This window comes from Cryptomeria japonica, chromosome 9 (assembly GCF_030272615.1).
Source record: "Cryptomeria japonica chromosome 9, Sugi_1.0, whole genome shotgun sequence".
Lineage (NCBI taxonomy): Eukaryota > Viridiplantae > Streptophyta > Pinopsida > Cupressales > Cupressaceae > Cryptomeria > Cryptomeria japonica.
This window is the reverse complement of record NC_081413.1, coordinates 706,380,822-706,525,000: the sequence shown is the minus strand read 5'-3', so window position 1 is coordinate 706,525,000 and position 144,179 is coordinate 706,380,822. Positions and strand designations below refer to the sequence as shown.

Below are 144,179 nucleotides of genomic sequence, written 5' to 3'. Positions count from 1 at the left end.
GATGGTCCTTCTTTTCTTTTGAAAATACCATGAGATCATCTAGGTAAACAACAATAATTCTATCTCGAAAATCCTTAAAAGAGGAATCCATAGCTCTTTGAAGGGTGGCTCTAGCATTTATTAAGCCAAATGGCATGCAGTTATATGTGAATGTTCCCCATGGAGTGATGAATGCTCTCTTGTGTTGTTCATGCTCTGCAACACTAATCTAATTGTAACCAAAAAAACCATCCAATATCGACATCATCTCTGACCCAGATACCGTCTGCAGAATGTGGTCCATATTGGGTAAAGTGTAGTTGTCCTTCAGACTCACTTGATTCAGATTATAGAAATCAACACAAATACGAATTTCCCCATTATTCTTCCTTACGGGCACAATGTTGGCTACCTAGGTAGAATGATGAATTGGATATATGATTCTGGCCTTAAGCATGTTATCAACCTCTTTAAAAATTGCATCCGCCATTATGGGGTTAAAATTCCTCAATTTTTGCCTGAAAGGAGAGGTGCCTGGCTTCAACAGAATCTGATGTTGAAAATGCCCATTTCTAAACTCCTTTAGGTCATCGTAGGACCAAGCGAAGACATCAATGTATTTTTTTAGCAGTGTGCCAAGTGCTCGCTTCTCCTCCATAGAACAACACTTGCCAATTGTTACCTCTTTTGGGTTGGATTCATCGCCCAAATTTATTTTCTCGCAATTTCCTTTTCCGTCATCCTTGGGAACTTTCTTTCCTATGAATGCATCATCTCTGGTGAAAAACCTCTCCAGAGTCACTAGCCCTTTCAGGATTTTGTTGCCTTTGAGCTGAATAAAACTATTTGTAGGATCAACCTCTGGATCTGGACTAAACTCCTTGCAGGCATTTTCAAAACCTTCAAAATATGATTGGGAGAATGACTGAGCACATTCTAGGAAATCTTTGATCTGTGCATCCGCATCAAACACTTGCCAATGATTTACATTATCAGGGACACTGGGCCTATAAATCATTTCAATCCTATATGAATTATCCTTAAAGTCTGGATGCGGTAATAAAAGTGAAGCTGAGATGGCCAACAAATCTGCCCTACTATTTTGTTTCCTCGGAATGGCTTCAATTGAGAAAGCATCAAAGAATTCTAACTCATCCCAAACCCTATTTCTATAATGCCTCAATCTGTAATTCTTAACCGTATAAACATTTATCACCTGTTCGACAATCAACTCTGCATCACCTTTAACTTTGAGCAATTTGATACCTTTACATCTGGCCTCATTCAATCCTAATAATAATGCCTCATATTCTGCAGTATTATTAGTATTCTTAAAATCCAACTTGAATGAAAATGGGAAAATATTACCAGTGGGTGACAACAAAACTAACGTTGCTCTAGAGCTAGAGTTGGCGCAACTTCCATCAAATTCCATCTGCCACAACCCACCAAGTTCGTCAACAACCTCTTCCGGTTCCCTTTCACCAGGTGCAAGAATGAGATAGTTTCAAAACTCGCATTCTTGAAACAAAATATGGGCTTTGGGGTTGTCTGAAGGAAAAATAGTGTACTTATTTTTAGGCTCGGGTTTAAGCTTGATCCTCTATTTTCCAAGGGGAATAATGGCCTCATACCAGTCCATTTTGATTTCACCTCCAAGGTCCTTGCAAAATGTTCTACTCAAAAGCATTCCGTAACTCGCAGGAATATCAGTAACCAGGATAGTTAATCTTACTCTTTTATCAGGGCATGCTGCTAGCACTGCCTGGACGTCTTTTACCTGTCTAATAAGAGGAACCTGTTTCCCATCCATTGAAAAGCATCTCCCAAATGTTTTAGTGAGGGTCAAACCTAGAGACTTAGCCACAGGTGAAGGCATTATGTTGTCTGATGCTCCTGAATCTATTATGCAATTGCTAAGCTTCTGACCATTCAAGAGAAGGGATATGTAGAAAGGTTCAGGTTTCAGAATCTCAACCTCAAGCCCATTTTTTGCATCATGAAAAGCATAGGGATCAGCCAAGTTAGCTAATGAGCATGGGACAGATGAAGACTTTTCAACAGTAGTTAAATCACTATTCTCCACACATCCGTGTACCAGGGACTCCGAAGAAGAATCTCCCTTAACATATTTGACCAATTTTTCTAGTTCTTTTGGGTTCAGCTTCAAATACTCAGTAGTAGGAAGTTGAACAGTAGAAGCTTTACAAAACTCAATGATGTCAAAGGAGGAGGAAGAGGAAGAGCTATTGTTATCTTCATGGTTCCTTTGCAAAATCCTAACTTCAGGGATCTTTGAAAAGCTATTACTTGGGAGATCTTTACCTTTGAAATTGCTTCCTGAAGGATTCACAAAAGAAGAAGCCTGGGTAGTTTGTTGATTCCTTGTTAGAATTGCACATGAAGAACCTTCAAGGGTCACCAAAATGTTACTACCTTTTTCCAAATCTGACTCATACTTGAGGTAGAATGTTCCAAAGTCACTAGGTACCTCTTGAATTCTTTCTGCTTCAGTGAACTCACCTAATTCATCTTTTGTGTTTTGCATCTAAACATGTCTTATCATATTGGGACAAGAACCCCCATCATGATCTGTGGTGAGATGGAATGAACACATGACACCTTTGTTAGGAGGTGCCTCTATTTGTAATCTTTGTGGAATAGCAAGCAATTGCAACGGTCATCCATAGTTATATTGATTTGGAGTTTTCCTGCTTATATCCTGATAAGGCTGTGGATAAGAGCTTCCAGGATTGGGTATCCGCCCCTTTAGAGCAATCATATCATTGACAAGCCACTGAACAACTGGGTCAGTGGAAGAGGTAGATGCCTAAGATTGGCCCTGAGGGGTTTGTATATCTTTCCTCCATTTTCCGGCTGTTATCAGATCATCTTCAAGCTATATAGCCTCATTTTGTGTAGTCTCTAGATCAGCCGGCCTACTTCTTCTAAGGTGGAAACCCACGTCAAGTGGCATGGAATTTATGAAGAAACATTGCTGATTATCTGCAGTTGGTCTTTTGGCTTGAGGAAGTTTGTGGATAATCTTATTATACCTAGCTACATAATCCCTCATTGGCTCATGAATTTCCTTTTTCATTTGTGTGAGCTGAGCCAGTAGCAAATGTTCATCGTAAGCACTTTTGAACCTTTTCTCAAAAGCGGTTTTCATTGTTTGCTAGTCAGTTATGGATCCTGCTCGCAGATGACTGAACCATTTTGCTGCCCCCTCGGTGAGAGTTTGGACAAAAAGCCTAATGGCCATGTCCTCATATTGGACTGCCAGAATTCTAGTGGCCACATTAAAAGAATTCAAGTGTTCTTCAACCAAGACTTTTCTGTCTCCATTATATTTAGGTAAAAAATCCCTCACCCCTTTTGGGAGTAGATTATGAGCTGCGAGAGCAAGAGGTCCAACATCAGCACCCCATGGTTGGCCCATGATGAACACAGGATAAATGGTTACAAGGGGAGGGGCTTGAACTCTAGTAAGCATTAGTGCTTGCCAAGGATTTGAAGAAGGTATAGGAGTAACTCTAACATGAGAGGAAGGTCTGCTCTTAGCTTTTCTTTTAGGAGTAAAATTTGTGGTGAATGATAGCCCTTGCAATTCTTTGAAATAATTATCAACTATTCCTTCTCTCCTTTGTGCTCTGGTATATGGACGAGAATCCAGTGTTATCACCCTTAGGAATGCTAAGCTCTTTCAAGCGAATCTCAATCTCAACGGTTTTCCTGAATTATTGAACTGTGTCTTTCACAAAGCGAACTCTGTGAAATTTTGCCAATTATAGGCTCAATTTTGTTATATCTATGGCATACCAGTCTACTGAATGTTTGGTTTTCTCTTTGTTTCATTTTTTCCCCAGCAGAGTCACCAAAAATCTGTTAGTGAACAGATTTGTCCTTTTTACAAATGATCAATCTCGAACTCTATTGCCTTATTTTAAGAACAAGTTTTTCACTAATTAGTTGCGTAAGTGTTGTTCAAATCACTTCCCTCTGAATTTTGCATAGGTATAGTTCCCTATCTCAGTTTTTCAAGGAATGCTCTAAACTATTTATTTTTGAATAGTAGCTTTTAACCCGAAAGCATGTAAGGCTGCCTACTTCATTCTTGGATGAGAGGCCGATATTTCACACATGTTTCAAAAAGAAGAAAACAATTTTTCTTATCTTTTCAATATATGAGATGACAACAACTGAAACAAAGTTCAGTATACCATTTCCACAGGTTTTAATAAAGAATGAACATATTTAAGAAACTAAATCTATCTCCAAACATGAATCTTCTCTAGAAGTAAACAAACACTCAAAGGAAAGAACATCAGAAGAATACTAATTTTCTGTAATGGAAAGATCATTACTGTTATTTGATCAGATAAACATATGCAAAGATATGTATCTACACAGATTCAAAACACACAGATTTTCCTTCTCCCAAGAACAATATGATCAATCTATATATATATATTCTAATGCAACAAAGGCATAAAATACATCTACAAATCTTCTTCCATTTTAGATTAGTAGTCTGATTCTTCTTTCGATAAAACAAAAAATACACAAAACGAAGCCAAAAAAAACCAAAAATTGGTCACCAAATCTAATCCCTATACTATCTTTTTTTTCTTAATTTATAGTTTTGAATAGGGGAGGTCTCCCTAAAAACTCGACCACCCCCGTAAACAATTATGAAACCAACAAGAAGTATTTTGGGACAGATGTCCCATAGTATTTGCATAACCATGAGAAATTAGAAAAATAAAGGAAACCAACCCTAAATTAATGCATTATGCCATATTTCCATCATCATCATCCTCTCTTCTTTCATGGGCATCATGAGCGGTTGTGAGTTCTTGAACAATGGATTGGCTTAGAACTTTCATCGTGTTGAGCTTTGCCTTCACCACCTCTTTATTCCACTGGTGTTGCACCATCTTCCCGGAATGTTTCGGCAGTTGATCATTTCCAATGAAAGTCATAGACTCAATCCTAGCCACCCTGGGTATATCTTCAGGTGTGAAATTACCCTTGGCCCTGATCTTCTCCATGTTCATCCGAAAAGATCTGATTGCATCCTGTGTGCTCAACCCGCAAATTCCCAATTGCCAATCATGGTCAGGGTTAACCACCTTGTTATCATTTACTATGCTGCATTGGAGATCCTGGAGTTCATAAATAGAGGTCTTTGCATCGGTGATCACAGACTTGAAGGTAAGCACTCGCCACATTATGGTTTTCTTCAGCACAAAAAGCTGACATTCATCTGCCACTAGCTTGATTGAGTGTTATATCAAAAACCTAGTAACTCTATATTCTTCTATTTTGGAAAACAGAGGCAAGATATTCTACCATTTGTGCTCCTCCTCCCATGACACAAGCTAATTTTGAACCTTGGCAATAAGACCCTGTATTTCATCACATAGTCTCTGGGAGTCGGTAATGTACTTCTCGCCATCCTTAATTATCCCCTCAATCTATTTCTCCACAACTTCAACAATAGTCTTGGCCCGTTGAACTTGGTTCATTAGCTTTTTATTTTCTGGCAAAGTTGGGTCGAAGTTCTCTGTAGCATGAGATATTGGAAGTGCCCCAAGGCAACCAATACTATCGATGAACTGGGCCAGAATGTTTATGTGTCGCTTTAGTTCTCTCTTTTCTTGCCCATCCTTTTTCGACCTAGTGAGCATTTTCTTTGCCGACATGTGGAAGAAGTGGTTGTCTATGTCTCTACTCATGCTTCCCAACTCCACCTTTGTGATCTCAAAATCATCAGGGCTAGAGTCCTTGTTTTCATCCTTGGGTTTATACGAGGCAATTTCAACAACCCATTTTCCAATTTCCTCATCATTATCCAGGCGAGCGGCAACCTTGAACCTCTTCGGCTTTGGATTCTTCTCTGTGTATTTAACAACCATTTCCTTAATTAGAATAGTCACAGGAAGAAAACTCCTTTTCTTGTTCACGGAGGTGGTCAACCACTTAGGAGTTGCACTGGAATGAGTAGTTCCTTCGATCATCTTTGAAGGTGGCGTCATAGCCATAGTCACCATATGAGAATCCAGGGCACTAGCAACATCACCGTCCAAGTCTTCAATTTCAAATATCTGGGCATCGAGCACGGTATCTTTCACCCCCGTATCCTTTGTCTGATCCATCTTTCTTTGAGCGGCACTTTGTGACCGGGTATGCTGAGGAGTACAAAAATCCAAAGTTGAATTAGACCCGTGTCTAAGCTGGGGCAACTTGTTATCCTTACCTGCACGAACAAGCATAGAAGCATTGTTAGAAAGACACTTTGGTGAAGGTAGGGGATCCTTATTACTTCTCGCAGAATGAGACTTAACGCCCGACTTCATAGCTTTCTTATTGGCCACCCATACCGCGGTCCTTTCCAGAAATCCTTTGGTCCTTAATTGTATATCAACATTCTCTTCCTCATCCCAGTTAATTGGAGGCATTTCAGCTTCTGCACAGGCTAAGTACCCTAGTTCGAATAGTTCTAAATAATCCTCTTCGAGCCCCTTAGTATCCAACTTTATCTGCAAAGAAACAACTTGTTCTAACACCAATCTCATGTTTCCCCTTTTGGATTGTACAATCTTCCCAGAAATCTTCTAACTGTGGCATGGGAAGATATGGAATTAGACCAAAACTTCGGGAAAATCCTTTGTTATCAAAAACTTTCCTTTCAGAATATAGAGAAAAATTGAAATTCCTGAGGTCTACTCCTATACTCGAAGCATCAGACATTGAATTGCAGGACAACATACCCAATTGTATGGGAAAGTGACCTTCCCATTTGTCCTTGGGCTGTGCCATTTTTATTACAGAGGTTAGTTGCCTGCATACCTCCGCTAGAACAAAGCAATCTGAATAGAAGTGAGGGAGCTTGAAGGGCTCCTCTTCAAAGCCGCCTACCCGTATGTAATAGAAGTGTGGAAACTGGATATAAAAACTACCAAACCTCTTTATCAAAGTCTATGCATCATCAGAGATTCTAGCTTTCATATTATTCAATTCATGACATAAATCACCCAGAAAAGCATTGTGCACCCTTCTGAAATCCTGTAAAGCTTTATCCTTTTGCAGCATAGGATAGAACTCATAATTGGGAACATCCTCCTCAGTGAGCTATTTCTGTATTCCAACCAACTCCTTAACACAAGCCAAACAACACAAGAGATATGAAGACATAAAGAAGTTCTATTTGAACTATTTAGCCAAACTCAGTTGTTCTCTCATTGAATCAACGATCAATTCAGCCCAATCCAAATACTGCTTTCCTTCTAAAACCAGCTATACATAACAATAAATCCAGTCATCGAAGCTATAAGCTTTAGCGGATCCTCTGGCTCGGTGCAACAAAAGCATTATGTCATGAATGTGCGGCAACATGTGATTCTTATTAGGATTCTTGGGTAACTTGGAACCACCTCTTTGAAGAACCTTCAACCAGAATTTTGCTACATTGTTTCGGTGTCCAGTTCTATCTGCGTTGAGCTCGGTGATTGACTAATCAGGAGAAAAGTTGGAGAACTGATAATCAGGTATCTTGAAGATTGAGGAAATTACTTCACGATTTATGGCGAGAAGGGTTTCACCATTGTCTCTCCTAATGGTTTTAGACACTGGGTCATATCTAGCAATACATTCTCGAATCAACTCTGGGCAAGGAATGGCTGGGGGAAAAGTTGCGGCTTCTACGAGACCACTACTCAAAATCTCCACACCAAAAGACTTGTCAATTCCCTTGAACACCCTTTCTTTCAACACCTCAAGGTTTTCCCCTTTTAGATCAGTATCGCTAACTATGGGTTCAGTGGATGCCAGGCTAAATACGTTCCCAAACAAATGCAGTGTGGACTTCATAATTTTAAAGAATAAGCCTAAATTGATTACAGAAAAACTTTCTGTAAGAGAGAAAATGCAAGCAAAAACCACTAGAGAGGACAAGGAAAAGACTAACCTTCACAGTTGAACAACTGGACGATGGCTAGCAGCAAACAAGACTCCTATCCAGGAAAAACAAAGACACAATAGCGAAGAACAAATGCGGAGTACTAATAATCCTTCATATCTTATTAGTGAAGGCAATGATACGGAAACATTGAATGCAATAATTCCAATTTTCAGTCTGAGTGTGTCGAGTTTGTGGATTAGACATCGCACGCATGCATTGAATGCATGGCAGCATTTTTGAAGTAACTGCTAGTTCCCGAAATGATTACTTACTTTGAAAAACCAAAGAATGATGTCACTTAAGACATGGTTCTGCCTCTTCATATTTGGCAATGAATGCACTCTTAAATCATTAAAACCCATAGGGCCCACCAACATTGAACACATATGAACATCCTGAACAGACTTCATGGGTTTTCAAGTGGTTCAAGAGGTACGCCACGCTCAAGGAGAATTTTGCCAAAACAAATAATACCAAGCTGTTGACCACTTGTGCTATATTGAACATGTTGAACATACTTGAACCTCTTGAACTTAGTTCAACAAGTTCAACACTTGACGAATAATAAAGTGACATATCACCAAACAAGAAACTTTTAAGAGAGCCACTGCAAGACACTTAGAGAAAACATTAGTATGAAAAACCTCCCTGAACACCTTGGAACCTAAATGAACCTATTGAACCCGGTTCAAAACGGTTCAACGTGTTCACAGAGTTCAACCAATTATCTAAACTTGACTTTTATGATTGGAAAAAGGATTTACATACGTACTAAGGACTTGAACCGAGGTGTCACTAGAAGGATTAGGACTCCAACTGAAAATCTTAAAGGATGACTCACTCTTATCATGAGGAATAAATGACACAGTAACACTTGTCTACATCAATCAACCTCTGCAAAATAGTGATCAGCAAAACAATACTACAAATTGGATCATAAAATCTTCCCAATTGATAGGCACTAGAGCAAGTCACAAGAATATGTTGACATCAATGACAACAACATATCCTAGCAGTGGCAATGCATGATAATATCCAACAATCTTCACATTTGGCATTGATGGCAACATATGAATGTGAAAAAAATTCAATGCAAAGAAAAGATATCTCCAAAAAACTCCCGCTAAGATCAAGACTTAGAAAGAAGTTTTTCACATGAACTCTCTCCCCCTTTGAGAACAATACCAAAGCTCATGAAATAAAAAACCAAATAGAAACATGAATCTCTCACCCCAAAACACATACTACTCCCCCAGAGGAGCAACACCAACACACAAATCTAGATAAAGAGATAAAGCTCTGAAATCTATCAAATTGATGCAACTCAATGCATCTAGTTCTCATCAGGAGGGGTGGATACTCCTAACGTGTTTCTCAACTAGACAAATGTATCTGCAGGCAAAGATTTAGTGAAAATATTAGCTATATGTTCCTTTGTAGATACATACTCCAACTTCACCTCCTCTTCACTGACTTTCTCTCTCAAGTAATGATATTTGATTGACACATGTTTAGTCTTTGAATGTTGCACCGGATTCTTTGACAAGTTAATAGAACTGGAATTATCACAATATATAACACTAGGCTCATTATAAATAACTCTGAAATTTGTTTCATCCAAACTACCCGAGTGCAATTACTAGTAGCAGCAAATATACTCAACTTCAACAGTAGATAAAGACACTGAATCTTGTTTCTTCCTAACCCATGAAACCAATTTCTTACCCAAAAAGAACTCTCCACCGGTAGTACTCTTGTGGTCATCAACATCACCTGACCAATCAACATCAGTATAGGCACAAAGCATGAAATCATCATTCCTAGGATACCATAATCTATAGTCTACAATTCCCTTTAGGTATCTAAATATCCTCTTCACAACAGTGACATGACTCTTTAGGATCAACTTGATATCTAGCAGCCATGCACACATCATGCATAATGTCCAGTATAGTCTATGTAAGATACAACAGTCCACCAACCATAGATATGTATAAACTCTGATTAGCTTTAGGAGATTCATCATTCTTGGACAATTTACAATCAGTCACCATAGGAGTTTGAACGGGTTTGGAGTCATCTAATCCAAAATTCTTCAACAATTCCTTCACATACTTAGTTTGAGATATGAATATACCTTTTCCATTCTATGCAATCTACAAACCTAAGAAAAATTTCACCTCACCAATCATAGACATCTCAAATTCTTTTTGCATATCACTGACAAACTTCATGCTCAAGTTATCATCACCACCAAAGATTATATCATCAACAAAGACTTCAACAATTAGGATGTTATCATTTTCTATCTTAAAGTACAGATTAATGTCAGCAGTACCTTTAATAAATCCCAATTTCAACAAGTATTTATCTAGTTTAGCATACTAGACTCTAGGGGCTTGTTTCAATCCATAAAGAGTTTTCTTTAATTTACATACCATGTCTCCATTATCTGATAGTGAAAATCCATTAGGTTGTTCAATGTATACTTCTTCCTCAAGATCACCATTCAAAAAGGCATATTTGACATCCATTTGATATACCTTGAAATCTTATTAAGCAGCATAAGAAAACAACAGTCTATCAGCTTCAAGTCTAGCAACTAGAGAAAAAGTCTCCACATAATCAATCCCTTCTTGTTGTGAATACCCTTTGCAAACCAGTCTAGCTTTATTTCTAATAACTTCATCAGCTTCATTCAATTTATTTTTAAATACCCATTTAGTACCAGTAACATTCTTATCCTTAGGTCTAGGCACAAGTTCCCAAGTGTTATTCTTTTCAATCTGATCTAGTTCTTCTTCCATAGCTCTTATCCAACTCTCATCTTTAGAGGCTTCAACAACATATTTAGGTTCAACTTTGGAAATCAAGCATACTTCTTCAACAGCTAACCTTCTTCTACTCATCACACCTTTATTCTTATCACCAATAATCTGATTTTCAGAATGATTCAATATTACATACCTCTGAGTCTTCTGATTGTTCTAGTTTTCAGGTTCCTGCACTCCTTCACCAACAACATCTGGATTCACACTCTCTACCAGATCATTCTACTTTGGCTCTCCAGACTGAGTAAGCGTTAAAACAATATGTTGACCGTTAGGTCCCAAAGACAACTGAGAGGGGGGGGTGTGAATCAGTTGTCTAATAAATTCAAACCCAAAACAACTTAACCAACTTAATGCTTAATACCAGTAAACCAGTTAAGTATGCCCGTAGACAATTTTAACAGTTAATTGCTATATTGGTAAAGATTAATGCATGAAACATAAACACAAAGTCATCCATAACACATGACACCAATATTTGTACATGGAAACCTTGTAAGGGGAAAAACCACGATGGGAAACCTTACCCACAATCAGATGATACTACTGCAGATAGTAAGTGTACATAAATGGGGTCTGCACATGCAGAAAGGCCAACAACCTAGAGCTCACTACTCAATCACAAAATGGGAGTCGAACTGACTATAGTTGGATGGTTAAATCCAATAAGAATGTACTGCACAAAATAGCATCTTCATATGCTAGATTCAGTACCGGTGTAATGCTGATATGCTTTCACAAATACCTAACTTCACCTTCAAATGATGTCTCTGTGTATTGCACTGCTTAATCTCGCATATACCTTCACATAATTCTTTTTCTGTATTCCACACTTGATCTTACAAATAAGATCTTACCTTTATACCATAATCTAAGACCAATTTTAGTAGGTTGGCTCTACAAGATATTACAATAAAAACATTTTACAAATAATATAATATTTGATGCAATAACCGATTGAACATGTAGGCTTAATGCATTTACAACAATAATTAATCATCTCCATAGCGTGCCATGCTGATCTGGAAAAGATAAACCTGCCGGTGTAACCCTAGGTAACCCTGGACCTATTTGCTGGTAAAAGCAAATAAGCAAATATGAATATACCAATGATTAATTCATTAAGATAAGATGTCCATACGATGTCTTCGATATTACCAAGTGTCTTCCATATCATTTCAAGTGTCGGTGATCATTATATCTTGCCGGTGAACCATATACTAGTAACTGTGCAATAGTTACTTGCTTGGCAGTGAATGTTGTTGGATCTCCAAAGTTCTAGTGTTTTAGTAGGTGTTGACATCAATGACAAAACTATACCAAAATACCAGCAATCATCATCATAACCACATGTTTTGATCTCTTTCCCAAGGTTCCCATCCACCTTCACATTTGCACTCTCTACTATCTTTCTTAGTCTCTTATTGTAGCACTAGTAGGACTTGCTCTTTGTTGAATATCCCAATAAAATATCTTCATCACTTCTAGCATCAAACTTTCCTATGTCCTCATCTCTTTAGATATAACATTTGCTACCAAATACTCTAAAATATCTCATAGTAGGAACATGACCAAACCATAACTCATAAGGGGTCTTATCAGCATCTCGTTTGATGTGAACTCTGTTAAATGTATAAACAACAGTGCTAATGGCTTCTCTCTAGTAAATCTTTGAAACATTTCCTTCAATTAGCATAGTCCTAGCAACATCCAAAATAGCTATGTTCATCCTCTCAATGACTCCATTCTATTGAGGGGTTCGAGGAGTAGATAATTGTCTTCTAATCCCATGCTTCTCATAGAATGAATTGAACTCAGTGGAATAGAATTCTCCACCTCTATCAGATCTCAGTCACTTCACCTTCAATCCAAACTCAATCTCAACCTTAGCTTGGCATATCTTGAATTTATCAAATACTTTTGATTTCTGCTTCAAAAAGATAACCCACATCATCCTTGAATAATCATCAATTAATAGCATAAAATATCTATCACCTTGCACACTTCTAACATTTGTAGGTCCACATAGATCAGTATGTACAAGATCTAGAAGTCCTTTTGATGTATATTATTTGCTTTTGAAATAAATTCTTGTTTACTTACCCAACTGACATTGCTTACATACCAGATTAGCAGACTTAACAATCTTAGGCAGATCTCTAAGAACAAGTGTAGAACAAATCTTAACCATTGAATAAAAATTCATATGACACATTCTCCTATGCAACAACCAAATTTCATCAATCTAAGCAATCAAACAAATTTTCTCACCAGTGTTCAAATGAAAAATGATACCTTCAGTCTTAGTTCCATATGCAATCTCTATACCAGAGGCATTCAAGATCTTGCATTTTCCATCCTTGAATTGCCAACCATCTATCAAACACTCAAAATATTATGCTTCAAACCTTCAACATACAATACATCATTAGTGCTATGCTTACCATCAAAAGAAATAGATCCTCTCCCATGGATTACACAGGATTTGTCATCTCTAAATCTAACTATTCTGCTATCATATATTTCCATACTCACAAATTTTCTTTTATCACCTGTCATATGATGTGAACAACCATTGTCAATAACCCATTTATCTTTCTCTTCAACTTTAGTAGCTAAAGCTTTCTCCTTAATAGTACATGTAGTGGAATCAATGGGTACAAGTCCATCTTCCTTAATGGCAAGGAATACAACTTCATCTCCTTCAGATTCTTCATCTGTAATACCTTCATCAACAATATAATAACAATTCTTCTAATTTCTAAACTTCCAGTTAGGCTTGTAAGATTTGTCATACCTCTCATGCTTTTCATATCTATCATTCCTATCATGCTTATCAAACTTATCATGCTTTTCATACTTATCCATTCTCTCCAGGCATCTAAAAGAAAAATGTCTTCTTATTGCAAGAGAAACATTTCAAAGGTAACTTTCCATCATACTTACCAACACTTTTAGGAAATCTCCAAGCAATCAGTGCTTCAAGTTCATCCATCTCCCTTTCTTTCTCTTCCATCTCTCTTCTCTCTCTTTCATATCTAGATATTCTACACTCATCAGGATCATATTTCTTCTTTATGGATACAGATGCAGATGCTCTGAATGTTGTCTCAGACTTTCCATGTGATTCTCCAAATTCACTCTGCTCAAATGCAGCAAGCTTTCCAACCAACATATCTTTTGTTAGAGTAGTCACACTCTGGATCTCATCAATAGAAGCAACCTTATGCTTATAGGTATAAGGCAAAGATCTCAACACCTTAGCAACAATTTCATCTTCCTCAATAGTTCCACCGGCACATCCAATACCTAGGACAAGCTCATTCACCTTATCCATAAAAGAGTGTATGTTCTCATCATCTCCCGTCTTCAATATCTCATACTTTCCTTTTAAAATCTACAACTTAGCAACCCTCACTTGTTTATCACCTTGATACAACACCTCAAGCTTCACCCAGATCTCATGTGCGGTCTGAAGTCCCATCACATTAGTAATCTCAGAATCAGTCAAGGCACTAAGAAATGCTTCCTTCACTCTAATATTATGTTTTGCTTCCTTAACCTCATCAGAAGTAGATGGTCTATTCTGAGGAAGAACATAGACATTCTTTGTAATCTTCCAATAATCTTCACCAAGATATTTCAAGTGCACTTCAATCTGGTCCTTCCATATAGCATAGTTACTTCCATCAAATCTCAAACTATCCTTCTTAAAGATTACACCTTGAGCTATCATCTTGGATCTCCTCAAGTGGTTAAGCTTCTACCAGAGGATCTAGCTCTGATACCAATTGTTAGCAGCAATCAAGAAGGAAGACTTAGAGGTTAGGGGGCGAATCAGTCTTCACTGGAAGTATAAAATTAAACACAAATCACAGATAAGATAAATTGCAGAACTAAGACAGATAAGAAAATTAACAACACAACACACAAACCAATATTTTGACATGGAAAACCTGGTTAAGGGAAAAACCTTGGTGGGAACCTACCCACAGTAAGATGATACTCTGTAGTAGTATGTAAAAATATTACAATGGGGAATGCACATGCATTCAAACACACTACCTAGAGCTCATTGCTCAAATAATATTTGCCCAGAAGGTTACAACCCTTAGGGAAGTCTCACTGGCTTACAATAAGATTCATACTACAATCTAGAAGAAATGAACTAAAAGAATAGCATCTCCAAATGCCTAATTACAGTTTCGCTTAAGCGCAAATATCTGCCTTGCAACACCAATCTCACCACAAAATCAACAATGAAGGATAAATCACTTGTATACACATAAACCTCTCTTTGATATTGCAGACACAACAACGACACCCAAACTATATGACTATATTACCTATATATACAATTCATCAACCTTGATAACAAGGTCAGCTAAACCCTCAACCCTCAATTAAAAAATTACATCACATGATACAAAGGTCAACCACCCACCAATTTAATGATTTGCATAGCATAGTATGGTCCTAAATTAAATTCCCAAATGTTCACATCCATTGGAAATCACACCAGGATCAACCGCAACACGCTACACCACTAGAAATACCACATAACACGCAAATCATCACCGGTTGATAGAAACCACCAAAAACTCACACAACGATCAATGCATATTGCCAAAACAAATAGGACATGACTAGGAAACACCAACAAGCACATTAGAACCATCAAAAATAGTTGCACCAACACCACTTATCAAATATTCATCGATCAACATCTGAAAGCTCAATAACACAACCAATCAACAATTGTCACGAAGAAAAATAACTTGTGGAGCACCAAATCATGATCCATCAAGAATGAAGATACACAAGACCATCCCAAACAATATCTCAAAATCTCAACACTAGATCTGATCACACTGGAATATACCAGAGGAAATATCAACCTCTACAAAATAATGATCAATAAAACAATATTACAAACCAAATCAGAAAATCTTCCCAATCTGTAGGCACCAAAGCAAATCACGGGGATATGTTGACACCAATGACAATAACATATCCTAGCAACAACAATGCATGACAATATCCAACAGAATGATGTAATATGTAATGGGTTACAGAGTACAAGGTTTGGCTCATTGTTGGTTTGCAAAATGGCTTATAGTTGGATAATGGAGTATACAAAATTTGAATTGTTGTAGTTGCATCTGACATATGCATAAGTTACAGTTCATTTGAAGTAAATAAGTTATCTCATATATTCATAGTATTTAATTTGCAAGCCAATATCCACATCCACGGTCTTTTCACAATTACATATAGTACGCAAAATAGTTGTTTTTCAACAACCATATGTCTAATACATAATATTGATGCCAATATATATCCGCATCTACCAAACTGACAAGTCAGCTCAACCAGAAGGGCGAGACCAAACCTATCCACATGCTACAACAATAGAAGTATTTTCATGCGGTGTCGACTTCCATCATGGATCGATAGAACATGCTTCCAGCATATCTAGATAGGACTAGATCTAAACCTTCTTGAGAAAATCTGCTTACAATATCGTATTCGGATGGGACCAGACCCAAACACAACTTTTAGTAAGAGCAAATACTGGACCTCGAAGTTGTACATACATACATTGTATAATAAAAAAATATTGCATATATGAAGCAAACTTATGAACTAAACCACATCCATACATGTTGGATAAAGTATGACATCCATGCCCTCAATGAAAACAATGACAATAGGCCAACAATCTCCCCCTTTGTCATTGATGGCAATATAAAGTTATACAGTATAAGTTTATTGAAATAATAAACTGAGATACTAATTGTCTAAAAATTTTGCATGAAGATAACATAAAGATAATCAAAGCCTCCTACTCCTCCCCCTTTGACAACAATGACAAAGGGTCAAAAAAGAGTTGAGAAGCAGTGCAAAAATAAATAAAACTGAAACTCCCCCTAAAGGGGACAATTACTGTCAACTAGAGGACTGGTTAAGATTCTGAGTGTGAGTAGTCCAAGCATCCTTTTGCTTATCCCAGGGAGAAATGGCTTCTCTCATAAAATCAATATGCACTAACAGGATACATGCAACTACTCTGCCTCTTGAATGGAACCAAGAACAGAGTATGTGAACTGAGTTGCTCGGGAGAGGGCTCTGTTCATAAAGGAAACACTTTCATTGCTCAAGTATATTAGCTTATCCAAGGGAATAATGATGCTATCCCTTTGTTGTTGTAATTCATAGTATATCTCATGGAGTTCCTCAATATTTGATCTTCCAGAGCTAGATAAATCCTTAGACAATTTGAAATCGACATGTTCCAGTTGGATCTTATCTTCAATGATGTTCATTTCATCTATAATACTATTGGTGGCATCTGGCCACTGAAGACTGAAAACAAATAGTATGTCACCATTTTATAAGTAAGACTAGCCTAGAGAAACAAGATGTGAAAGATGAAGATGTGCCAATTCACATTTAACCTTTAATTCCTACAGGAGCTTTTCTCAGTCATCAGCTTGATCCTTTTCACACTTTTCTCTTATTTTCTTGACATAACTACCCAAGGAACTGAAACATCTTGCATTTCTCTACATTGGGAGTGTCCAGCTTTAATTGACACTCAGGCATCGCAGCATGAAGTGCTGCCAATATATTCTCAACAATCTTGTCTTTCTCTCAAAAATCTTGCCTTGCAGATGAAATAAATGCTTCTCCATTTTAAGCTTTATGATTGGATTAGCATTAGAAAAGTTAACTGATTGCATGGATGATGTGATAGGTGGAAGAATTAAAGGGGAAGAAAATCATCTTTAGATGTACCAGAACTGGTACCGATTATAGATACCCACACACTAGATTCCTTTGATAGAATATCTGCTTTAAATTTTGATGGAACATTGGATTCAAGTTCATTCCTTTCAGGATTATCAGACACTTGATTATCAACAGAATATTCAATCTCTTTGCCTTTGTTGGATTTAGAGTTAATTAGAGGAACCTCAGAGGTTTTAGGAATATTCATACTATTGTTTGTAACATTGTCCATGACATACACATCATTTATTGGGTCATTAACAAGATTATCAAAGAGATTACCTTCAAGGACATTAAAAGAATCAATTGGCATATTCTCAGGCATACCACAATAGGTACCAAAATCAATAGAAGGGAATAGACAAAGGTTATTAGCAATTGACATGATAGTTTCCATGATCTCATTTTGAAGATTTTCTTTGACATTGGCTTCACCAAGCATAAGACTATCTAGAGTCTTCTTGGTTCTCAATTCAATCTTGCATACCTCAATAAGAGTAGCCTTATTATCACGAGAAAGAATTGAACTAATTAACTCAAATACATGATCCTTAATGGTTTGTTCCTCTTCTCTGGCATTTTGCTTGATCCTCATTAGCTCATCATACAATTCATTTGGAACAATGTTTCTAAACTGAAAAATTGCAACATCTTACTTCACACAATACATTATAAAGGCTTTAATTATACTATTTTGGTCCTCAAAATTAGCCTCGATGAATAGATTGCCTACATCTTTTGGACTTGTGCTTTGAGAAAGGAATTCACATAAGCTTTTTGCATTGAGTGACTTCTTGACTTTCTTCCCTTTGGATTTTAGGACATGTATTTGATACTACTCTGCATCCTCCACTTCCTCAGATTCAAGAACAATGGTCTTCCTTTTGATTTCAATTTTTCTTCTTCAAAGAACTCACAAGGGAATCTCTCTGAGCAACTTTAGCTGCTCTAGATGTACCAAACCTTTCAGAATGCCTAACTTTCATAATTTCCTCTTCAGTTAGATTCACTTTCTCCATGAATTCTTGAATTACCCTTTTCACTGCCTTCTCATGGTCCTTCTTAGAATGCTCCAACTGGACCTATGAGGATTTCTCATCTATAGTCCTAAATAATTCTTGAGACTCATCGAATGGACTATCCAAAAGAACTTTGGTTGCTCCTTCAAGTATATCAGGAGTCGCCTCATATCAGAATGGAGGGACCCAAACTTTTCAAGGCACCACCACTTCCATATAGCATTCAAGTCAGTCATGATCACAAAAGTAATACCATTTTTGTACTTAACAACATTTTCCTTCAAAATTTTGTCTCTGCTCTACATATTCATATGGAAGATGGTGAAAAATGTTGTAAATGTTTCATCTGTCACCTTTTCATTGCTAAACCCTCGAAGCTTGTTCACAATCTAATGGGCCATCAAAGTGTCTAAGGACCATAAAATCCTACCTCGACCAGGTAATTCTTGCAAGAAATAGAATAAGATGCATAGGGATAGGGTTCCGAACTTGAATGAGTGTTTTGTCTTCCAACATTGGATGAAATTCTCTAGAAACTGTTGATGTAGGATTTCACATAGGTCAAAATCCTTATTCAGCTTCGCCATCTCATATGTCATGTGAATTGTCATGGCTGAAATAGAATTTTACCTATTTGTAAAATAAATTTTGTTTCCAACCATCATCAACAGATATTTGATCACCAAATTCTTAACATTATCAATTGCCAAAGAGCATTTGTCAAATGTTGCACCTATTAAGTCCATAACAACCTTGTTCTTGACTGACTTTGGTCCAAGAATCTCACCAAAGTCACTCAAACTAGTAATGGACTTCGTCACATCCTTAGTTAACAGGTGATTTTGATCTAACCAGAGAAACCCATCATGAAACCTACTCATGGCTAACTTAACCCAGTTCTCATCATGGCAGAAATTATGAAAATTATTCCATGTGTTCAAATTCCTCTCAACTAGGTTAGAAAATTTGGGCTTTACTTGGTCGTTCTCATTAGCCAACTTCTCGGTCCATAAATCTAGCATCTTTCTATGATGGACAAACTCTTCCAACTTGACATGGATATAGGACCTAATATCTTCCGCTAGGATAACCCCAATCTGTATGATTGAAAAGGCTCCAATTAGATCAGTCTCTGTCACTTTGTATGATGTCTTTGTGAATATAGATTGGGGCTCAGAGGCAACATTATCAACAATGATGGGAGTTTCCATGATCACTAATTCTGCAAACTGCAAATCCTGATCGAACTTTTCCAGAGAAACCCTAAGCTCACCAATTGCCTTAACTGCCTTTACAACTCTTGATTGATTCTTTAATTCGAGGTGAAGTGAAATTTTTCAAAGCATTGTCCTTATATTCCTTCATCAAGGGCTTTGCATTAAATGCGCATGAGTTGTCTTCCACATTCTTGTCTTTCATAACAACCAGCCAGATTCTGTGATGAGTTATGATATTAACAACCAGACTCCCTCAAGCTCAGTTTTGTCGATATTGCGACTTCATATAACTTTGGCAGGGGATTAGAATATGTTCTTAGATTACTCCCCTTGGGCCAAAGCCACATATTTTTCTGATTTTTGGATGAGGTGCCTGCACCGGAGTTGGGTGCTAACATATTTACAATCTCCTTCTTTCTCCAAATCTTTTTCAATTTAGCTCTTACATCCTCCACATTGACCTTCTTTTGCCAGTTTGATTTGTTTTTGGGTTTCATTCCTTATGCACTATCTTTCCATATGTCCGGATTTGTTGCAGTTGTAACACTTGATGTTTGTTGGATTTTGTCTTGACTTGCACTGTTAGCTTTGTGTCTGACAATATTGCATGTATAACATGTTTCTCTAAAGTAATTATATCTATTCAGATTCATGACTGGATTCGTACATTGACTAGCTTTATGATCATATTTATTGCATGTGTGACATCTACCAGAGAATAGATTAGAAGTTTGATTTATACTCCTTCTACACTCTACTGCCTTATGCCCTACTCTATTACATTTATAACAAGAACAATTAAAGGAGGTGTTTTGCGCAATTACTTGCTACTCGATTGAAGACTTACCTTTTTCTTCCCTGGTGGCTACTGCTTTTATTGGAGGTGAATTTTCTTTGGGTTGTGAACATCCACTAGTTTCATCCTTGGCTTCCTTTTTGCTTTCTGGAACTTCTCTTGTATTCGTCATTATGTTAGGTTTACCGGATTCAACCTTGCTCTATTAGTTTTTTGTTTTCCCTAGATCTACCTTTAGAGATGTTACTTCTTTCTTTAGCCTCTCACATTCTTCTGATTTGCATTTCACCATTTTGTTCAAGTATTCCTTGGTCTTCTCATTGTCCTCATTTTTAATTCTTAGATCGGTAATAGTGTTGTTTGCTTGTTTGAGCTCCTCATCACTTCTTTGTGCCTTATCTTAAACTTCTAGATCTACTCTCTTAACTTCTTGATGCATTCATTAGATAGTTGGACACTCTCCTTCAAATCTTTGTTTTCAGATTCTACCACCTCAAGTTCTTCAAGAGAATTTCTCAAATCTTCATTCAAATCCATAAGTTCAACATTTTGGATCTCCTTCGAGTGGTTAAACTCTTCTAAAGGACTTGGATCTAATACCAACTGTTGAATATCCAGATTACTGAGAAGGGAGATGTGAATTGGTATTCCCTTGAACTTATTAAAACTTATAATTAACCAATCACATAACATAATTCAAATGCAGTGAATGAAATAGACACACAACACAACACCCAATTTTATACATGGAAAACCCAATATGGAAAAAACCAGGGAGAGATAGTTCTCTCAGGAATGATGCAATATGTAACGAGTTACATAGTATAAGGTTTGGCTCACTGCTAGTTTGCAAAATGGCTTACAGTTGGATAATGGAGTATACAAAATTTAAAGTGTTGTAGTTGCCTTTGACATATGCATAAGTTACAGTTCCTTTGAAGTAGATATTTTGTCTCATATATTCACACTATTTAATTTGCATGCCAATATCCACATCCATGATCTTTTTGCATTTACATATAGTATGCAAAATAGTTGTTTTTCAACAACCATGCATCTAACATATAATTGATGCCAATATATATCCGCATCTACCAGACTAACAAGTCGGCTCAATCAGAAGGGTGAGACCAAACCTATCCACATGCTACAACAATCAAAGTATCTTCATGCAGTGTCAACTTCCATCATGGATCGATAGAACACGCTTCTAGCATATCCTGATAGGACCGGATCTAAACCTTCTTGAGAAAATTTTCTTGCATTGTATCTGGATGGGACCGGACCCAAACATAACTTTCGATTAGAGAAAATATCGGATCTTGAAGTTGTACATACATACATTGCATAATACAAAAATATTGCATATGTGCAGCAAACTTCCAGACTAAACCACATACATACATGCCAGATAAAGTATGACATACATGACATCAATGACAACAGTGACAATAGGCCAACAACATGCATGCAACATATACCCCACATTGATTCTAGGGTATTGGACAGGTTTCACCAAGAGCATGTATGCCTGAAGGTTAGTTGCATGCTAGTGATGGATGTCCCTATTGCTTAGATGTGAAAAGGAATGTGGGGAAGAGATTTTCTAATAAAGAATAAGTAAAAAATAATTGGACCAATCTCATTGTATAATTTTGTGCATATCTTGTTGTGGAAATGGTATACTTGGTTTTGTTAGGACGAGGATAGACACTCAATGTAGTATGGGATACATCCAATCTTGTTCCCACTTGCTCATTGGTGTAGAAGATTGGGCAAAATAATATGTCCCGCAATGTAGTGCATAGTGCATAGTGCACTGACATTCCTTTTATCTGGGATGCACTACGGGCAAGTGGTAGCTAGCTGTTATGGATATATTGGTTCCTCACAATGTAAATGCTAGTCACTAGGTATATGATACCTACTGAAGCTAGTCCCTATAAATATATGATGTATGCTAGAGCTAGTAACTATTCATATGTGACACAAGCTAGAGATAGACATCATGTGTGTGGTATGTATGAGTTAGTCACTATGTGTATATGAGAAGTGTGCTCGACTCACTCTCTATGGAATTGGAAAGTTTTGGAAGAATATGACCCCTTATGTAATTGTGTATGTATGTACACTACTTGAAGGAAATCAAATATTACTTTAATAGAATTGGGCTAATTTTAATAAATAGTCTTGATTTTAAGAGAGATGAAAGACCTCAAACAAGAGGAGAGAATGAACTCCCTCTAAACTTCAAGGGAGAACTATGAAGCCTTTGACTTTCCTCAAAAGGGATATGTAGGAAGTGTGATCTAGAATGAACACTCGAGTCTTAGGTCTAGGTTTGATGGGTATCCTGATCTCAAGAGCTTACCACCTTTGAGTGCAAGCTTAAGTGGTGACATCGATTTGTCACCACTTTGGTAATTAGAGAAATAACAAAGATGACGCTTCTAAGATAGATCAAGAAGCTTGGTTGATTAAGTTGGTACTTGTGAATTTTTTATTTTTTTTAAAAGTAGCAACTGAAGGGTAGTTATTACAATAAATTTCAAGTGAAGTTGATTATTTGTTGATTTTTACCCAAAAGAGTGATTAAGGTGCTAATAGTTTTGGATAAAAAAGATTTGGTTGGACCTCTTTTGCTAAAAAATGTTTCAATAGAAATCTTGTATGTGAATTGAACTTATTTTTAATTTTAATATTAAATATATCAAGTTAATAGTTTCAAGTGAAAGGATTTTTCCTAAAACTATTTGTGCTATGTAGGTGCCCAATGGTTTTGAGCTAAACCATTTTTCTCAAAAGCACTTTGTTGGTTATAAGTGTGACATAGTTTCAAACTCTTATCTTATTATACCATTGTGGTCATGACTTAACTATTAATTTGTCTCCCTTTCATTATGATATAATTCCCATTTCATTAAGTTTCTCTATTTCTAAAATAATGGTTTGGTAGGTCACTTTGTCCTTTTATTTTATTTCATTTTGTTATTTGTTTTGTACCCATATCAATAGACTAGAATAATAAGATAAAATGGTGAAGGAAGACCCATAGAATAGTAGGGCATGTGATGACTATAGTTTCTTATGGTAATTTAAGCATGGGGAATAGACCTACAAAGTTGGTTTATCCCATGATGGGAGGGGGTGGAGCATCTATATACGGATTCTAAAGTGATTTCCTATAGGGGATTTCCTCTTGGTCGGTAAAGTGAATCTCATTTCTTGACCTAATGAGCCAAGCCTAAGCTTGGTATGGTTGGTAGGTATAGAGGAATTCTCCATCTCTAGTCAAGCAATGCTTAGTCCCCTTGATTCTAAAGTGATTTCCTATAGGGGATTTCCTCTTGGTTGCTAAAGTGAATCTCATTTTTTAACCTAATGAGTTGAGCCTAAGCTTGGTATGGTTTATGGGGATAGAGGAATTCTCCATCTCTAGGAAAAGTGAAACTTAGTCCCCTAGATTCTAAAGTGATTGCCTATAGGGAATTTCCTCTTGGTCGGCAAAGTGAGTCTCATTTCATGACCTAATGAGCAGAGCTTGAGGCTAGTATGGTTGATGAGGATAGAGGAATTCTCCATCTCTAGTCAAGCAATGCTTAGTCCCCTAGGACATTGATCAACCTTGACCAATCAACATAACCACCACATGTGTAGGGATGGGTGGGTTGTCACCCACCCAAACAACAATGAAATAGAGGGCTTCCCGCCCACCTCAATTGAATGACCCAACTGAATGGTAGGGATCCTCCCTTTTAATGGAACTTTAGTTTCTCCGACTAGTTTCCCACCATATGGTTCTCCCACCCACTCGAGATAAAATATTTCAAGGTTTGTCCCCTCTAGGATTGAATCTCCTTCCCTATCTTGAAGTACAGTCATCATTCTGATGAATAGTAGCTTCTATCTGATGTGAACCTAGATGAATAGATTGGTATTGATAATGATGAGCTAAATGTGTTTCTTCATTTCTTAAGGAAATGATGGTAACAAGTTAGATTCCTTAGTTGGTTATGATTCTTCTTTAGATATAATTCCATTCCCTTCTTTAATTATTATGTTTTTACCTAGAATAGATAGCAAAGATAATGGAAAAACATTGAAAAAGTTCTATAAATCTTTATCTAGACTAAAATTGAGCATTTGCATTTTGGGGTTGGGATCAAGGTTTGAGCATAATTGCAAACCCATTCATTCCTTAAGAGGCTTGTGTGGAGCTTGAATTGGACTAAAATCTATTGTGTGATATTTTTTGTTAATATTTATGTTTATTAATATTTTTTATGGTTAGTTTCTTTATGACAATTTTGAATTTTAATAATATCACAATTTATTGTTGGTTTTATATTTTATATTAGAATGAGTTAAAAATAATTTAAATAGTCTACAAATTAAATTCAAAAGCTAGGAAATTCATTCTTAAAATGTTTTTAAGTTGCACACAAATAAAGGCTACATGGGAATAGCATAGATAGTGATTGGGATTCTAACAGTGTAATTAGCATAGCTCTATGTTAACAAACTTGAAAGCAACGTGTCTGGTTCAACCATTACATCTGTTCCAAAGGGTGCAGATACACTAGTCTTGTATGTACTTTTTACAATTCCTACATTAGTAACTATTCTAGGAAATTCAACTTGAATAGGTTCTCTAAGGATGGCAACTACTAAGTTTTATTCCATTATTGAAGGGTAGTTAAGTTGTCTTCCTCCATTTTTACATGGATCTATGGAGTCACAACTACTAAATTCTCCTGTCACCAAATGTAATGTGGTATCTTTGTAACCTTCCCTACAAACAAAATTTATGTAATCATCTATGGTTGCATAATTTTGAATTATCCACTCAAATAAAAAAAATACTTTTTTTTACAAAAAAATATAAACTATTTAAACTCATTTATGGTTTGTTGTTAACTTTCAATTTCTCTTAAGAAACTAATTAAATACAAAAAAAACATATGTGTATCCCAATCTCATGTTTAAGAAGTTAAAACTATAATTCTATCTTGGTGTACTTGCAAAGAGATTTTGGAGTAGCTTGAAATAAATGTTAAATTAGAATAGCATATTGCCCATAAATCCCAATATTTTGCATGTCTAAATTCAAATTGATAAAATATATTAAAATATAATAATTTTTAATTGAATACGAGAGAATATTATAATATAGATCTGGTGGGTTTATCATAACCATGGCGACTCTTGAAGTGGAGTAATAACACACTTGACTTGTAAATAACTTTCAAGGCCTTTAAGGCCAAGCTCTCTCCCAATTCCGCTCATTTTATAACCTCCTAATGGACAATCTGGACTACTTGCATAAAAACTGTTAATCCATACTCTTCCAGCACGAAGAGATCTAGCAATTCTATTAGCCGTATTTATGTTGTTAGTGAGAACTCCAGCTACTAGACCATATATTGTTTTGTTCCCTCTTTCTATTACTTCTTCTATAGTCCTGTCAAGAAAATTAAAAAGTACAATGAATTTTAAAGAAAAAATAAAATAAAATATTATGGAGGATACAAAGTAAACAATCATAGTGGAACATTAAAAAATATTGTTAATACATTAATATTATGCACTCTTACTTGAATTTTAAAATGGACATAATTGGGCCAAATATCTCTTCTTGTGCAATTCTCATATTATCCTGCATTGAACATAATAATCTTTTAAAATAAATTATTTATTAACCAAAAAAATGAATTAAAATAACAATAAATTAAATGTATTTGTTAAATATAGATAAAACACCTCAACATCAGCAAATATGGTAGGTTCAATATAGAATCCTTTTTCACCCAAAGAATTGCCACCTATGAGCAATTTAGCTCCATCTTCTTTGCCATATTGAATGTATTTCAATATTTTTTCAAATTGTACCTTTTCAATCTACAGTTAAACAAAAATATATTTTTTAATATAAATAATATTAAAATATTTAATACATTAGTGAACAAACTTAGTATGGACTTGTTACTAAACATTTTTCATAAATAATAAAAACATTTTTAGAAAAGTTAACCTTTATTTTCATTTTGAGAAAATTAATTGTCTATATGAAATTAATGTGGCCTTAAAAATATTTATATTTGAATAAATGTTTTAAGAAATGAATATAAATATTCATTAGGTGTAAACAAAGCACATTAAAAATGTTTGTTAGAAGGCAAAATTGAAGTGCATACCATAAATAATAAAAACATTTTTAAAAAGTTAACCTTTATTTTCATAATGAAAAAATTAATTGTCTATATGAAATTAATGTGGCCTTAAAAATATTTATATTTGAATAACTTTTTAAGAAATGAATATAAATATTCATTAGGTGTAAACAAAGCACACTAAAAATGTTTGTTAGAAGGCAAAATTGAAGTGCATACCAGACTATGGGGTTATATTAAGAGCAGTGCTTGCAGGTTAGAGGATTTAATATTAGGTTTTAATTCTTTAACTTATATAAATGTGTGTGATTTATCTTTAGGATTATATATAGTTTATTATGAATCAATTGATTGTTCTAGCATAAGGCAAAGATTGATTATCATTTAGAACAATGCGAAGTGATTAAAACCAATGCGTGGAAGATGACTTCAAGGTATATTTCAAAAGAATTTTTACTCTAAACACAATGGATATGGGAGGGAAAAGCCTTGGTGCACATAATGTAGGAAAATGGTGGTTGTTCAATGAAAAAAAATAAAATATCCTACAAAAATCTTGAATGGTATAAATAATGGTGTTTCAAGTTTTGAATAAGGTGGATTTTCAACTAAAGGGAAAGTGAAAATTAGTGTGATGTGGAATTTCTAAAGCCATTTATGGGTTTAGGATCTAATATCTTATAAGGATGGTGAGATTTTATCCAAATATTTTTAAATTCCAACTAGAGGCAAAGGAAGTTCTTAGGAATGTAGAGGGTTCTTCTCATGGATAAATAGATATTAAAGGATGATATTTTGCACTAGGTAAGATTGGAGAGGAGAGGAAGGATACAATGATATTTTTCATCTCTTAAAATTTATCTTCATATTTCTTATTTTTGTATAAGGTCTTATATGAGTCTATCCCATGTGAAATTTCATGGCTTTTTGTGAATTTCATTTTGGCTAAGATATTTAGAATGTTAGGGGTAGTAATCAAGTTGATGAGTTAAAGATAGCTAAATATCATACTATATGTTCTATATTTATTATTTATCATGATTTGGAGTTTCTACTTCCTACCAATATCAATATAAAATGTCCTCCACATCAATAATCTTCATTCAATATTTTCCTTTATCCTCTAAGGTCTTTTGTCTCTTAGTTTGTTGACTATCAACTTCCTCTACATCTTGGGATATTGATGCTTCTTTTGATTCCTCATTCCTAGGCTTGACATAAGGCCTCATAGGTACACTAGGGTCCCTCTGATTTGTAGGCCTCTCCTTAGGAGCCATTATTTGATCAACATTCTCCTACTGTTTTAGAATCCTAATTTTTTTTTCTTCCTTTGTAAATAAGCCTTGAAATGATGGACCTTTCCTTATATTTTCCTTCTTTACATTCACAATCCTTAGCTACTAATTCTTTTTATCTTTTACTTCATCATATGATAAAGAACTTATGAAATATTCTTCCAATTGCATCTCATGAACAAAGATATACTTTTTTATCCAAAGCCTCACTGCATTAATGAATCCCTCAAGATATAAACTAACCTTGCAACAATATTAGACAATCTATATCTATTCAACAAAGAATGCATTTGATCAGAGCCTTCTTTATTGGTCACCTGGAAATTACACCACTTTAGATAAATGGGGAAAAGAGAACCCTTCTTCTATCACCTCAATTTAATATTATAAACTTCATTCAATTTCTAAATGATCTCCAAGTAGGTAATCCTTCTAGGCACACAAATTGGTAGTAGATGAGATCTCATAGGAAACCCATAGATTTTGAAATAGGTGGAGTATCGGTTCAAATGTCAATGTCCCCAATTGTGTATTACTCCGAACTCCAAATTCCTCTCATGTGGTCTCATGAAATCTGTTATTTCTATGGGAATCCTCTCCACATTCTCCTAAAGATTTGTCATTATTTTTCTTATAAATAACTCTTCAAAAATAATAAAATCAAAATTTTCACAATCCCTATCGTATAGATAGGTCAAGCACTATACTGGGAGGGGTTGATCTTTCTCATCAAATCTCCTTACCCTCAATGTTTGATCCAAGATATATCTACCATCATATGAAAACATGTGACACATCAAAGAGTGCCACTTAAACTAAAACTCCACAATATTGAACTTAATGGCTATTGTTTGCTTGTGCATTTGTTTCGCCAAAAATGTAGCAAAACCAAATTCCATGTTAGCTATATCTTCTCAAATATCCATAGCCATATACATTATGGACATTGATATTCTATGTTGTACATCTTCACCAAAAATCTAGCAAAACGAATACTATGTTTTTATGAAGTATTCCTTAAAGGTCTCAATGCCAAATGGCTCCTTTTCAAATACTCTAACTCCTTTTTCATCATGACCCTTAACTCCAAGTTTAGAAATTTTCAGTAATCAATGCACAATTCTATGAATCTCATATCTTTCTTTGAATTTATCTAGGTTTATGACCTTATTTGTTGTTTGACTAAGATTAAAAGCCTCAACAAACATATGACTTGGCGAAAGCTACAATTGGGGTTTGTATATGTTGAAGATGTAAGAGCTTCTGGAAAGATTAAGCCTAAGTACAAACATATTGAGTGTTGGGTCTCAAATCAACAGATTGGACAGGTTCTAAGGAAATGCCAACTCCTATGATCAAACCCTCTAATTGACTTGGCTAGCTTATAGAGTGAACCTATTTGGTTACTAACTCTCTCACTTTAGGCTCTGTAGGACCTAGGCGGGTATACTTACTCACTAGTTGTTCCTTTAGCTAATGCTTTTTATAGCAGATTTAGTGTCTTAATCTGATATCTTCTCGTCTCAAAATGGCATAAGTTTCTTAAACAGATTGATTTCAGATGTGTGTATTGATCTATGTATCTTGTAAAAGTATATATGTTGCACTTTGGCTAAATTACCTTCTATACTTACTCTACTAATCCTAATGCTTAAAAGTAAAGGGTAATTGGTATGGTTAAAGGGTTTGTTTACAAATGACCAATGCCTTTCCTCTTATTTGGGCTACAGAGTCTTATATTTCTTCAGGACTTATTGTGTAAACTTATGAGACAATTTTTAAACCCACCCCTTTTGGTAAGTCTGTTAGTTACTGTTTCTTATGAGCTCTATTTTGATGTTTATATTGTAAACCGCTTGAATGAGTTTAACCCTAACTTTAAGAGACCATCCAAGGAAGAATTACAACGAACAATTACAATTCACAAGTAAATCCTTTTGATCCAAATCTACAATATGAAACACAAAACTTTACTGGAACAACATAAATAACCTTATCTCCTTTAGATAATATCACAAGCAACTGCCTTCTAGAAATATGTTAACTCTCAACACATATGAGAAAGAAAATGCAACCGGTTATTTTTGATAAAAAGTTTAAAAGTACAAAATTTGCCTCCACTTTTTGTCTCTATTCTCCCCTCTTTACATTTTACTTCACACATATATCTGTGGTTGAATGGTTTTCATACCCCTTTGGGTGAAAAGACACCCCCCTTTTAAATAAAAATAATTCCAAATCCCGAAATTACCTTAGTTTATGTAATTAATTGTCACTTTACAAGTTGTTTAGGCATATTAGAGGTGTTTTGAGGCTATTTTATGGGTATATAATGGATAAATGGTCTTTAAATGATGTAAATACCCCATTTGGTGCTTCACAATCCATTTTTTATGCCCATTATTGTGTTTATGTTATGGTTTCATATTGTGCAACAAATATAAAACATATTACTTGTACCTATTCAATATATATATATATATATATATTTAGAATTTTTCTTGTTCCTTGTCTTGGAATCTGGAATTCTAAAAATTGCAAAATTTAGGGTTCCAATAGTGGCTCTGTCTGGGGATGTATGCCCCTTGCGGGCATAGCAAGAATTCAAATCTCTGGTAGAGCAGACCATGTGCCTTATTCATTGACCTATTTTGGTGGCCTCAAGCCCCAAAAACTGAACACTAATTCTTTCCTCTATCAAACATCTGATTCTCATCATGAAGTAGTATAAAAACTTTGAAATTAGTGATATCACCTGATTGGCAATTCCCGTCATAAGATGCATCATCCATCCTTATTTTATAAGGATTCTTTATTTCACCTGGATTACCATTATCCCCTATTCCATAGGAAATGGTATTTATACTTTTACAAAAGTTTGCTTCTTGTGGTATCCGCATATTCTTTATCTCTATTTTATTGGAATGCTGCATATTATCTAACTGGTACTTCTTTTCACCTTTTATTTTATCTATATGTGATGTACCTTCCTTTTGTAACTCTCTTATTTTTGTGGTCCTTTTATCACATGACTTAGTCATATTATTACCCATGTTGTCTTCACACATGTTTGTATTGTCCATACTGTTTGAAATTTTTTCTTTTCATCATATAAAGGATTTGAGAATACATGAAAATCCTTTTCACACATATCATGGCAATAGGGAATATGATTTTCCTCTATCACTTCATCACATAAGGGGTTTGAAAATATTTGAAAGCCATTTTCAAATTCGCATACCTCTTCTTTATCAATTGTATCATCAAGGTACTCAGGTATGGATTCACTTTCCTCATGACTAGTACAATATTTTTCATCAATGTTAGCAACAATTTCTTCAGGGTCTGACTTGTATTCACAAACATCATCAATTGCTTCTTCATCAGATGGGACTTCCAAAGGGATAACTGATTCTTCTATATATTCATCTTCATTTGCATCTCTTATGTTGATGTTACTCGTCTCATGCAAATCATGTAGTTTTTTATTCAATTCTTCAAGAATTGAACATGCTGACTCCAAGCTGTCAGACCCACATTCTCTCACGATCAATTCCTCCACTATAGCTGATTTAAGTTGTGTATTATCAGGCATTTGGAAATAAGTCACCATTATTCTGCCAATCATTTTTTCTATAGATTCACCTTTCTTTCTTCTTATGTTGTAGATTGCATTGCCACAATCATAATCCGATTGAATCTGATTTTGGTATGGAGAACCAATTGAAGGGCTAGCGGCTGAAGTGTTGTCCTCAATTACACCGTAGAATTCTTCCATGAACCACCACTCAAGTTCTTCCCAAGATGAGATACTTTGTGGGGGTAACAAGCTGAATGACTGCTCTGCAACATCCTCCAATGTTAGCACAAACCATTTCATGATTGTTTCTTCTAAGTAGATTCTGAAGGTCTCAATAAACCAATAAAATGATTTTAGATGCCCAATTGGTGATTCCCTTTCATCTCCATGGAACCTCGGCATACAGATCTTCAACTCACAAGGAAATGCATATGGATACTCAGAGATGTTATCGTAATCCAATGGCTTAAAACTTCTTGGAATATTCTTGCCTCTTTGTGGTTGTGGTTGCCACTATGCATATTTTTCTGAAGATGCTTCTCCATAAAAATATGGATATTGAAACATATTGAATGCTTCTGATCTTTTTCATTTAATTTTCCTTTTTATAGAGTCGCCACCTCTTTCATAGAGGACATAAGTTATTTCTTTCTTCTGAGTTCTCTCCCACAATAGAGTCTTAATAATTCTTCCCCAGCAAAGTCACCAATCTGTTGGGTCTCAAATCAACAGATTGGATAGGTTCTAAGGAAATGCCAACTCCTATGATCAAACCCTCCAATTGACTTGGCCAACTTATAGAGTGAACCTATTTGGTTACTATCTCTCTCACTTTAGGCTCTGCAGGACCTAGGCGGGTATACCTACTTACTAGTTGTTCCTTCAGCTAATGCTTTTTATAGCAGATTTAGTGTCTTAATCTGATATCTCCTAGTCTCAGAATGGCATAAGTTTCTTAAACAAATTGATTTCAGATGTGTGTATTGATCTATGTATCTTGTAAAAGTATATATGTTACACTTTGGCTAAATTACCTACTATACCTACTCTACTAATCCTAATGCTTAAAAGTAAAGGGTAATTGGTATGGTTAAAGGGTTTGTTTACAAATGACCAATGCCTTTCCTCTTATTTGGGCTACAGAGTCTTATATTTCTTCAGGACTTATTGTGTAAACTTATGAGACAATTTTTAAACCCACCCCTTTTGGTAAGTCTGTCAGTTACTGTTTCTTATGAGCTCTATTTTGAAGTTTATATTGTAAACTGCTTGAATGAGTTTAACCCTAACTTTAAGAGACCATCCAAGGAAGAATTACAATGAACAATTACAATTCACAAGTAAATCCTTTTGATCCAAATCTACAATATGAAACACAAAACTTTACTGGAACAACACAAATAACCTTATCTCCTTTAGATAATATCACAAGCAACTACCTTCTGGAAATATGTTAACTCTCAACACATATGAGAAAGAAAATGCAACCAGTTATTTTTGATAAAAAGTTTAAAAGTACAAAATTTGCCTCCACTTTTTGTCTCTATTCTCCCCTCTTTACATTTTACATCACACATATATATGTGGTTGAATGGCTTTCATACCCCTTTGGGTGAAAAGACACCCCGCTTTTAAATAAAAATAATTCCAAATCCCGAAATTACCTTAGTTTATGTAATTAATTGTCACTTTACAAGTTGTTTAGGCATATTAGAGGTGTTTTAAGGCTATTTTATGTGTATATAATGGATAAATGGTCTTTAAATGATGTAAATACCCCATTTGGTGCTTCACAATCCATTTTTTATGCCCATTATTGTGTTTATGTTATGGTTTCATATTGTGCAACAAATATAAAACATATTACTTGTACCTATTCAATATATATATATATATATTTAGAATTTTTCTTGTTCCTTGTCTTGGAATCTGGAATTCTAAAAATTGCAAAATTTAGGGTTCCAATATTAAGGATCTAAGGTTTACCGACATTCTGGATATTCCATAATTTGAAGATCAGATTGTTAGATATGTTTTGAGCAGAGTGCATAGATAATTTATCTAGTTGGACATAATGTATAAGATTTCGAAGGAGGCCATCAGGGCCATCACTAGTTTATCACAAGTTGGACAATGTCCTGAGAAGAAGGTTTCTAATGATCAAGTCAACAAGATCACTGGGGCAACATCGGACAAGCGATAAATTAGGGTTAGTACTATCACCGATAGAGATATCAGATTCAGAAGCATGGTCATTGGTTGCAAAGTAACTCAATCAAACCGTTTGACTTCTATTTCTAGCTCCTCCATTTATGCAGCTCATAAAATGATGAGGGAGAATGAGAGGTTAGATCTATGTAGTTGGATGTTGGATGAATTGTTGATTAACCTAGGAAAGATCAAAGGAGAGAAGAAGGGAACATTCTGGTATGGAAACCTAATTGTCTGTTTAATGTTATTTTTTGTCAATAAGACTCTCAGTTTTGGGAAGAGACAATGGGCATTCAATATCCCGGTAGGGAGACAACTAAAATAATAAATTGCTACATTGGGTAGTCAACGAGATGACAAAGTGTGGGGTTACTTTAAAGCATTTCAGAAGGCTATGAATTCTAGGGAGAGGGTTCCTAAGCACATTGTTAAGAAGTACTCAACTGAGATATGCTTCATGGTTAAGAAATATGAAACTTTGATAGAAGTTGTAAAGCTCCAGAAGATTTGGATTGAGGAAATGGGTTATGAAGTTGATGCACAGATTCTAGATGCTTATACAAAATTGCTAATTGATGCACCTATTGATGAAACTATAAAAACCTTTGGTATGCTAAGAAAAAGAAGCAAGAGGTTGAAACTAAGTTCAACCAAAAGAAGAGGGAGAAGCAGCAGGGCAAGACAAGCAAGTTTGTGGAACAGGTGTCACAAGACATCAAGGCATTAATTGATGTTGTTCCGAAGAAAGGAAGGAAGAGGAAAGAGCCAAAAATATTCATTGAGCCTATTGCAGTAGAATCTAGATCTTATGATGACACACCCTTAGCTTTCAAGAGGGTATTGAGGAAGAAAACTAAAGAGACTAAGGTCGAAGCAACTGGTTAGGAAACTTACTATCAGGGTACAGACACAGAAAAAAAGCTCCTAAAGAAATACCTTCTGCCCCATCCAGTACTGGAAGAAGAAAGAAGAAGGATGAGATTGATCTAGCACTTGTATCTGGTAATGTAACTATTATTCCACCCAAGACTTGTGCAGAATCAGTTGATGAAATTACTGAAGATGGTATGTTAAAGAATGTACAATTTTATTATGAACATTTGGATAATGATGAATAGAGAGAAGTAGAGGAATCAATATTTTTGTATTTGGATATATATATAAGAAAGCATTATTAAAAATTGAAAATCAAATACCAGCATAGTTATATGACATACTAGATGCTAGAAGATTATCAGTAATGGAAGTGGACAGACATATAAAGATTTAGGAATTGTTATCTGTTTGTGTTTCTATTACTCCAGTGGAGATGGACATGACACATGAGATTGCAGACAGGAAAATCTTTCATAGCAAGCACAAAATAATCAGTCTCATGTTGGGTAGGGTCAATGAGATAGTCAAGGAGACCCACAAAGCGTGGGTTAAATTCTTTTCAGAAAACAGTAGTTTTTATACTTCATCGGAACCTAAGATAGATACTGTAGACATCCCAGTCGAAGGGAAAGGTAAAGGTATTGTGGGTACTTCACCCTCAATTTTGAAAAATATTAAGATAGTGGATATTGAGCCCCCAGTAGAAACTAATGTACAGACAAATGTTGAGATACTGACAGAATTAGAGAGTGTAAAGGTTGCAAGTGTACAGGTTTCTATTATTGAGGACAATAGTCCTCTAGATCATAGCGTATAAGATGAGGTCACAGTTCCTATGGAGGAACCGACAGTTACTGATCAGATTGCACCAAGTGGCGAAGCCACTGGTGCAAGTGAGGAAGCTAAAAAAGCTAAACCATCAGAGGAGGAGAAAGGGGAATCCAACAGGGAACTGGTAATGAGTCCATCATTATTGTTAATTGACGCCTCGCAGGTTGAAAAGAAAAGCATTACCGAGATGAGTTCTACTGAACTCATGATGATGGCTACACAGAAAATGATGAAGGAAGGATCTATGGATAAAGGAGTTATTGACCAGTCTATCATTGTTTTGCATAGACTTGTCTCAGAGTGCAAATTTGACAATTAGGCGAGCCCATCTGGTAAGGTAATCACACAACACATTTCAAAGGAATTTCGGTCTTTACAACAGATATCAAACCGACAGGCATTGGAGAGGTTTATACAGGCTAAGAGAGCTACATTTGATCAAATGATTGAGTCAAAGAGGAAGGAGATTAACGGTAAGTTGAAGTTGATTGATAATGCATTGAGGCAGTGTACTAATATTTATAGAGTATGTTGTAACATACGTTTTCTTACAGCTGAGACATATAAAAGGATTAAGGATATTCAGGAGGAGATTGTAGGTATAGTCAATTCTTTTGATGGTTCAAATTCATTGACTACATTTATTGATGGTCAAATTTTAGTTTTGGAAGCCCAAGTTTTAGCTCTTGTGAAGGAAAAAGATAAAATCATAAGGAGAGCCAGAAGTCTTAGAGGGTTGGTGAGTCCTTGGTTCGATTCATTAAGTGTACATAAGAAAGAGTGTATAGATATGGTTGGTAAGCCCACATCGGCAGAGCTAAATGAGAAAGGGTCATATGCCCATATGCTAAATGGACTTGTATCTATTTCCGGCACTTTCAAATCAAGTTGGGATACTTATCTAGTGCTTTTGGAGAAGGCCTATCCAAAAAATTTCAAATATATTTAGCTCCGGTAAGGTATTTTGGGACATTCCTTGTATAGTCTTTCATTTTTCATCTTGTTTTTTTCTTTTTGGTTGACATTGATGTCAAAGGGGGAGGTATAGGTGAAAAATATTCAGGAGTTTTTGTGGTATGGATTATTTTGTTCAAATGGATATTCAACTCAGGGGGAACAGGCTCAGGATGAAACTGGCAGATGGAAACCATGATTATTTTTCACATGAGTGTTGCCATCAATGCCAAAGGGGGAGATTGTTGGCAATTGACACTCAATTGGTTGGTTTCAATATGTTGTCATTGATGGCAACATGGCAACATGGCAACATGTTTTGGCTTCATTTTTTATTTTTGTAGTGTACCATCAGACACTTCACCGACACCGGCACTGACACTGATAGGTTGGAAGGAATTCTTTGGTTACCAGTGTTACAGGCTGACATGGTTTATATTCAGGTTATCGATATTGGAGGCTGACATCATTTGGGAGATCCAGCATCGGCAATTGATTTTGATATTCATGTATTTATGTTCTTGATCCGACATGTATATTCATATTGTAATTATCTTTGTAAGCTGACATAAGGCATGATGAATTGTAAAGGGTATATAGATCAGTTGGTTAGATCATTTTGTAATGTGTAGGATATAAGGTTATGGAAGGTAATGGAGATGCAAAATATATGAGAGAAATCATGTATGTGAGGATATTTATGTAAGAGGGTATTTCGGTAAGGGTTTAGGGTTTCAGACCGAAACAGACAGAGCTTAGCTGGAACTGCATTCAGGGATAGAAGATGCTATCTTTGTAGTTCAATCATTTCTCCGGATTGTAGTCTAGATTTGTATGTAGTTAGTGAGGCTCCTTTTGTGATTGAGTAGTGTGCTCTAGGCTGTAAGCCTTCTTGCAAGTGCAGGCCCCTATATTTTATAATATCTCTTCATATGGCCAATGGATTGATATTGTGGGTCACAAATCCCACCATGGTTTTTTCTCTTTGAGGTTTCCCACATATAATTCTTTATTTTATGGTATTCATTTGTGTAATTGGCTTATTGGTTGCTTTACTTCTTTCAATATTATATGTACCGGTATACCGGTTGGTGAATGCATGTTTTAATAAGGTTAAAATTGATCATTCCGGTAGAACACTGATTCACCCTCCCATCAGTGTTCTTGGATTCCAACAATAATTTGGCAATGAATGCTGAGGAGAAGTTGCAAAGAAGACAACAGAGACAAGGAAGAGGTAGAGGAAACACCAGTAGAGGAAGAGGAACAAGACATACTCAAGAAGACCAAGGAGATACAAGAAAAGGTAAAGAGCAAGTTACTAATTTTAGAGGCACAAGAGGCAAGATTTGGAGGAGGAAGAGCTTAAAATACATTGATAGGAAGGTGCTATAATTGCAATGAAGTTGGTCATTTAGCATTCAAGTGTCCAGAAAGACAAGGTTCATCATCAAGAGGTGACTGAAGAGGTGAGAAAAGGGTTCAACTTGTGCAAGAAGAGGATGAAGGAAGTGTTAATTCCCCAAGAGGATGTGAACTAGAAATTGGAGACGAATTGATGCTAAGGAGGATGCTCTTGAACAAGCCCAAGGACAAGGATATTACACAAAGGAGATCACTCTTCAGGACCAATTGCAAAAGCAAAGGTAAAGTATGTAAGATGGTAATAGGTTCTGGTTCAATAGATAATATGGTGTCTAAAGAAATGGTGGATAAATTGAACTTGGAAGGAATTCCTCATCACACTCCTTACAAAGCATCTTGGGTAAGTGATACTCAATCACTTTTGGTAGATGAACAAGCTTATGTTGATTTTCCGATTGGAGATTATAAGGATTGGGTTTTGTGTGACATTTTGCCCATGGATTGTTGTCACCTACTCTTAGGAAGACCGTGGCAATTTGATAAGGAATCTTTGTATGATGGAAATGCTAACACCTACACCATCAAGAAGGATGGGAAAAATTTTGTGTTGACACCATTACAAGAGGATACTGAAGCAAAGAAGGAAGTCAAGGTTGTCTTGGTGGGTAAGAAAGAGTATGTGAAGAATAATGAAGAAGAGACAAGCAAGGTTGAAGATATCTCAAGGAGTGAGGTTGTTAAAGTTAAGAATTTGAAGGTGGTTTCAAATTTGGATGATGGAGGTTAGATGGAGATGCCTAAGATGGATCAGAAGAGGGTCCAAGAGCAAGTCTATAAGAAGCCACAAGGTGGTTGGAAGGATGGAGGTGCAATCATAGTGGGGACCATTGTTTGTCCTCTGGAGCCAACAAGAATTGAAGAGAAATCATTTTTTACCATTGCAACAGTTCGAGGAGCATCAAGTAAGGTTTTGAATGCAGGTGTTTAGACAAAGATGATAGTACATAAGGATAACAAGTCAAGAGCAGGCCTAGTTGCAAGCAACCAATCATGGCAAGGAGTGCATAGAGGTTATAGTGCTAGGCATGAGTCTTTGATTCCATGGAAGCAATTTGCAGCCCAGAGATCATGGGAAAGACATGGAGCAATAGAGAAGAAAGGTGGATCAGGATAAAGAAACCCCTAATGGGACATGAGTTCTCTTCTAGTGGGGGTGTATGGTGCAGGAGCACCCAAGGCACCATTAGGCCTCTATGAGGCAAATTATGAAGTTTTTGTGTTTTGAAGGCTCGAGGTTGTAAATACAGTCTTTTAAGACCATATGTGATGTAATAAGGTCACTGAGACCATTGTATGTTAGGTCAAGTCCTATTAGGGTCATATTGTTAATATTGCTAAAAAAAAGTCAAATTGTCAAAAGTTGTCATTTTGTGAGAAATATGTCTCAATGAGTCAAACTGATGTTTAATGGTATGTAAGGGTTTTTGAATCTATTTGGACTTATCTAAGTGATTTTGAGTCATGGTTTGGGCTAGGATCAAGTTTTAGGCAAAAGTTGCTCATATTGTCAAAAATTGTCAAATGCAAATTTTTGTGTTTGAGAAGGTAATTAGGTGTTTGTTAGTCATGTTGGTTCAAAAAGTGGTTATATTAGTTGGGAGGCCTTGGAGGAATTCAAATAGGCCCTTCCCATGACAAAAAAGAGGTTGTATGGTGATTTTGTAAGGAGAACTCATTTGAAGGCAATTTGATGATCATTTTCTCTGCAATTTTTTTAAAAATTGTTTCACTTTGCTTCATAACTTTCTTATTTGGATGAATTAACATGTAAGAGTGGAATTTTTGGAAGGATATATGTGTTACCTTTCATTTGGGACTATTTTTGTTCAATTTCATTGAGTTTTGATCCTTCTACAAGCGGATTTACCAAACCTGGTCTGAAAACCTAGGTTTTGGGGCTTTGTCAAAGAAAAATGTAGAAATCTCCATTCCATCAACAGATTGCCTTAATACTTGGTGGAATGGTGGATATGGTAGTGTTACAGATGGGTTTTAAACATTTTTTGTGGAGGAAGAACCTACATGGATTTTTGAGCATTTGAGGGCTTAACATCCTCATGTGTTAAGCCGATTGGACAAGGTTTGAGAAGACATTTGGATTTATGGTACCATAATAGTTAGGAGACCATAAAATATATGAAATCCTTTCATTTTTTATATTCCCTTACCTTCCAATTTGAGTGTGCAGTTTGGTAGAGTGTCTAAGGGGTGTCCCTAGTGTATATGGAGACCTAATAGGGCTCTTGAAGGGTTGTAACAGTCAATTTTTGAACACTTTTCTCCAAAACACCATAGCCAGATTTTGGTATATGTTGTGTAATACCCAAATGGGTATTCAAATATGGTTTTAGTTCTATTTGAAAACCTCTATGTGCCCAAAATACGGAGTTTGTTGTTATAAAAAGAATATGGGTTGTACATTATCAGTCCATTTTTTGTCAAGCTGCTCCAAAACACTCTATGGTCATTTTGAGATATGTTAAATAACTTTCAAAAGGATATCTAGGAATGTTCTTTTTTTGTGTGTATGGTCAGGGTGTCAAAAGGTATGGCCAAAAATCTCTCTGAGTAAGGCTACTAGCACCTAGTCACCCCTAGAGAGCCAATGGTGTGGAATGGCCTAAACGGGTTTGTTTCAAAGGTGGATTTGGTTGATTTGAGTCTATTTGGATTTAAGGACATGATGCAATTCCTACTCCTAGCCTTATGAGTGCCTTTTGTTGTGTTGTCTCAAAATGCCACTTTATGAGACATTGTCAAATAGTGGAAACCTTGGGTTGAGTAACCTATTGTGTAGCATAGAGTTTGGGGTTTGAAACCATATCCTTGGTGTGTTGTAGACCCTCTTAGACACTCTGCATCAGGTATGAGTTAACCACAAGAGGATCCCATCCATCATTATCATCATTAACATTTTCTTTAGTAAACATTTGATCATGAGATATGAAAAGAGATAGATGATGAAAGATTACTAGAGTTTGGCCACCCAAAATTTCATTGACTAGTAGGTGCCAAATAGGTAGAGCATCTACTACCAAGACACTACCAACCTCATTGAAAATGATCCCTTCTCATAGGAAGAAGATAATCAAAGGAATGATCCTCCAAATTGTCATAGATAGGATGGGTATGGCTATGGTGACACCCCAAGGAGGAGTGTGACCTTAAGAGGAGGTGGGAGTTAGGGATACCATTTCTAGAGTATGAGAGGAATTGCCTTTATGATCTAGTAAAACCACTAAGTGAGATACCTCGAGCTCAAATTTTTTTATTGTACTTGAATTTAAAATAACACGTATACAAAATAATAGCCTTCGCATAAATAAAAAATTCATTATTAAAAAACACATCTTAAAAAATAATGGAATTTATTTTCATTTGCTAAACATAATATCCACCCTAAAAGCATGCCAAATCTAAATGAATTTGTGAGAGATGTGAGGCCAATCTCCTAATAGCCATATTCCTAGAGAATGGCTTCAATATGAATGGTATTGAGAAGTCATGTATCTAGAACCAAAAAATATTGAGCTTTGGGATAAGATGAGAAGAGATGTTTAAGAGACTCTTGATGTTTGAAAAAGGGTAGTGAAGATAAAGAATTCCCAAACAGAATAATCTAGAACCAATGGAGAGGTCTTGAAAAATAATGCACCAAGAAAATGAGCCAATTTTGGCTCCAACAATGTCAACCGTAGAATTTGGAACTCGTGTTGCTAGACTAACACTAGAGACTACAAATGCCACCACTAATTCAAGGTGGGCACTTGATGAGACTTGTAATTCCAAAAGGTAGTATTATATACCATGTCCAATCTTTTCAGTGAGATTTTCGTGATATAATATCACTTATGTGAACCATATAAGCTAAAATGGCTTTTATAATTGTATCAAAGGTTTCACAATCGTAGTTATAAATAAGATATCTAGGGGTATTTTGATACTCTTTTTGAAACATCTTACAACATGAACTTAAAAAATCTTCACAAAAGGATGTTTTTGTTCACTAATAAATAGGAGACCACCAAATATTTTACTTGTTCACGGTAATACTAGTACAATAATTACAACCATCATGGAGAAGGGTGATCCTATTAATCCTATGAGAATCTGGTTAATACTGAGAGGGGGGTGAATCAGTATTAAGACCAATTGAAACTTTAAACTCAATATTAAACTAATCTCGGATCTGAAACAATTTATCAAATGTGTCAACTTATTTAATTAGATCTAATACCCTCTTTATCAGATTTGCTTAACACATTAAACAAATCATTTACCACAACTTTCACCACCAAAGAAATCATATAAACTTGATCATTTACCAACTCATTAACCTTATCAATCAGATCAAAAAAATTCTCAAACAACTTCTTATCAGTACCGGTAACCTCTGATAAATTTTTGATAAAACATCATAACCGGTGTCACATAAATAATGCATGAAATGAAATATAAACAAGAACATCACATGAAAAACATTTCACACATGAACACCATAAGTTTTTGATGCGGAAACCCAAATAGGGAAAAACCATGGTGGGAGTTGGCACCCACAAATATTTGTACTCTTTTGAAGTATGGCATGTTAGGAGCTTACAATACGCCCAGTTAGGAGCAGACCCTATTAGGAGTCACCTAGTTAGGGGATTTGCCTTGTAGCCCGATTAGGAGCTTGATGATCTATTAGGATCAACCACTTGAGAGGATTTAACATTGTTTTGAGAGTTGCCCTTTTAGGGGAATTAAATGTTTAAGGCCTATTAGGACCTACCCGGTTAAGGGATTTAACCTGTTGCAATTGTTAGGGAACAACAGTAAGAAAATGATCTATTACTTGTACTTCTCTGCTTGCTTGATCAGATCCAGTTATACACAACACTTTGCAACTCTCAGGAAGATCCCACACTTCACTTGGATGGCATAACACATTCTCTAAGATCATCAACACAATAAACATCAACCGTGTCATCCTAAATAGCCATCTTAACTAGGTCGATCACAAAACCTAATTACATCATGAATTTACAATTCAAATCATAAGAGATCATCATAGATTGTTATATAGATCATTACAACAAATTACAATGCAATATCAATTGTTGGTTGATCGTAACCCATCACGAAAATCCGATTTGTACCAAAATCAAACCCTCAAAACACTTTACTAAGAGTTTTACTGATTCCCAATAAAATCTTCCTTGGATCATGCCAAAACAATAATTAAATCTTTCACGCGGGTTGTGTCATGTTACCAACTTCATGTAGACTCGCCTTCGATCACCATCATAACAGAAATCATTACCGGTTTGATGATTTCTTCACCGGTCTTAAACCCTACTAAAACCTTAGCAAAACTTCATCAAAAATTTAAAACACACCTTCTGGTAATCTCCACAAGTTTCGGTTCCGGTCACATACACCTTTCCATGATACAAGCTCACCATCCAAACCACAAATCACCAATCATCATCGATCGATCGATCCAATCAAAATAGCGTTGCTTTACCGATTAAAGTCCTATTTTATAGAGTTTAGTTCACTACCGGTAAACCCTATCTTCCGGTAAACTAAATCACTTAGATGACAAAATAAAGACATCGGGAACATCAGGAACATCAATTGACATCAGTTGCCATAAATGACAACACAAATAACTGATCATGTCATCTATTCATAGAATCTCAATCTCTTCATCACAAATAGACTTCTATCCTTTACTGTGCAGTCATTAGACTTCAACTGCATTACCTGCATCATCTCATCTGCATCAGTTATGCCAAATACCAACAATCTCCCCCTTTGGCATTGATGGCAACACTAATTAGTTATACAATCAGAGTATCATCATCATCTGCAACTTGCTTGCCGATATCACAGCATCTATCGGTTCTCCTTCTTTAGTCATCTCCCCCTTAACCAATGCTTCACTCAATCAAATCTTCTTATCTTAAACTTCTCCCATATCAACCATATCTGATTTCTATTCTTCTCCCCCTTTGACAACAATGCCAAAGATGTAAATGCATCACTTGTCTTCAATTCTCCTATTGTCTCTTCCATCATCTTTGCTACTCCAATTAGAAAAATTATAACACAGCATTAAATCAAAACTTTACATCAGACTTGTTCCCCCAAAGGAGTAGCCTACACCTTCATCAATCCTTAGTGAAAAATAAACATGAAATCCACAGGATTGATGGATCTCCATCATTCTATTTTTTCTAGTGTAGGGGTCTAACCCCTATTTACCTCTAAGAAAATCAAAGGTAGCCTTCGGTAAGAGCTTAGTAAAGATATCAGCTAACTAATCTTTACTCTTCACATATTCCATCTTCACCTCTTTTTCTTGAACTTTTTCCCTTAGGAAGTGATACTTCAATTCAATGTGCTTGGTTCTGGAATGAAGTACAGGATTCTTAGAAATGTTTATTGCACTTGTATTATCACAATAGATAGTCACCGGTTCTGACATATCTATCTTGAATCCTTCTAGCACATGTCTCATCCATATTGCCTGCATGCAATTCATGGATGCAGCTACATACTCTATTTCAGCTGTAGATTGAGAAACACAACTTTGTTTCTTGCTCGTCCATGCCACTAATCTTCCACCAAGTAGAAAGGCTCCATCGGTTGTGCTTTTTCGGTCATCCACATTACTTGCCCAATCAACATCAGTAAAGACATTTAAAGTAAAATTTCCTTTATAGGGATACCATAAACCATAGTCTACTATGCCTTTGAGATACCAGAAAATTATCTTTATAGCCACCATGTGACTCTCTTTAGGCTATTTTTGAAATCTAGCCACTAGTCCTACAGCATGAGCAATGTCTAGTCTGCTATGGACAACATAGTGTAGCTTTCCAATCATAGATCTATACTCTTTTTCACTAAGAACATGGGAATCATCTTCCTTTGGCAAATTGCAACCAGTCACCATCGGTGTCCCTACCAGTTTGCAGTCTTCCATGCTAAAAGCCTTCAACACCTCTTTGATATACTTGGTTTGACAAATAAAGATACCACCATCCAGTTGTTGAACCTATAAGCCAATAAAGAACTTAATTGCACCGATTAGAGACATTTAAAATTCCTTTTTCATTGTATCAACAAAGTCTATACACATGTCATCATTTCCACCAAAAATTATATCATCAAAAAACACTTCTGCTATCAGCATCTTGTCTCCATCAGTCTTCAAATAAATATTGTTGTCCTTATCGGTACGTTGGAATCTAATTTTAATCAAATGTGCATTTAATCTCTCATACCATGCCCTCGATGCCTTCTTTAGACCATATAATGCTTTGTGCAATTTACACACCATGTCTTTATCATCGGTCAAGAAAAATCCATCTGGCTATTCAATGTATACTTCTTCTTCTAGAATCCCATTCAGAAAGGCTGACTTGACATCCATTTGGTAAACTTTGAATCCCTTATATGGAGCAAATGCCAGTAGCATCCTTACACCTTTTAATCTAGCAACATGTGCAAATGTTTCACCATAATCCACACCTTCCTCTTGAGCATACCCTTTACAAACTAACCTTGTCTTATTTCTTACAATCCTTCCTTCTTCATCCAATTTATTCCTAAAGACCCATTTTGTTCCAATTACATTCTTATCCTTTGGTCTAGGAACAAGTGACCATGTTTGATTCTTCTCAATTTGATCTAATTCTTCATTCATTGCATTCACCCAATCATCATCCTTTAGTGTTTCCTTAAATATCTTGGGTTCAATTGTAGATATCAAACATGAGTTCTCTTGGATCTTTCCCCTGGTTTGCACGCCTACATTCTTATCACCAATTATCTTCTCTTATGAATGATTCAATCTGACATATCTAGGTATTGCATGTTCTGGTTTTGCATCTTATTCATCAGGTTCTTCATCTTCTTCTCACTGTCATCACTTACTAGTTGAGAATCCAATTGTGCATTTGTTAGTTCTTCATTATTCTTTGCCTCCAGTTCAATGATCACAAACTTTTCCTCATTATCATCCTTTTCAAGTTCTGAACTGCTTGTACCTTCAGACTTATCAGATAGATCATTAACTTTTACATTAGTACTTTCAACAATTTTCTTAGTTCTCTTATTGTAACATTTATATGCCTTACTCTTAGAAGAGTAACCAAAAAAGATTCCCTCATCAGATTTTGCATCAAATTTCTCAATGTAGTTATCTCTCTTAATAAAACATTAACTTCCAAAAATTTTGAAATAACTTACACAAGGGGTTTTTCCATACCATAGCTCATAGGGTGTCTTATTGTTACCTCTTTTTACCAGTACCCAGTTTAAAGTGTATACAACAGTACTAACCACTTCTATCCAAAACATTTTGGATACATTACCCTGCAATAACATGGTTCTTGCAGCTTCAACTATTTTTTTGTTCATCCTTTCTGCTATGCCATTCTGTTGTGGTATCCTCGGAGCAGGGATTTGTCTCTTTATACCCTATTCATCAAAATACTTAACAAATTCATCAAATGTGAATTCACCTCCTTGATCTGATCTTAAACACTTCAAGTTCTTACCAATTTCCTTCTCAACCAGAGATTTAAATGATTTAAATTTATTAAATGCTTCTGATTTCTCTCTCAAAAATGTTACCCACATCATTTTAGAATAGTCATTGGTGAAGATCATGAAATACCTATCACCATAATAACTCTTTGTTCTCATAGGGCCACAGAGATCAGTATGTACCAAATCTAAAACATTCTCAGAAATACAATTCTTGCTCTTGATATGTACCAAATCTAAAACATTCTCAGAAATACAATTCTTGCTCTTGAAAGAAATAGAGGGCATCTTACCGATTTGACAATCTTTGCATATCACACTATCCGGTTTGACAAGTTGGGGTAATCCTCTTACAACACTTGACTTGCTTATCTTAACCAAATTATCAAAATTAACATGACAACATCTTTTATGCCACAACCAACTGTCTTCCATTCTTGCAACCAGACAATTATTAATATTACTATTCAAATGGAATAAGTTAACTCTAGTTTGCTTCTCGGTAGAATCAGTTCACCATTACCTCCAAGAATTTTGCAGACTCCACTTTTAAATTCAAGAAAAGAACCTTTATCATTCAGCTGACCAACACTTAAAACATTATGCTTAAGATTATCAACCCAAAATAGATCATCAGCATTACTCTTCACATTTAGAGATATTGAACCTTTACCTTTCACCATGCAAAGAGAGTTATTTCCAAATCTAAGAACACCTCCATCAAATTCATTAAGGGTTATGAACTTACTTTTATCTCCGGTCATGCGGTGTGAGCAGTCACTATTTATGATCCATTCATCACTATTCTCCATATGAGATACTAGTGCCTTTTCATCTGACAGTTCCTCCTTCATGGCTACAAACACAATTTCTTCATTGTCATCTTCTTCTTCTGACTCCTCATCGGTCAAACCTTCATCTACTACAACATAACAATGTTTCTTGCCCTTTCCTTTGAATCTTCTAAACTTCTCTTTCTTATTGGTGTTAGGACAGTTAGCAGCAATATGACCAAATTTACTACAAGAGAAACACTTCAAAGGTAGCTTTCCATTATACTTAACAGTGCCTCTTGGAAATTTGTTTTCTAACAGTGCCTCAAGTTCCATCACTTGATCTTCATTGTCTTCATTTCCCCAGTTTCTTCCATGACTTGTCCTGCACTCAAGATTTTGACATGTATCTTTTCCTTTTTTAGCAGATGAACCGGTAACAGAAGCTTTAAAGGCAGATTTAGTAGATTTTGTTACACTAATGTAAAAACTATTTAACTCGAAATTTGTAAGCTTATCAATCAATGAATCAATAGTTACCTTATCCTTTGAAATAGACCTAAGTTCTTGGATTGCTGATACTCTTATAGCATACTGAGGTTGAAGAGTTTTGAGCATTTTACTTACTATTGTACCATCTTCTATTTTACCTCCAGCACTCTTTATGCCACCAACAGCTTCTTTGATTCTCTGACCATACTATCCAATATTCTCTCCTTCAAGCATTCTCATGTCATCGAACTTTCCTCTCAAGCTTTCCTCTTTGGATCTTTGAACATGCTCATCTCCTCCATAGATTGTATTTAAATTTTCCCAAACCTCACCTACAGTTTCCAATCCTTGAACATCAATATATTCTAAATCAGATAAAGTACTTATGATAGCTTCTAGGGCTTGCATATTATCTTGTTGCTATCTGAGTTCATCTAGTGTCAAGGGAGTAGTGGTAGGAGCAACATATGTTGTTTCAACTTGCTTCCAATATTGTGCACCAAGACCTTTGATGTAGATCTTCATTTTGTCTTTCCAGATCTTGTAGTTATCCTTGTTGAACTTGGAACCATCTTTCTTCATCATCTTGACTTCCTCATAATCTTTTCCTCAAGCAGTTAGGCTTTTTGCACACATAGGACCAAAGCTCTAATACCGATTGTTAATCCTCTGAGGATCTAGTTAATACTGAGAGGGGGGGTGAATCAATATTAAGACCAACTGAAACTTTAAACTCAAAATAAAACTAATGTCATATCTGAAACCATTTATCAAATGTCTCAACTTCTTTAATCAAATCTAATACCCTCTTTATCAAATTTTCTTAACATATTAATCAAATCATTTACCACAACTTTCACCACCAAAGCAATCATATAAACTTGATCATTTACCAACTCCTTAACCTTATCAATCAAATCAAAAACTTTCTCAAACAACTTCTTATCAGTACCGGTAACCTCTGATAAACTTCTGATAAAACATCATAACCAGTGTCTCATAAATAATGCATGAAATGAAATATAAACAAGAACATCACATGAAAAGCATTCCACACATGAACACCATAAGTTTTTGACATGGAAACCCAAATAGGGAAAAACCACAGTGGGAGTTGACACCCACAAATATTTGTACTCTTTTGAAGTACGCCTTGTTAGGAGCTTACAATATGCTCGATTAGGAGAAGACCCTATTAGGAGTCACTTGGTTAGGGGATTTGCCTTGCAGTCCAATTAGGAGCTTGATGATCTATTAGGATCAACCTTGTGAGAGGATTTAACACTCTTTTGAGAAATACCTTGTTAGGGGACTTAAATGTTTAAGGCTTGTTAGGACCTACTCGGTTAAGGGATTTAACCTGCTGCAATTGTTAGGGAACAAAAGTAAGAAAATGATTTGTTACTTGCACTTCTTTGCTTGCTTGATCAGATCCAGTTATACACAACACTTTGCAACTCTCAACCAAATCTCACACTTCACTTGGATGGCTTAACATATTCTCTAAGACCATTGACACAATAAAAATCAATTGTGTCATCCTAAATAGCCATCTCAACTAGGTCGGCCACAAAACCTAATTACATCATGAATTTACAATTCAAATCATAAGAGCTCATCATAGATTGTTATACAGATCAATACAACAAATTACAATGCAATATCAATCGTTGGTTGATTGTAACCCATCACGGAAATCTGATCTGTACCAAAGTCAAACCCTCAAAATACTCTACTAAGCATTTTGTTGATTCCCAAGAAAATCTTCCTTGAATCGCGCCAAAACAATAATTAAATATTTCATGTGGGTTGTGTCGTGTTACTAACTTCATGTAGACATGTCATTGATCACCATCATAATAGAAATCATTACCGGTTTGATGATTTCTTCACGGGTCTTAAACCCTACTAAAACCTTAGCAAAACTTCATCAAAAATTTAAAACATGTCTTTCAGTAATCTCCACAAGTTCCGGTTCCGATCACATACACCTTTCCATGATACAAGTTCACCATCCAAACTACAAATCACCAATCATCGCCGATTGACCGATCCAATCAAAACAACTCTTCTTTACCGGTTAAAATCCCATTTCACATACTTTAGTTCACTGCCAATAATACCCATCTTTCAGTAAACTAAATCATTTAGATGACAAAACAAGACATTAGGAACATCAATTGACATCAGTTGCCATCAATGACAACACAAATAACTTATCATGTCATCTATTCATAGAATCTCAATCTCTTCATCACAAATAGACTTCTATCCTTTATCGGTGTAGTCATTAGACTTCAACTGCATTACCTGCATCATCTCATATGCATCAGTTATGCCAAATGCCAACAGATCCCACAATAGTGGGTTACACGTTTTGGCCAACTTTGACACTTAATTGAACATTTTGAAAAAAAACCTTCACTTTCCAACACCTGTAATTTTTAAACCGTTAGGAATTTAAAGATGATGTAATCTAGTGATTTGTGAAATCTTTTCATCAGATTCAAAATATATTTTTTTCAAAAAAAATTCAATCAGTTTGTATTCATTTTTTCATCTCCTTTGAAAACTAGTTTTTAACAACAAACACCATTTTTTAAGAGTGATGTGCATTCTGTAACGCAAAACTTTTTTTCTACAAATGATAAAAACTTGATTCTTTCAAATTTAGGTTTGTAACATCGATACCTAAGGCATGCAATTGGTTTCATAATGATATGTTGAATATTTTTTATTTTATTAAGTTTTGAAGTCGAACTAATTATAATTTAGACATATGTGTATGTTTGAACTCATAACTTGTTTTGTATGTATCGAAAAAAAAAATTTGTTGTTGGAAATAAGACATCAATACCTAGGGCATAAACATTTTTCAATTTTTTTATGAATTAGTTTACTATTTTTCCAAATGCATTGAACAAAGAAGTTGATGTTCGGTGGAAAACCTATGTTTAGTAAAATTTAAAAAACAAGTTCATAATAAATTCAATATGTAATAAAATTATAGTCATTGGAAAGCTTACGTCCAAGACTACCATCTCACATTTTGGGTTGTGAAGATTGTTTTGTTTGAGTCTTGAACTAAAGGTTTGAAGGCCAAAAATCTACAAAAATTTGCAAAGTTTGGGAGAGAGATGCATAGCAAGGGGGTTTGATCGAACACCCCTTTGAATGAAGGGGTTCGTTCGAACCCCATAACATTATTGTAATGGATGTGTTCATAAGAACATGGGACCAACATAATTTTAATTTATTTTTTAACATTTCCATATAAATATGGATTTTTTTTTCTTAAACACAAAATACCAAATTAATTCGCATTTTTTGTGAGAGAAGGCATTTTAAGGTGATTTTATTTTGTGAAATTTTTAAGGGGCATAATTTCAAAGGAAGGACATGGGGAATGAAAAGACAAGGGCAAATAAGACTTCAAGGAAATATTCACCCAAGACGGAAAAAAGATATTGAGAATGAAGAATGCAAAGGTATCGAGCACATATGCATCTTTACTTAAATTATATTTAATTTTATACGTATCATGTACCTAAAATTGTCCTTATTTGATTAAATAATTTTTTTATTTAATAATGTTTTTGATTAATGTAAAAGCAGGTTTTGAAGGGGCACCGAAACCCTTTACAAAAGGACCTTACAAGATAAAAGCATTAAGAAACCAGAAGGAACAAACAAAAGAAAAACTAGCAAAATAACTAGAGAAAACCAGCTAAAGCCCCAAAAAACCAGCAAAAATCAGCCAGACCCGACAAAAGGAACTAATTTATATTTTTCAGGGCATTAGCCAAGTTATTGCTAATCCCATACAGGTCTTTGATATTTTCCCTAAGATTAGGGATATCCTTAGCAGAAGCAGCCACAACTTTCTTAACACTCGCTTTGGTTCTCTTTGCGGCTCCACCCAGTGTAGCTTCACCACTTCCAATCTCGATAGCTTCTTCATCCATGTCAAGGTCCACCACCGGTTTAGGAGAGCTGGAGTTATTGAGGACCTTCAAAATATCCTCTAGGTTTTTTGTGACAGCAGACAAGATATTCAGGATAATACCCAGTAGGTTTTTCATCGCCAATTTCCCTTCTTCTAGCAAGTCAATCTAAACAACCATTTTATTAACTTTTTCCTCCATGTCCTACTTCCATTGCTTTTGATCCCTATCATCTTCCTTCCTTTTCTCCTCCATCTATTTCCCATTTTTTTCCAGGTTCTTCAATAGTTCATATGTCCATCTATCATAACCCAATCTAGCCTCAGTGAGTTTTTTAAGGTTATCCAAGAATAACCCTTCTCCAACGCTTTCCTTATCCTCACTCAAACTATCCTTAGCCATATCCTTCTCAGGTTCCTTGTTCTTCTCCCTCTCAGAATTCAAATCTTTTTCCTCATTATCCTTATCATCCAAATCCACCATAGGTTGGCTGTTGTCATTGCCTGGGCTAGCACTGTGAATTGGGCTATCATTGTCGGACTTGTTCTCACCTTCTTCATGCACTGCACCCACATCCTCATCTTTCCAACTATCCTCACCCTCTGACTCGTCTATTTCTATTTCACTACCCTCTTTTCCAGTTTCCTTTGTGTCATTCTTATCTTCATGGGCTTTCATCCCAGTGGCACTCTTTCTTTTTTTCCAGAAGTAGCCTCCTCCTTGCTGGGTTCCCCTTCCTCCAGCTTTCTCTTACCTTTCCCTGGAGAAGTGGATAACCTCTTGTTTTCTTGCATGGCAAGAGTTTTACAGTGCTCATAAATGAGCAGCAAAAGCCCACAATGGAACATCGAATTCGTGGGATTCTTGCTGCATTTATTGAGAGACCTAGAAAGGGACCTGAAGAGATAGTAGGGCAGGGAGACTTGTTTCTCATGTCTAAAGTGGTTTAATAACACAAAGTGATAAGTGTGGGCCCTGGAAAAGTGGCCCTCAATAGTTATATATTCCATTATGGCATTCAAAACCTAGCCCCAGATTTTCTTGATGTTGGAGGCTTCATAATAACCCCTTGTGACTTTTCCAATTTTAGCCCTCTCCTTTTCCTTATGCGGGAACATATTTACCGTATTATTGGAAACTTTAAGATCTCTAAAAAAATTGAGCCCTAAGTGGGGCATACCTATCATAGTCGCGATGAGGCCCGCGTCCAATTTGAACCTAACACCATAGATTTTAAAGGACCCATTACACCAATTTTTAGAGATTTTGGAGATAGTGAGATTAACCCTACCTTTGTCATAATCAACCAGCTTCTCCATGAAACTCATAAGGGATCCTTTTTCCAGCTTTGCCCAAACTTTTGGCATATCCTTCCATCTAGACCTGTTGTCTGGTTCCTCCCTCCTTAAATCTCCTCCCATATTCAATTTCAGACTTTCACCTTTGTTCTTTTGCGAACTCAAAACTTTCTTCCCATAAATTACACATATAAACTATCATGATTATGTGGTCCTTCTTTCCCCATAAATCTATCCTTTCTGAGGAGCTCTTTAATACTCATATTAATGTCTTCCCCGTACCAAATTGTTTGAGAATTGGAGTTAACGCCTAGGTTCACCAGACAGTCCGCCACCATATTTTTCTCTGTAAAGGCATGTTCTATAATTATTACTTTAAAATTGGCAATGATTTCCCTAGCTTTCAAATAATATTTTCAATGGACCACGATGGCTCGGTTTCCCCCTTGAAACACTTAATAATATTACATGAATCTCCCTCAAGCCATAATTTATCATGATTTAGGTTCTTAGCTATAATTAGAGTGTTCAGCACAGCTGAGGCTTCAGCAAAATGACTAGTTTGACTCCCAAAAAAACAAGCAACGACCACTAGGAAACTTCTAGCAAAATTCCTAACAATGCCCCCATAACCAGCTTTACCCAGATTCACCTTAGAAGCCCCATCAAAGTTGGCCTTTAACCATCCCTGAGGAGGAAAACACCAAACTAGACCTTTTCTGCCCTTCTCCTTACTAGGTTTGGTAGCGGAAAGGTTCCACCTGTCATTCAAGTCTTCTTTAGCAACTGGTCCATCATCAATATCATTGATGCATTCAAAGATACTTCTGTAAATTTTATCCACCACCACTTCAAGGATGGCACTTTTATCCCCAAAAATCATGTTGTTGCGCTTTTTCCAGATATTCCAGATAACATTTGGGAAGGTAAGTTTCCAAAGCTCCACAATCTTTGGGTTGGAATTAGGGCAGTACCATTGCTGCCAGGATTCCCCTAGAGAGTTCGGAAAAACCCAACTCAGCTTCCAGCTACTTAAAATAATTTTCCAAATTTCTTGGCTGAAAGTACACTGATGGAGGATATGGCAAGCAAACTCTTCTTCCCTGCAACAAAGAGAACATATTAGGAAAAATAAATCCTCACTTTTGAAGGTTGTCTAGAGTTAATACCTTGTTTTGGATAAAGATCCAAAAAAAGATATTAACTTTAGGAACTAACTTCTTATTCCAAACTTTAGCCCAAATAGGAATTTCTTCCACAACTTTATTTTGGATAGCCACAGCCGAGGACACAAAATACTTCCCATCTGGGGTTTCCCTCCCTATCAAACTATCCTCTTTGTTGTCTCTCAAAATTTTAGAAGAAAGTACAATCTCAAGAAACTTTAACCCCAGACACTGCTGGCTAAAATCAATCCATTTCCCATTTCTCCAGTAATCTCTGACCAAACCCCCACACCTGCTTTTGAACCAATCTTTCCACTCATAAAGGATTGGAATTTCCTCCAGAGGTTTACCCATTATCCATCTGTCTTCCCAAAATCTAATACTTCTACCATTCCCCAGATTCCACATTCTACCAGTTGCAGCCCAACTTTTAGCTGATTGAACTGCATTCCATATTGCAGAACCTTCAACAATAAAAGATTTATCTAGAAATTCTTCCTCAGAAGGTTGCATATGAAGATATTTATTTCTCCAGATTAAATTCGACTCTCTTTCCTCCCCTTTCATTCTCCAAATTTGTTTAGCTAATAAGGCATTGTTCATAGAGCTTATATTCCTTAAACCCAACCCCCTAGAGGCCTTAGGATAACGGATTTTATTCCAAGCAATAAGGGGAATTCTATTCTTGACTTCCACTCCCGACCAAAGAAATTTTTTTTGGATTCTTTCAATTGCTTCGACAAACTTTCTAGGGATTTTAAACAAACTAAGGGCATAAACAAGCAAGTTTTGGAGAGTGGCTTTGAGCAGAGTAACTTTGCCCGCTTGACTAAGGACTACCCCTTTCCAAGCAGCCAATTTGGAGTTGAATCTGTCAACCAACTTAATCCAAAAATTATCCGTAGGCTTAATACAAAGGGGAAGCCCCAAATAAGTAGAGGGAAGCTCAGCTATTTTACAACCAAGAATTCTTTCAATCCTTAATTGTCTTTGAACAAGGGTATTGATGAAGAAAAAAGAGCTCTTATCCCAGTTAATTTTTTGACTAGAGGCAGATTCATAAATATTCATAACATTCTTCATATTTTTAGCTTCCCTAATGGTACCTTCCCCCATAGTGATTGAGTCATCAACAAACTGTTCATGAGTACAAGTGAAATTGGAGGAAGAAGGTTTTAGTCCTCTAAGATTGCCTTCTTCCACATTTTTAAAAATAAATCTACCCAAGCTTTCAGCTAAAATAGTAAACAAGATTGGGAAATGGGATCCCCCTGTCTAAGACCTCTTATGCTTTTGAAGAAGCTTGATGGGGATCTATTGACAATAACAACAGAAGAGGAAGTTTCCATCAATTGAGAACAAAGCTGAATAACTTTATCTCTGAATCCAAACGCTTTCATAATCCTTAAAAGAAACTGCCAATTCACTCTATCATAAGCTTTAGCCATATCTAACTTCAGAAAGAAACCCTGATTATTAGCCACCATTAGAGAATGAATTTTTTCATGAACAGAAATAATGGAATCCAGAATCTGTCTACCAGAGACAAAACCATTCTGTTGGGCAGAGATAATTCTGGGAAGAATATCCAGTAGTTTAGAGGTAAGAACCTTAGACAAAATCTTGTAAACAGAGTTGCAGAGACTAATAGGTCTAAACTTATTAAGAGAATCATCTCTAGAGATCTTTGGAATTAGGACAATGAAGGTAGCATTAAGTTCTTTTAGAAGCCTTCTAGAACCAAAGAATTCTTTAACTCCTTTACAAATGTCAGTCTCCACAATATGCCAAAAAGATTGGATAAAGAACATAGGAAAACCATCCGGTCCAAGAGACTTATCTCCCTAAAAAGAGAACACCGCCTTTTTGATTTCCTGATTAGAAGGAATTTAGGACAGATGTTTATTGTCTTCCTCAGTCAAGGTAGAAGGAATAGATTGTAACAGGAGGTTTTGGTTACTGGCATCAAGGTTATCCACTTCTCCCAGAAGGGTACTAAAATAATCTAGAGCTACCTTTCTAATATCATTATCCTCCATTAAAATCCCTTTATTATAGGATAACCTAGATATCCTGTTAGCTGCCCTATGTTTAAGAGCAGTTAAGTGAAAAAATCGGGTATTTTTATCACCTTCCTTCAAGTACAAGGCTCTTGATCTTTGTCTCCAGAACATCTCTTCATTGGAAATAATAGTGTGGTATTTAGACAACAGACCATTTTCCACAGATCTCAACTCTTCAGAAAGCCCATCCTCTTGGATTTTATCTTGAACTTCTTTTATTTCAGTTTTTATTTGAATTTTACTCTTGAAGATATCCCCAAAAATCTCTTTGTTCCAGATTTTTATTTTAGCCTTTATAAAATTGAGCTTTTTAGCTATTCTAAAAAGAGTTGTTCCCTCAACCTCAGAACTCCACCAATCTGCAACACAAGCTTCCAGAGAAGGATGGGATAACCACACTTTTTCAAATCTAAAAGGGAAATTTCTCTTAGCAGAAAAAGAATTGGTAGTGAAAGAAATAGGGTAATGATCAGAACCAATCTTGATAACAGACGCTAGAGAACAACTATACTTTGATAACCACTCAGGAGAAATTAAGGTTCTGTCTAACTTAACTTGAATAAGATCAACTTCAATTCTTCTATTAGTCCAAGTATAGTTAATCCCTTGGAGATCCACATCCATAAGAGCTTGATCATTAATGAAATCCATAAGATCTTGTTTACCATCAAGCTGCAAGGGAAGGCCTCCCATTTTCTCTTCCTCTTTTAGTGGAGTATTGAAATCTCCCATTATTATCTAGCTTTGATTAGCAAAATTAAGTCTGTCTTCAGCAAGACTTCTCCAATATTTAGCTCTCCCAATTTTGGAATTAGGTGCATAGACATTGGTTAACACCCAGACAAAGTTATCCTTGATATGCTCAAGCTGCACAAAGTTCCTATTAAATTCAGAAATGATTTCCTTACCTTTAATAGTTTTTTGGTTCCAAAAAATTGTTGTTCCTCCAGAGGCTCCCTTCGAACTAGATCCTATAGCTCCATTATTTTTAAATATTCTAATCTTTTCCACTTTATCCTTACACATCTTGGTTTCCTAAACAAGGACCACTTCTGGTTTATGATCTCTTATAATGTTACGTAACACATCCTGCTTGTGAGGGGAATTCAACCCTCTTATATTCCAGGAAATTATCTTCATACTTTAACTGGGGATAGGGCTGACTCAATGGAACATTGTGTTCTATCAACACGGTTCTTCCAACTTTCCTATTCCCTCTGACGTTTTAGAGAAGGTCTCCCCTGCTTTTTGTTTTGGCTTCCCACAGCTGCCTTTTTCTTATTCTTGCTTCTAGTTGTGATACCTCCATTGGGTCCCTCCTTATTCGATTTTCCCTCTTTCATACCAATAATCCTAAGATTTCCTTCCAAGATTTCCATTTCCACACTATGTGATGGGGGTTTTGCATTGGGACGGCTTTGGGCTTCCATTGGTTAGAAGCAACAGAGGCTCAAGAGTAGAAAGGTTAAAGTCCTGCGCTTCATTAAAGTCTTCCTCAATTTCTTTTGAGTGAGATGATGCAAACACATCATCATTGGTACTTTCCTCTACTTTCTCCTGACTGACTAATCCAACCTCTTGGTCCTTTGGATCATTTTTATTATTTACCTCTTTTCTTTGCTAATCTTCTTTAGTACTTTCTATTTGATTATTAGAACAGACACAAGCAGATTTTTCATTATTACTATTCGCATCCTTCTTCACCTCCTTTTTTGGCTCCATCACTTCCTTATCTAGATCACACTCTATTGATGAGTCTCCTTTTTTCTCTTTTGTTTGCCATTTTTGCTTCACACTACTATCATTCTTGTTGTTCTTACCCTTCTTAAGCGGACAGGATTTTGCCCAATGGCTCAATTTTTTGCAATGAAAGCAAGCAAACGGGAGCGATTCATATTCAATCTCTTGGGTCCATTTCCCTAATTTAGATATGATCTCAATAGATAGGGGCATGCTCGTCATTTGATTAACATTTACACAAATGTGAGCAAAGACTAACCTTGATTTAGCTGCAGTCATTGGGTCAATCGAGAGAAGTTCTCCAAAAGAACTCGCTATCCCCTTAAAGACTTCCTCATTAAAGAATTCCAGCGGAAGGCCCGGGAGGCGCGTCCACACAAGTGTCGACACAAAAAATGACTTGTCAAGAGAAATGTTAGGAGCCTATTTCTGTAGAGCCAAAGTTGACTTGTCAAACATCCATGGACCTTCACATAGAGCCTTATTCATATCTTCATCAGAGTTATAAGCAAAGGAAAAAAAACCTCTAGGCAACACCGCATATCCACTTGACCCTTGAGAACCCATTTCCTCCTTATAAAATTCCTAACAACATCAATGTTAGGCCTAAAACTAGCAAATCGTCCGACTAATTTCATAGCTAAACCAGAGACGGTAAGATCTACCAGCTTATCCGAAACAGAAATAGCAACCACCCCTATAACTGGATCAGAGATGTTTGAAACTTCCGGTAGCCCTGATTTTACCAACGGCTTCACTCCAAAAAGCGAAGACCATTTTTTTTCCTTACCTCTATCGTGTGGGTCCCCGGTTTTGGAATCTTTGTCTTCCACTAATTTGACTGTCTCCTTGTCCTCTTCTGTACCTTGGGATGCCTAGAAGCTTGCCTAATTGCCAGTTCCACCCGTAGAAATATTGCCTTCCCCAGGGAATCCGCCATTCCCAAATTTGAAATTTGGGATTCCTGCTCACCACTCTCCTTTCTGCTCCGCACCCATTATTTAATAATGTTATCCTAATTAATATTTATTATTTAACTAGTTGAGTGTGTTTGTGCTATCTTAAATTATCAAACATTTGGAGTTGATGCAATAAAAATAATCTTGTTTGAAATTTCTCTCTCTCTCTCTCTCTCCACCTTTAAGTCTATTTAGGATCTCTCTAGATTATCAAATTATACTTGGAATTGGTGCATTAGAAATACTCTTGTTTTCATTTAGTCTCTCTCTCTCTCTAAGTCTATTTAGGACCTCTCATTTTTAGGATCTCTTTTTAGGACCTTTCATTTTTAGGATCTCTCTCTAGATTAGAAAATTATACTTCGAATTGGTGCATTACAAATAATCTTGTTTTAATTTACTCTTTCTCTCTCTAGATCAGCAAATTATACTTGGAATTGGTGCATTAGAAATAATATTGTTTAATTTACTCTCTCTCTCTTTCCTTAAATCTATTTAGAACCTCTCTTTTTCAGGATCTCTTTTTAGGACCTCAGTCTAGATTATTAAATTATACTTAGAATTGGTGCATTAGAAATAATCATGTTTTAATTCTCTCTCTCTCTCTCTCTCTCTCTCTCTCTCTCTCTCTCTCTCTCTCTCTCTCTCTATTAATATAGCTCCCTTGAATTGAACATCTTTCATAATAACAAGGGAGTGAAGACCAACCCCCTTCTAATTTGGCCACCTAACTAAATGACTAGAAGTAATGCAATGCCACACTAAAACTATTCAAGCTTCAATACCCTCAAGAGCACAACATAACCCACTTAGTGGAAAGAGAGAAACCTCAACATTGTGGAAAGAGAGAAATCTCATCATTAAGCCATGTGATGGAAACCTCTATGCTTATTTGGAGAAGATTGGGGAAAATAATGTAAAGGTTTCTCTAATATTAAATAAGAAACTTTAGAGAGAACTTAACAAGGAGAGTAGTAGACATGAATAGCTATAAGAATATTGAAACAAATGATCTATAATATTCTAGCTAGAGATAAAGGTTTGGTAACCCAATAAGCCAACTTTTTTTTATTATGACAAGAAAAACTTGCCACAAAGAGGCCAAATACACTTGAAAAGAAAAATGAATGTCCAAAAACAAAAATAAATTTATATGATCAATCCACTTCCATCCAAAATAATTAAGCTCAGAAGTCTTCAAAAGGAATAATTGTCTATAACATTGAGTCACTTGTCATTAAATGGAAAAACCCAAGGCCTAATGAACTTATAAGGCACTGAGAGGGGGGGGTGAATCAGTGCAAGCAAAAACAATATGAGTTTGATCACCAACTTCAACACGTTAAAGCTTATCAAGCATAAGAGGAATATCACCACATAAGCTAATGCCCAATAAAAAAATTCCACATGACACAAGAAATTATACGTGGAAACCCAAAAGGGAAAAACCACTATGGGAGTTAGTACCCACAAGATTCTCTATTTTTAGAATAGAAATCTTGATCGGTTAAGGTCTTACAACTATGCCCTGTTAGGAGAAGACCCAGTTAGGATTCACCCGGTTAAAGGATTTGAATTATAAGACCTGTTAAGAGCAATGACCTGTTAGGATCAACCTCGTAAGAAGATTTGAGACTCTGATTCAGAGTTACCCTGTTAGGGGATTTATAGATTAAGGCATGTTAGGACCTACCTAGTTAGGGGATTTTGGTGTTGCAAACTGTTAGGAAAACAAAAGTGAAAAGATCTTCAAGTAAAACCTTCTGTGTCTAATAAGATCCACTTCCGATCCTTAAAAATTCAACAAAAATTCATTACAGAACTTCCCTAATCACCGCACAATCTCATTCACATTGTTTACTCATGAAATCTCTCTTTTCACACATACCAACTTTATACCTCATCACACTTTTTATAAACATTTACATTTAGTCGGCTACAACCTTGGAACAATTTCTTAGGTTCAATGAACCTAGACAAACTTACATTGCACGCTTTACATATGTCGCCCATTGACATAATAAATGAAAACCTGTGTCATTTTACCGATTTAAGTGATTTTATCACTACCGATTAAGTGTTCTACCAGTTTGTCTGCTCTGTACATTAAATCTCGCTCATCCATTTGAATATGCCAATGCGGTTGAGAACATAGCTCCAAATACCTGTCACCAACATTGTTGTAAAGCCACATCATCCAACTCTTCATGAATTGCCTGTACCAGTTGTCGGGATGTAACTCTGTCTCAATTTACCAGTTGAGATCCTAATTACCGATTCTCTATAAAATTGTTATCTATACCGGTTATACCTTACCGGTTGGCTACCAAGACTTAGATGACCACAAAAACATTGTTGCCATCAATGACAACATAAAACTTAGTCAACAAATATGAATCTCAATCTCTTCATCATATTCACCAATCAATCATATATTGGTTGCATATCAACAACAATCTTTACCAGTTCAGTCAAATGCCAACAATCTCCCCCTTTGGCATTGATGGCAACACTTAGGAAAAAAAATATTAACTAAGTGTGCAAAACAAAATTTGACTACATGACATATACTCCCCCTTAGCAATTGTATGCTATAACAAACAAATACAATACTCATACTATTACATACAAAATTTTGACTCAACTCTTACTCCCCCTTTGACAACAATGCCAAATGAAAAATAAAAATACATGTGATATCAAAATCTGCATCAGAGTATATATATAGATATAAGAGTCATAAATTTTTTACATAAAAATTCTGGAAAAAACATCACTAAAATGCGACTTCAAATTTTTTAAGTCATTGTGCCATGTCTCTAAAATTATGCCTGCAATCTCCACATGAGTCTAGATTTGTCCAGCTAGCTCCTCCATTGCATCAACAATGCTCATTTCAAGTGTAGCAAGAATAGCTTCAGATTCCTTGTATTCTCTCTATAAGACTTCGACCTTCGGTATAAGCTGTGTTTGAAGTTCCTGCAGGGATCTGACTCTCTTCACCTGTTCCTGTTCATATACTTTCAACTTGTGCTGAAGTTCTACAACTGATCTTCCAAAATGAATAGAAGAGTCATTAAGGGGTTTAAATGACTCACTTAGAACCTCAAGTTCATGCTCAGCTTCTTCCCTTTTCTTCTTCCAATCAGCACAAAATAAGGAAAATGTTGAAATAGTAGAGAGGATTTTACCTCCGGTTTCCAATGCTTCCTTCAAATAATCCTTATTAACAGCAAGAGCCACTTTACCTCTATCAATTTCAAACATTAAGTGCTCTATTCTTTTCTTCTTGTAGTTTTTCTCCACATCAACATAAGTTGCATCCTCTAATGACTTCATCTGCTCTTTGGCATCAGAAACAAGTTGTCCAAGCTTGTCAATAGGTGTTGTAAAATTTCCTGAATCAGTCTTTGGTAAGAGACTAGACAAAATATCTACCGCATTCCTTATGGTCTCTACCTCCTTCCGTTGTTCTTCCATCCTCTTCTTTTTAGCTCGGGATCGCATGGCAGTTGCAATCTCCATCAACTCAATAGAACTTAGTTTATCCATGTCCAGGGGTCCTTGGATGCTTAAAGCATCATCATCTTCTTCATCAACAACTTTCTTCTTAGAATCAAGTGGCAAAGGTGGCACTGTAGGTTTATTCTTTTTTGTCTTATTCTCCTTTGTTCCCTCTTTGTTTTCAGTTTTCTCTTCTTCCTTTTCCTTTTCAATTTCTTCAGTCTTCTCTTCTTGCTTATCTTCATTAATGTCTATTATCGGTGGCAGTTGAGTATCTATAGTTTGATTATCTACTGATGCCTCTTCATCCTTCTTTTCTTCTTCATCTTTCTTTCCTTCATGTTCCTGATTATGCTCATGTTGTTCAGACATCTAAACATCTAAATCATACACATCTATATTACCAGCAGTACTATCAACTTTATCACCATTATCATCATCAAGAATAAACATCGGATATGTTTGTGTGTTCACCAGTTGATCATCTAACACAATGTCATCTGGCACAAAATCCATAAGTTTAACACCTTCTAGAAAATATTCACCCTTAAGCTTTTCAAGTTCATCATCCTCATCATATTCCTCTTCAATAGGAATTAGACCCAAAGATTTCTTTAACAAAATTTCATTCTCTTGTTGGATTGATTAGGTCTCATCGATTAACATCCTTGTCAGTCTTTTCTTAGATCTAAAGGAAGATTTTTCTTTCAACAAAATATCATCTAATTCTTCCTTTGTGGCTCCTGGTTGAAGATTTTTGAGTGTGTATTCAACAAATTCTATGTCCTGCTTCATTGCAGCCTGCCACCTTGCATCAATTTTGTTGTATAAAGAATTTGAAATTTGCCCTTGTAGTTCAGTAAGGGCCTTACTATATGTATTCATCATGAAAACAACTGCATCTTCTATTAGCCTTTGTTCATTCTCACAAATATTATCAAACAATTTATTCAATCCCTTAAGAACACCATATTCCTTAATACTTCTTAACAATTTATCAAGAGAAGTAGGTTTATTTACCAATTTCTCCACATATTTGACAATGGAGGTTCCAACAACCTTAGATTTCTTACGACTGACCCTTAGGACTTTCTTCTCTTTCTCAGATTCAGTGTCTTCATCATCTGCATCTGCCGGTGCTGGTTTCTATGCTTGTTGCTTCTTTCTTTTACCAATTTTAACCGGTGCAGTTGGAAGATCAACAACCTTTCCTCTTTTCTGGAATTGAATCTTTGATGATTTTTCTACTGGTTTCACTTTCTTAACAACTGTTGGTTTCTCTTTTTCTGCAGCTTTCCCTTTTCTAGCTCTTGTTTGCATATTGGTGGAGGTGTCGGTTGGAGTACTAGATGTTCCAGCCTGTTGAGCAACATGCTTTTCTCTAGCTTCAACAATGGGTTCCTTTTTAAATCATGCTTTCTCGGCAAATGCTTCAACTTCCTTTCTAACCTTCTTTGCAATTACTAGTTGGTTAAGTTCTGAGTGCACTTGAAGGGATTTCTCCTTGTAAGTGTCAAAACATTTTGTAGTTGTATCTATCGGTTGGGCAAGAAAATGATTAGCATATGCAACCAAAATATCTTCATCTACTTCATATCCCATGGGCATCACCCATGTAGTCTGGCGCTCAACTGCCTCCATCATGCAAGTATTTGTGTCCACCATAAAGCAAATTGTGTTTACATAGCAGTTAACTACCTCTACCGGTATCCTTTCTCTTGCATGCATTTTCTTCTAAAAATCCTCTCAAAGTATCTCCATGCAATCTTATCAAAATAATTACCAAGCATCCTAATACTATTCTTCATTTGCATCAAAGCAGGTGTACCTCCAATCCATTGAATATCACCAATACTAGGAAAAGAATTTTGAAAATAAAAAGAATAGACCAAGAATGAATTGACCAAATTTGAACCTGAACCTTTGGTCCTTCTTAATGGCCTCCAGGTTCAGCATCAATTGACTTCTCAATGCTTCAGATAGATCATAATCAACATCTTCTTTGATCATCTAGTAAGCAGTATGAATAGTAGCTACTGGTACATTGTTCATCCTGCTTGAGTAGTAAATCTTGTAACCAATCACCATTGAAGCATATTTCATTGCCGGATCATTGATATTGTTCACTGTCATTGCTCTGCCATCCCATTTCGATCCTGTTAACTTTTCTACATCATTCTTTGAAATGGATCTGAGTAATGGGACCTCACCGGTGGCACAAAGTCTGGTGACAGCATGAATGGATTTCTTAGAAATTTTATGTGGTTGATCGAGCCACATAAATTGATTATGTATCCTGCTAAGCACATATCTAACATGTTCATCTACAAAATCATCAATGAAGTTAAGTGCATGATGTAATCCTTTATCGGTAACTCTCTTGTATTGTTCCTTCAAAATACCATTCTCATCACAAAGTGCTCTATATTGATCAAAAATAGCAACCATACCTAAATCTTCCAATTTGCAATGGTGAAATGATCTAACATCTTCAACATGTAATACACCGTAAGGAACTCTGGATAGGACTCTAAAGAGATCAGTTTCTTCAGATTTAAATGGATGTCTTTTGAATTCAGGTCGTGGCCTATCGGTAACATCAACTAGATGTGGTGTATCCATTTTCAACAAATCAATCTTCAGAAACAGATAACAAAATTCCTAATAAATACCCTTTCCTTCTTTTGCACTTAGGGTTTCAGACACCGATGAAGCTCTCTAAACCGATTGTCGATCACAAATCACACTCGATCACTTTGAATCTCTGTCAAACAGGCTAGATGCTACAAACACAAGTTTTGTTGTTCTCTACTCGTTCTCCAAGTGCTCATACAAATGCAATGTGACAAATAAAATTCAAAAAGTTCCTTTTATTTGCCCATTATCTACCACATTAAATGCCATTACTGGTAAAACCCTAAAATATCTTATAACACAATACTGGTTCACATAACACATCAAACCTACCGATTTGATCACAGAATCACTTCTTAACATCATTTTACATCAAAGTATGTAGATTTAACATATGTCATGGTCCTTCAGGGGGTTCTGAAATGAATCTAACATTAAGTTCCCCCTAAGTGTTTAAACAACTTAGCTTGTCAGTGAAGGGTTCTCCACACTAGGTGAAGAAATAGGATCTTCAAATGATTTGACTTCAGTTATCTCATCATCCTTATTTTTCCAAATTCTATTCATTTCAACTTTGGTCTCCTCCACATCAACTTCATCTTCCCTTTCTGATCAATGGATTGATTCACCGGTTTGTTCACTTTAGCTCTACAAAACTTTGTCATATGTCTCAGTTTATAACAATGATAACAAGCCATACCAAACGCTCTCTAAGGTCCAACATTTCCTTTGCCAGTCCTTCTTTTGTAGTTCATAGCCACATGACCAAATTTATTACAGATTGTACAAACCACATTCGTCCTCTTTTCCATCTCATAGGGACTAGACCGGTTAGCATAGGGTCTCTGCCAACTTGTACTTTTCCAATCATTGAAATTCCTTCTCCAATCACCAACATATCTCTGATTCATGTGAGTAGGATTATTTGCTCCATACCTGCACTCAACAACTCTATGTCCATGCATGTTGCAAGTGAAAGAATAACCATTAAAGGTTCTAGGCTTATATCCTTGATTAGTATTGAGTCTATAACCGTTAGCAACATCAGATCTATTTCTACAAACATTAGCAGTATGTCCTAGCTTATGACAATTGAAACAAATAGGCTTATAGGATTTCCTACCAGTGGGTTTTTGAATCTTAGGCATAGATTTACCTTCATGCATGTTGTTCTTTGTACCTGAAGCCTCACCTTTCTTAAATGTATTGTAACCCAATCTAGTTGTATCACTGTTCATCCTTTGAGATTGGATTTGTTCATCAAGCATGGTAGAACTTTTATTAAACTTTGCAAGCTTCTCATTAGCATCAGCAAGTTCTTTTGTAAGATCTTCATTCTTTTTCATAAGAGTCTCTCTAAGAGACATTGCCATATCCAATTCTGCCTTTATATCTTCTTTTTCTTCATGCCAGTGTGCATATAGAGTGCCATTTTCCTAATTTATCTTGAAAATCTCATGTTCTTTCTCTTTGATTTTGTCTTATGCTGCCCTGCTTGCTTCAAGTTCTTGACTCATCCAGATACTTAGGGCTTCAAGCTCTCTCCTCAAGTTAGTTTTTCTCACCATTCAGTTTCTCCACTTCATCAACCAATGCATCTATGGTTGCTTCATCAGGAGAGCTTCTTTCAGAGACTTCCAACATTTGTTCAATAAGCTATTTCCTTTTAGCAAGTGAAGTTTTATACTTGCCTCTCAATGTTTCTAGGGCTTCCTCAGTTTCAGCAAGTGTATGACACATCTCTTTATAACTCATATCCCCCATGTTTGCCTTAAGGATCCTTCCCAAGCGGTTAAGCCTCAAGGAAGTGTGGCTTTGATACCAATTGATGAACTTATAAGGCACTGAGAGGGGGGGTGAATCGGTGCAAGCAAAAAAAATATGAGTCCGATCACCAACTTAAACACTTTAAAACTTATCAAGCATAAGAGGAATATCACCACATAAGCTAATGCCTAATAAAACAAATTCCACATAACACAAGAAATTATACGTGGAAACCCAAAAGGGAAAAACCACAGTGAGAGTTGGTACCCACAAGATTCACTATCTGCAAAATAGAAATCTTAACCGGCTAAGATCTTACAACTATGCCCTATTAGGAGTCAGTCGGTTAAGGGATTCGAATGATAAGCCCTATTCGAAGCAATGAACTATTAGGATCAACCTCACAAGAGGGTTTGAGACTCTGATTCAAAGCTACCCTGTTAGGGGATTTACAGATTAAGGCATGTTAGGACCTACCCGGTTAGGGGATTTTGCTACTGCAAACTGTTAGGAAAATGACAGTGAAAAGATCTTCAAGTAATGCCTTCTGTATCTGATAAGATCCACTTCCAATCCTTAAAAATTCAACAAAACTTCATTAAAGAACTTCCCTAATCACCGCACAATCTCATTCACAATATTCGCTCATGATATCTCTCTTTTCACACATACTGACTTTATACCTCATCACACTTTTTAAAAAAAATTACATTTAGTCGGCTACAACCTTGGAACAATTTCCTAGGTTCAATGAATCTAGACAAACTTACATCGCACGCTTTACATCTTTCGGCCATCAACATAACAAATTAAAACTTGTGTCGTTTTACCGATTTTTGTAAGTTTATCACTACCGGTTAAGTGTTCTACCAGTTTGTCTACTCTATACATTAAATCTCACTCATCCAGTTGAATCTGCCAATGTGGTTGAGAACATAGCTCCAAATACCTATCACCAACATCATTGTAAAACTGCATCATCCAAGTCTTCATGAATCGCCTATACTGGTTGTTGGAATGCAACTTTGTCTCAATTTATCGGTTGAGATCCTAATTACCGGTTCTCTGTAAATTTGTCATTTGTACCAATTATACCTTACCGGTTGGCTACCAAGACTTAGATGACCACAAAAATATTATTGCCATCAATGACAACACAAAACTTAGTCATCAAACATGAATCTCAATCTCTTCATCACATTCACCAATAAATCATATATCGGTTGCATATCAAAAACAATCTTTACCGGTTCGGTCAAATGCCAACACTGCCTTGTATAAAATATCTAAACGTTGAAGAGGCTACTTTATGTTGATTTCCTCTTCCAAAATAGCAAGAAAATAATCATTAGAAAAGTGGTCATTCAAAACTTGAGTTGAAAAATAAAGAAGTAATTTTAACTAGTCCTTTAGATATAGAATGAACTATTAATAGTAAGACAACTAGTAGCAATGTTAAATGAAATGATAACCAAATTTTAGGGCTTGTAGCATTGCCAAGATAAATGAACAATCAATATGATCATAAGCCTTAGAAAAGTTAATTTGTACATTATTAGGACTTGATCTCATCAACAAGCTCTTATCATAAAAAAATGATGATCATTGGGTCTATTCCATGACTTGATTTGATGATGAAAAATTTGATGCTCATTTTACTTTGAGTTGTAATTCACTCATAAGGAGGTCTAGTAGGACTTACATTATCTCATTGTAACTTAAAGTTGAATTAGAGCTTACCCTACAGAGGTGGATCTAAATTTGAGCTTAGGTTGAGTTAATCAATAAATGAAGTGTAAATCCCCTGTACAAAAGGAAGAGTGTTTTTTATTTTGTAGGGGGGATATAGGAAAGTAATTTTGAGATTACAAGGAGAAGGAAAAATGATGAATTTCAGTGTGCATGTTTGTTGGAAGTCTATCACATGCCCATAACTTATTAGTTCTTCACCTTGGATGATGATCCATGTGTATTATTCATTTTGAAATGGATTATTTGGTGGAATTCAATGAAGTGTTGAATGTTTATATTTTCCTTTTATGATGGATTTGTCAAGTTTTTACAATACTTGTGCATGTAATATGGTATTTTTTATGTCATTTTAATTTATTTTTTTGACAAAATTCCTTATGATCTTGCACTTATGATGTTTATACCGAATCATTGAAGATAAGGGATAGTAAGATGCAAAGTTGATCTTTTTATTTTGTATTTTTTTCCTCTCCAAATCCTTATCTTTTGTTAGTTTTTTTACATAATTGGCTAGTTTAGGTGTAATTTAGGGTTAAAAAGTATCTTATTTTTATCAACTTGCTATTATAAATTATATTTGTCATGTTTGCAAGTTGTCATGTTGCTATCAAATCATTGAAAGTCTTCATTTCTATGCAATTGGTAATTGGAGAAGTTGTTTATGGATTTTTTGTATTATTTGTTGACCTCCTAGTGCATTCAACAACTTATTTACTTGATTACCAACAACCCATGTTATATAGGTACAATTACATAAGCCATTCAACTATCCAATACTGCCATGTCCTAACAAAAAGTGACCTTTGGGTTATCAATCTCTTGAGGTTGATTTCCTTTCAAGAGAAGTGGTACATTTCGTATTCTACATGCAAGTTTATGAGTGTGTCAAAACACCCTTGAACATGTATGAGTCTTTTTCTTAGAAAAGTTATTGTGTGTTTTCTATAATAGTAACTTTTTTCACATATAATCAAGTAGATGTTATCTTTACTATAATTTAGATTGGATGTTTAATATGTAGTAAGGCCCACAAATAAAAACTAAGAAAACTTGTGATTTGCACATGCTTGTTTTAGCCTCTACACAAGGCTTCTCTTTTGGTCTATATTATCTTCCACGAAATGGGATGAACTATATAGTCTTTTTATTTTATTTTATTTTATTGATATAAAAGAAGGGAATGTACCCTAATCCCTCACTTGATTGACCAGAAAAAGGTGTACACTTATTTTATTTATAATTGTGAAATGATAATTTTAATTATATGTTATTTTTAAATGACTAAATTATGAACACATACAATATTTTATTTGCACTTTTTTATACTGATATTTTAATCATTTTGCTAAAACAACTTAAGGCCTCCTAATTCTAATTAAAATAAAAATAAAAAAATTTGGAGGATAATAATATGAGGTTCCGTATTTTTAAGATAATACTTTTTCTTATAACATATTATTTTTCAATTTGGCGATAATAGTCTTATGATAAAAATAGAAAGAAAATCTAAGTGTGATTATTTCTTCTTTCATAATTCTTTTTTAAAGATAGAAAAACTATTAAATAGTTCCAAGTGACTCCTCTAAATAGAATCATAGTGAAGTAGTATAGTACCTGGGGACCATGTTGAACTCCTTCCTTAAATGGATCGCCCACCACTTGTTTTTGAACTCGTTTTATGATTTTCTTCACAAATTCATCATACACAGTCTCTTGAACAAAGACCCTTGAACCTGCCATACATATTTGTCCCTACAACATGAAAATAATATTTTTAATTTTAAATTAGAAGAAAATATATTATTACTTTTCTTAAAATTTAGGAATTACTAATGTAACAAGTTTTGAGCTATTTGAGCATACCATATTTACATATGCAGCACGATGGGCAATATTTATGGCTTCATCAATATCAAAATCATCCATGATAATAAGAGGTGATTTTCCACCAAGTTCTAATGTGACATCCTTCAAGTTGCTCCTTCCAGCTGCCTCCATCACCAATCTCCCCACTTCAGTGGACCCTGTAAATGCAATCTAAATAATACATACAATATTAATCAACTTCGAAATAAAATGATTACATAATCTTAATTTTCAACCAATTTTTAAGGTTTAATATAAAAAGTACATTGTGGTAAATATATGTGTACCTTATCAATATCCATATGTTTGCTAATGGTTGCACCTGTAGTTTCTCCAAAGCCAGAGAGCACATTTAGAACACCGGGTGGTATTCCAACCTGTAAATTATTAATGAACTAGTTATTTAATTATGTAATTGTAGATTATTTTCTATTTAGGATGTGAAATAACTTGGTTGTTTTAAGCATAGTTTACTCTCAAGAATAAAATAAACATAAATAAATAATTATTTTACAAATTTCTATTATTATAAATATTATATTTTTAATACTAAAATTAGTATTTATAATTCATAAATACTTGATTTGCAATAGACCAAAATATATCATTTTTTGTTATAACTAAATTAATATCATTTAAAAAAAATTAAAAAATTACATATTTGTTGTAAGGAAAAGAACCTTAAATTGCATCTTACATATTTCCTTTGACATTGTTAGTGCCTATTTTGTGGTTATTATCATAGTGATACTTTTTAAATTTTAGTTTTATTTATTTATTTATATTGTATTTAAATTAAGTATAATAATTAAAAGTATTCTAATGATTAGTTAAATAGTGATAATGATAAAAAAAAAAATTGTTAAATAGGAAAATTAAAAAACTTAGATGTAAATAGAAAATGTGCTAACATTTATAGTTCAAATTTGGATTCCTTTCAAAAATACTTCAAGATTACCTTGAGTTTAGGCATGTGGGAATCACAAAAGTTTTCAAATCTTACACTTAACTTCAAAAGTTTTTCTACCAAATTTAATAAAACAAAAAGAGTTTGCAGAAGAAAATCTTCAATTCCATAAACATAACTTGGGGACACCCACTATCACAGGGGGTGGAACCCCCATACTCAACTCAAAGTCAAGAGTTGCCTCCGACAAAAATGAGTTCCAATATATTAGTTCAATGGTGATACGCAAGTACGAAACTTCCATAGTTGTAATGTACACATGTGGTGAACTAAGTCAATCAAGTTCACCTACTATCGTATACTACAAACTATCAAATGGAGACTTTCATATATAGCCAACTAGAAAATGGAGGAAATCTGAATGGAGCGTATTCAAATGGAGTAGATCCAAACTCACTCATTATAATTTTGTTGGGAAAAATGGTGTCTCAACCTTGCAATTACATGAGGTTACTATTTATAGTAAGTTTTCATTTGAGCATGAAATCATGTGAAATTCTCCTCGACGCTTCTGGTTGGCTAGATAAGCATTCCGGTAAAATTACGTTGCAAGATCACAACTAGTTTTGAAGATATTAAAGTTTTCGTTTTGGAGGGGTGTAATGAAAGGTTTAAATTTAATATTGAGGGCTTTAGACCCTCTGAAATTCCCTATAAAGTGGATGTAAATGGTGTAGTGGTTTATGAGGTGATAGAGTACTTCGAGAGATTTCTGACGCTTCAAACAGTTCGTCAATAGGACACATGGTTCTCAAGTTATGGCCTTCGGAAGTTTGTACTCCTAAAATAGGAAATATAAAATACATCGGACTCATAAATGAGCTGTAAAAGGGAGGAACACATGCCAATGTGTGTTTTGACATGTCATAGGGCATCTAGATAGAAGATACAGTCAGCTCAACTTTATTGGGTGGTTTCAGCCCATAGTTTTGTAATATCGTTTGACAGTTTCTTGTATTGTATCTCCTATATATAAGGTGCGGGAGATAGAGGTTGTGTGTAAGAGTCTTATGGCTATTGAGTTACCTCTGAATCTTTGATTGGTGATACTCCTATGAAGATCTTGCTCTAAAATTATATTTTAATCTATTGTTGATTGTTGAATAATATATTGGGCGGCTTTTGGAGTGTGGGGTTTTCCTTCTGAAAGGGTTTTCCCCACGTAAATCACTGTGTTGTGGTATGCATGCTATACTATCTATTTTTGTTAAGTTTTTTGTAATTATTGTAACGATCCGTAAAAGTTTTTGCATTACCCTCCTCTCAAGGTTAATGTAGGAAATTGTTCTGCTACTAAACTTCCTTACAAGTGGTATCAAAGTTTGATCACCTTTGGTTTCAGTTGTGGGTTGTTGGATTTTTTCAACTAATCCAGATTTGAGTGGGAGCTTGTGCAGAAGACACTTTTTGATCTTGTTGCAAGAATTTTCAAATGGCAAGTTCATCGGGGAGAATAGAGGTGGAGAAATTTAATGGAAGTAATATTGAGATGTGGAAGCAGAAGATGGAAGATCTGCTAATAGATCGAGATCTGTGGGATGTTATTGATGCGTATGTCTCAAGGCCCTCAGATTCTACTACGGCTGCTCATTGTGATGTTATGGACCAAAAAGCCAAGGGTCTAATCAGATTGTGCCTGACAGACTTTGTTCTAATAAATATCCATGACGACAACACTGCAAAGAAGTTATGGACTAAGATTGGTGAAATGTATCAAGCAAAATCCTTATTGAATCAGATTTTCTTGAGGAAGAAATTATATTCCTTGAAGATAGAAGAGGGTGCACGAATTATAGACTAGAAGTATTTAATATGTTGGTGGCTCAATTAGTATCTGTTGGTGCTAAGATGGATGAAGAGGACAAATGCCAGATCTTACTTTGTTCTTTTCTTGATTCATGGGATTCTCTTGTTATGGCTATTGGTAGGACTTCTATTGTTTTGAAGTTTGAAGATGTGGTGGGTGCCCTACTTGGTGAAGAGATGTGAAGGAAGGTATCTATCAATTCGAAGGAAGCCCTAACTATTCGAGGAAGACCTAGGAAAAAAGGCAAGAAGAAAGAGAAGCTCAATAAGTCCAAATCCAAAGGGAGATCCAAATCTCCTAGAAAGTCCAAAGTCATATGCTAGAATTGCGATAAACCAGGTCACATCTGTAAGGACTGCAAAGATGGTGATGCATTCATTGCAACTTTGGCTATTCGTGCAGTTAAAGATGCATGGTTAATTGACTCAAGTGTATCTTCTCATATGACTTCCAATAAAGATTGGTTTTCTAAATATGAAGAATTTAATGGAGGTAAGGTGTACTTGGGTGATGATTCACATTTAGACATTTCTAGTTGAGGTAAAGTTAGGATCAAGTTTCATGATGCTAGGATAAAAAGGATTAGCAATGTGTTGCATATCCCTGGATTAAAACGAAATTTATTATCTGTGAGCAAACTGATAGATGAGGGTGTTCAAGTAGTCTTTTTTTATACAGGATGTAAGATGATTAAGGGTGCTATGGTGGTTGCTAGAGGTGCCAGGTTTGGCACTTTGTATAAGCTAGAGGCATACACTGTTGAGTGTAATAGCACTTATGTAAAAAGAAAGTTTGTGGATACTTCGTCGGAAGACTTGAGGGTTTCACCTTCAGTGGATGGACATGGATTTTGGGTACCAAAGGGTGCTCTTTCTTCAGAAGCAAAATTACATGCAGAGAAGACTATGTTATGGCACTAGAGACTTGGTCACATTGGAGAAAAGTGTCTAAGGACCTTGAAAAATAAAAACCTTGTTGAATGTTTGAATGATTGTAATCTTGACTTTGATTTCTGTGAGCATTTCATTTATGGAAAACAAAACTACATTCAGTTTTACTCGACTTCTCATAAATCTCGTGGTGTTTTGGATCTTATTCATTCTGATGTGTTTGGTCATGTAGATGTTTCTTCCTTTGGAAAATCCACATATTATGTTTCATTTATTGATGATTTTAGTAGAAGGACATGGGTATACTTTCTAAAGAGTAAATCTAAAGTTTTCAGTTGTTTTAAAGATTTAAAGCAATGGTTGAATTGCAAACTAGAAAGAAAATAAAATGTTTGAGGACTAATAATGGCGATGATTTTTTCTCTAATGATTTGGATAGATTCTATAAAGACTGTGGTATTAACAGACAGAAAACAACTTCATATTCTCCACAACAGAATGGAGTTTTAGAAAGAATGAATAGGACATTGATGGAGAAGGCTAGGAGTACGCTAAGTGGTGTTGGTCTAGAACAAAAGTTTTGGGTTGAAGCTATTGCCACTACTTACTACCTAATTAATAGGTCTCCTAGATCAGCTCTTGTTGATAAAATGCCTATGGAAACATGGTCGAGTCACAAGCCTTCATTGAATCATCTTAGAGTTTTTGATTGCGATGCATATGTAGATGTGCCAAAGGAGAAGCAAACAAAGTTGGCTAACAAGGTTGTGAAATGTATCTTCATCGGTTATAGTTATGGTGTGAAAGGATACAAGCTTTGGGACCTTGTTGCACAAAAGGTAATTCATAGTAGAAGTGTTATTTTTAGAGAAATTAAGTCTCCTTCTATTACATTTCAGCCAGAATAAACTAAGCAAGAAAATGTGATTCAATTCCCTTCTACGCCTGAAAGAGTTGAATTGAGACCCCTTGATAGGAAAGAAGTTGAGGAGAGCTCATCTAGTTTTGAATCTTCAGAAGAGGAGGAAGAACCTCCAACTCAGCTTGCTCGAAGGTCTACAAGAAATAGACAACCATTTGAAAGGTATTCACTTGATGATTGGAGATGTATTTTTGCTTTGAATGCTAATGTGGATGAACCTAGATTTGTCGAAGAGGCATTAGGTATGAATGATGTCGAATCCTAGAAGATTGCTATGGAAGAAGAAATGGAAGCTTTGAAAAAGAATGATACATGGGATCTTGTACCATTGCCTGAAGGATAGAAGCCTATTGGTTGCAAATGGGTGTTCAAGAAAAATATTGGTTTAGATGGAAGCATTGAGAAGTATAAAGCAAGGTTGGTTGCAAAAGGCTACTCTTAGGTTGAGGGTGTTGATTATGGTGAGATATTTTCTCTAGCTGCAAAAATGACATCCATTAGATTTTTCCTTTCTATTGCTACTGCTTATGATTTAAAGGTTGAACAAATGGATGTGAAAACTACTTTCCTTCATGGTGACTTGGAGGAGGATATTTATATGGCATAGCTAGAGCCCTATGTGGCGAAAGGTATAAGTAATTTGGTTTGTAAATTATAGAAATCTCTCTATTGCCTCAAACAGAGTCCTAGGATGTGGTACTAAAAATTTGATACATATGTGTTGAGTTTGGGATTTCAATGTTCTAAATCAGATCACTGTGTTTATTTAAATTTGATGGTGATCATTTCTTGTTCATTGCATTGTATGTTGATGATATGTTATTCATTGGTAAAGGGAAAGGTATGATTTTAGAACAAAAGTCTTAACTTGCTGCTAAATTTGAAATGAAAGATCTTGGTCTAGCGAAACACATTCTTGGGATGGAAATTAAAAGAGATAAAGTGAACAAAAAGTTATGGCTGGGCCAGCGTAAGTATGTGAATTCAATTTTACAGAGGTTTAACATGCAGGATTGTAGACCATTGTGTGTTTTGTTTACACTTGGAATGAAATTATCTATTTTAGATTGTCCTACATCCCCATTGGAGATGGAAGATACGAGAAGAGTGCCTTACCAAAGTGTAGTTGGAAGTTTGAAGTATGCTATGGCCTATACTAGACTAGACATTGCCCAAGTAGTGGGAGTTCTTTCCAAATATATGTCTAATCCTGATAGAGTTTATTGGGATGCAGTCAAAAGAGTCTTTAGATATTTGAAGGGTACCTCAGAGTATTCTTTGTGTTATCATGGTAATTTGGTTGAAGACGTGATTTCCCTTGATATTCATGGTTATGTGGATTCAAACTAGGCAATTGATATTGATAGCAACAGATCCACCAGTGCTTATGTGTTCACTTTATTTGGTGGTGCAATTAGTTGGATGAGTAAGAGATGGTCTGTGGTTTCTTTGCCGACTATAGAAGCAGAGTATACGATAGCTACTCATGCTTGTAAAGAAGCCATTTGTCTTAAGAGACTATGTTTAGATATTGGAATAAAACAAGGTGCAGTAATAGATTATTGTGACAGTTAGAGTGCAATTTTTCTAGCTAAGAACCTGACATTTCATGCCCGGACCAAACATATTGATGTTCAATATCATATTAATGTGCTTCTCAAATACTCATCTTGCAACCTTGACAACTACTTGTCAACTTCCCACTTTTCACCCCCATACTGTTATAAGATCTTGCAGAGGTGTGGAAGTGGTATTTACCATGGAATGAGTTCAACTAGGTCCATTTCGGGTTGTGCAATCTTCAATTCCCTTACCGATTTCATAAAATTGCATAGAAATAGGGCTACAAGGATGAGCCCCAATTAGGCGTTTTTAGGGGTTTTTTTGTTTTTACAGTCCAAAAGACCATGCAAAGAGTTTTATTTTTCTTCAATCAATCACCCATCCCCAAGAGATTTTATTGGTTTTAGTCTCCCAACTTGTCGTACAGTGGCCTAACCCAAAAATGAGGGTTTGCTAGGGTTTCAATGGTTTCTAGGACAATGACTGTCCAACTTTGTGAAAAGGGCATCAAAAGGACTTGCCAAGGCTTCTCCTTACAACTACAACTCTGTATGAACCTCATGAACCATCCCAAATGATTAGGTTAATATTTTGGATCCACCCCTGCAATATACATTCAATTTACACCCTGCTTTCTCTAGTCGGGTTGCTCTTGGACTCGCCTAGAACAAGGTGGCAACTATGATGAACTCCACTGCCACTGCCAAAACTCCTCCCTGCATATTTACACTATACAGAGGGTTTCCTTCAATGTCCCAATAGGCTATGATGGTAGCACGGAGGGATTTTATGGGGCAACCATTTTTACACAAATTTGCTATTTACAAGCCAAAACTGGTTGTTTGAAAACAAGACAGTAAAAGTACTAACAAACACTATCAACAAAGCATGAAATGGACCAAATGGTACTGGAGCACACCAAAGAACAACTTTCCAAAGTTGGATCAATGGATTCAATCCATTTGTGTTCACTTTTTATGCAAAATAAGACAAAAACAGTGATAACAGTCCGAAAATGAGTGGTTTTAGTTTGTCATTCACCAAAAATCAAACTTCCAACCTTGGTAACTATGCAAGAGGATGTTTAAATAGTCTTCCCCATGTGTGAAGGCATCTTAGTTCAATGTGTTAACCCTAACTCCACTGCTAAGCTCTTTTAGGACCAAAGTTGTCATGACAACTTTTACAATCTTCTGAATTTTGCTTTGCCAACTTAGGCAACCTATTACAAGTCATTATTCATGTCTTTTTCAACATTCCTAAGACTATTCTAAACCTCTCTAATTCTCTCACCAAGTTATGCCCCTTTTGACCAACAAGAAGGTCATTTTAACTACTCACCCTAACACCTACTCACAAAGTGCAAACCTAGAAAGGAAACTAACACAACTAGGCCTACACTTGACTCAAATCAAACATTACAAACACACCTTGGACCCTCTAGGAGTCCTTATTAGAAACTTGACTTGGCTAAGGTCAGTACAAGCCAAAATTGTAGGAGTATGAGCCTAAGTCCTAGGTACTCCTGCACCAATTCCCCAAAGCATTGTGGATAAATATGATAAATAGATATGCTTTGTAGTGAAAAGAGATGAAATCTAGATGGAGGCGGTTAAACCCAAAACTGTTTGGATTATTGAAATGGGATATGAGGTGGATTCTCACATCTTAGATTCATAAGCTAAAATACTCCTAGATGCTCCACCGGAACCAACAGAGGAAATATTCGGTAATGCTGAAACCATTGAAAGTGGTGTTGCTATGATGAAGCAGAGGAAGAAAAGAGATAAATTTATGAAAGATGCTTCTAAAATGGTAAAGGATGTTACAGAAGGATTGATGAACCTTAGTGGTATTGCTGCTAGTGTGAATGTAAGTCAATCAGAGCAGAAAATGGTAGCTCACATTTCCCCTGTGGCTACTTCATCTGATTCTGACAGTGACAGGGCAGTTGAATTCAAGAGAGTGGACAAGAAGAAAAGAAAACCCTTATCGACACCTGCTCCATCTCCCAAGAATTCAATGATATAGAGAAAGAAACAACGGGTTGTAAGAGAGCCCAGTGATCCGAAGAAGAAAGTGACTCCAAAGAAGAAACCAGAACCTAAGGCACTGGATGCTCTTACACCGGAAGAGTTGATGAATGAAATCACCCAAGATGGTAACCTTGGTAATGTAAATAAATTCTATCATTCTTTCAAGGATTTAGATAAGGAAACTATAGAAGAAAGTATTATTTTATATCTTGATATCTATAAGAAAGTTCTTATTGAAGTTGTAGATGATCTACCAAATGATTTATACTTAAGATTAGAAGCTAAGAGAATGTTTGTAATGGAGTTAGACAAGAAATTAAAGGTAGAAGCTCTACTTGTTGTGCATCCTGTTAATTCCAAGCAAGAAATTGATGATTTAATATCAAAGGAAAATAGAACAGTTTTTGTGAGTGGTCACCGGTAGGTTAGCCTTATGGCAGGCAGACTTAAGGAAATTCCAGATGAGACAGCGGATAAGTGGGATATATTTTTTGTTGAAAGGGAGAAGAAAGAAGAGAAGGATAGACATAAAATGGACAAGTCATTTACCAAAGTATATGAGAAAGATAAAGGCAAAGGGAAAATTGGAAGTGTACCTGATATAACGGTCAAGGATAACCTTCCTCCACCAGCACAAGACACCCCACCAATAACTGCAGAGGCAGCGGCACAAACTGATACTCAACCAGAAGAAAAGACAGAGGAAATGACAAAAGATGACACTAATCTGGAGTCTAACATTTTGTTTACTATAAATGTGGACACTCAAGACTTTAATATTGTATTGGATAAGGAAACTACAAAGGTAAAGAAAGTTGAAACTACAAATATTGAGATCTCTGAGTCATCAGCCAACAATGTTGACTCTCAGTAGAACATTGAGAAACCGGCAGAAGCACAAGCACAAGCAGTAGTAGAAAAGGGACAAGAATAGAGTGAAGCTAAACCGATAGTCAGAAAGGTAGATAGTAAGGATGAAAATAAATTTGAAAAGCATAGTGAGCATAAGGAAGAAACGGTGAATAAAGAAAAGGTTAACGATGGAAGCAAGATAGCAGAAGTAGTTAAGGAATCCGGAGATGAGAAGAAACCAACTGCAGAACCTCACACTCCGCCTAGTACCTCCACCATGGACTACAGACCTACTAATGTGATAGATGTACTTTTAGATTCCATAAAGAAGATCACTGAATGCAACGCCTTAGCATTTAAGGCCATTGATGATACTTTACCTATTTTGAAATTGATTGCACCGAATTGTAAGATAGATCATAATTCTGGATCTTTAGGTAAATTGGACACACTGTCCAAATTCATTGCTTCAAATATTCTAACTGTAGATAAAATTAATGAAGAGACTGTTAAGGAAAGGGTGAGTAAGGAGAAAAGTGAATTCTTTGGTAAGACTATTAAGGACTGTATAGAGAATATTGATTCTTTATTACCAGTACTTAATTCCACTATTTTGGAATATAAAGAATTGTATAAGGAAGCATGCAAGCCTCACCACCTAACAGGGGATATTGATGAGGAGATAAGGAAAACACAAAAGGAGATTGATGATATAGCAAATAAAATGATAGGTTCTTCGGAACTTACTTTCGTTTTGGATCAAGAAATGATAGTTTTTGAAGAAAAGATTGACAAATTAGAAAAGGAAAAAGCAAGGATAAGAATGAAGGCCTGGGAACTAGAAAATAAACTTGGTCCAAGATTGGACAACCTTCTAACACAGCGGATTGAGTTGTCTAAAGCAACCATTCAAGGAGAAAGATCACCGGAGCAATAGATGCATTATCTAACTCGAATGATCAAACAGACTGAAACCATTATTTCTGACATCACTAAATTTATGCAAAGTCTTAATCTGATTGTAGCGGATATCTTTCAAATTGTACATAACTAATTATAGGCTTTAAGGTAGAATTTTGAACTCTTTGATTATTTTTGACAACCTTTGTCATTGATGTCAAAGGGGGGGTAGTAGTGTAGCATAAAAATGTACATAAGGGATCATTTGCTTAGGGGGAGCACATTCAGTTTTGGACTTCATTTTTGGATATCAGCTTTTGGATTTTTCTCACGAGTGTTGTCATCAATGCCAAAAGGGGGGATTGTTGGCATTATACACTTAGATGAGAATGGTTGATGTTGTCATTGATGGCAACTAACTGCTAACATGGTTCACGGGTTACACTATCAATAGACATCATCTACTGGCACCGACAGGCACTACAAGTCTATTCTCACCGGCATCCAATCTACACTGACATAAGATCTTACAGACACTCCTAGCCAACATGGAAATTATATTGTTTTGTATTGTATTATTATTTGTATAGCCAACATGATGCATTGTAAAGACTCATATATGTATGAGATCTTGTAGGTCATTTTGTAAGTAAGAATATGTAATTAGGTAATGAATGCAAGCGATATATGAAAGTGAATAATTGTATATGCATTATGATGTAATTATTTTACGAGTGATTAAGAGCAGAGCGAAGTAAGGTTTATGGAAGAGGTGTCTAACAGAGCTTAAACCGGTACTGAATCTAGCATTGCAAATGCTATTTTGAGTAGTACATTATCATTGGATTTAACCATCCAATTGTAGTCAGGGGGACTCCATTTTTGAGCAGTGAGCTCTAGGTTGTTGGCCTTCCTGCATGTGCAGGCCCCTATTGTATAAGTAATATTTATTCATATTGGCCAGTGAGTAAATATTGTGGGTCACAAATCCCACCGAGTTTTTTCCCCTACCGGGTTTCATCGCCAAAAATATCTGTGTTATGGTGTGCATTGATGGTTATACTTTTGTTTCTCTTTACTGCATTATTACTTGTTTACCGGTATATTAATTTAGGTAATAAAGTTGCAAACAAGTTTAAATCTTTTGTTGACCGGTTAGACATTGATTCACCCCCTCCCCCTCTCTCAATGTCTTTGGGACTGATCAAGTATCTAACAACAAGAAAAAGAGGTAAAAAAGGAAATATCTATCCTTTGTAATCTCTAACATATAATTGGAATTAAAGGCCATGTTGTGGATGTGACCAAAAAATAAATTTTGAATTCCACTTGGGATATAGTTAGTACAATCATCATTATTACTATGCAAAGTCATTGTTTTGATGTGAAATCCAAATGTCACCACCAATTTGGGTGCCAGGTCACTGTGCAAGACCTTCGTGACAACAAAAAAAAAAACCGCCGCCAAGTCATAGGAACCATGCCATTAGTCCAAGTCATCAAACCAACCCCTCCCTTGACCATAAAAAGCTACCAAGGTTACCACCTTTTAATCCCAATCATCGTGATGATTAGGTTCAAAAAAATTGGCCAATAACCACCCCACCTCCGAGCATGTACCCCCAAAATCCATCACCACAACCATTATTAAGTGAAGAAAAATCATAATTATTATTATGCAAAACCCACATTCTAATATGACTACCAAAAATGCCACCATGTTGGCAAGCCAAAAATTTGAGCACTAGGTCATCTTATGGGCCCACCAAGACTATAGTAAAAAAAATGAAGATTTTGCCAAGAGGAGCCATGCCACAACTCAGAGCATATATGACAACAATCCATCCCACACAACCCTGACTGAATGAAGATGGGAATCAGTTCCTCTTTTCAGCATTGTTACTAACCATTAAGACTATGGTTAATGGTCCTCTCCTTGGATAGGAGTCTTTGCACATTGTCAAGTAAGCACCTAAAACCTTGCCAACATCGCAAGGACATATTCTCCAATCCTAGGGTAGCTAGAACATTAGCGACCCTATTCCTTTCTATGGAGCATAAAAATGGAACCAAGTAGCTAAGACCTAATTTCACTCTCATGTACACATTGGAATACAAAAGAGCCTAGGGAGATAGTTCACTTTGACTACTTCTTGTGAGAGAAAGAGAGAGTCAAGGAATATCTCTTAGTTTCTATTCCTTTGTTGTAATGGAGAGGAAATGTGCAAAATGCAGTGCAATGATCAACTATGTTAGGAGAGAATAGATGAAGTGCACATAAACTAAAAATGTAGATTCTACCTAAGCTGAAACTAAAATACTAAAAGAAGGACTAGAAAAGGGACTTAGAGGTGCACCTATTGCTGAAATTGATGCAAAACTAGCAGATCATAGGGCACTGGGTGCCCTTGTCCCTCTGCTGACAGGAAGCTAATCTTTTGAATCTGAGGTAATGAGGGTCTGATATGTAGATCTTGCACTTGAAACTGCAAAACCCTGGGGACCATGGCGGCACGCCCTGGTCCTATCCCAGGGCATCACGCCCCTGTCTCTGAGATCTGAGATCATATTCTGAGATCTGAGATCATATTCTGAGATCTGAGATCATATTTTGGCCCTGAGATTGACTGTGTCTTCTGTCGGTCCTGAAATGCGTGCATCTGTCGGATTCCTGTACTTGCACCTGCAACTTGAAAAATGATGTCTAGGTGGTTGTATAGGGTTTTGCCTTAGTCAAACCCCTTGTTTTGGTGATTTCCACCTCCATAAATAGTCGATAATGTATTGAAAATGTGTGTGCAAGAATATTGTGTGTATGCAAGATCCTAAATGAACAAGAAAGTAAATCTAGAGTTCCACCCGATGCTTTGGAGAGAAAATGATTGTAAATGTAAATGTAAATGCTTCAAATCACAAGTGCATTAATGGATCTAAAGAATGAATGCAAATCTGAAAATGAATGTTATGAAGCTCATACAAAGACATAAAAATAACATGAAACCATACCAAACCCTAAGGGAGAGGTACAAGCCAATCAACAGTTTGTGATCTCCTATTATTCTTCAATGTCTTCAAAGCTCCTAATTGATGTTGAAGATGATTGATGAAGGCTTGATAAATTCTTGATGAATGCTTGATCTATTGTTGTAGAGTTCACATAACCTGCACTTTCCCTTGACAAGAGGCTCCTTCAATTGCCAGATCTTAGATCCTTCAAATGAGGAAAGGAATGCTTTATGTAGGAGACCCTAACTTTGTTTTGAGTCATAGGCCGACCTAGAAATAATATTTTTCGCCAATCTCTTGGATTTGAATATTAAAATACCACCAAAACATGCTCCTGAAATTCAGGGAGAAAAAGTCGGGACCATGTTGGTACCAACATGGTCCGAACACACAGTCTGACTAACTTTTTGCCAAATTTTCAGGGAAGCAAGATATTGTGATTTTAAAGCAAATTCCAGGAGTTTGTGGAAATTTGCAATGTTTTGATATGCGAAATCGGGCCTTAAAGGTCGAAATAAGGGATAATCAAGGTATTTGATGAATAATTAATTGGGAGAATAAAATAAAAAGGGGCGTACTTAGGGTAAAGGGCCCGATTTTGTAATGTATGTAGAGTGATAAAAAAGGACTTTAGATTTAATTAAATTAATTAATTAAATTCCTACAGGGAATTTTAAATGCAAGATGTGAACACACTAAGGTAGGTGCTAACCCAAGTGTAGAATTGTACCACCCAATCAAGGGTGTACAATTTACGACGCTACACTTTCTTTGAAGGTGTGCTTCAACTCAAAAGACTCTAGCCCCAAGAGGATTTTTCTATTATCAATAATGATACTATCCAACATCCAGCTAGTAAAATTGGATCCTTTAACAACATCAATGATAAGTTTAGAATTGCCTTCAATTATAAGACGCTTAATGCTAATTGAGAGGGCAAACTTAACTTCCTAGAGAAGAGTCGTACCCTCAACCTAGTTATTAGTACCAAAGCCTATGCCTCCTATAGAATCAACCACCATAGCCCTCATAGGAGAATGAATTATTCCTCCTCCCCCAACATGACATGGGTTACCCTATGTCGCACCATCAAAAATTAGTTTACACCATCCACTTGGAGGAGGTGTCCATTTGGTCCTAATCCAAGCCATTTTCTTAGAGTTTCAAACTTGGAAACGCAATTAGGAAGACCCCAATTTAAAGAAAGGGTAGTGCATCAAAAGGGGTAGGATGGAAAGATGAGCATGCCCGGTGGGAAAATATTTATTTTCCAGTAAGAGTTTATAGAAAATAAAAAACACCACCTCTAAGGCCTTTTCTTCCTCTAGTTATTCCTTTCTTTCTAGAGGCACCAACCAAGTTGGGATGGATTTTCTTCCATCATTTCTTTGTAAGGGGATGGTGGGAAGGGCCACATTAGTCTTCAAAAAGGGCCACAAGTGCAAAATCCATGCTCCATCCACATAACCCCAAACCTTGTGAGCAAAGGTGCAATGTATAAGGATGTGGGGAATATTGCTTCCTCCTTATTTCAAAGAACACATCTATTAGGGAACTGGAAACCTTGCTTGATGAGATAATATCATGAGTTAAGATTATATTGTGCATACCAATCCACCAAAAGAAATCAATCTTTAGGAGGAGTTGAGGATTCCAAAATTTCCTCCAAAAACCATTATTGTTGAAGTTGAGGATTCCAAAATTTCCTCCAAAAATTACTATTGTTTTCATCCTTCAACACCATATTGTAAGTTGAATTAACAAAGAAATTTCCTTTAGGATTTGTAGTCTAGACATTTTTTCTTCCTCGGGGAAGAGGGTGAGCCTTGTTTGTTAAAGATCTTCCTATAACATAGAAGCTATTTAAATAGGATGAGCTTGGTTTTGACAATAGATTTTCGCATCCTTCCAATAATTGTTATTTGAGAGGTAATTTGAGATGAAATGACCAAAAAAACCTTAAGCCTATCCCTGGAGATCCTTGTAGATGGGATGAGTATCAAGAGACTAATCAATCAACCATTTATACTCTTAGAAATGAATAAGACAGTTCCATTCCCCACCTCCCACTTGAGACCCCTAGAGATTATTTTGTCGGGATTGAGGATATTATTCCAAATTTTTTAACCACTTGGGAAGATACACTCTATGATAACTCTATAAAAAATTTCATGGTTAAGTTACTTAGCACCCATAATAAAGGCCCAATATTTATTATCTAAGGTGAGGCTTCTGTTGAATACTAAGAGGGGGAGTGAATTAGTATACACGATAAGTTAAACAAACTCTTAAGCAGTTTAACTGCAGACCGGTGTAGCAGATTAAACAATAAACCGATTGAAACATAAACAAGCCAAATAGAAAATAAAGCATTCACCCACAAAAGCACAATCACCATAACACAAGATGTTTTGACGTGAAAACCCAAGTGGAAAAAACCACGGTGAGTAAAACTCACAAGTCAACTATATGCAGAATAGTAACCAGACCGATTAAGGCCTTACAATGTTCTTCACCAAAACAAATCCTATTAGGAATCCAAATCTCTATTACGAGATAAGTCCTGCTAAAGACTACCCTGTTAGAGGATTTTAGATCCACAACTGTGAACCACCTTGTTAGAGGATTTACAATAGGCTTGGTTGGGCCTACCCGGTTAAGGGTTTCAGAATTGTCAAAGATATTAGTAATCAACAAGTGAATGATCTAGAAAATAGCACAGAATGATTGATTAGATCCTTGACAGCTCCCTGTTAATGCATTCCAACATTACTTCAGTCTCCTATATTTTGCACTCACTATCTCTGTTGTGAGAGACCTTTTCTCGCACAGACCTAAACTTCTTTTCAAAAATCACACACACCAACTCTCTTAAAACCCTAGACATGATGTCCTCATATAGGAACCTAATTTCATGTCGGTCCAATAAGATTAACCTACAATTTCCTAGGTACAGTGCATCTAGACACATTTGGTTACATGACCTAGAAACACTGCCAAAGTGTCAATGGATGATAGCTCATCACACATTACAATTATATTGGTTAACAGAGTATACCGATTATTGATTGACAAGTGAAGACTGGAAAACTGGAACATAGTGTTTCAGTCAAAAGATTAACTGTCGCTCGAGGTCTTCGTTTCGCTTGAGATCTTCATACCGCTTGGGGTCTTCGGTCATGCTTTGATCGGTAAGCATCTTGTGTAAAACACCGATAGTCTTTAGCAAACAAAGACTATGCATATTAATGACATACAATACCAGTTGGAACAACTACTGGTTGGAACAACTACCAGTTGAGAATAACTCATACATCAAATAAGTGTGTGTCCATCAATGACAATCACAACTAATCATCATCAAAATACCAACAATCTCCCCCTTTGGCATTGATGGCAACACTTAGGAAAATTTTGACATCTAAGTGCTTACAAAACAAAAATAGATGCCATAATCAAAGTTACTCCCCCTAAGCATATATACTACTCCCTTTGCAAAATTTACAAGTATGTGCATGAAATGTTAATACTCGCCAAAATTTTAATACACTACTCCCCCTTTGCCAACAATGACAAGGTAATGCAAAATATTCCCCTTTTTTGTTTGCATAATATGAAAATAGAGTATATGTTCATGACAATAAGGAGTAAAATTTCTCAAACAAAGATTTAAAGTTTTGCATAAAAATTTTCATGTTTGAAGACCATGACTCAAGAAGTGAGGCAGCAATTTCACTTTTGGTCTTCATCTAGAAGGCTAATTCTTCCATTGCATTGATGGTGCTCATCTCCTGTGTTAGAGTAATAGCCTCCAAGTTCAGGAAACACTTTTGAAGAACATGCAATTTTGGTAATAGGAGCAATTGGAGCTCCTACAGATCTCGAGTCCAATTGCAGATCTCTGAGTCAAGCTTCGCAATCTGATGTTGGTGAGTATGAACAGTTTGTCCATATACTATGAACAGATCATAGGGTAGTTTGAATTTGCCGATATATTTATGTAACTTCAATTGGAGTTGAGTCTTCTGTTTCAGAGCATCTTCACAAAATAGGTGAGGTTGATAGATTTTACTCAAAAGTAGGTTACCTTCACTCATAGCTGAACTTATATCATCTTTTTGCTTAAGCAGTTGTGTCTTGTCTTCATCCATTTTCTTTACTAAGGCAACTTTGAGTGCCTTTTCATGGTTTTTCTTTGTAATGGCCTGGGCAACATCTTCCAAACATTGTACCTGATCATCCACTAATGTGCAAAGAAGTTTTATCTTGGCCAGCGAGGAATCGGTACTGGGGAGGTTAGTACTGGGGATTAGATTAGAAAGGGTGTCAACAACAAACTAAATGACATCCTGTTCTTTCTTTTTCCTTAGTTCTTCCAATCTATTTTGCGCTAGTTGAATGCTCCGCAGTAGCTCAGTCTCATCAACCAATTGAGTTAGACAGGCAAGAGTCAAATCAGTGGGACCAGTGGAATCAACTTGCTTGGCTTGATCTCTGGTTACCTTTGGAGTCTGTCCTCCTTCCTTTGCCTTGATCTCCACTTTCCTTTTCTTCTCCTCTTCTTCTTTTTCTTGGGCTACCTTGGCGGCCTTCACTTTCTCCTCTTCCACTCTCCTCTTCTCTTCTTTCTTCTGCTCTTCTTCTTTCTTTTTCTCCTCTTCCTTTTTCTTCTCTGCTTCCTTCTTCATTTCTTCTTCCTTCATCTTCTCTTCTTGTCTCGCTTTCTCTGCTTGCTCTTTCTCTTGCTTTTCTTTCTCCACTTTCTCTTTTTCATGTTTCTCTTTTTCCGATTTCTTATCCTTTCTTTCTCCATTCTCTCTTTTTCAGCTTTTTCCTTGTCTGGAGTGATATCCTCAATATCTAGTGCATCAACATCAATGGGTTCATTTTGTTCTACCATTATTTCACCCAGACCATCAAGGACTTCATCCGGTTTGGCTGTGGATAGGTCAGGCTCTTGCTCAACCTGCCGATTAGCTTTGGATACTTGTTGCATTTTGACATAAGCTTTAACCTGCAAATGGGTGTCTCTTTCCACTTCAGAAGTTTTGCCTCTGAGTAGCTAAAGTCTTCTTCTTCGCATGAAGAAAATGCCTTTGTACTTATCAATAATTTCAAACAATTCTGAGTTAGAGGCATCTAGAAAATATTGAGCAAAAACTTTCTCCCTGATGTCTTCTTCCTTTTCAATGGCAATGTGCCATTTGTTGTCCAAAGAATCATACAAAGATTTAGAAGTAACTGATTTAATTTTGGAAGGTGACCGATCATTAATACAGAAATATTTAATAAGTTCTTGTTCAACATCCTCCTTTTCACTATCATTGAAATCATCAAAATATTCTTTTAAATCATTAAGAACTTTTCTTCTAATATTCTTTATGGTCCTTTGACAATGTGTCATAGGTTTGTAAGAGGAAGTTACCAGTGTAGAGGTTGCTGGTACATTACTAGTTGACTTCGTCTTCTTGCTTGATTGTCTTGTCTTCTTCATTTCTACCTTCGGTTCAGTGCCTTCTGAATTCGGTGAGTTATTCCAGGTTTTCCTCTTCCTTTCGAATACCTTTACCGAAATAGCCTTCGGTTTCTTTTTTGTTGGTGACCTTTTGGTCACTTTAGGACTCGCAGCAAATGTAACTGGTGTCGATACCGATGGTACTGCTTTATTCTTTTTTTGCTTCTATACCTCAATAGGTTTGATCTTCTCTAAGTAAGTATCGGTCCTCTTTTTCTTGGGATCTAGTGGCGAAGCAAGTAGGGTAGAGGCATACACTGTCAGTATATCATTTACCACTTCATACCCCATAGGCTCAACTACATCTTCTCTTGGTTCGACCGCTTCCATTATGCAGTGATCTGTTTTGATTGTAAAACATATGTCATCTTCATATTTCTTAACTAGATCACCAGATATTCTCATTCTCTGGTTCATCTTTAGTTTGAACTCATCAAAATATTTGTTCAAAGTCTTCGGATATGCAGTTCCCACTACTTGCAGACTCTCCTTTATTTGTCTGGAAACCGGTAGGTCAGTTGACCATTGAACATCACCGACTCCAGGGAAATATCCTTGAAAGTAGAAAAATAAACCAACAAGTAGTTGACCAAACTTAAACCTTAGAGTTTTGTCCAATTTGATTGACTTCAGGTTATCTATGAGTTGTTTTCGCATACAGGTACATAAGTCACATTCTGCATTCTCCTTGATCATCCTGTAAGCGGCATGCACCACAGTTGTAGGAACATAATTCATTCTGCTAGCATATAATATTCTATACCCGATTACCATGCATGCATATTTCACCAAATCATCTTTAATGGTGTTGATAGTCATTGCGCGTTGGTCACTCACATAACCGGTGAGCTCTGTCACTTTGGTTTTGGTGATCTTTCGAAGAACAAGGACTTCCCCAACATTGTAGAAACTGGTCAAGGCATGAATGGCCTCCGTTGTAATATCATGGATTCGCTCAAGGTACATCTTATCACCATGAACCCTACTAAGGATAATCCTGTTGTGCTCTTTTGTAAATTCTTTGAGAAAATACACTGCATTATGTAATTTCTTCTTCTCTATTATGCTATATTCAAGTTTAATCTTCTTATCATCTCCATAGAATAGACCCAGCTGGGAGTGAATCACTAGGGACCCTAGGTCTTCTAGTTTGCAATCAATATATCCTAAAACATCATCTTTGACAATGACTCCAATGAGAATTTGAGATAGGGCATTATATTTCATCTTCTTTTTAAGAAACTCAAGTGCATCCTCAGGTTCAGTAGAACTAGAAGGGATTTTAGATGCAGAAGCCATATCTAGAAGATTCCAAATGACAAGAATGTTTCAACGAGAAATACCTTCACTCTCCGAACTAGGGTTTGTTGATGTCGAGCACAACACACTTCTTCAAAAGCTTGTTTACCACTTTGACTTCCACACTGATAGCTTGAAGTGGCTGTTAAAGCTTGCGCACAATTCCTTTCTGAATTCCTTCGAATGAAAGATAAAACGCTTTGGTTGCGCTGCTCAAGCTTAGAAAAATTCTTCTCTGAAAATAGGTAATTAAAAATGATGACAAAAGTCACTTTTAAACATGCTTCCACCTACCATAATAAATGCATCATCATTAGGGCTCAAACACTAATTTTACCTTTTACCGCTTCATTTCTTTTGTCAGTTGACAAGTAACAAATACAGATAAAGGTACTTTACTGATATACTCTGGGGGTTTGAAACATTTTACCGATATGTTCCCCCTAAGCTTTTCGAAGCTCAGTTTGTCGGTTCAGAGATTTCCACACTGTGTGCGGAAACTGGTACATCTTGTGGCTTCTCTTCAGATTTCTTTTTCCAAGTTTTATCCATGTCCATCTGAACGGTTTCAACATCAATCTTCCCTTCTGGGTTGATCAGTATGTCTCCCAATGGATTCTTTCTAAGTCTGCATGCTCTGGCAGTGTGTCCTGGTTTGCTGCAATGATAGCATATCATTCCAGGTGTTTTCCATGGTCCGGTGTTCATATTTTCATTCTTCCTTCTGCATGTTGCAGCAGTGTGACTGCTACCACGATAGATCAAACAGGTTGCTCTCCAACTGGTTGTCGCTCCATAAACATTTGACCGATGGTCATAGGTTTTGTACTGGTTTGGGTTTGGGTTCATAGGAAGTTTCGGAACAACTCTTTTAGATCTTGGTGGATAACTTCCAGAGTTGTTCATAACCGACCTGCACTCAAAAGCTATATGCCCAAACTTGTTGCATGCATAACAGTGACCATTAAATCTACCAGATCTAGCCACATTGTTTTGAAAGTAAGGAAAGTTGTTTTAAGCCTTGCTCCTACATACAATGGCAGTACGTCCTTCTTTAAGACAGTTAAAGCAAACAGGTTTAAACTTTTGCTTACCTTTACTCCTTTTGTTGTTCTTAGGTGTTGATTGCTTCTTTAGTGCATCACTCTTGGTTCCAGAGGTCTCACCTTCCTCGTATCAAGAGAAACCAAGTCCAGTGGTACCTTTGATGGCTTCACCGATTCCAACTTTTGTTCCAACTTAGTAGCACTCTGGTTGAACTTAGCAAGTATCTCCTTTGTCTCAGCAAGTTCCTTAGAAAGGGCATCATTGGTCTCCATCAAGGTTTCATTATGAGAAATAGCTATATTCAGTTCAGCTTCTATTTCTTCTTTCTCTTCTTTACCCTCCTGCAGGTAGGAGGTAATGGTACTGATTTCTTGTTTCAACTTAGAGATCTCATGCACCTTGTCCTTTACCAAATCTTTAGCTTTTCTTCTATTTTCTAGATCCTGACTCATCCTGATAGTCAATCCTTCCAACTCCCTCCTTAGGTTAGTTTTGGATTCATTCAGTTTTTCCACTTCTCCGACTAGGGCCTCCATATCTGATTCATCAGAAGATTTGTTTTCAGTGAATTCCATCAATTGCTCGGCAAGTTCTTTTCTCTTAGCTAAAGAGGCTTTATACTTGACTTTGAGTTCATCATAGGCTCTCTCAGACTCGGTAAGATGGTGAGTGAGTTCCCTCATGTTGTATTCCCCATATCTCCTTCCAAGTGGTTAGACTTATAGAAAGGGAGGCTCTGATACCAATTATTGAATACTAAGAAGGGGGGTGCGAATTAGTATACACAATAAGTTAAACAAACTCCTAAGTAGTTTAACTGCAGACCGGTGTAGCAGATTAAACAATAAACCGGTTGAAACATAAAAAAGCCAAATAGCAAATAAAGCATTCACCCACAGAAGCGCAATCACCATAACACAAGATGTTTTGACATGGAAACCCAAGTGGGAAAAACCACGGTGAGTAAAACTCACAAGTCAGCTATATGCAGACTAGTAACTAGACCGGTTAAGGCCTTACAACGTTCTTCACCAAAACAAATCCTATTAGGAATCCAAATCTTTGTTAGGAGATAAGTCCTGCTAAAGACTACCCTATTAGAGGATTTCAGATCCACAACTGTGAACCACCTTGTTAGAGGATTTACAATATGCTTGGCTGGGCCTACCCGGTTAAGGGTTTCAGACTTGTCGAAGATATTAGTAATCAACAAGTGAATGATCTAGATGGTAGCATAGAATGCTTGATTAGATCCTTGAAAGCTCCCTGTTAATGCATTCCAACATTACTTCAGTCTCCTATATTTTGCACTCACTATCTCTGTTGTGAGAGACCTTTTCTCGCACAGACCTAAACTTCTTTTCAAAAATCACACACACCAACTCTCTTAAAACCCTAGACATGATGTCCTCATATAGGAACCTGATTTCATGTTAGTCCAATAAGATTAAACTACAATTTCCTAGGTACAGTGCATCTAGACACATTTGGTAACACGACACAGAAACACCAACAAAGTGTCGATGGATGATAACTCATCACACATTACAATTATACCGGTTAACAAAGTATACCGATTACCAGTTGATAAGTGAAGATTGGAAAACTGGAACATAGTGTTTTGATCAAAAGATTAATTGTTGCTCGGGGTCTTCCTTCTGCTTGAGATCTTCATACCGCTTGGGGTCTTCATTCATGCTTTCATCGGTAAGCATCTTTTGTAAAACATCGATAGTCTTCAGCAAACAAAGACTATGCATATTAATGAAAAACAATACCGGTTGGAACAACTACCAGTTGAGAATAACTCATACATCAAATAAGTGTGTGTCCATCAATGACAATCACAACTAATCATCATCAAAATACCAATAGCTTCAACCAATCTTCACCATCAGGGCTTTGTTGAGGTGGTTGATTCTCCTTATTCCTAGACTTCCCAACACCTTTAGGAGGAAAATTTTATCCCAACTCACAAATGCTGGTCTTTTCTTTTCCTTAGTCCAAGTCCATAGGAAGTTCCTTTGTATTTTTTCAAAAAAATTATCCAAATTCAAGGGGATTTTGAATAAGGAGAGGAAGTGAATAGGCATGCCTTGAAGGGAGGCAACAAGAAGTTGTAACTTGCTAGCATTACTAAGCATCTTACTTTTCCACCTAGCTAACTTGTTTTGCAACCTTTCCAAAATAGAGTTATAGAAAGTAGGGATGACATCCTTAACAGTGAAGAGAAGCCCCAAATACACCCTAGGAAGGGTGGCACCTTGACAACCCAAAATATTTTGGATTTTCCTTTTTAAGAAGTCAACAGTGTTGAGGAAGTAGATACTAATTTTTCATAGTTAATGTACTGTCTGGAGACCATCGCATAGTGTTGTAATATTTTTTTCCAACTTTTGGTCTCCACCATCAAGGCAACCCAAACAAGATGCTATCATCCACAAACTGCTGAAGAACTGAAGGAGGTATATTGGACACAACTTTGACACCTTTAATATTACCATCAACAACAAGCTTTAGAAACTTTTTTCACATAACCTCAACCAACATGATAAAAAGGTAAGGGGAGATGGGGTCACCTTGTCTGATGCCTCTTTCAACCCCCCAAAAAACCTCTAGGGACTCCATTAACCAAACCAAAGTAATGAACATTGGTAACACATTCAATTATTAACCTAATCAAGTTATCATTAAAACCCAATTTCCTAAGGACTTTGAATAGAAAGTCTCATCTAACTCTATCATAGGTCTTTAAAATGTGAAGTTTCAATGTGATGCCTAGGAGGTGGCTCCTATCCATAGAGTTTATAATTTCATGTGTTGTGATAGTTGCATCTAGGATTTGTCACCTAGGGACAAATCCTTTTTTATTCACATTAATGAGATTACTAAGCATAGGTTTAATTTTATCAACAAGGACTTTGGAAAAGATCTCATAGACTATTTTGCATAGACTAATAGGTTTGAAATCAAACAATCTGGTAGGGTTTAGAAATCCCACAATATCCTAGTACTCCTAAAAGAAATTTAGTGGAAATCCATTCAATATTGAGGCTTTGTAGGCTCCCATAGAAAATACAACAAGTTTAACTTCATCATTAGTAATTGATATCATGTGTTAGGCGTTATCCTCCATTGCCAAAGTTGTAGGTAAGAAGTTTAACAGTTGTTCCTCCAAACCAAGGTCACCAACTATGTCACGCTCCAAGTAGGCCTTGTGAAAGTAATTAGAGGCCATTGTCCCAAACAGGGTGTCGTTTGTGATCATGTGACCATTTTCATCTATAAGTGATCAAATAGTGTTTCTCTTCTTATGACAAAGTGTGGATCTATGGAAGAAAGAAGAGTTCATGTCTCCTTCCTTAAGTCATTGGACACATGACTTTTATTTCCATAAAATTTCTTCTATTTTTAGATTCTTTTTCCATTTCCTCCTCAAGGCCTCTTCTTCCACAAGTGTCTCTTTTGAGAGATCTTGATTAGAAATTTGGACTTGGATGTTGGTCAACATATTCAACTCTTTTTTCTTGAGCAGGAGGTCCCCAAAAGTGAATTTATTCCAACTTTTAATATTTTCCTTTATAAGCTTCAACTTGTAGGACACCCTATACATAGTAGTTCCCTAGACAAGAGTGTTCCACCAATTTAAGATGCAATTCTTGAAGTCTGGGTGGGTTGACCACATGATTTCATAACTGAAAGGAATATGTCCCCTCTTAGTTCTGTCAGCCCAAATAAGCATTAGGGGGTTATGGTTAGAGAGAGTCCTTGGTAAAGCATGATGAGTGGAGTCGCAACCAATGTCCCAATTGGAGGAGACTAAAAACATTCCAACTTGACTTGAATCATATTAGCACCTTTTTGATGGTTAGACTAGGTGAAGGGTTGGCTGAGTAGATAAATGTCCATTAGGACAACTTTTCTTATGAAGTTTGCTAGATCAATCATGTTGTTAATGTAATCAATCATATCTCCTTGTAATTTAGAAGGAAAGAGAGGAGTATTAAATTCACCAACAACCATCTACTGGGAATCTTTATCAGCTAGAATCTAAATAGTAATATCCTCCCAAAAAAAAAACCAAACACTTTGGTAGTTAGGAACATATAAATTAACTAGGATCCAAAAGAATTGTGGGTTGGAAACTTAAAAACCAAACTGCTAGCAAAGAGAGAGATGAGGGTTCCTAAAAAATATCTAGGGTCTCACATAGTAGCAATGCCATTTGATGCACCATTAGCATCATTGATAAGGAAGCAAGCACCCGACCATAAGTAGTGAGCAATAGATTTAAAAGATTCTTTAGTCATTTTAACTTCTTGGAGTAGTAGTATTTCAATCTTCTTCTTAAGGAGAGTATTCTTGGGAGTATGTTGTTTTTGAGGGCTATTGAGGCCTCTCATATTTCAAGAGAGGATCTTAATTTATAGATCTTTGAGGAGGATTCCAAGGTCTTCTACCTTCCATTTGCAATCTCTTTAGCCACTTCCTTTTGTCTTGTAAGACACTAAGATGGACGTCCAAAATTAGCTTCGACTCCCACATCAATTTTCTTACCTGTAGTCTTTTTCTTCTGAGTTGTCTAGCCATCCCCATCCATAGGAATGCTTGAGCTTGCACCAAGGAAAAAATGAATCCCATGAGGAACTGTAGCAGAGGTGATGAGAAATTATTAAATAGTGAAGCACCATCACAATATGCTTTAGGAGAAAGAAACCCATCCTTCTGGGTGCTCATAGGTCTAGGGCTTTGGACCAGAGTGGTAAAGGGAGGGATCTCCCAATCTTCTAGGGAAGTGGGTTCAACAACTTGTTTAGTAACCACTACCAAAATAGGTTCAACTTGGGGATTATCACCAATCATTTTGGGCGGGGTCCATAATTTTAAGGATTTTCTCAATGAAGGAACAGTCACTCCCAACCTCCATTTGTGGATGAATTGGGTCTTTCAACTTAGGGCTCCCCTCATCTTTTTGGACTGAATCTTTTAGCTTTAGGGGTTGTTTTTTGGGGGCTTTGCATTTAGAAATGAGATGACCCAATTTGGAGCAATTTTGACAAAAAATAATAACATTCCTACAAAATGAATTAGGTCCACTTTTCTAATTTAGATTTGAGAGAAATAAAATTAGGAAAGGTTTTGTTAATATCAACTTTCACATAGAATCGAACAAACACTAACCTGTATTTATCCTTGGTCACTCTATCAGTAGAAACAAAATGGTTGAGCAAGTTGTCAATCCACTTAAAAATTTCCTCATCCCAAAACTCAAGCGACAAACCAAACAAACGAATCCAAATTGAGGTAGTTTTGTTTAGGTCTGCAACCAGGTCAAACCTTAGTTTCCAACGATAGAGATAAGTTATGCTTGTCATATGAACATGACCCCCTGGAAAGGACTGCGATGAGGTCTTCCTTAGTAGTAAACTTAAAAAGGAAAAGGCCATTCGACATGGCACTAGTAACGACACTTCCTTTGATTTTCCTTTTACAAACCATGTCAATGGTCAGATGGAAGGAAACAAACTTACCAACCAAAGCAATGTTCATGGATGAAAGTATTCTATCTATAGTCGAATCAGATTACTTAATGGAAGTACCTTCCTTAGTCTTAAAGTAGGACCCTCATGTGGAGAAGAAGACAAAGGAGGCTCGATGGGAGTCTCAACTGGAACATGGGGTAAGGGGACTGGGGTCTCGTCCAAAATAGACACCATGCACAAACCTGGAGGGAGTAGAGAAGTTGTAGAGCAGAGAAAAATATTTACAATTAAATTCCAAAAAAAATCTCATGTTATTAGAATGCATGTTATGCTTATTTTTTAAATATTTTGATCAAGCTTTTTTTAATAAGTATTTTATTAAGATATTATGATTATATAAATTAATAATAATAAATGAGAACTAAAATTCAATTACTTTTAAGAAATGATGATATATCAAACAATGTATATTACATAAAAAATAAAAGATTCTACGATTTCTTGTAAAATTTAAAATTAATGTATTTTTTGATGGCCTTTATGGAAGGGATCGATTCTCTTAAAACAAACCATAATATTACTAAAACAAGTGATCATTTTTCTTGTAGTTAATACTTATCATATCAATGTTGGGTACCTTTAGATATAACCATCAATGTAGCAAATTATAAATCTTTTGAAATCAATTTTTTTTATAAAATCAACAAAAATATATTGACTGAAATGGAGTGGAGCGGAGCGAACAAGGGGAATGGTTAGGCCCAAAATTCAAATTTTTTGGGCGGGAGACCTGGAGCAGCATCAAAACAGCAGGTAGTAGGCGGATTCTCTGGCCCTTTGGAGGGGGATGGATCAGATGGTATGGAACCCAATGCCCCTTTGGATTCGGGGGGCCCAGGTGGGGGTCCCAGATCACATGGACCCAGGCTTGAGAAGATCGGTAAATGGTCTTCTCTGTTTGGCATCAAACCCAAAGGTAAGTCGACTTTGCTTCCTATCAAAAATATCTCAAATATTTCTCAGGGAAAGTACGCCATATCCATTCCTGATCAAATTATAGATCATAATATTGCTCGGATGGAAAGTACACTGATAGGCAAATTCATTGGGGCGAGACCTAACATTGAGGTTGTTTGCAAATTCGTTAAGAGAAAATGGAATCTGAAAGGCCAGGTGGATGTGGTAGCTATGAATAAAGGTTGTCTCTCCTTTTCCTTCTCATGTGAGGAAGACCACAGACAAATCCTCTATAATGGAACCTGGACGATAGGTAAATATATAATGTATATCCAGAAATGGTACCCTAACTCAGGTCTTGATAATGAGTTTGCGGTCCAAGTTTCTATCTGGATAAAGCTTCTAGGTCTTCCAATGGAATACTGGGAGGAAGATGTGTTTGCTGGGATAGCTAATGCTTTCGGGGAGCTTCTCTCCATTGACCCGGTGACGGTGTCTAGAAGAAGACTCATTTATGCCAGAATGTCTAGGGGTTGGGCCTGATACGGATATGCCAGAGGAGATAGAGATAGATTCAAAACTTGGCAAATGGATGCAAAAAATCGTTTACAAATCTATTCCCTTTGCCTATTTTCACTGTACGAGAGTTGGACACTGGGCTAAAAAATGCCCAAACAAAGAATCCAAACCTCAAACCCAAACCAGGGTTTGGAAAAAAGTGGAAATGAACCCAGATAATAATATAGAAAAATCTTTGAAAGCTTTTCCTTCTAATGGTTTGGATCAGGAGAAACAGTCCGAGATTGGAAGAAATGAGTTGGAATTAGCCAAGGAATCAGGAAATGAAATAGTGGATGGAGTGCAAGATAAGATTTCCCAGCAGGAAAATGAGCAGGAGAAAACTGGAAGGGATTCTAATGATGGAGAGAAGAACTCACAATGCAACTACCTAAATAACCAAAAGGACACAATAGATCAGAATATAGTTGAGAGTGAGAAGCGAGAAACTAGTCAGATGGATAAGGGAGACAATCAAACCAAGGACAATAAGGAGGAGGGAAATGTTCCTAACTTAGAATAAATTTCTTCTGGGTCAGAAAATGGAGTAAGATGGTTTCAAGATTCTTAACATGATAATATCCTAGAGCAAGGGCTCTCGCAAATATCTCTGGCTTCTTCGGCCCAAGTCAAGCTAACTTTCCTGGAGGAAAATGCTCCAATATGGGGAAATGAAGAAGACATAAAAAAATCTCTGAGAAAGAGGGACAAAATAGAAGGAAGAAATATCGGAGGACAAAAGAAAGGGCAAGAACAAAAAATAATAATAATAATTATAACAACCATCTGACTACCAGAAACACCAGAAGTAGACTAGGGGATGTGGGGGCTCAGCACACATCACCTGGAAGATATTAAAATGCAAAGAAGAGGACCATGGAAACCAGTAAGAATTTAGCGGATGGTACTCAAAGAACCATCTTTGAAGTAGGTATTTCCAAAAAATCATGAATATTATTTCCTGGAATATACGAGGATTGAATAATCCTCATAAACAAGATCTAATAAAAAAGTATGAGTAAAGACAGAAACCCGGATATTATTTTGATTTAGGAAACCAAAATGTCTAGGGAGAAGGTTGAATGTCTAAAAATGTTTAGTAATGGGGGAGTTACTGGTGGTAGTTCTGAAGGGGTGTCTGGGGGTATAGCTACTTTTTGGAATAATAATAATGTTAAGGGAGAGGTGTTGATTTAAGATAACAACTTGGCTTGTATTAGATTTAAGCATTTGAAAGATGGTACTTCATGGGTCTTGACTAATGTGTATGCCCCTAACACCAAAGTTGGTAGAAGTGTTTTCTGGAGAAACCTATCCTCGCTCAAAAGTAAGTTTGTAGAAGATAGCTGGATTATCATGGGGGATTTCAATACCCCTCTGAGAGAATGTGAGAAGAAGGGAGGGAGCCAAACCAATCTAGACAACAGATTGGACTTGAAGGAGTTCATTATTAACCATGCTCTCCGTGATCTAGACTTGCAAGGGGTTAAATACACTTGGACCAACAGAAGGAGTGGTGAAGACTTAATTTAGGTTAGGTTTGATAGAGCTTTAATCTCTCATGACTGGTTTAATTCCTACTTTTGTTCTTTATCTACTCATATCAGGGCCAGGTCAGATCATTATTCCATATCTTTTAATGTTGATCCCAAGCAGGGAAGGAGGCATTTCCCTTATAGATTTGAAAGAATGTGGACCAAACACCCGGACCTTGAAAGCAAAATCAAGGATTGGTGGCAGGTTAGAGTTGAAGGAAATGCTATGTATAAGGTGGTTAAAAAGTTGAAGTTTGTGAAAGACAATGTTAAAAGATGGAATAAGGACTCCTTTGGGAACATTTTTGTCTCCAAAGCCGCCATTCTCTTAGATCTGAAAGATATCCAAGATGAGATTCAGAATAATGGCTACAACAATGTCTATAGAGAGGCTAAAGACGAGATTCTTATGAAATATCATGACATCATAGCCAAAGAAGAAACTTTCTGGAAACAGAGGTCGAGAAATATTTGGTTGAAGGAGGGGGATAGAAACACCAAATACTTTCACATGTCCACTTTGAAACACAAGGCTATCAACAGGATTTCTCAGCTTAAAGTCAATGGAAGAACTATTGATGATGAAGATTCTATGAGGAAGACTACCCTGGAGTTCTTCTCCAATCTTTTGACTAAGGATTAGAACTTGGACCTTCAAGCTCAAAGGGACCTTATGGACTGCATCCCTTCTATCTTGGATGTTGATCAGAACTCCTATCTTACTCATATCTTACTACTGTCCTAACTAATGATGAGATTTAGAAAGTTGTCAACTCTTTTGAAGGTAATGTTGGAAGGGATGGTTTCCCTATGTTCTTTTTTCAAATGTATTGGCATATTGTTGGAAGGGATGTTTCCAGTGTTGTGAAAGAATTCTTTGGTGCTAGGAGAATTTTGAAAGAATTGAATGGTACTTTCATTGTTCTTATTCCCAAGAAGATGGGAGTTGACTCCATGGATCTTTTTAGACCTATCAACCTCTACAATTCTTTGTACAAGATTATCTCTAAAGTCTTGACCTCTAGAATTCTGACTTTGCTCCCCTCTATCATATCTCCCCAGCAAAGTGGTTTTGTCCCTGGGAGGCAAATTTTGGACTCAATAATCATGGTCCATGAGAACATTCATTCTCTTTCTAGGGATAAAAAAGAAGGTTTCTTTCTGAAACTTGACTTAACTAAAGCCTATGATAGAGTTGACTGGGACTTTATGCAGACTGTTCTTTCTACCTTTGGATTTTGTTTTAGAAGTATTAGTCTTATTATGCAACTAGTTTCCTCTGCTTCTTTTTATGTGCTGGTCAATGGGTCCCCTTCTCCCTTTTTCAAGTCCTCCAGGGGTCTCAGACAGGGGGACCCTCTCTCCCCTGTTCTTTTCATAATCATGGCAGAATGCTTGGGCAGATTTATTGGAAAACTAGTTGAGAAGGGAGAGTTTAGAGGGCTTAAACCTTCATCTGCTAACAAAGTTTGTTCTCATCAGCAATTTGTTGACAACTCAATTATTATGGGGAATTCTTCTATGAAAGATTCTAGAAGCTTAAAGAAAGCTTTGGACATATATGAGATTGTTACTGGTCAACTAATTAACTAGTTTAAAAGTTTTGTTTATTTCATAAACACTTCAGAGAGAAGACAGACAAAGATTAGTAACATTTTGGGTAGTCAAATTGGGAATCTCCCTGCTTTTTATCTTGGGCTCCCTTTATGTCAGGTGCCTCCTGATACCTTCTGGGGCACTCTTGTGGATAAATTTCATAAGAAGTTAGCTAGATGAAAAGGCTCTTTGCTCAACCAAGCGGGAAAGGTCCAACTTCTGAAATCTACTCTTCAGAGTATCCCTCTCTATGCCATCAGTCTTTTTAGAATCCATGTTAAGTTTGCGGAGGCTATTGAAAAAATTCAAAGAACCTTTCTTTGGATTGGGGTTGAAGAAAAGAAGAGAATGTATTTGATTGCATGGGATAAGGTGTGCAAACCTATAAGAAAAGGAGGTCTTGGTCCTAGAAGAATCAAAGATATAAATGAGTTTCTCATGGTTAAGCAGATATGGAGAGGTTATAATACTGAGGGAGAATGGAAATTGATATGGGACAATAAGTATAAAAGACATCTCCCTACCCTTCATAGTTTCCTCAAGGCTGAAGATATTCCAGTTGGTTCCAACATTTGGAAAAATGTCACTAGAACTAGAGATATAATAGTCAAAGGACTGAAATGGAAGGTGGGGAAGGTTAATTTCATTAAATTCAGGGAAGACACTTGGTTGTTAGACTCTCCCATTAGTGACAATCTTGATTGGGGCAAGTTTTAGGATCAGTGTAAGGAAAAATTTGGTACTACTATGGCTGACTACTAGAATTTAGGCCAGTAGAAGGACTTATCCTCTGTTGATCCTTCCCTTGAGCATCTAAATAAAATTATGAATTCTATGGTGGTGATTGATGACGAGGACCAGCTTATCTAGAAACTTATTGCTGATGGTAAATTTTTTGTCTCCTCTCTTTATATTCAGCAATATTCTAGTCAGGAGAGTCCTTGTTGGGCTAAGGCTTGGGTGAAAGGACTTATTCCCAAAATTAATATTTTTTTCTGGACTATCCTTCAAAATAAGATCTCGACGACTGACAATCTCAAAACTAGAGGTTTTTGTTTGCTTAGTATTTTTCATCTTTATATGCAGAATGAGGAAACCATTAATCACATGTTTATCCATTGTCCCTTCTCTGTTGATATTTGGGCTAGATGTCTGGACAACTTCAATGTCAGATGGATCTTCCCTGAAGTTGTACAAGATGTTTTTAATTCCTGGTTCCACCCTTCGAAGAATAATTCAGTTACTTTGTTATGGAGATTTGTTTTACCTCATATTTGTTGGGGAATCTGGAAAGAAAGAAATGATAGAGTGTTCAGAGATAAGGCTTCAAAAGCTCAAATTATTTTTGAGAAAATCAAAAGACATATGGTAGAGAACCTCTACATCACTGGTGGAATAACCGATCACAAAGATCAAGGTGATAATATCATTTTCAAGAATTGGAGAATAAAGGGGAGTGACATCATACATGCTAATCCTAGAGAAGAGGCGAGATGGGAATGCCCCCCTCATGGATGGATGAAAATTAACTTGGATGGTGCTTCCAAGGGTAACCTTGGCAATGTAGGGTGTGGTGTGGTTTTAAGGGATGAAGAGGGAATATGCAAAGCTATCAAATGTATTCCTATAGGTAATCAAACCAACCGTGTTACCGAGGCCATTGCTGCTTATCATGGGTTGGTTCTTGCTAAGGATTCCAATTGCACTAAAGTTTGGGTTGAAGGCGATTCTTTGAACATTATTAATTGCTTGAATAATGTTTTTCCTCCCTCTTGGTCTATACACAATGCCATCAAAACTGCGAAGGAAATTAGTGAAACTTTTGAAATGTGTATTTTCACACATGTATATAGAGAAGCCAACAAGTGTGTTGATTGGGCTGCCAACCTGGCTTGCCATTCTGACAAAATCATTGCCCTTTATGGTGAGAGTAATCTCAAGTGTGAGGCGAAATCAATGATTGAACTGGACTGTATCCAGATGAAGCAACATGTCTTTGCTAATCACAATTTCTAATGCATTTTCCTCATTTTTCTATGATTGTTCACTACGGCGGCATGGCTTGTTTTATTATTAGTCATATCATATTTATTTTGCATGGATTCTGGGTGGTTCTTCATAAAAACAACAAAATTGTTAGGATTCTTCACAAAGATCACAGAGAAAATAACAAAGCTGAGATACGGAAGAATTGTGAAACTAAGGGTAATATGGGAGGTAATAAAAAGAGGTTTGAATTAGCTTCTTGCTTGGACGGGAAGAAAAACAATGAAGTCTGGGAGATTCTTCAAGAGGGAGGCTTGAGTGCTTTTATGGAAAGGCTCTGCGGCAAAGACCCTATTGTCACTAAGCATTTCATTAAAAACTGGAAAAATGGTAAGGTTCTTGTTGGTACCCAGATGAAAAAGGTGGACGAAGCTGTCATTGTTGAAGCTACGGGTATGGTCAAAGAAGGTATTAAATTTTACAGAGATCGAAGTGTGTCTGACAAGGCTGTGGATAGGTTTCCTGTCACTGATGGAGAGAAAAGGAAATTGGTGAAGGTGGATAATCCCTACCATTCCCCTAAGCGTATTTGTAGGTCGTGGAGGTTTGTGTTGTTTGCCACCATCAACTACATTACTGTGGATGGGAGATTCACAAGGGCTTATGGGCATTATTTTGTGCTGCTTAATTACTTCCATAATGGTGACAAAGTCAGTCTATCTTACTATCTTGCTTGCTCTATGGATCATACTATTACAAAAGTGCAGAAAGACTCTCAAAGAGACCATGCCCTCCACTAGGGTTTAATGGTTTTAGTTTATAAGCTATTGAAGGGGAAAACTATTGACAAACCCATTAGTAAAAGTAAAAAAAATTAGGGATGATGATACTGAAAGTGAGAATATTGGGTTCAATCTCTACTCTGAAACTGAAGGTGAGTCTAAGGATTTCAACAACAAGGGGAAGACCAAGGGAAAGAGCAAGGGGACTATTGTGGATTTTGACCTTTCGGACTTTGAGGACGAGTCTTTTGATGATAAATTCATAAAAAGAAAGAAGAGAAAGGGTATGGGTAAGCAAACCCAAAGGACCAAGAAGACCCATAAGGGGATAAACAAGGTGAAAAGGCAGATTTTTATTTCTTCTAATGAGGATACTGAGGTTGAAAAAACCAATAATAAGAAGGGTAAGGAGGACTATGAAATGTTGGATGGTGATCATGGGGAGAACCTGAGCACACAAAGAATGTAGAATGAAGGTCAGGAGAACAACATGGGAAATCAAAATGATTGTCATGGTGACATTGGTAATGATAACATCAAGGGTTTTTGTGAGGTCATTAGCAAAATGGCGAAAGAGATTAGTGACTTGAAGATTGACCTCAATGTGATAAAAAATGCTACTATGGGCGAGAAGCCTCTCTCTGAAAACATATAAGAATTAACGGTTGTTATTAACAAGGCTGAAGCAATTGAGGCTATGGTTAGTAAAATTCTGGAAATGGAAAAGAAGGTGAAGGAGCTAGAAGGGAACAGAGATGCTAAGGGTCTGGATACTAACCAGAACAATCTGGTCAACAGAGTGGATAGGATGGAGCTTACTGTGAAGAGGATTGTCAAGCAAAACTTCCAGATCCTTAAGGCCACTGTTGACCATATTAACATCCTGATTAACAAATTTGAACAGATTAAAGGCAAGGAGGGTGATAAAGATCAGATGGAGAAGAAGGGTCACGAAAAAATAACAAGGGTCAACACTTGGAAATAGGTCGATATCAAGGAAAAAGAGCTGGAAGAAATGAAAAATTATGCGATCAATATGAAGCAGATGGTGGTTCATGCTGAAGAACTTATGAGAAACATTTAGTTGTCATTGTGTTGTCTTTATGCTTTCCTTTGGCTGTCTAGTGTTGCTTCCTTTGTCTTGTGTTCCCTTTTTGTTTTCGCTGGGAACTGTTCTATGTGTGGGTGATTAGGCACTATTGTTTTCTGCCTCTTTTATGCTTTATCTTTCTCCTTCTTTGTAACAAGGTTTCAAGTTCCTTTCAAAAACCTGTTTTTAATTAATCAAAACAAAAATATATTAAATTTTAATACTTATGAAATTTCAAAAATTTAGTGACAACACCTTAAGTTACTATTGAATGGTCAATAGACATAAAATTTTATAATGATATCGGTAAAATATTGTACAAAATGACTTTTCTCATAAAACATAAATGTGTAAATTTAATAGGGCCAAGTATTATATGAAACCAATTTTCTAAAAAACATAAATATTTAGTACTTTATTAGAACATAACTATTTATTCCTCTTAGACATTCAATATCAACTATAAGTAATATTACTAGTATATAATTTAATGAAATTTATGTAATTTTTATATATTTACATGTATTTTTAAAAACAAAAGAATTGTGGTAATCCACTCTTCCTATTAGATGATTCTAAAAAGGTTTATGATAAAATCACCAAAGTTTCAATTGAATAATATAATAGGAAATATGCTAAAGATACCTTATAATAAATGCCACTTTGAGGGGACAAACATCTAATCTAATTCAAGAGGGATAGCTTGTTCGATGTGGAGCTTGATCAATCTCCAAGTGGGAGATTGTTGAAATGTGGCGACTGATCAGCATAGTACTGTACACTCAGCTTGATTTTTTTTTTGCCGTTTTTTGTTGATGAAAACCGACATTGTAATAAAACCCTAAAAAAGACCGACTTTGTTTGTTGCCCTAAAAACGCATGTTATAAGCGGCTGGGATGCTTAAGGCATAGGTAGGTTGATGTACTATTTTTGCTGGATAATAAGAAAGATTGGACGGCTGTGTATGGTGGACGTAACCCATTCTGGGTGAACCACGTTAAATCTCTGTGTTATCTGTGTCCTGTTTTATTTCTTTATCTTTTGTATTTAAAATCTGCATATAATTGTTAGTTCATATTTGCTTCGGATCTGCTTCAAACCCTAACAATTGGTATCAGAGTGAGGTTTTCTGTAAATTGGCAGGACTTTCAGATTTGAGTGGGAGCAATGGAGGATTCCAAATTCAAGGTCGAAAAGTTTAATGGCCAGAATTATCAGTTATGGAAAATGCAGATGGAGGATTACCTGTATCAAAAGGATTTGTGGCGGCCATTGGAAGGAAAGGCAAAGAAACCGACCACAATATCAAATGAAGAGTGGGACATTTTAGATAGAAAGGCACTGGGATCCATTCGATTGTGCCTTGCGGCGTCTGTAGCATTCAATATAACAGAAGCAAAAACGACTGTAGATTTGATGGCAACATTGGCTAAGCTGTATGAGAAACCCTCGGCTTCAAATAAGGTATTTCTTATGAAGCGTTTGTTTAATTTGAAAATGAGTGAGGGAGGATCTGTAGCGGAGCACTTAAATGAATTTAATACAATTACCATCAATTGTCTTCGGTAAAAATTACCTTTGCAGAAGAGGTTAGGGCTCTCTTGATTTTATGTTCTTTGCCAGAAAGCTGGAATAGCTTGGTTATGGCTGTAAGTAACTCTGTCTTTGGTAAAAATACTTTGGTATTTGATGATATTGTTGGTGTTATCCTAAGCGAGGAAAGCGAAGGAAAAGCACAGGTGAGACTCCAACATCATCGGGTAGTGTTTTGAATGTGGAGAATAGAGGAAGATCAAAGGAAAGAGAAAAAGGCCCTGGGAATGAGAAGTCACGAGGGAAGTCAAAGAAAGGACGCTCTCAATCTAGAGGAAAGAAAGATTGCTGGTACTGCGGAAAGCCTGGTCATCTAAAGAAAGACTGTTGGTCTCGGAAAAACAAAGGAGACAAAAATGAAAATGATAATAAGGAAGCTAATATTGCAAGTAATACTTTACAAGATGCTTTAATCCTATGTTTGGATAATGTTAATGATTACTGGGTAATAGATTCTGGGGCTTCATTTCATGCTACACCCCATAGAAAATATTTTCTAGATTATGTTCAAGGTGATTTTGGACAAGTATATTTGGGTGATGATGAGCCCTGTCAAATTGTTGGAAAAGGAAAGATAAAGATCAAGTTGCAGAATGGTAATGACTGGTTTCTGCAGGAGGTAAGACATGTTCCTAATTTAAGAAGAAATTTAATTTCTGCAGGGCAACTTGGTAGTGAAGGTTGCATAGTTACCTTCTCAGATAGTATGTGGAAGGTCACTAAAGGATCATTAGTAGTAGCTAAAAGTGAAAAGGTAGGCACATTATATCTGTGTACTGGTAACACTTACTCTACCTTAGCTGCTACAGATAAAGTTACTGCAGGGACAACAACAATAAATGTTGCAAGAACAGATTCGATAATGTGGCACCATAGGCTTGGGCACATGAGTGAGAAAGGGATGAAAATCCTTCACTCCAAAAATCTATTGCCAGGACTAAAGAAGATTGATTTAGAGTTCTGTGAAAACTGTGTTTATGGTAAACAGAAAAGAGTCAGATTTCTCAAGGTTGGGAAAGAGAAGAAGAGTGAGAAGTTAGAGCTTGTACATTCAGATGTATGGGGACCAGCTCAGGTATCATCTCTTGGTGGCTCTTGTTATTATGTTATTTTTATTGATGACTCAACCAGAAAAACATGGGTATATTTCCTAAAACAAAAATTAGATGTTTTTGAAACTTTTAAGAAATGGAAAGCTTTGGTTGAGAATGAGACAGGAAAAAGGTTGAAGTGTCTCAGATCGGATAATGGAGGTGAGTATTGTAGCAAAGCATTTGAAGATTACTGTTCCTTAAATGGGATTCGAAAGCAGAAGACAGTTCCAGGAACTCCACAGGAAAATGGTGTGTCAGAGAGAATGAATAGGACCATCATGGAACGTGCGAGGAGCATGAGATTGCATGCTGGATTGCCCTTACATTTTTGGGCAGATGTTGTACATACTGCTGTCTATTTGATAAATAGAGGACCTTCAACCCTTTTGGATGGTGGTATTCCAGAGGAGGTATGGACTGGTAAAAAGGTAAATTATTCTTTTCTAAAAACTTTTGGTTGCGAAGCTTTTGTCCATGTTGATAAAGAAAACAGAACCAAGCTTGATGCTAAATCTCAGAAATGTACCTTCATTGGATATTGGATAGATGAATATGGCTATCGGTTATGGGATTTTGAAAATAAGAAAATAATTAGAAGTAGAGATGTTATATTCAATGAGAAGGTTATGTATAAAGAACAGATGCAGGAAAAGAAGCATGAACAGGACAAACAAGAATATGTGGTGTTGGATGAGATTCCTGAAAATGAAATGCCACAGGTACCTGATGCTCAGCAACAACAGATTGTCCCACAAACTCCTGCAAGTGTTAAACGTTCTACGAGGACAAGTAGACCCCCTGAAAGATTTTCTCCTTCTTTGTATTCTATTTTATTAACAGATTCTAGTGAACCAAAAGAATATGAAGAAGCAATGCAGGTGGATGCCAAACAATAGTGGCAACTAGGCATGAAAGAGGAGATGGACTCCTTGATGAAAAATAAGACTTGGGACTTAGTCCCTTTACCTGCAGAAAAAAGAGCCCTGCCTAACAAATGGGTTTATCGGCTGAAGGAGGAGGAAGGAGGTCAGAAAAGATATAAGGCTAGACTTGTGGTAAAAGGTTTTGCACAGAAAAAGGGTATAGATTATGATGAAATATTTTCTCCAGTTGTAAAAATGACTTCAATTAGAACTGTACTTAGTCTTGTGGCTATAGATGATTTACATCTTGAACAATTAGATGTCAAAACAACTTTTCTCCATGGAGATTTGGAGGATGAAATTTACATGTTGCAACCACAAGGATATGAGGTCAAAGGTAAGGAGAACTTGGTGTGCAGGTTGAAGAAAAGTTTGTATGGCCTAAAGCAAGCACCCCGACAATGGTATTTAAAATTTGATAGTTTCATGGCTGAACACAGTTATCATAGATGTCATTCTGATCATTGTGTATATTTTAAGAGATTTGATAATGGCAATTATATTATCCTGTTGCTTTATGTTGATGACATGCTTGTTGCTGGGTCTAACATGCAACATATAAATGATCTTAAACAGAAATTAGCCAGGTCATTTGCTATGAAGGATTTGGGTGGAGCTAAGCAAATTCTCGATATGAGGATTACACGGGATAGGAAAAATAGAACCTTGAATTTGTCCCAAAGTGAGTATATAAAGAAGGTGTTGAAAAGATTTAACATGCAGGATGCAAAAGCAGTTAGTACACCTTTGGCTAGTCATTTCAAATTGACTAAAGAGATGTGCCCAAAGGCACAGGAAGAGGTTAATAAAATGTCTAACATCCCGTATTCATCAGCTGTTGGCAGTCTGATGTATGCAATGGTATGCACAAGGCCAGATATTGCACATGCAGTGGGAGTTGTGAGCAGGTTTATGAGTAATCCGGGTATGGAACATTGGAATGCTGTGAAATGGATTCTTCGGTATTTGAAAGGAACTACTACGAAGGCATTATGTTTCAAAGGATCTAATGCTACTCTAAGTGGATTTGTTGACTCTGATCTGGCGGGTGATATTGATTCACGGAGGAGTACTACAGGGTATGTTTTTACTATAGGGGGAACTGCAGTCAGTTGGATTTCTAGGCTGCAAAAGGTTGTTGCACTTTCAACCACTAAAGCTGAATATGTTGCTGCTACAGAAGCCAGCAAAGAGATGATTTGGTTGCAATGTTTTTTGAAGGAATTGGGTCCGACACAAGAGGATAGCCCATTGTATACTGATAGCCAGAGTGCCATTCATCTTGCGAAGAACTCTGCTTTTCATTCAAGGACAAAGCACATTCAGCTTAGGTACCACTTCATCTGGACTATTTTGGAGGAGGGTCAGTTATGGCTTGAGAAGATTCACACAAGTGAGAATCCTGTCGATATGTTCACAAAGGCAGTTCCACAGGAGAAGCTGATTTCTTCATCAGTTTTTGTTGGTCTTCTTGATTGATAATTGTGGAATTTATACCAGTCAAGTCCTAGTGTTTTATCCAGCGGATGTTGCATGTACAGTGGTGTCGTGTAGTATCAGTCTCCAAGTGGGAGATTGTTCGATGTGGAGCTTGATCAGTCTCCAAGTGGGAGATTGTTCGATGTGGAGCTTGATCAGTCTCCAAGTGGGAGATTGTTGAAATGTGGCGACTGATCAGCATAGTACTGTACACTCAGCTTGATTTTTTTTTGCCGTTTTTTGTTGATGAAAACCGACATTGTAATAAAACCCTAAAAAAGGCCGACTTTGTTTGTTGCCCTAAAAACGCATGTTATAAGCGGCTGGGATGCTTAAGGCATAGGTAGGTTGATGTACTGTTTTTGCTGGATAATAAGAAAGATTGGACGGCTGTGTATGGTGGACGTAACCCATTCTGGGTGAACCACGTTAAATCTCTGTGTTATCTGTGTCCTATTTTATTTCTTTATCTTTTGTATTTAAAATCTGCATATAATTGTTAGTTCATATTTGCTTCAGATCTGCTTGAAACCCTAACATACCTCTCACAATCTTCAATAGAACACAATACTCAATATGATAATAATAACTAGCCACTAGCACCTATATGTACTTAATAATAAGTAGGAATATTTATTTTGGCTAAAGAATTGGTTTTTAGCCAAAATAAATATTCCTAGTTGTTCAGTAATACATATGGGGTTCCCATTGCATACACATCCTTTAATTTTTTTCAATTTATGGAAATGGGGGCCCATTCAACTCACCAAATCAAAATTTATGGCATCCATAAGTTTGCATAGGAAAAATAAAAGAGCTATAAAAGGGAGTTGCACCTATTGACCAAATTATGATGTATCATCTTATGATACATCATAAGACATCTTTGGTTGGAGGATAATTTAGGTTCCATTGTTTGGGTGTTTTTAGGTCATGGGTTTCTAATTACTACCTGATGGTTTCTCTTGTAAAATCTATAAGAATTCTTGTAGATCTCCAATTGGTGATACTTCAATCAAGGATTTATATGCAAGTGAATTATAACCATGATTTATTGAATAATACATTGATCTATTTTGGAGCGCGACTTTTTTCCTCAAAATGGGTTTTCCCCATGTACACCTAGATTATGGTATATTATTTATTTTATATTCTAAAATATTAAAATTTTCAAAACGCTCTCCTTAGAATATTAGTGTAGTAAGCATTTCCACATGCCTTATTTCATTTCATTTGGTCTCAGAACCTAATCACCTCAAATTCTAAGTGTTAGATAGAGGATTTTTTTGTACTCATCTTTGTTTGAGTGGGAGATTATATAGAGAAGGTTTTATTCTTATTACACAAAGATATGGAAAAAGCATCAAAGATAGAGATGGATAAAATATTAGACACAAATTTTGAGTTGTTGAAGCTTGAAATGGAGGATGTGTTCATAGATAGAGATATATGGGTTGTAGTATCTAGATTGGAACCTATTGTTGTTGTGATTGTGGTACTTTATCTAACCTCTTAGACTTGAAGAACTATCCCCATCTTATTCTTATGTTTGCTTAGTTATTTTCTTTCTTTTTTATCTTAACCCATAAGATTAAGACACTTGACACAATCTTTTGAGCTTTGGGGCCTTTCCCTTGCTAATATATAAAGGTTATTTTCTTTCATTATATCACTATGCAATTGTTTTTTTAGGCAATACAATAACTTCCATTGTAACACCCTCCTTAGAATATTAATGTAGGAAACATTTCCACATGCCTTCCTTCATTTCATTTGCTATCAAAGCCTAATCACCTCAAGTTCTAGGTGTTGGATAGAGGATTTTTTGTAGTAATCTTCCTTTGAATGGGAGCTTATATAGAGAGGGTTTTATTCTTATTATACAAAGAGATGGAAAACACATCAAAGATAGAGATAAATAAAATATTAGACACAAATTTTGAGTTGTTGAAGCTCGAAATGGAGGATGTGTTCATAGATAGAGATATATGGGTTGTAGAATCTAGATCGGAACCTATTGTTGTTGTGATTGTGGTACTTTATCTAACCACTTAGGCTTAGGAACTATCCTAATCTTATTTGTAAGCTTGCTTAGTTTTTTTCTTAATTTTTTGTCTTAATCCATAAGATTAAGAAACTTGGCACAATATTGTGAACTTTAGGGTCTTTTCCATTGCTACTATAGAAAGGTTATTTTCTTTCATTATATCGCTATGCAATTGATTTTTTTGAGGCAATACAATAATTTCCATTGTAACACGCGATTATGGAAGGGTTTTTTACTTTTATTGGTAGAATACTATACTTTTGAATTCATTATTTGTCCAGAATTTTGAGAGTTTTTGTCTTACAAGATTATGGAAGGCCTCTTGGAGCAAAATGGACCTTAATGTTATGTCTAGAAACATGTCTAAAAACCCTAAGATACCTTGTCCAATTTTCAAATTAGAATATAAATATTTTTGGTCATTTTTGTTTGGGCTCTGAAACTCATGAAAAAAAATTGTGCAATTATATGGATCCATATAGACCTATATGGTTGTACAATGTTGTAACAACACTTATGTCAAATTTCAGCATCTCTACAAAATATGTTGGTGCTCTACAATGTTTTTTGACTTTTTTTTGCACTTTTTATTGAGTTTCTATGTTTTTTTGGCACTTTTTCGTGGTGACAAATTTCATGGATTTTTTTTCATATCTGTGTGTTTTACAATAATCGATGATGACTTTTTTTACTACTTTTAAATCTTTTTAACACCATTTAAATGCCAAACATTGGTGCTAGGGTTTTAGTGTTGGTTGTTCATGCCTAGGTTCTTATAGACAAGTAAATCATTCACTTACAAGGACTATATTTATTTAACTACCAAATCTCAACTCAAGTCTCTATTACTCTTAGAATTTGACTCCTTCCTTATTATAAGTCATTTAGGATTTTCAAAGACCTATGAGAGAGTGAAGTGAGGTTTCTTTCAAGATGACCTTAAGTAAGATGTTAAGGCATTTCTAGTAAAATATGGCACATGCTAACAAAATAAGGTGAATATTAGCCCACACAGGTAGTGGAGTTGGCTTGGGCCATGAGTTTTCTCCCCATTGGTTCTAGGTTTAACTCCAAGGCCTGAATTTCACCTGATGCGCCTAGCAGGCAAGTGGCTTGGTTCATCCCCATGGATTAGTCTTGCCTCAAGCTCGCCCCTTCCTAAACCCCAACTTGGTAGTAAGTAAGCCCAAGGTAAGGCAGGTTGGGTGTTGGGCTTGGGTCACGGGGATACCCTGTGGTTACCAAACAATAAAAAATAAAAAAGGTGAATATTATCAAATCCTTAGTATTTTGTAATCAATTCCTAGTCCAAATAAGGCTTGGATTGACATTTCTATGGATTTTATTATGGGGCTTTCAATATTAGGAGGTAAATATATTGTTTTGGTTATTGTTAATCACTTGACCAAATATGTCCATTTATATGCATTGTCTCACCTTTGTACTGTTGTTATGGTTGCTTAACACTTCTTGGATTTAAACCTCAAACTCAATGGGATGACCGCTCCATTGTTGGTGATCAAGATCTAATTTTTACTATTGTTTTCTAGCAATAATTGTTTAAGTTGTAAGGCATTAATTTGAACAAGAGTTTGACTTATCATCATCAAATTGATGGCCAAACAGAAACTGCCAACAAATTCCTTAAGACTCACTTGCCTTATTTTGTGTCTAATAAATAGGGACAATGAGCCAAGTGGTTATCTCCAAAATGATAATCCATGAGGCCCTCTTTGGTACTCCCCCATCTTACTTGGTTACTTACATTCTAGGCTCTCTTGAGGTTGTAGTAGTTGATAGTAGTTTGGCCAAATGTGAGGAAATTTCCCAACTCCTTAAGGCCAATGTGGTGTCGGCACTAAATTGCATGAAACACTAAGTAGATCAACATAGAACAAAGTAAACCCTTTTTTATTGGTGATTATGTATTTTATGTCTCCAACCATACAAGTGGGTGTTGCTATATAACAAGTGAGGTCATTTAAGTTGGATCCAAATTTTTATAACCCTTACTAAGACCTCCTCTAAGATCCACCTGGTTTTTCATGTCTTTTGCCTAAAAAAATGCTAGAGATTGTTACTTGAAATCTTAAAAAGGTACTAGTGTTGGACAAGGAGGGATCCATATTTTTAGAACCTAAGGCTATATTGGACAAATGCACCAAGCACCTTTACACTCATTCTATTGATAAGAATTAATCCAATTGAAGGGCTTGCAATATAAAGTGATAGATGAGAACCCACTAGCATTCTTTCTAAGCTTTCTCATCTTGAGCTTTGAGGAAAAAGTTTTTTGAGGGGAAGACAATGTTATGAATTCTATTTTGTAATGTAGTAGGTAATATTAGCTAGGTGGATATGGATAAATTGGCACATATAATAATGACAATAAGATAATCTAGAAGACGCATCTTATCCAACCCGAGAGATGTTTGTGGGCAAAGTGCCCTACTATCCAATAGATGCAAAAATAGAATAAAATCTTAAGGTTAGGTAACACCATGTAATATTCCTTATGAAAGAAGTTAATCCATGCAATATCTCCAAGAGATCTCAATACAATATCATACTCATCACATATTCTCACATAGATATTCAACTTCTTCATATAGACCTCTTTATAATAACATAATGAAGAGGTAAACCACTAAACCCATCTAGGCCTCCCAATTACATAATAATGCATGTGATTCATGAGTCATCCCACACTAAAATATTTATCCTACATGCATGGGATAGTATTAGTTGTCTTTAATAAAATTCTTTATATTGCAATCTCGCTTGGAAGGTACCTTGAGTATTTGTAATTGAGGTGTAAATTCTATTGAGAGGTCACCCCTCAAATTGACTAGGTGAATACAATAAAATCGTTATATTTCTCTCTATTCTACATCTTTTTGTGTTATTTTAATATAACTTTTCTCCCTAAACATATCTATGCAGAAAATGGGATTTTAAATATAAATGACTACCTTAATGATCATCAACAGCAATACCCTGTTACAGGCGTGTGTGCTGAGTTCAAATCTAGATGAAAAAAATGATCTATCAACAGCAATGCCCTGTTGCAGGCATCAGGTGTTAAAAAATAATCTATCAACAGCAAAGCCCTGTTGCGAGCATCAGGTGCTGAGTTCAAATCTCGATTTAAAAAAATGATCTATCAACAACAATGCCCTGTTGCAGGCATCAGATGCTGAGTTCAAATCTCTATTTAAAAAAAAAAACGATCTATCAATTTATAAAACGGGAGAACTAACAAGCACAACTGTAGTACTTGTAAAGGTAGTTAAGACTGGTTACTTGATTGAAAGGGAAAAAAAATTCAAATCGATTTTGAGATGATAAGTTAGTGATAGAAAATTGAAGTTGCATACCTCTCTGGACAAATGAGCACAGTAAAGTGCAGTTAAGGGGGTCTGCTCTGCAGATTTGATAACCACTGTGCATCCACAGGCTAAAGCAGGACTGATCTTAGAGAAAAACATGAGGAGAGGATAGTTCCAGGGTATAATCTGACCACACACTCCGATGGGTTCATGCAATGTATATCCCTGGTACTGCCCACTCATCTTCAATGTCAGACCATGAATTTTATCAGCATAGCCTGCAAAGTATAGAAAAGGTCATGCTTACAAGAACTATAACTTTGAACCCTAAATAACACCATAGAAGTACACTTGCTAATTAAGCAACTTTTCCTGTACCAGCATAGTATCGCATAATGTTAGCAGAGGTGGGCACATCCCCCATCTTAACCATATCCAAAGGTTTTCCACTATCCCATGTCTCCAATGCTGCAATTTCATCTAAATGTTGGAGAAGCAGATCTGCATATTTGTGCAGTATGCGGCCTCTTTCCTGTAATCAAAACAGCATCCCGGCTATTATTGACATTAATTTTTCAGTGTTTAGATTGAGATGTATATGCTTCGATTCAAACTGTGTATGATTTTTTGTTCAATGTTTGAGATCACACTTAATGGTCCAGCACCAGTAAGAAGAAAATGTGTAATAAGATTGCAAAAGTAGCTATAGATGCTGTCAAAAAGACACATCTACTTGAATGCAAAGTATGGGCTTGGGCTTAGACAATGGCGTCAGCCATAAACAGTCAGTTTGTTAGCTACAATGCACTGGTTATTAAACAGTGGTGCACTGTTAAAGATCTTCCAAAACAGGGAATGTGTGAGATGATTAGGCATGATTTTGATCATTCCCAATTTTGTTTGGCACAGGTAAACAAAGAGACCATCTACACAAGTTGTACAACAGAGGTTACAGGGATGTCCAGGAATGCATCCCCTTTTAGGGGAGATGCAGGGGATAAAGAATTGGGGTTTTACTATTTACAGATTGGAAGGGTCTTATCTAAGGGTAGAAGGTTTTACTTAGGAGAATTCCTTGCATTATACAAGCCTTGTTCAGAATTTGTTATCCATTTAGAGTGGCAATTATATAGCTGATTCTTGGTATAATTTATTCAGTCATGAACAATTAGAAATGTTGAAGGTTATTTAAAAAACAGATAGAATTGCAACAATTGATTTGACCAGACAGACTGTCCTATAGACTCGTGGATGTTAAAATCTTCGCATCCTTCTGTGGTCGAAACTCTAGAGACTACTTGGTAGTCCAGGCTAACAAGGGCAAGCCTTCTAAGCTTTCAGGGTCACCAGCTCAAAATAAAAAATAAAAATTACTATTGAACCCTAACAAAAAAAAATGAAAACCAAAAATCTTACCTGGCCTGACATGCGAGGCCATGGGCCATGATCAAAGGCAGCCCGGGCTGCTTTCACAGCCAAATCAACATCCTCACTGGTAGCTTCTGATACACTCGTTATAGTTTCCTCTGTTCTTGGATCAAAGGTCTCAAATGTTTTCCCTGCACATAAATTCATTACAAGACATTAATGGACGTTAAAAAGCTCATAATTGATCTACCCACCAAAGATAATTACCTGAAACTGAATCCACAAACTCTCCATTGATGAAGAGCTTTGTGTATTTCACTGTCACTGGAGCTTTAATGGGTCCTCCATCCTCCATCACCAGCTTCCAAGCCCATGTTTCTGAATCATCAGATATAGGGGACGCCATGAGCTAGTTTAGTTATTTCCTTCTCTATACAAACCGAAATCCCTAGCAGGCTTAGGAAAAGCTAAGCATAACATCTACTTTTATGCAAAAACAAACATATACATGACAGGCCGATGACTGGCCCATTGGCCAGCACCAAATATTCCACAGCTAAGAGGTGGAAACGCCCACTTCATATTTCAAATATCTTATTGGTATTTTCAAATGATTTCCAGTTTTATATTCTCAATATCTAACTCAACATTACCTAAAAGCAATTAAAAACTAAAGTTTGCTACATATTCCTTGACAAATCCTGTTGTCCTGCACATTCAAAACATTTCTCTTGCTTTTTGGCATGCTGTTGAATACAGATCAACATCGTTATCCCATAATTTTCGATCAATTTAAGGTAAAGGTAACATTCACTGCAATTATACCTAAGACGCCATATTTTAAGTCCCTTACAAGTTTGAGTTGATATGACATCAAAATAAGGATAGAGATGTGAATTAGATTGTGGATTTAGTTACTTAAAAAAGTAAGAGATAAGAGATAAGAGATGAGAGATGAGAGATAAGAGAAAGGAGAAAGGAGAAGAGCATAAAGTTAGATTTATTATCTTTTTTCATTCATCTTTTTATTAATTTTTGTTTTTTATTTCTTTTTTTTAAGGTAAGGTGATACTTACAGGTCTTAATTTCATTTATGTGAAGTTCTTAAATAATACATGAGATTTTAATCCAGAGCTAGGAACCATTGAGGTCACAAATGGGGGACCTCATCCTCATTTATCAATACTCTCAAACTCCTAAATAATACATGAGATCTTAATCCAGACTTGTGAACACCGATTAGGTCACAAATGGGGGACCTCATCCCCATTTATCAATGCTAAGACTCAAACCCGCGAGCACTTTGGATCAACGAATGCACAAACCTATGATCACAATGGTCCAATAGGGATTTGAACCTTGGTGGGCACAACACCACCACTTAACTAACACACTATGAGATGAACCCCTGACACACATTCATTACAAGTTAAGAGCCTAAATCTATTGTTTGAATGTTTGGATAGTAGCAAGAACTACAAGATGATTTGTTATGTTGACATAGGTCCTAAAGTGGTCATTTACAAATGTCAACCAAACTCATATATTGATGATCCTAACAACTATAAGCTACTACCACTACTAAAACTTTCATAAATCCTCAATTGACTCTCACAAATCCACTTAATGGACTTATAGATGAACGTTTATTGTTTATCACTTGACTTTGAAGTGTTTTTTTATAATACACATAGTAGAAGTTTAACATGCATTATGTTATTAGAAATGTATCATCTCAAGTTTGATATCTCATACTAAATAAACTATTAATTCATGTTTTATTTATTTACTTTTCACGTTTGTTAACCATGCATATCCACATGATTAAAAGCTATATATGATTACCCTAAATCTAATTCTTAAGACCATTTTTCTCCCATTCATTTCTCGTACCAATACTTTCCTACAACCTTACGCTCTGCATTCTCTTGTGACATGTATACTCTCCTCTATGCACACCCTTCTCCTTCAAGGCATTTAGAGTTTCCTCTACAAAAAGGCTATTTCAATGTGGTTAGTTGTAATTTAGTATTGCATGTGTGGGGAATTTTTCATGGTCACCATTAAAAAACATACCATCTTTTAAGTGACTACCTCCTTCAATGCAACTATATAAATTCAAGTAATGATTTCAATGTATAGTTCAACCCATATTAAACAGTAAACATCAAATGTTTGCTTGGTTCCCAAATTGACCTTCATTGTTGCTTTAAGAAACACATTTTGGAATGTTTAGTTATGTTCGTAATTTATTTGTATTGAGGGTTTTTTTTGTTGATAATTATTTGTTAATGTTTCTCTATTTAGCATTTATTTCTATCAAAGGTTTTCTTTGTATTGTCATATTATAATTATTTATGCTTCTAAACAATTTACATTTCTATTGAGTGTTTAATTTTATCAAAGGTTTAGGGTTTATATCTGATACAGAAGCATCCTTGGTCGATGAGCAATCTTGCATCAACCAAAAATATTTGTTTTTAGTTTTGTTCATGTTCAGTTCTGAGTTGCAACTTTTGTGTTTCTTTTAGCCTTCTTCGGTAGTTGTTTATTTTCCGTTGTGGATCATATTTTTGGCTTCCAAACTTGTTCTCGTTCCTTGTTTTAGATTTTCAGTTCATTTGGACCCTTTTTCGGCAAGTTGTCGCTTCTGGATTGCCTATTTCTTAGTACCAGGAACAGTTTGAGCTTAGCGGATAGTTGGAGATTTATTCTCTTGCAAAGCGTTTTCTTGGCTTGTGAATCTAATTGTCACCACACACAATGTTCTCGGGCCCTTGGCCGACCTTCCTTTGTGGTCCACTCTTCATTTTTGTCCTTGGCAGAGGAGATCTTCACACTCTAGGTCCGACCTATTTTACACGTTTCATTTTCCTATCTTGGAGAATGTAATATTTTATGGCTGACCCGAATGTGTTTCAGATGCTATATATATTGTTGTATGTGATTCTTTGAGGGAGAAGGAAGATATTTGATGACATCGTTTCATGATATGTAATAACACCACTTGGAGGTCTGGATGGCTTGTAATCTGGAATGTATCTGTAACTAAGCCAGTAAGCTTGTATATTTGCTCGCATGTTGTCGGCTAATTTATGATGATTCCATGTTAAAAATGATGTCTGATCTAGCATTTTCTCTATTCTGTGTTGGTGCTTATGTGGCATTACTCTTGCTACGTGATCTGGATTGTCTCCTTGAGGACCCTCTGGATCATGGTTGCATCAGATGGTATTAGAATTGGTTACGAACCTTGAGGCATTCCTTTGGGTGAACAGATTATCGATTTGAGGCAGGTTGCAAGTGTGTTCAATGGATTGCCGATTGTGAGGCAATTGGAACTTTGTAGTCAGACCACCGAGTTGAGGCAGTTGCACCAGATCAAAGGAGGAGATGTCGTCAAGAAGGATGAACCTAGAAGGGTATAGAAGATAATGGAGGATTTCATAAATGAGACAAGGAATGAGATCCGAAATGCACTGGCTGGTTTGTGGAGGAATTCAGATTCAGAGGATGAGTATTAAGAGGTAGGGGAAGAGCTAGAGGTCAAAAAGGTTGAAGGACTGGAAGACACGAAAGAAGATAGATTTCTTAGAGCAGTGACACAAGTGAGTAAAATTCATAAAGTTGAGGTTTCTAACTTTTTAGGTACATTGAATCCGAAAGATTTGATAGATTGGATTGGAGAATTGGAGGACTACTTTGAGTTTGAAGATATTAAAGATCCACAGAGGGTTAGGTTAGCACAAACTAAGTTGAAAGGGCATGCTCCTTTATGGTGGAAAGAGTTGCAAAGGGATCAAATGAAGAATGGTGAGATGAAAATCACTTGATCGAGGCAGATGGTTGCAAGATTGAAGGCTAAATTCATTCTGGGAGACTATGAGTTGGAATTGTTCAAGAAGTTGCAGAACTTGAAGCAGAAGGACATGAGTGTGAAAGAGTATACTGAGGAATTCTAGAAGATGATGATCAAATCTAGACATCGAGAGATGGATAGGGAGAAGGTGGCTAGATACATAAATGGACTTCGATTTAACATTCAGGATGAGATGAGTATGTTGAAGATTTCTATAGTTGAGGGGGCTTGCCAATATGCTATAAAGGCAGAAGATAAAGTGAAAAGAAGACAATAGAATAACCCTAAGGGAAGAGAGAGATATGTAGTGAATAAAGGACAGATGAGTGGCAATATGGAGAAGCAAAAAACTGAAGAAGAATCAAAATCTAAATGGAGTAAAGAACCGGATCAGAATGGAAATGGCAGTAGCAACAGGGATTCTTGGGTAAATGTTTCAAGTGTGGAGAAATTGGACATAGATCTTATGAGTGTTCTCAGGGAACTAGTAAGAAAGGAATGGCAAGGAATTTCATGGCACATGAGGACCAAGAAACTGGAGCTACATATGAGACTATGGTAGAACCGGAGCAAGGAGAATCCCTTATGTTTAGAGGAGTCTTGCAGAGTAGAGAGGAGACTGAACCTACATAAAGGAAGAATCTTTTTCAGACTGTATGCAAATCAAGAGGTAAGCATTGTATGGTTATTGTGGATAGTGGAAGTACTAATAATCTAGTATCTGAGGAGATGATAGAGAAGCTTGGTTTGAAGAGGCTTGAGCACCCTTGTCTTTATAAGGTGAGTTGGTTGAAAGACAATCACGCGGAAGAGGTGAGAGAGTAGTGTTGGGTGAATTTTAATATTGGACCTTACAAAGATGAAGTCTTGTGTGATTTCGTGTCTATGAGTGCTTGTCATGTTTTACTGGGTAGACCTTAATAGTTTGATAGAGGAGCTATCTATGATTGTAGAAGAAAAATGATCACTATTGAGAAGGATAGGCAGAAGTTTACTTTGGCTTCTTTGAAGAAGGAGAAGGAAGTGAAGAACTTGAGTCTCGTGAAGAGTTGTTGTGCTGAGAAGCATGATGTAGAGGGTGGCATGGACTTGAGAAGGACCTTGTGGATGGGTCTGATAGCAAGGTGGTATCAGATGGTAGTAAAGTTAGAGTTATAGTGGAAGATAAGATGACTTCCTATGGAAGAAATAAATCAAATTTTCAGAAGAAGGAAAGTGGTGGTAAGGGACAGTGTGCAGGTATGAAGCAAGGAAAGAGAGGAGAAGAGAAGCAGAAGTTGGAGAATCTAGTCAAGGTACAGGAAGAGGTAAGGAGAAATAAATTTGCAGACAAAGAAGACATTTGGATTATAAATGACCATGGGGTCTATATTTCGGATCCTTTTCGATGTTCATCAGCTTCCTCTCTGGAACATCTTTGTCTACCTAGGGTGTTTGATGCAGGAGCATCCCTGGTCGATGAGAAATCTTGCATCAACCAAAAATATTTGTTTTCAGTTTTGTTCCTGTTCAGTTCTGAGTTGCAGCTTTTGTGTTTCTTTTAGCATTCTTCGATGGTTGTTAATTTTTCATTATGGATTATATTTTTGGCTTCCAGACTTGTTCTCATTCCTTGTTCTAGATTTCCAGTTCATTTGGACCCTTTTTCGGCAAGTTGTTGTTTCTGGATTGTCTGTTTCTTGGTACCCAAAACAATTTGAGCTTAGCGGATAGTTGGAGATTTCTTCTCTTGCAGAGCATTTTGTTGGATTGTGGATCTAATTGGCACCACACATGATGTTCTCGGGCCCTTGATCAGCCTTCCTTTGTAGTCCGCACTTCATTTTTGTCCTGGTGGAGGAGATCTTCACACTTTGGGTCCGACCTATTTTACACATTTCATTTTTCTATCTTCAAGAATGTAATCTTTTGTGGCCGACCCAAATTTTGTTTCAGATGTTATATATATTGTTGTATGTGATTCTTTGTGGGAGAAGGAAGAGATATGATGATATTGATTCATGATCTGTAATTAGGACACCACTTGGAGGTCTGGATAGCTTGTAATCTGGAATGTATATGTAACTAGGCTTGTAAGATTATATGTTTGCCCGCATGTTGTCGGCTAATTTATGATGATTCCATGATATTGTGGATGTATAATCTAGCATTTTCTTTATTCTGTTTTGGTTCTTCCATGGCATTACTCTTGATATATGATTTGGATTATTCTCCTTGAGGACCCTCTGGATCATGGCTGCATCAATATCTATCAAGAGTTTTCTCTATGTTACCATATTTATATTGAGGTTTTTTTTTACATTTTTAACATGACGTGTCTATACAATTAATTCTTTTATATGTATATATGTCAAATGAAGGAAATGAGATCTCTATACTAATTATGCAATCCAAAAGATATCAAATCCTTCATGACATTAGAACACAAATATGCCTAGATATTGTCCTCAAGGAAGAGCTAGGTGTTGGGATCTATTTTTTTGTTGCAAAAGATTGAGATAGTGAAGTGTATGTAAATGAACTAGGCTAACAATGGAAAATGATTATATTTGACATAATACAACAAATACAACTTGAAGTACAAATATAGTAATGTAGATATAGAATGTAAACATGGAGAAGAAGTTGGCACTAAAATCTAAAGTTGATTGTGCTAGATAGAAGTGTAGACACTTAAAATTGGATAACACTTGCAGTGCCATACTTTAACATGTATGTGTTTCCTACTATTAGGTTTCGCACTTACTAACGTTTCTTCTATGTTACACATTTGATCTTTATCAGCTGTTAACATTGTGCCATTCTTCTACATTCTTTTCCTATTTGATCTCGTTTTCTCAAATTTGAATTAGGTCTTCTCAATGTCAATCTCAATTATCATTTCATGATCGTGATCAACTTTTAATGTTAACCGGACATCATTTTAACTCTAATCTATGTCAATTAGGGTTGTTTTTAACCATTTTCAAAATCAATCTTCTTTCAATCAATTATCAATCAATTTGGATCAATTTCAATCATTTTCAGTCATTATCAATCTTGATCGATTCGTCATTGATCCCTATCAATTATCAACCATCAATCATCATCTTCAATCTCTATCAATCTTGATTGATTCATCATTGATCATTTATCATTATCAATTATCATTTGTCATATCATCATCCTTGTTAATTTTAATCCGTTTATGATCGATTTCTATTCTCATCAATTTGATCAATTTCTTAGTCCTTATTAAACATTTCAATTAATCATGCCCATGTTTATCATTAATCATGTCAATCTTATCATGACATTGTTTGACCTAATTCGTTTTTCTCTCTTTCTACGTAGGGTTTTCATAATTCTTTAATTATTCATCCCTTATTAACATCTCTTTTCCTTTCATTTCATTTAATTTCCTAATTGACCTTGGTCATCTCATTTCACATCATTTGGACCCTAATTGTCTCATTTTATCTCATTTTGGTCCTATTTCACATAATCAATAAGTTTCAATCAATTTCAAGTATTATCAAATCATTTTCAATCATTTTCATTGAATTCTTATCAATCTTGATTGATGTAGGAGCATCCCCAATTCTTGACAGTCTTGCATCAACCAAAAACATTTCTTTTCAGTTTGTTTTCTATTTTGCAGTTTCAACATTTATTTCTACATTTTCTTGCTTTGGCTCACCGGATCTTGCGGAGCTGGATTTTACTTGTGAACATTATCATCTTTCTTATTCCTAAACTGTGGGACGTTTGGATCATTTTTTGACAAGTTATCACTTCCAGATTCCAAGACAGTCTTTCGAGTTAGAGCATCAGAACTGCTTGGACCTACTTTTCTATTGATGAATCTTGCGGATCCTTTCTATAGCTTGCAGATCCCTAGTTCATTGATTCCAATGTTCCTTGGCATGTGGCCAACCTTCCCTTTGATATGCACTTCATCCTTTAGATTTTCTGGAGGAATCTCTTTGGTAGAGGCCGACTTGTTGATTTTACACATTTGATCTTGTTCTTCGGCATTTGATCCCTTTTGGACCGACCGGATCTCCTTGGATCATATAAATCGTTGTAATTGAGCATTAGAATTCAATTAGAGATAATATAGAAGATATATCTTAAGATTTAGAGGTTTGGAGTGAGTGATTCTGTAATTTGAGCATGTATGTAGCAGGCCAGTGAGTCTAATCTTGTAACCTGGATGTTATTGATTATTCGTAATAAGTTTTCATGATCTAACTCATTCAGTTTTGCATTGCCTCCATCATATCCTCTTATTTCCATTGTGTTTACTCTTGTTGCCCGGTCCGAGTTGATCTCTTTGAGGTCCCTCCTAACCGGTGACTACACCAAGTGGTATCAAAGCGAGATTGCATTGTCCTGAAAGATTTTTTTGTAGGGTGGCGGATTGTGGATCTGACCTGCAACTACAGAGGACTGGCATGAATATGGCGCAAAGAGGAAATAGGAATGGTGGAGTGCATGGGAATGCAAACCCTATTGTGATGGAAATGTTGAGAGGAATTGAAGCCCGGTTAGAAGCCATTGAGACATCCCAAAGAAGAGGCCAACATATTGAAGATGTGAGCGAAGATGAAGAAGAAGAAACACCAGCAAAACAAGTAGCAAACCCACCAGCAATTGATCCGGATGAAGAGAGGTTCTTGAGGGTTTTGAGTAGGGCGAACACTAAACCACATTTTACCCCACCAGAGTATGATGGAAAGTTGGATTCAGATGAATTAATGGATTGGATCTCGGAAATGGAAAATTACTTTGATTTTGAGAACACCGCAGAAGAAAGAAAGGTGAAATATGCCTGTACTCAATTGAAAAGTCATGCATCTCTTTGGTGGGAACATTTGCAGGTCAATAGACAAATAAGAGGTAAAGAGAAGATCAAATCATGGGAGCAGATGGTTGCCAAGTTAAAATCAAAATTTATGCCTGTTGATTATCAAGTAAATCTGTTTTGGAAGTTGGAGAGCTTGAAGCAAAAAGAGTCTAGTGTGAAGGAGTATACCGAAGCATTCTACAAGTTGAATATCAGACCTGGACATATCGATGATGAGGTTGAACAAGTTGCGAGATCTTTGAATGGATTGTGGATGTCTATACAAGATGAATTCAATTTGATCAAGTTGTAGAGTATTGAAGAAGCTTACCAATATGCCTTGAAAGCGAAAGAGAAGTTGAACAAAAGACATGAGCATAGATAGAGAGGTAGAGGGAGGAGGTTTTCTGTAGGAAGATTTCAAGGAGGAAGAGGATATTCTAGAGGAAGAGGAACCTGTACAGATTAGAACAAGGACAAGGAAGTAAGCAAAGATGGTGATTCATACTGGAAGGATGATAGAAATTTCTACCGGAGAAGAGAACCTGATGGTTACCGGAATGAAAGTTTTGGAAAAGATGATAGAAGACAAGATAAGAGAGTGTTTAGAGAAAGTTTCTTTAAGTGTAGAGGAGAAGGACATCATGCCTTTGAATGTAAGTGTGTGTGTGTGTGAAAAATGGACTTGTATCTGTATCTGGAATACACAACACTTCAATTAAGTCATTAGATGCATGGTTAGTAAATCAATAATCAATGAACAATAAAACCATAACAAAGTGACCCATTGCCTTCTAGTAGATGCGAGTTTAGATTGCTCTCAGATTGCTAAGCTATCTAGTGACTAGACAACATCTAAACAAAGGATTTTTATCTATGTGAGCATGTATTTAAGCTAGATGAATGCAAGATTAATCTAACATGATTTAAGCAATAAATGAGCTAATTGATCTAAATATGTATGCAATATTCTCAATGAACCTAGAGCAAAAACAATCTAATAACAATATATTCTCCAGGATTTTTGAATGAGAGATGAGAGCTTGAATTTATAGAAAATTTAGAAAGAAACCAAAGACTGAGATCAAATGATGATGAGTGGTCAAGATTTTCCAAGAGGAAGCATAATCTAGGTGAATTGATGTGATTGGATTCTTTTCTTAGTTTTAAAGGAAATTGAACTAAAATTAAGATAAAATCAAGAAAAACTGATTTATTCTCTATTTCATTCAATTTTAATATTTAATTGTTTTAATTGCTTTCTTTGAGATTATCTATCAGTTTTAATTTGTTTTTTCAAGATTATCTCCAATTGATTTCTTTTCTCAAATTTTTAATTCTTTTTTGGTCCATTAATTCCTTTTTTGATTTATTTCCATTTTTGAAGATTTGTGCTCATTTGATTTATTTAATTAAATTCCTCTTTTTTGATGATTTAATGGCAAATTGATTTATTTAATTAAATATGCAAAAGATATTTAATTAAAATAAATAAGATAATTGTTTAAAATGATTTACTTGGAATGATCAATTAATTAAATAAATATTTAATTAATATTGATTGATTAATTTTGCCATGTGACATTTGATGATTTTAGAATTAATTATATGCTCAAGATTTATTTAATTGCCTTTGGTTAGGACCTTGGTGATGTTGTCGAGATTTGGGGCTCATGGTTTAGATGACCATTTTTAGGGTATTACATTTGCCCCTCTTTGAATTAATGTGCGAGCAGCGCGTTAGTTCAAAGAAAATTTGATGTCTAGGAGATACTAGTTCTGAACTTGATTGATCACGAACTAGATGAAAGCAAGGTGTTTAGCTTGATTCGAAGTGATGAAGCTAAATGAAGTCTGATTAAAGCAATATCATTCCCGAACTTGATTGAACTAGGAACGATAGAAAACAAAGATATCGAACTTGAACTTGATTGATCAAGAAGCGGATCTTACTGATCTAGAACTTGATTGAACTTAGATATAGCGAGTGATGATAAAAATCAATCTTGAACTTGATTGATCAAGATACGATGAAGATAAACTACTCAGCTTGATCAAGAAATGAATACTGAACACCTACTTAGATTTAGTGTGATTAAAGAAACTCTTTAAACCCTTGATTGAGTTTAAACGAATAATTAGCTTGATGAAAAGTGATGAAACTGATTAACGTTAAGAGATTGATTTAGACGAAGACAAATATCAGCTTGATATGAAGCGATGAAACTGATATGCCCCTAGCGATGAGGTCTTATTTGATTGATTTTCTTTAGTTGAAAAAGTTTTGTATTTTTTGACTTTCGATGAAGATTTGAAAATTTTCTCGACATTTGAAGATGTAAGCTCGTAAGGTCATGAGTATGACCCCTCGGGAGTGAAATCGAAAGATAGCAAGGGTTCATGATTATAGGCAATTTTGAGTGATGATAAGTTATTTTGAGCACAAATTGATTCAGAGGAATTTTTGAAAATTTAGTGAGAAATTAAGCGCAAAGTTGATTTGTAGAAATTAAGTTGAGATTCAGCGTTGATTAATAAGAAATTGAGCGCAATTAGAAGAGAGAATGAGATTTTGATGAAAAATGCTAAGTGGTCCAAATTTTGTGAAATTTCGATGAGAGAGTTGACATCGAATTTCGTTTTCGATCCCAAAAATGGACTCAGGACAGCTGATTTACAAGCTCTTGATTTGATTTCATCTTACTTGTGTTGATTGATTATGAGATGTTGTTCTATATGCTTTATTCTATATGTATGCATTTCTTTTCAGTATAGATGAATGAATGCAAATGGAATATGGATGTCTATTTTTCTTTCTTTTCATATGCAAATAAATGAATGTGAATGAGTAATGAGTAATGCAATTTTTTTCATTTTTCTATGCAATAAGATGAATTCAAATGAATGATAGTGAATGCATGAATCTATATAAGATGTTTATGTATGTAGCTAACATCTCAAAACACAAGTACTCGAAAAGAGAAATGATGAAAAAAGACCACTTAGTGAAGAAATGATGAAGCTTCAAACTCACATTCAAACAATAAAGAGATCATTGTTACCATACCCAAATAACTCTAAATTCAAAAAATGCAGGATGAAATGCAAAATGATATGCAAAATGCAACCTAAACCTAGTCACTGGATTTAAAAAGCTTAATTGTCATCATTGAGCATTTTACAATCATAGCAGGCAGAATAGAGTTCATTTCTTTGCATATGCAATATTAATTATCTTGTCCGCAATGACCCTTTTTTCGTTCATATCCTTGGACAAATTTTGCAGGGACCTGGATTGCATGATAAATAAATTCCCTCAAAACAAACAAAGAAATGGTATGGACCTCCCTATAGCATTCAAATAAGTGGAGTCGAGGTATGTGAGGCTATTCCACCTTGATGTGAAGGCTCTTATCACAGACACCCGGCTAATTTAGATGTTTCCAGATCATTGGGATCATTCCTTCAAGTAGAAAACAAAGAAGATATTATGCCCCCAATCCTTGCTCCTCTTAGTCAAGATAGACTTCCTCGAGTTACTCAGAGGGATAATAATCGAAAACCAATATAAAAGACAACACACAAAGAAATTTTTTATGCATAGCTCAAACTGTTTAGTGATTGTTTTTCATTATGTTGTTTTGCTTGTTAACTTAGTGATAAAACTCTTTCAGTAGTCAGGAGACAGGTAACTGACTCAGAGTGGATGACCAGGTTTCACTGACGTAAGGTTGACTTGGTTGATACTTCTTAGGACATGTAATGTGCTCTTGTTGATTACCTAAGACTAGGACATAGGACCAGTTTCAAGCCATGAGGGTTCCAATGAACCAGGATGTCACAAAAGTGACTGAAATATGTACAAGCGAAAGAAAAGATGCATGAAAGCGGGAATTCCAATGTTGCATTGATAGATGGAGCACTTGAGTACAAGAGGTGCCTATTTGCTAGGTTTTCACCTGTTTGGCAGAGATGCATATATATATATACCAAGGTGCTTGTTTACCAGGTTTTCAACATGGCATTTTCTCTATTTTTTTTTTGTTTTTTGTTTTGAAATTTCTTCAGGACTTTTTCTTATTTTTAGGATTTTTTTAGGACTTTTTCTGATTTTTAGGATTTCTTCAGGACTTTTTAGCTATATAGGCTACTGGAGCAGAGAAAATTTAAGTGAAAAATTTCTTCAGATGGATGGTGTTGATCGGTTCGCGGAGTTGTTCTCCTTCTGATGTTGAGAGTTGATAGGCACCAGAGCCAAAAGCTGCAGTAACGATATAGGGACCCAGCCAGTTGGGTTCAAACTTCCCTTTGTTGTCTTAAAACTGTTGATTTTTAGGATTTTCTCTCAGGACTAGGTCACCAACCTGAAATTCTCGATGTCAAACCTTCTTGTTATATCCTCTAGATATTCTCTTTTGATACACTATGAGATGATCAAACGCCACTTGCCGACGCTCATCCAAAAATTTGAGCTCTTGCAATCTAGATATTTTATAGTCTTCATAAATAACAAGACCTTGCAAGGAAACTCTTAGAGATGGTATTTCTACTTCAATAGGTAATATTGCTTCAGACCCATACACCAGAGAAAAAGGTGTAGCCCTAGTAGGTGTTTTGATACTTGTTCTATAAGCCCACAGTGTAGAATTGAGCTGCAGATGCCAATCCTTCCCGGATTTGTTCACTGTTCTGTGCAAGATAGTTAGTAGGTTTTTGTTAGATGCCTCTGCTTGTCCATTAGCTTGAGGGTAATATACTGAGGACCAGTGTTGTTTGATTTTAAACTTCTCACAGAGTTCGTCTAGATCTTTGTTCTTGAATTGTCCTCCATTATCAGTTATAATGGATGAAGGTATACCATACCTGCAGATGATATAATTAAGAATAAATAGAGCTACTTGTTTGTTGGTTGCCTTGATGAGCGAAACTGCTTCTACCCACTTAGTGAAGTACTCAGTGGTCGTGATAATAAATTTATGTCCGTTAGATGATGCAGAATATATTTGGCCAATTAGATCAAATGCCCACTGTTGGAAGGGCTAGTGTGTCACAAAGGGTATGAGATCCCTTGCTGGAGTGTGTATAGGGTGCCCATGTAGCTGACATTTTTCACAGGTTTTAGAAAATTTTATAGCTTCTTTCTCCATGTTTGGTCAGTAGTAGCCAACCCTTAGTAGTTTTTGTGCTAAAGTTAGACCATTCAAATGGGATCCACAAACACCTTCATGAACCTCGGATAATGCACGTTGGGACTCCTCAGTTTCTAGACATCTAAGCAAAGTATTATCTAAACCTCATCTAAATAGGTCGTAGCAATGATGAAATATCATGATGCATTTTGGATTAGGTTCCTTTTTTCATTTCAGGAAAGATTAGCAGGGACAACTTGGTCACACAAGTAAGAATAAATGTGGCTATAACTAGATGAGTCATGTCCAACAATAGAACATACCATCTGGGACTTGGGAGAATCATAGGCAGGGTAATGTAACTCTTCCACCAGGAATTCAAAGCGAAAATTAGACTCCTGTAGCTGTGGTATAGATGCCAAAGTGGCCATTGCATCCGCTGCTCTATTTGTTGTTCTGGGGATCTGCTGAAATGATACGAAGGTAAAGTATTTCTTGAGATCATCCACCATTCTCTTATAAGGTATCAATTTCTCATCTCTTGTCTAATATAGGTCATTGATTTGGTTGATAATGAGTTGAGAATCTCCATAGATGTGTAATTCAACAATCTTCCACTCGATGGCCAGCTTGATCCTGTTTACCAAAGCTTCATATTCCGCAATGTTGTTTGTTCAAGGGAAGAGAATCTTATAAGCTTTCGGAATTGAGTATTTTTGGGGAGTAATAAAATGTATCCCGACACCAAAACCATGTTGAGTGAAAGACCCATCAAAGAACATCTTCCATGATTGTTCAGTAAGGTGCATGACTGATTCATCTGGGAATTCTATATGCAGAGGTTGATTGTCTTCAAGTGGAGCATTAGCAAGTTTGTCAGCAATAACCTGTCCTTTGATGGCTTTACGTTCCACATATTCAATATCAAATTCCTTAAGAACCATGACCCATTTGGCCAGTCTTCTTGTAAGCATTGCTTTACTGAGAAGATATTTGAGTGGATCAATCTTAGCTACTAGCTTAATAGAGTGTGCCAACATATAGTGCCTTAATTTTTGTGATGAAAAGACCAATGCTAAGCATGTTTTCTCTATTATAGTGTAGTTCATTTCATATGACACCAATGTTCTGCTAATGTAATAGATAGCTCATTCCTTTTTATTGTCATCCTGTTGTGCCAGAAGTGCCCCCAGTGAAGTATCTGTAGCTGATATGTACAGGATCAGTGGTTTACCTTGAATAGGTGGCATTGATATGGGTGGATTAGAAAGATTTTCTTTGATTTGTTGTAAATGTCATTCACAATCTTTATCCCAGTTGTATTGAATCCCTTTCCTTAATACCTTTGTGAAGGGTTGAGCTTTGTCTGCTAGCTGAGATATAAAACACCTTATTGATTGAAGATGACCCTGTAAACTTCTCATTTGATTGATGTTCTTGGGCGGAGGCATTTCCATTATAGCTTGGACCTTTTTAGGGTCAACCTCAATTCCTTTTTTTGAAATTATGTAACCAAGCAATTTTCCTGATGTTACTCCAAATGCACACTTTTTAGGATTTAATCGAAGCTTGAATCTTTCCATTCTATCTAGTATGAGGCCTAGCTCTTGAATATGCGTAGATCTCTTCATTGTTTTTACAAAGGTGTCATCAACATAATCTTCCATGTTTTTATGCATCATATCGTGGAAGATGGTGGTTACTGCTCTTTGGTGAGTTGCTCCTGCATTCTTTAGACCAAATGGCATAACATTCCAGCAAAAGGTTCCCCATGCACATGTGAAAGCTATCTTTTCTTGATCTTCAGGTGCTATCTTGATCTGATTGTAACCAAAGAATCCATCCATTAATGAATACATCTCATATCCAACAGTCATATCTACTATCATGTTAATGTTGGGTGACGGAAAATCATCTTTTGGACATGCTTTGTTGAGATCCCTGAAGTCTATGCAAACTCTAATAGATTTGTCTGCCTTTGATATGGGTACTATATTTGATATCCATTCAGCATAGTCTATAGCTCTGATGAATCCAACTTTCAGCAATTTTTCTAGTTCAGCTTTGACTAGCAGTGCCACATGAGGATGCATCTTACGGAGTTTTTGCTTGACTGGTTTAACTCCTAGTGTAATAGAGAGATGATGCATGATGAGATTAGGATCTAGTCCTGGCATATCTGAGTATGTCCATGCAAAGTTGATCTTCTTTTCTAAAAAAAGGTTGCTGAAATCTTTTAACTCTTATGCTGATAGTGATTGAGCTAAATGAATGATGTGTGGTGTCTCTTGACTCCCAATGTTCACTGGCTGAGTTGGCTCGATCAATATGGAAGATCTCTCCTGGAAGTGACTTGGCAGTATATCAAGTATCTCACCTTCAGGCGCCTCAGAGAGGTTTTCACCTTTAGGTACGTCCTTTACTTTCTCTTTTTTAGATTATGACACCGTCACAATGTGGTTTTTGCCATCAGATCTTTTATTTTTATTTGTCTTGTTTTTGCGACTAAGATACTTGATGTCCGCTTCAGTCATGTTTTCATTTTGTTCGCTGGTGGAAGAGTACATGGGTTAAAATGTATTGAGATAATAGGCTAACGTATAGTCATTGGCAAAAGTAGGTACATTCAAGGGTTGGTCATAAAGAGTACAATAAATCAGTTCTAGATGCATTAAGGATAAAGTTGGAATAGGCTCAAGGGAGTTCATGGTACTATCATCATGGCTTTGGACCGACCAATCGAGTTTCAGAAGACTACCTTGTGTATGTGTCTTGAGATCAGGAAGAGTTACAACACGATTATCAAAATTCTTGTTAGTATTTATTGGACCTAATCCAACCGACCTACTTCTAGCGTCGTCACCTACTTCAGACTAGACTACATACCGTGATGTGATAGTAGACAATATCTCATCATTCATGACAGAGTAGTCATAATATGTTGTTGAATAGTTGTTATTATAAATAGAGCTCCTGTCTGAGTCATCAGAGTCATAGGATGAAGTTGTTGACCCATCTTCAACACCCACGGTGTGCGCCATAAATGTGTGTGTGAAAAATGGACTTGTATCTGTATCTAGAATACACAACACTTCAATTAAGTCATTAGATGCATGGTTAGTAAATCAATAATTAATGAACAATAAAACCATAACAAAGTGACCCATTGCCTTCTAGTAGATGTGAGTTTAGATTGCTCTCAGATTGCTAAGCTATCCAGTGACTAGACAACACCTAAACGAAGGATTTTTATCTATATGAGCATGGATTTAAGCTAGATGAATGCAAGATTAATCTATTATGATTTAAGCAATAAATGAGCTAATTGATCTAAATATGTATGCAATATTCTCAATGAACCTAGAGCAAATAACAATACATTCTCCAAGATTTTTGAATGAGAGATGAGAGCCTGAATTTATAGAAAATTCAGAAAGAAACCAAAGGCTGAGATCAAATGATGATGAGCGGTCAAGATTTTCCAAGAGGAAGCACAATCTAGGTGAATTGATGTGATTGGATGCTTTTCTCAATTTTAAAGGAAATTGAACTAAAATTAAGATAAAATCAAGAAAAACTGATTTATCGTCTATTTCATTCAATTTTAATATCTAATTGTTTTAATTGCTTTCTTTGAGATTATCTATCAGTTTTGATTTGTTTTTTCAAGATTATCTCCAATTGATTTCTTTTCTCAAATTTTTAATTCTTTTTTGGTCCATTAATTCCTTTTTTGATTTATTTCCATTTTTGAAGATTTATGCTCATTTGATTTATTTAATTAAATATGCAAAAGATATTAATTAAAATAAATAAGATAATTGTTTAAAATGATTTACTTGGAACGATCAATTAATTAAATAAATATTTAATTAATATTGATTGATTAATTTTGCCATGTGATATTTGATGATTTTAGAATTAATTATGTGCTCAAGATTTATTTAATTGCCTTTGGTTAGGACCTTGGTGACGTTGTCGAGATTTGGGGCTCATGGTTTAGATGACAATTTTTAGGGTATTACAGTAAGAAGACAGAGAACACAGGAAGAACAACTTTGGTAGAAGAAAGCCCCACCAGATCAGATAACAAACCAGAAGATGGAGAACTGTTGATGATGAGGAGAGCTTTGTGTCATACCAGAGAGGATGAAGAGCCCTTGCAGAGGAGAAATTTGTTGAAGACTAGATGTAAGTTATCTGATAAGCATTGTAAAGTAGTTATTGATAGTGGTAGTTCAGATAATCTTGTTTCAGAAGAAATGGTGAATACACTGAAGTTGGAAAGATTGAAACACCTTAAGCCTTATCAGATAGCATGGATTTAGGATAATCATAAGTTGTTAGTAAGTGAGAAATTCTTGGTGAAATTAAAAATTGGGAATTATCATGATGAAGTTTTGTGTGATATTATGCCTATGGATATTTGTCATATTTTGTTGGGTAGACCTTAGCAGTTTGATAGACATGCAATACATGATGGGAGAAAGAACATATACACTATTGTGGTGAACAAGATGAAACAAACCTTATTACCCTTGGAGGATCCTTTGAAGAGTGAAGTCTGTACGAATGATAGAATCTATTTGGTGGACAAAAGTAAATTCCTAGATGGAATGAGACATGAGAATGCGTGTTTTGGCTTAGTCCCTAAGAAGACTGAGAACCTAGAACATGAAGAAGAACAACCATAGGAGATAAAGGAGTTGTTGAAACAATACAGAGACATCATTTCAGATAATGTGCCTGATGGATTACCACCTATAAGGAGTACGAGTCATTGCATGGACCTGATTCCTAGAGCTAGTTTGCCTAACAAAGCAGCACACCGGATGACACCGACAGAAAATGAAGAATTGAATAGACAAGTGCAAGAATTGTTTAAGAAAGGTTTGATCAGAGAAAGCTTGAGTCCTTGTGCAATACCAACAGTGTTAGAACCTAAGAAGAATGGAGAATGGAGGACATGTACCGATTTGAGAGCAATAAACAAGATCATAGTGAAGTACTGGTTTCCTTTACCTAGGATGGATGACATAATGGACTGCTTAAGTGGAGCCAAATACTACACAAAGATAGATTTGAAGAGTAGATATCATTAGACCAGAATCAGAGAAGGAGATGAGTGAAAGACAACATTCAAGACAAATGAGGGATTGTATGAATGGTTGGTGATAGCTTTTGGATTAACTAATACACCAAGTACTTTCATAAGGTTGATGAATGAGGTATTGAAGAAATTATTGGGTAAGTTTGTTATTATATATTTGGATGACATTCAAATTTTCGGTAAGACAAAAGAGGAGCATTTGTTGCATTTAAGACAATTTTTGTAGAGGTTGAGAGAGGAGAAGTTGTTGATAAACCTTAAGTGCAGTTTCATGAAAGAAGAGTTAATCTATATGGGATTTGTGATATCTATGGATGGATTGAAGATGGACCCTGAGAAGGTAAGAGAAATTATTGAGTGGCCTACACTAGAAAGCATTGGAGGGGTAAGATCATTTCATGGATTGGCTAGTTTCTACCGGAAGCTTATCAAAAATTTTAGTTCAGTTTGTAGCCCTATGACTAAGACAATAAGAGGAGATAGGAAAGAACTCAAGTGGACAATTAGAGAAAATAAAATTTTTGAATTGTTGAAGCAGAAAGTAACTGAGAAGCTTGTGTTAGCTTTACCAAATTTCAACAAAGTATTTCAAGTAGATCATGATGCAAGTGGGAATAAAATTGGAGTAGTATTGAGTCAGGAACGAAGAGCAGTAGATTATTTTAGTGAAAAGTTGAATGATGCCAAGAGGAGATATCCAGTGTATGATCAAGAATTTAATGCCATAGTTCAAGCCTTGAAGAAGTGGTGACATTACCTGTTTCCTAAGGAGTTTGTGTTGTATACTGACCATCAAGCCTTGAAGTATTTAAATAGTTAGAGTAAGTTAAATCAGAGATATATGAGATGGGTAGATTTTTTGTAGAGTTACACCTTTGTGTTGAAGCATAGGAGTGGGAAGTCAAACAAAGTAGTGGATGCATTGAGTAGAAGAAGAAATTTGCTGACAAAGATGAGAGTGGCATTATTAGGATTTGAGGAGTTGAAGACCTTATATGATGATGACCCAGATTTTGCAGAGCCTTGGAAAGCATGCAGAGAACCAGTTATGGTAGATAGAAGTCAGTGGTTGGATTATTTAATTTAGGATGGGATGTTATTCATAGGAGTTTAGTTATGTATACCTAAGAGTTCTATGAGTGAGAATCTGATAAAGGAGAAGCATAGTGGAGGATTAGTTGGACACTTTGGTGTTGACAAAATAGTAGCATTGGTGAGTGAACATTACTTTTGGCCCCAAATTCATAAGGATGTTAGGAAATTTGTGCAGAGTTGTAGAGTTTGTAAAGTTGCAAAAGGTAGTAGTTAGAATGTGGGTTTATATAAGTCTTTGATAGTACCAGAGAGACCTTGGGAGGACATAAGCATGTATTTCATACCTGGATTGCCTAAGACACAAAGAGGAAATGATTCTATATTTGTGGTGGTGGATAGATTCTCGAAGATGGCTCATTTCATACCTTGTAAGAAAACATCAGATGTAGTACATATAGCTAACTTATTCTTCATGGAGGTAGTGAGATTGCATGGATTACCTAAGAGTATAATTTTAGATAGAGACACTAAGTTTGTTGGTTACTTTTGGAGAAAAAATTGGAAGAAGATGAAGACAGATTTGAAATTCAGTTCTAATTTTCACCCACATACTGATGGACAAACAAAAGTAGTAAGCATGAGCTTGGGAAATTTGTTGAGATGCTTAGTTGGAGAGAAAACTGGAAGTTGGGATTTGATTCTTGTGCAAGTAGAGTTTGCCTACAATAATTCAGGGAATAGTGATGAATACTAAGAGGGGGGGGGGGTGAATTAGTATACCCAGTAACTTAAACAAACACTTAAGCAATTAAACTGCAAACCGATGTAGCAAGTTAAACAATAAACTGATTAGAACATAAATAAGCCAAATAGCAAATAAAGTATTCACCCATAGAAGTGCAATCACCATAACACAAGATGTTTTGATGTGGAAACCCAAATGGAAAAAACCATGGTGAGTAAAACTCACAAGTCAACTATCTGCAGAATAGTAACCAGGCCGGTTAAGGTCTTACAATATTCTTCACCAGAACAGATCCTGTTAGGAATCCAGATCTCTATTAGGAGATAAGTCATGTTAGAGGCTACCCTGTTAAAGGATTTCAGATTCACAACTGTGAACCACCTTGTTAGAGGATTTACAATAGGCTTGGTCGGGCCTACCCGATTAAGGGTTTCAGACTTGTCAAAGATATTAGTAATCAATAAGTGAATGATTTAGATAGTAGCACAGAATGCTTGATTAGATCCTTGACAACTCCTTGTTAATGCATTCAAGCATTACTTCATTCTTCTATGTTTTGCACTCTCAATCTTAGTCACGAGATACCTTATCTCAATCAGACCTAATCTTCTCTCAAAAACTTCACACACATCAACTTCTCTTCTATATTGAAAACCCTAGACATGATGTCCTTATATAGGAACTTGATTTCATGTTAGTCCAATAAGATTAGACTACAATTTCCTAGGTACAGTGCATCTAGACACATTTGGTAACATGACACAAAAACACCGCCATAGTGTCGGTGGATGATAACTCATCACACATTACATGTATATGGGTTAACTAAATATACCGATCACTGGTTAACAAGTAAAGACTAGAAAACTGGAACATAGTGTTCCGATCAAAAGATTAACCGTTGCTCAGGGTCTTTGTTCAACATGAGATCTTCATACCACTTGGGGTCTTCAGTCATACTAAGACCGATAAGCATTTTCTGCACAACACCGATAGTCTTCAACAAGTAAAGACTATACATACAATATCGGTTATAATAGCTACTGGTTGAGAATAATTCATACATCAAATAAGTGTGTCCATCAATGACAATCACAACTTAAACATCATCAAAATACCAAAAATCTCCCCCTTTGGCATTGATGGCAACACTTAGGAAAAATTTTGACATCCAAGTGCTTTTGCAAAACAAAAATAAATGCCATGAGCAAAATTACTCCCCCTAAGCATATATACTACTCCCTTTGCAAAAATTACAAGTATGTGCAGGAATTTGTAATACTCGCCAAAATTTTAAGATACACTACTCCCCCTTTGCGAACAATGATAAATTAGTGCAAAATATTGTCATTTTGCATAATATAAAAACAAAGTACGTGTTCATGACAATAAAGAGTAAAACTTCTCAAAAAGAGATTTAACGTTTTGCATGAAATTCTTCATGTCTGAAGACCACGACTCAAGAAGCGAGGTAGCAATTTCACTCTCAGTCTTCATCTAGAAGGCTAATTCTTCCATCGCATCTATGGTGCTCAATTCCTATGTCACAGTGATAGCCTCTAAGTTCAAGAAGCACTTTTGAAGAACCTGCAATTTTGGCAATAGGAGCAACTGAAGCTCCTGCAGATCTCGAGTCTGATTGTAGATCTCTGAGTCAAGCTTTACAATTTGATGCTAATAATGATGAATAGTGTGCCCATAGGCTGTGAACAGATCATAGGGCAGTGTGAAATTGTCGATGTACTTTTGTAACTCTATTTGTAATAGTGTCTTCTATTTTAGAGAATCTTCACAAAATAGGTGAGGTTGGCAGATTTTACTCAAGAGTAGGTGAGCTTCACCCATAGTTGAACTTATATCACCTTTTTGTTTAAGCAATTTTGCTCGGTCTTCATTCATGTGTTGTACTAAGGCAATTGCAAGTTCCTTTTCATGGCTTTTCTTTGTTGTGGCCTAGGCAATATCTTCCAAACATTGTACCTGGTCATTGAATACTGTGCAAATAAATTTGAGCTTAGCCAGCAAGGAATCGATACTAGAGAGGTTAGTACCAGGGATTAGATTGGAGAGGGTGTCAACAACAAACTGAATGACATCCTGCTCTTTCTTTTTCCTCAGTTCTTACAATCTCTCCTGTGCTAATTGAATGCTTTGTAGTAGCTCAGTCTCATCAACTGATTGGGTCAGACATGCAAGAGTAAAATCAGTGGAACCAGTGGAATCAACCTGCTTGGTTTGATCTTCGATTGCCTTAGGAATCTATTCTCCTTCTGTGGTCTTGACCTCCGCTTGTCTTCTCTTCTCCTCTTCTTCTTTTTCTTAGGCTACCTTGGTAGCCTTCACTTTCTCCTCTTGTTTCTTCCTCTCTTATTCTCTCTTTTTCTCCTCTTCCTTTTTCTTCGTTGTTTCTTTCCTCTTCTCCTTTTCTTCCTTCTTCTTCTTTTCCTCTTCTTCCTTCCTCTTCTTCTCTTCTTCCTTCTTCTTCTTTTCCTCTTCTTCCTTCTTCTTCTTCTCCTCTTCTTCCTTCCTCTTCTTCTCTTCTTCCTTCTTCTTCTTTTCCTCTTCTTCCTTCTTCTTCTTTTCCTCTTCTTCCTTCTTCTTCTCTTGTCGCACTTTCTCCACTTTCTCTTTCTCTTGTTTTTCTTTCTCCACTTTCTCTTTTTCAAGTTTCTCTTTTTCCGCTTTCTCTTACTTTTCTTTCTCTACTCTTTCTTTTTTAGATTCCTCCTTATCTAGAGTGGTATCCTCCATATCTAGTGCATCAACATCAATGGGGTCATTTTGTTCTGCTATTCTTTCACCCATACTGTCAAAGACTACATCCGGTTTGGTTGTGGCTAGGTCAGGCTCTTGCTCAACCAACTAATTAGCTTCATATACTTTTTGCATGTTGGCAATAGTTTTAACCTTCAAATGGGTGTCTTTTTCCACTTCAGAAGATTTGCCTTTGAGTAGCTGAAGTCTCCTTCTTCGCATGAAGAAAATGCCTTTGTTCTTGTCAATGATTTCAAACAATTCTGAATTAGAGGCATTTGGAAAGTATTGAGCAAAAAATTTCTCCCTGATGTCTTTCTCTTTTTCAATGGCAATGCGCCATTTGTTGTCCAAAGAATCATACAAAGATTTAAAAGTAACTGATTTAATTTCAGAAGGTGACTGATCATTAATACATAGATATTTAATAAGTTCTTGTTCAACATCCTCTTTTTCACTATCATTGAAATCATAAAAATAGTCTTTTAAATCATAAATAACTTTTCTTCTAATATTCTTTATGGTCCTTTGACAATGTGTCATAGGTTTGTAAGAAGAAATATCTATATTTACTAGTGCAGAGGTTGCTGGCACATTACCGGTTGACTTCATCTTCTTGGTAGATTGCCTTCTCTTCTTTACTTCTACCTCTAGTTCAGAGTCTTCTGGATCTGGTGAGTTATTTCTAGTTTTCCTCTTCCATTTGAATACCTTTGTCGGAATAGCCTCCGATTTCTTTTTAGTAGGTGACTTTTTGGTCACTTTAGGACTACAAGCAGATGTAACCGGTGCCGATGCCGATGGCACTACTTTATCCTTTATCTTCTTCGGTACCTCAGTAGGTTTGATCCTCTCTAAATAAGTATCGGTCCTCTTCTTCTTGGGTTCCAGTGGTGAAGCTAGTAGGGTAGAGGCATACCCTGTCAATATATCATTTACCACTTCATAGCCCATAGGCCCAACTACATCTTTCTGGGTTTGACCACTTCCATTATGCAGTGATCTATTTTGATGGTGAAGCAGATGTCATCTTCATATTTCTTAACTAAATCACCAGATATTCTCATTCTCTGGTTCATCTTTAGTTTAAATTCATCAAAATACCTATTCAAAGTCTCTGGATATGCAGTTCCTACTACTTGTAGACTCTCCTTTATTTGTCTGGAAATTGGTAGGTCAGTTGACCATTGAACATCATCGACTCCAGGAAAATATCTTTGAAAGTAGAAAAATAAACCAACAAGTAGTTGACCAGACTTAAACCTCTGAGTTTTGTCCGATTTGATCGACTTCAGGTTCTCTATGAGTTTTTTTGGATACAGGTACATAAGTCACATTATGCATTTTCCTTTATCATCCTCTAAGCGGCATGCACTGCAGCTGAAGGAACAAAATTTATTCTTCTAGCATATAATATTATATACCCAATTACCATACATGCATATTTCACCAAATCATCTCTAATGGTGTTGACTATCATTTCCCGTTGGTCACTCATAGAATCGGTGAGCTCTGTTACTTTGGTTTTCGGGATCTTTCGAAGAATGGGGACTTCCCCAACATTGCAGAATCTAGTCACAGCATGAATTGCCTTCATGGGTTTGTTCAAGGTACATCTTGTCACCGTGAACCCTACTAAGGATGATCTTGATGTGTTCCTCTGTAAATTCTTCAAGAAAGTATACTGCATTATGCAATTTCTTCTTCTTTATTATGCTATATTTAGGTTTAATATTTTTATCCTCTCCATAGAATAGACTCAATTGGGAGTGAATTACTAGGGACCCTAGGTCTTCTAGTTTGTAATCAATATATCCTGAAACATCGCCTTCAATAATGACTCCGACGGGAATTTGAGATAGGGGATTATATCTCATCTTAAGAAGCTGAGGTGTATCCTCAGGTTCAGTAGAACTAGAGGGGATATTAGATGTAGATGCCATATCAAACGGATTCCAAATGATAAGAATGTTTCAACGAGAAATACCTTTACTCTCTGAACTTAGGGTTTGCCGATGTCAAGCAAAACACACTTCTCTAGACGCTTGATTACCACTTTGACTTTCACACTGATAGCATGAAGTGGCTGCAAGATCTTGTGCAAGATTCCTTTTTGAATTCTTTCAAATGCAAGATGAATTGTTTTGGTTGCATTGCTCAGGCTAAAAATCTTCTCTAAAAATAGGTAAGTAGAAATGATGACAAAAGTCACTTTTAAACATTCTCCCACCTACCATAATAAATGCATCACTATTAGGGTTCAAACCCTAATTTTACCTTTTACTGCTTCAATTCTTCTATCAGTTGATAGGTAACAAATACTGATAAAGGTTCTTTACCGATATACTCCAGGGGTTTCAAAATATTTATACTGATATGTTCCCCCTAATCTTTTTGAAGCTCAATTTCCTGGTTTAGGGATTTCCACACTTGGTGCGGAAACTGGTACATCATGTGGCTTCTCTTCAGATTTCTTTTTCTAGGTTTTGTCCATATCTACCTAAATAGTTTCAACATCAATATTCCCTTTTGTGTTGATCGGTATGTCTCCCAATGGATTCTTTCTCAGTCTACATGCTCTGGTAGTGTGTCCTGATTTGTTGCAGTGATAGCATACCATTCCAAGTGTTCTCCATGGTCCAGTGTTCACATTTCCATTCTTCCTTCTGTATGTTGCAGTAGTGTGACCGCTACCACGACAGATCAAACAGGTTGCTCTCCAACTAGTTGCCACTTCATAACCATTTGGCCGGTGGCCATAGGCTATGTACCGGTTTGGATTCTGATTCATAGGAGGTTCTGGGACAACTCTATTGGATCTTGGTGGATAACTTACAGAGTTGTTCATAACCGACTTGCACTCAAAATCTCTATGCCCAAACTTGTTGCATGCATAAAAATGACCATTAAATCTACCAGGTCTAGCCACATTGTTTTGAAAATAAGGAAAGGTATTGTAAGGCTTGCTCCTACATACATTGGCAATATGTCCTTCCTTAAGACAGTTAAAGCAAACAATTTTAAACTTTTACTTACCTTTACTTTTGCTATTGTTCTTAAGTGTTGATTGCTTCTTCAGTGCATCACTCTTGGTTCCAGAGGTCTCACCTTCCTTGTATCTAGAGAAACCAAATCCAGCGGTATCCTTTGATGGCTTTATCGATTCCATCTTTTGCTCTAACTTAGCAGCACTCCGGTTGAACTTAGCAAGTATCTCTTTTGTCTCAGCAAGTTCCTTGGAAAGAGCATCATTGGTCTTCATCAAGGTTTCATTTTGAGAGATAGCTGCATTCAGTTTAGCTTGCATTTCTTCTTTCTCTTCTTTACCCTCCTACCTATAGGCGGTAATGGTATTGATTTCTTGCTTCAATTTAGAGATCTCATGCTCCTTGTCCTTTACCAAATCTTTAGCTTTTCTTCTATTTTCTAGTTCCTGACTCATCCTGATAATCATTCCTTCCAACTCCCTCCTCAGGTTAGTTTTGGATTCATTTAATTTCTCCAACTAGGGCATCCATGTCTTCTTCATCAGAAGAGTTGTTTTTAGTAAGTTCCATCAACTGCTCAGCAATATCTCTTCTCTTTGCTAAAGAGGCTTTAAACTTAATCTTGAGTTCATCATAGGCTCTCTCAGATTCAGCCAAACGGTG

General features: G+C 36.1%; 1 protein-coding gene across 2 annotated transcripts; it reads right to left on the bottom strand.

Moving 5' to 3' along the window:
* Positions 1-25,701: 25,701 nt before the first annotated feature.
* On the bottom strand, positions 25,702-117,826 carry LOC131073912 (aldehyde dehydrogenase 1). 2 transcript variants are annotated; one of them, XM_058010419.2, is made up of 10 exons: positions 117,337-117,826; positions 117,118-117,260; positions 116,080-116,233; positions 115,750-115,979; positions 70,732-70,821; positions 70,442-70,615; positions 70,193-70,330; positions 26,361-26,498; positions 26,195-26,256; positions 25,702-26,061 (listed from the first exon to the last, which is right to left on the bottom strand). In XM_058010419.2, the coding sequence occupies exons 1-10, from the start codon at positions 117,473-117,475 to the stop codon at positions 25,788-25,790; spliced, it is 1,542 nt and encodes a 513-aa protein (XP_057866402.2). In that variant the 5' UTR covers positions 117,476-117,826; the 3' UTR covers positions 25,702-25,787. The 2 variants fall into 2 exon arrangements, with proteins under 2 accessions (XP_057866402.2, XP_057866403.2); XM_058010420.2 differs by lacking the exon at positions 26,361-26,498.
* Positions 117,827-144,179: the final 26,353 nt, after the last annotated feature.

Excerpts from the sequence above, each read along its gene's own strand:
- LOC131073912 (XM_058010419.2), bottom strand. The coding sequence starts at position 117,475 with ATGGCGTCCCCTATATCTGATGATTCAGAAACATGGGCTTGGAAGCTG. Across the intron at positions 70,822-115,749 it reads GTGCTCATTTGTCCAGAGAG|GTTGGAATACCACCCGGTGT; the intron begins GTATGCAACTTC and ends AATAATTTACAG. Across the intron at positions 70,331-70,441 it reads GTGCTGCATATGTAAATATG|GGACAAATATGTATGGCAGG; the intron begins GTATGCTCAAAT and ends TTCATGTTGTAG.